The following is a 144,179-nucleotide window of genomic DNA, read 5'->3' as shown; positions in this document are numbered from 1 at the left end:
CTTTTAAGCTAAGTTTTGACATCTAATGCAAAACCTTGCCAAAGTTCCAAAACCTTTGTAATTCAAATATGAATTCATTAAAGTATTCCGACAATTTATTCAAAAGCAAAAGTTTAAGGTGTGTTGCACACAGTTTGGAGTGCAGCCAAGTCTCTAACAAGTTGACATAACCGCGAGTGTGCACATAGCATTAACTGTGATGTAAACAGCCCACTTGTGTATTCATTATGTGCAGAAACTACTATATAAGGCATGATTTTTTACTGTCTCTGTGGCGCAGTGGTTTAGGTTGCCACGCCGCTACCATTGCGTCATTGCATTGGTTTGATTCTCAACAATTATTTGTCGATCCATAGATAATTGTTTCGGGTCTGGTTGTACTTTGTGTCCGTTGTGCGTATAATTGTAAAAGTCCCCCGACAGAATAATTCTTAGTGCGGGAGTTGTCTTTTTTAAAAGAAAAGTCAAAATCATTTTCTTCCTAAACTGTCAGTATGTTCGTTGATCGAGCGCACTAGTAATCACAATGTTATATGGTACGATGTTGTCAATGTTAAGCAGTGTAATATTCAATAGACGTATGTAAACGACCGGCAACAGCGTAAAAGAGAAGGAAGCCTTGATATAAATGTTTGTTATCAAGCCTTCACTAAAGTCATATTACTTTGAGTAAATGTTATGACTCTTGTCTGAAGCTTTTAAAACCCATTTCGCAGTACTGAGGCGAAGTCAAACGTTTAGACTCTCAAAGCAGGGTCTTAGTTGATTAGTTCCATTTGGTTACTAAGTAAAGTAAGTAGGTAATTACAAATTCGTTTAGAAACAGACAGATGTCAAACTTGAATTTTTATTTGTTACGAAAATCATGGTCAAATTTTGCGTCTCATTACTGGGTTTTGCCTTCATACTACTTTCTTGTATGATACTCGGGAATTTTGGAGTGTGTCTGGGAGCATGTAGAATCCCCAACCCGCACTTGGATAGCGTTATGGACTCGAGGCCTATCCCCCTTCCTCGTTCGGGAGGAAACCCTTGCCCAGTAGTGGTACGGTAATGGATAAGTAAAAATTTTACCAGTATGCTCATCATCTATGCTACATCTGTACCATGCTTCTACCATCATTTCAGTCCCAACACCTCTAAATAATGTTTCTTTACTCAACTCGATAGTGGAACATTAAACTACCCTACTTTCAACTTGTGAATACATACTTAGCGCAATGTTTTGATTAACAAGTTAATATTAATGCGCAATCTTCACAATGCAGTACAGTGCAGTTTTACACTAACACTGTAAAAGATCGCGACTTTGTATATGTAATAGTATTACTTTACATACAAAAAATCGCGTCTTTTCCCTATAGGGGTAGTCAGAGAACGAACAACCCCATTACGATCTCTACAAACTTCTTTTGCTTCATTTAGTTCCATACATTTTGTCATACAGTACAGTATAAATAGCGTAAAAGTAAAAGTGTGTGGTAAATCCATATTATCATCATACATAGAGCCCATTTCTACTCATTCTCTTGGTGAACGCCTAATTTAATAAAAGCTTTTTCGTCTAAACTAATACAGACGAACTGAAAGTTGAAGAGAGAGGAGATACTTGAATACCGGGATTAAAAATGACTGCCTCCGTGGCGCAGTAGTTTAGGTCATCACGCCGCTACCATTGCGTCGGGAGGTCGTGGGTGCGATTCCCACACGGAACAATTATTTGTGCGATTTGTAAAAGTCCCCGCGACACAAGAGCAATTCTTATTGCGGAAATTGTCTTTAAAAAAAATAGACTTTTTTATTCATCAAAAAACGAGCCTGTTACACACTGACATAAGGTATTCACGAAAGAAGAGCCGCACAGATCAGCTAGTCTTAAAATGTACTTTCATTTAAACAACTTTTCTGACCATTTCTGTAAGTAATACTGCAGCAAGACTATTGTTGCGCCAGTCATATCTTACTGAACGTTATTAGGCTTTCCTTGATAAACAGACACTGAAATAAAAATAACGGTTAACCTAGAAAAGCCGGGTAGGAAACGGTAAAAGCTTGCAAAAGGCAATTTTGAACACAATGTGCAATTTTGTTTTGAAATATTTTATCTAACAAAATTCTTTTGAAAATACGAAAGCGATGTTATAGTATAATCGCAAAATATTTAGAAAATTAAATTCATATAAGAATGAATGGCCAAAAAAGAGCGTACCTACAGGGGACACCCGGGTTTGAACCGGGGACCTCTCGATCTGCAGTCCAATGCTCTACCACTGAGCTATATCCCCGCTGTGACCTCACTATCATAATATTCTCTATTATAACATTATTCTCGATGAAATAAAGAAGTCACCGCTAGCTACCACTACGCGCGGAGTCTGGGTTCGATTCCCATACACAAATATTTGTTTGTATGTTTGTAGAAGTGGTTGCGAAACAAGATAAACTCTTAGTAGGGGAGACATCTTTATAGTATAACAGATCTGATTTAAATGGTTTTCGCGGTTCTTTTATCTCCTATACATATTAAAATACTATTTTCAAGTAACAAACATACATCTATACATCCATTCCTACATTCTTGCACACTAGATTTAGCGAATACTTTGAATTTAAACTACTACTGTGATGATAAATGTGCATATGTATGTCAATATACACTATTGGTTAACGGATTAACAAGTGTAGGGATCATAAATCACTAACGACACTGTCTTCGAGTACATTGACGATGTTTGTATGAAAAATCGAACACCAAATATGCCGCATAGTAGATACTAGTCGAGATCCGTTTCGATTCATCAGCCTAGCCTTTCTTCCAAGTATGTTGAAGTCGGCTTCCAGTCTCAACAGATACAGCTGAATAACAGTATTTTACTAAGAGCGACTGCCTATCTGACTTCCACAACCCAGTTACCCTTCGGTAAGACTGGTTGTCAGACTTTCAAGCTTCTAACTACTGTCAAAGATCTTGTTTGTAAAATAAATTTTTACATGATTAATTTTATATTTAAATATAACCACATTAGAAGATGAAAACCGAACGGTTATGAAAAAGCAAAGTGTATAGGCAAAGTTGACGACAATATATCTGAACAGAGCCTATAGGAAATGAGGCCTAATTTATAACTGCAATTGAAATAAAATTAATTATAAAGTGAATTACATATTTAATACATTATTTAAATATCAGCAATTTTGACCAAAATACCGGCTGTTTTACAAAATTACTGATGTGGTCAGCTCTTTCATTTACACGTCACACCGAGCTTATCATCGCGGCCGTGTTATTGTATTATTTAACACAATATTCTCTTTATTGTGAACAAATTGTGATCCTGTATTAATCTGTACGTGTGAACTGTCACTCATTTAAATACATCCTTTGTGAAAACAGCCTCCACTACTTACGCTGTCTACTTATCTTAAACTCTCACCTCCGTAATTATTTATAGCTTAAAATAAAATAGCTTTTGTCCACAGCTCTGCCTGCGTTATTAAGAAGAGACTTATACCTATCCTTAATATTGAAAACAATTACGACGTACGTACATACACTCACGTTGATTATATTTATTAGTAGGGATTATTGCTACATTCTTCGGTGTTATTTCATGAATGTAATATGTTATTTAAATATTCTCTTTCAAAAGTTAGAGGATATTTTTGATGGAATTTGTAAGAAGCATCCATATTTTATACTTGAAATGATACAAAACAAAATGAAGGGATCTGGGTAACGCTACGAAGGAGACTTTAGCTAAAATATCAACTTATATGCTTCACTGAGCCACGTTTTTGTAAAATCGAAGATTGTGTTAGTTCAAATTTGAATTTGCTGAATTTGTCAAAAACAGATGGCGCATAGATTTCTATCAAGATTGGTAAAAACTAGATATTGGTAAAAAGTAAATGAAACATATTTTATGCGGGTTCTTTAATAAAGGATCTCCAAATCTAAAAGTCATGTCAAGTTTCAGAAAATATAGTTCACAATTTTTTTTATCTTAGGAAAACTTTCCAAGTTTTATATTTACAAAATAGTCTACGAAAACAATTTTCAAGTTTCTACAAAGGTTGAACAAAATGAACATCACTTACTGTTTTTCTAAAAAGATCATTAACACTCATATATCTCATCTAACACTCCCGCCAGCCGAGAACTACGTACCTAACTTATACATATACTGTACTTATGCTTTCTTTTACATGCCGCCATGCTCTGTAGACAACCGCCACGGCAAGCGTTGCTTAACCCACAGACCCAGTGACAATTGCAACTGGTTATGAGCGCCTCGTTTCAATAAAACAATCCATCGCCTTGCAATTCAAAAGCAACCGAGATCTATAAATAATAATAACCGGATCATCTGTAGCAGTGGCGTCAAATCATTCAAATCATTTCATATTCCTGCGACGGAATCCAATAAGCTCAGGTACAATAAATCGGTTCCGTCTCCCCGTCGTCGCCCCGTCGCCCCCGTGTCGCTCGGATGTGGAACTAGACAACGCAGATACGATCTTCGTTTGAAATAATGCTCTCTAAGGAAGTGTTAGTTCGTGTATTATTTGCAAAAGGTTCCTGTTTCATATTTTGTCTGAGATATAAGACATTTCGTGGCCTTCTACAATCGTAAGTTTTTAACTTGCTTCTGCTGGGCAAGTCTCATTTCGAAGTGAGAAAAGTTTTGTATTGACTATCCTTTAAATCTATCTTGTTCGGATTCTAATTAGGTAGACACAAACTCGCTTTCACCACTACTAAGAATCTATTAGATAGCTTGTCAAATGTCATGTCTGCTGTCACACTGACACTTAAATATTGGCAGTGAAACTAACCCTTAAGGTTAGTTTGAAAATACATCTAGGATGACAACAAAACAGCTACATCCTACTTCAAAACCATTGGGTTAAGAAAACAAATTGAAATGGAGTCTTATCATTATCAGCCTAGTCTTTCTTTCAACTATGTTGGAATCGGCTTCCAGTCTCAAATGAAGTTGAATTGTACACAATATATATGTACAGTATTTTACTTGAAGCGACTGCCCATCGGGCCTCAACATACGGATACCCTAAATGGAATCATATAATACACTTAAATCAGTTCATTACTTTAACAGAGCTTTTAAACACAATAGAAACAATACAAGTACTAAAACATAGTAACATATAAAACGTGCCATAACTGTAGTTTGAGATCGGATAAAGCAAGGGTCTCCTCTACAAATTAATCTATGTTGTATTGTCGCGCGCGATATTGTCGATTCAGCGGCGAGCATTGTCTCGCTGCCTCTACGCTCAGACTTCAGATTGATCTAGATATTATTTAACCTAGATCCGCTTCTCGTTACTAGGCTTAGACATGTATTGTTATTTCGTAATAAAACTTCAAATATACATACTAATAAATAATATAAATGCGAAACTTCCCGTCTTACACTTTTACGACTTACCCCTAAACTGCTATTCATAAAATTTGCATAGACATACATGTTTAAATAGGTACACGGTACATAGAATTATTTTCATTTAAGTGTTTAGTAGTTTTCATATTACAGTTATTTTTATACGTTACAATAGATTAGTTACTAGAGATAATTATAGTTTTAAACCCTCGAGCAATTTCCATACGAAATTCGTAGTCAGTTTGACCACGAATCGTTTACTCATTCTTATATAATTAGTACATTGACGCAACTAACCAAATGATGGTATGCGATTTACGTCCTATAGCTACCTTTGGTTTTAAAATAACTATTTAAAAAAAATTGTATAATATTTTTTAAGTATGCTGTAATCTCCTATAATTGAAGGAGCATTTTGTTAAAAATGTTGATTATGTGTATTCAGATGTGTAATGTATCCTTTGTTGGAGATTCATAACAATAAATAAATAAACTATTAATTTCCTTAAAGTACCTAATATCTATGCAATACTACCCTCAAATAATTCACACACAATAATCTTTTGTTACTAAACTGTTTACCACCGCTCACGTCTGTACGGCATAGGGAATGGCTATAACGGCCTATAGCCGTTTTATAGGCTATAACCATCAGTGCAAGCCGCCCGCGTAAAGCGAGACGTGGCTTGAATCGTAACAATCTATAAACACGCGAATCTCGTATGATACTTGCATTGTACGGTTTTGATTTGTGACTTTTTTGTACATTATTTTTGTGACCTTTTATGTATATTATCTAAATAGATCTTTGGATTTGTTGATTCGGAAGCCATATATTATGCCTGCGTTTTGTTTTGTTTGTTACATGATTATTAAGCCCCAAACCTACCCATACGTTGAAGGAAATAAGCCATTGCAGCGGCACCGTCATATCGCATTGATTATAGACAAAAGTTAAATTTATTTATTTTATTTTTTATTTGTTTTAAAAAAGAACACCCGCACCAAGAATTGCTCTTGTATGAGGTAGTCTTGTTTGTGTATAATTAGCCCTTGGCTTAGCAATTGGCTAGTTTTAATCAAACAGGTCGCCGCTTCCGAAACTTTGGCAGAAGAAAAAAATTGATACTGGATATATAACGCGAAATTTTAATTTGATGATTGTGGCATAGAGTGACCGTTCAGTTTCAAATATTAATCCTAAGCCTTTCTAAATAAAAATATTTAATCAATACGACTACCTATCGAACAACACGGCATTCATTTCGTTTTAAATAACGAAAAATATTTTTATGAAAAAACTAGGCATTGAATTTGTTTCCAGTATTTTCTAAATGAAACATTCGGGAGTTATTGAACAGTATGAATAGAACTATGAATGTAAAAAGTAATTGGGTCCGCAGTCAATGTCAATACGCATCCAATTACACGGAGTTGAATATTGGATGAAATTGTTGACAACTATATTGCAATACTCTATTGATATTAAACTTTAGTACAAAGCTAAAATACATGGAAAAAATACCAAACAGAAATATTTTCTTTTTGCTCAAAATTACAATTCTGCTACTGAAACAAATAAATGATTAACGTTACTTTTTCGTCAATTAGTTTTCGGGCAAATAAGGACTTTTTCATGCACAATTACACATATTGCGCATGACATTAAATACATGAAAAAACTTTGTAACATTTTAAGATTACGGGTCTTATCAGTTCGAAGCTTTGGCCACAGTGCGCGTCTATTTGTGTTGATGATAAAAGGCTCACAATACACGTCATTCTTTCGTAGAAATCATTATAATTTTACTAAATTTCTTTACTTTAAAATTCCTTAGCCACTTAGAATCTAAAAGCTATAGAAAAATTTCATCAAAATCTCATCAAGACTTCACGAATCATCTTCAACCGAACTTGAAATAATCTTAATTTTTTTTTCAATAAGAGGTCGCTCTTATACTCAAAACTCGGCTTTAGATAATCCTCTCATCCTCTCCAGCTTCCGACCCTCCGGCCCTCCCATTGAGGACCAAATTAAAGTTTTTTTGAGGGCCACGGAATTTTTTGAAAGGCTACCTTATCCTTTTAGTATAGGAAGTTCATTCTCTCGATGTTTGTTTGAAAAGCCCTATGTGGCTTTGAACTGGCGATTTTATTTTCCTTTAAAGATAATTCTTATGAAAATCTTTTCTCGCTATTAATTGCAATTATTACATTTTAATTATTGCTTTTCCGGCTGCATGGAGACATTAAACTCACGTTATACCCATTTCGTTCGTTTTATTGAAGCTAGCAACCACGATCGATGTCTGGCCGAAACGCCGAAAAAAACAAGATTAGTCAACTACAATTGTATTTATCCCCAAGCATTATAAGCCAATAGTCACGCAACACAAAAGTTATGACAGACAATCAAAGTTATTCCTTCATCCTTGCTGCACATTCTGTTATGCAAAAGCAGTGGTTTTCATCATTTTGTTCCATGAATCCGAAAGCCAATAACTAATATTCCGGGAAGTAGTTTGTGTTGTGAACTAGATCATTTGAGGTCGGGACTCGTCGTGCAAATACAGGGAATAATAACAGGAATTGTGTGCGGTCAATGGGCTATTAGAGCATTTGGTTGTTGATGTGTATTTCCTCTTTCATGCTACGTGAAATCGTGAATGTGAATGAATGATTGACAATTGAAGTTATTTCTCTACTAAATGTTAATTCAAAGAAATAATGGAAAGAGGTATCAAAGCCAAATGAACCAAATGTTTTAGTAGAAATAGTTATTTTTGGTTTCTCGCAAATACCTTCCTTCTCATTCAAAAATAAATTTGGACACAAAAATAAATATTGTTTTAATGTATGTATTATTTCTCTCTTAATCAAATAACTTAAGAGCCTCAAAACAAGTGTATGGGTCATTTAACTATATCCGGCCATTAAACTTCGAATACAATATAGAAAACCAATTAACATTCTAAATATCATACACACAAAGCTGCAGATAGAACCTTGTTAATCACAAAATCATTGTGAATCGTTATTACGTTATCCAATATTCGCTTTTTCCAACATGAAGTATGTCACTCAATATTTTGCAATTGGACACTACAACAGAACATTTGCAAACAAAACAATGATTTATTGCATACAATTGCAATGTTGTTTCACAATTTTGATATTCGATACTGCGATAGTATTTGAAGATCGAAGTGGATTGGAAACGTGGATTTGAGCTCTAGATTTGAATCAGATGTTTCAATAGTGTCTCAGATTACTTGGTTCTGGAACTGGGTTTATAGAATTTAGAATATTGATTTGTGAGATTCGTAGAAATCATGACTTAACTAGTGAACCTGTGTGATTCCGATTAGCTTGAGAGAGAGATTTAAGGCTAAGATCATGTTGGATCTTAGGGCTTAAATTATTATCTCCATGCTAAGTTATATTAAAATCGTTGGAGCGGTTTCCAGGTGTGATGAAAAGTGTTATAGACGGACTGTCGCATAATATTGGAATAGATATTATGCAGAAATTAACGCACATATGCAGTTAAACCTGGTTTGCTTGATATTTCGGTGCAGGTTACAAAAATCATAACCGAAGGTTTTCATAATGAAGCAGCCTCACTTTTCTTACTTAAATACTAAAATTGATATAGTTCCTAAAAGCTTTTGTCTAGGTAAAACACAACCCAATTACTTACAGAATATTTCACAAACGTCTAAAATACAGATGTTTCAAAAATCATTCCCTCACTTCGGGGATTTACTTTGTGAGATTACCGTCTTGACAGATCACTACAAATCAAGGATTTATATTAAAATATGACGATGAGTCTGCTGTCGTTAATATCAAAAATATTACCTCTAAGTACAAATTAAAAGTGAAAATGTTTTATATTTTGACAAGAAAGAAAGCTTCTTAGTAATACACCAATGACCCAGTAACTTAAAATTTGTATTAACATAAATTTTGTAGGTAAAACACATAAAAATACCTTTAAAGTGACTGATTGTAATGGTGAGGTTGATATCATTGACACGGAAAATTATGTTAATAAGATACATACAGTTTTACAGCTTTTGCCTTCATTAACATTGTTCATGAATATAATTAAAGAAGTTCCTCAAGACATCTCGACAAAATGTCAAATCATATTGAAATATTGGGCTTGAACTGGGTAACTATAAATCAGTATTCAAAATGAATGAATGTTCGCCGGCCGATATTCATGTTATGGCGTCCAGTTTCATAGAAATTTGCCAACTGGTCTTTGTTTATAGTGTCCAAGTGTGTGCCCAAACAAATACACTCTCTATTTATCTTAACGAAAAACCGTTTTTGTTTCCTGTTACTATGGACGAAAATACGCAAGCATAACACACAAGTTTATAGTAAAAACTTGATCCACACATAGTAAACAGGCCATTATCACCGCTGTGGGTCACCTAACGCAGTGGCGGCACATAAACACTCCCCTCGAATATGAGCGGAGCTTATAAAACGATAGTATTCCACTGTGAATCGCTCGCAGGTTATGTTGAGATGAAGCGTAGGGTTTGTAGCTGAGTGTTTGCAAAGAATTTTACCTCAAGTCAAAGGTTAACAAGAGTTTGCTTTCAAATGACCATCGTAAAAAAAAACAAAAAAAAAAGAACAGGACACGGTAATTAAATGCATTCTATCTCAGCTGATAGTTACGTCCCAGAGTAATTATTTACGTGAATTTTGGCGTTAGGCTTTGAAACTGTAAAATCAACCAATTTATGAAAAATACTCAATACATAAAATATTCACCAAGCAACTTCTCTGAATTCCTATGCAATGATATGATATTGGAACTAGTCTACTGCAAGAGAGCTGTATCACCTTAAACGCATTTATCTTCAAAGGTATAGAAATAATGAGTGAGCTACAAACAGTTTGTCTAATACAAACACAATCTTAAAAGATGCTGAGAAATCCGATCTTAATAGCGGTAATAAAGCGAACAAAATTGCCTATAAAATATGACGCTCCTTTGCGATGGGCCGCGTATGAGAGGAGGGAGGAAGGGGGTGGATGGACCACTGCAAAGTTATTAAATTACTGTTGTGCTTTGAATTGATTTCAATACCATATGAAAAGAGAAGAGAACTGTAGCTCGATTTTCTACTACGATCAACTACCGACAACCGGCTTGTCAACCAGAAATTTTGTATGAAAATCCGATCAGCGCCCCTAACGGGCGACGTAGAAACTATTTTGACAGTATATTTTGAATGTAAAATTTTCGATACTCGACAGTACCGAATATAAAGGATCGCGCTACTGCTTACCGAGTATTATGCTCCTATGCAGGTGACCGGGAGTTTGAGAAAGGCAGCATACAAAAGCCATTATGTGGCAGTTATGTGTGTATTAGATGTTGATAACTAGTTCAACATATTAATAGTATTTATAGTTCTTACGTTGAAGGAAAACATTGAAATAGTGATCAAAGTTTGCGTGCGTTAATTCTTCTTGTGCGTTAAACGCAAAATCTCCAACGTATACTTGGCCAGTGTGGTGGAATCTGGGCCCTACTTCTCCCTTATCACAGGACAACATATTTGCTCAGCAATGGGAAAAGTGTTTTTTTAATCAATTTATTTTAGTTATCTATATTTTTTTTTAGGAAGTAAAGATTGGATTTGAAAAATACTCCCTACAGAAGCAAATTAATTTGCATAAAAACGAGTAAAGCTATGAAACAAATCTAGTTGTGAAATAATTTGAATTGAAAATTGTAATTAAGTATTAAATTGTAGCAATTTATTTGTGAATACGTAATAAGTAATTATGTGCTTCAAAGGGACTATTTACGTAAAGATCTTTATTTTTATTGCCCACTTTGTTTATTGTTGTATTGTGAAATTCATGGAACTGTTGGTTTATAATTATTTGCTAAATTGAGGTCGGTTTAAATGAGTAGATTTTTTATTATTGGACAATATTGTCCGAATTCTGTAGGAAAAGTTAATTTTAAATTATGAGTCTACACACTAAAGTTGTACTGTCGAGGACTTGATAACGATGCCTACCCATTACCGAAAATAATATTTTGAAATAAATAATTGCCATCAACGTCGACATTTATTTTGTCAGCGTATCGGTGACTTCATTGTTCGAATTAATTAAGTAATTGTAACAAATTGCGATACTGCACCTGCACTGCGATATTACATCATGAGATGGGTAGGTTTTTTGAGCAATAACAGAGCATTACGGGAGAAGACCTTTGCCCAGCAGTGAGACAGTAATGGGTTAAATTTATACAGATAATACAGAGCATTTTAAATCTCTATGCACCTAAATTAATAATAATATAATATGCGTATTAATTTAGGTGCATAAACAGAAATCAACGAACACCACTGACTACAATTACAATCCTCATACAATCAACCTTAATATATATTTTATGAAAACTTTCAAAAAGGGATTTTAGTTTGATCATAAATTCATAATAGATTCACTGATAGAGTTAACGGATCAAAGCGTGCCGACATCCGGACAGTAATCGAGTTATATCCGGCACACGTGACACGTTTCAACCGTACCGGGTATTGTGATACTCGGTACACGTGTGAATAATTCACTTGTTAATCGTTTTGGAATTGTAAAGAATTAGCAGTAGTTATAATTACTGATTGGAGGGCAAGTTAAATTGTGGGTAATTTTCGAAGACCTTTGACAATCGTTAAAAGTAGTCAGAAGCTTGAAAGTCTGACAACTGGTCTTACCGAAGGGTATCGTGTTATAACTCAGGCAACTAGGTTATTTAGGTCCGATAGGCAAACGCTCCATGTAAAATACTGGCACTGGCCAGTCTTACCGAATGCAGCTGGCATTCGGTAAGACTGGCCAGCTCCAACATAGTTGAAAGAAAGGCTAGGCTCATATACCAAGTCATAAAATCTAAAGAAAAGATAGTAGGTATTCATATGCAATGAAGATGATTTTCATTTTCCACGTCTTTCTTTCTTCCTTCTCTATTCCTTATTTTACCACTACCATTAACACGCTATAACTATAGCTTATCCAGTTTTTACTACAGCCACTTAATCCCATCACTAGGGCACCTAGCACGCCTTACAATCAACAGGGCACAATAAAACATGTTATGATATCACATAAAGTGCGAGTACATTTCTCTGTTCGAGTCGAGTTTAATTTTAATGTGTCGTAAAATAACGGTCATCTTTATGAGTGGACCGTGGTAGGGGTTTAGTGATGTAGTTGGGGATAAATATCGATAAAATTATAAAAAATACGTTAAGAAAAGACAGCTCCCGCACTGAGAAATGCTCTTGTGTACTTTTACAAACATACAAACAACGAACACAAAGCACAAGCAGACCCGAAACAATTATTTGTGGATCGCACAAATAATTGCTCCGTGTGGGAATTGGAACCACGACCTCCGGACGCAATGTTATCGGCGTGGCGACCTAAACCACTGCGCCACGAAAGCCGTCGAAATATATTAATGTGTTATAAAAAATTACGTTTCAAATATTTGTACGTTGTTCTAGGTAATCGGGTCTAAAATGTTATTTACATATTAAAAGTTAGAATCATACTGTTTACAGTTACTAACAAAGCGTTTTTCTGTGGTAATTTTTACATGTAAATATTAGATAATTTTATTCTTTATCGTTAAAAACCGTAAGTAAAAAACTAGCATTATATTTTTTAAATTTTCATACTTCATGTGGTTACGACAGTTAATTTTATCTTTAGTAACCATCTTTGTTAAAAAATATTAAGCAAATAGCTTTTAATCTAATTATCTGAGTAGGTAGTAACATTTTTTTTTGTATGCCCGCCCTTCTGGCTGGGGAGCCCCACATAGCCCTGCACTGCACCCAGGGTGTAAGTGTATGCTTAATGCATTAGTCAAGTTGAAAAAAAGGTAGTAAGATTTTTCAATCGTTAACTTACTTTTAACGTGAGTTCTTCTGCTGAATTTGAACTTTTTTATATCAACTTAATCAAACCTATACTAGAAATAACTAATATAAATAATTTGATTTTGATTCTAAACCTTTATTCAATTTTATTTATCACTAGCTGACCCGGCGAACTTCGTACCGCCTAAATTTTGCAAAATTAAATGTCTATTTTTCAGTATTTCTGAAAGATTTTCTTAATATTTTTTTTCCGTAAGAACCTTCTCCTAATAATAACAAATACAACACAAAAAGAATTCGTAAAATCGGTCCAGCCATTCACGCGTGATGCCGTGACCAAGGATAACGGATTTCATTTTTATATATGTAGATAATATTGAAGATTTTGGCTGATTTTAGCTTTCATCAGGGTTCCTTTAACACGATGTACAAAGTCCTTTCTCATTGCTATTCCCACTCTTACTAACATGGCACGGTCATGTTCAGTCACAATTTATAGAACCTCCTCCTTGATACGAGAACGAGACACGATGTTCATTCGTTACTAAGACTATTTGCATATTACATCTTAATACTGGTTACTGCAGAGATATGCTTAGTGGAACTACTGAGAGTTGACCAGGGCTTTCTGATTAGAGCACATAATACCTTACTACAGGACTGGATACTAAAGTGTGTACCACCAGCTCTAAATGTATTTTAGTTAACGGAATGATTAATGATCATTGTTTGTAAATTTTTCCTCTTTAAATTAATGTGATAATGCAAAAAAAAATAACAGCATACAAGTCAAATTTAAGGCAAACCATAAAACCGCTCTAAAAGGGTTTGATTCCAACACGGAACTATTATTTGTGTGATCCACAAACGATTGTTTTGGGTCTGGTTGTGCTTTGTGTCCGTTGTTTGTATGTTTGTAAAAGTCCCCGTGGCACAAGAGCAATTCTTAGTGCGGGAGTTATCTTTGTATAAAAAAATAAAAATATTTTTCTACATTGTGGGAGTCTACGCGCAAAGCAACTGAAATAAAATAGCTAAAATATTGTGGAATGAACAGAATCAAAGTTTTATTATTATAAGATCTAGGCTTAATAAACACTATGGATATAATCTTACATTTTTACCGCTCCAAAACATACCAATAATATACTCTCCACGATTCACATACGTAACCTATCAAAACGCAATACAATACATCAATACAAATCGCAAATAATTTATCGATATGACGCGATAAATCGCGATACCGCGTCGATACTTGGAGCACATCCCTAGTGCATTGTGGCGGCAAATGGAATATGAATTTATGGGGTTCCTGCGCTGCGTTGATTCGCTTTTATGATGTGATGTGGGACTGTTATTGTATGAGGATGTATTAGTGATACATTAATGGTGAAAAATCCTCTCGGTACTTATCTCGGTACAATCATAATACCCATTCTGATATTCTAAGTCTGTCTGACTTTACATAGTCGGGACAAGTATCTTGCATCGTTCTAGGTCGTTGGTAGGGAGGTAAACTTATAATAGAAAATAAATTAATCTGTTTCAGTAGAGCCTCTGCTGTGGCCTAAAGCTTGCAAAGGTTTCGTACTGACAAAAAACGTCTAATAAAAAAATAGCAATTCTTCAAAGGGGATGCTGACTAGTTATGCTAAAGATCATCAAACGGTTAACAGGGTGGCACCGCCACATAACTCGACTTTTACCGAAATAATTTTACCCCTCGAAAAAACAACTAGCAGCAGGAGGTAGTTTACAAAATGATTGAGACAGAAGACTTTTTTATGCTTATTTAAAGCGTCAAGAAAGTATTTTTATACCATTACTCCACTTCGTATAATCTTTATAAATAGCACAACAACTCCTCCCACATAACAACATTAGAAATTTTGTCACCCAAAAAGTTTGAAGCCCTATTTACACAACAGAACCACTTTCAAAAGCCAGAACTCCTAATTCTTCAAATAGCCTAAGTCTTAAGTCAAGAGCTGACCTTGAAACTTAACCCGCATCTTATAAACCAGACAATTATTTAATTAAACTTCTTCCAGCTAGCAAAGTTCAGTGACCTCTAATGAGACATAAAATCTCGGAGACTGGAGATAAAATAACTTATATAATTAACTAAGCCTTCGTAATCAACGCCAGTTTGTTATTACTTAGGAACACAGTTCTTAGAGACTACTTGCGAGTATTTAATCTGTGGTCTGACTTTATTTTAACTATAGAATACTTTTTTTTGTTACCAATTTATTGTCCCACTGCTGGGCAAGGCTCTCCTCCCGATCAAGGAAGGAAATGGGCTTTGAGTCCACCACACTACCTGTGAGGGTTGTTGACTAGTTAACATTTTTTATGTAATTTACTAGATGTATCGACTTGCTTAGTGCGGTTTAAAGGATTTACACAAAATAACTGCTAAATCTCCTTATGTATAAAATTTTAATCTTCACAGTGTTTCCACTACCACTTATGTGGAAGGCATTCTTTCTTTTCTTTTAAAAAGACAAACGACCGACACAAAGTACAACCAGACCCGAAACAATTATTTGAACATCGCATAAATAATTGTTTCATTGAAATTCGAACCCACGACAATGGTATCGGTGTGGGGACCTAATTCACTGCGCCACGGAGGTAGTTAGGCTATCACAGCTTTTTCCTTAACCTAATCATATGGATTAATTGTTAGCAAAGAATAACATAGTCTTATAACAGCAACCTCTCATAATCCCTTTTAAATTAGTCCTATCTACAATAGTCACACTCTTGGCACAGTCGCCAAGTGTCCATGCATCGTGACCTGTAAATCTAGCTCTGTGTACATTGTACAACGGATTATAGTATTAATAATAGATATTGATGTGCATGCTGCAAGTCTCATCTGAATTGCTGATTGGATGGTCAATTTTGGCAAGTCATTGGTGTGTTGAGTTCAAGATTACACTGATTTGTAGTATCTTACCTGTTTATTAAACTGGCCGTGGGGGTAATTACAAACATACATACGTAGTAATACGTACATACACACATACAAACATAATGTCACGCCTTTTTTCCATACAAGTAGGCAGAGACCATAGAACGCCATTTGGTACGATCCTTACTAACATTGCCTTGCTTCATTCACACCCATGCATCTTGTTATTGTCCGTAGGTATGGATTGAGTAAGACACGTTCAACATAAATTATTTGTTATGTGATTTTTCTTTATTAAAGTTGGGTATTTTAATTGATACCTAGACGAGTGCTATTGTCCAGACGATATCCGGAAATCAAATCTGTACTCCGATTTTGTTTATCGTCACGTAAAAGTTATATGTATGTGCCGCATGAAGCAGGGTCACTTCACTTTCAGTAGTTTGACTGACAGAAAAAAGTAAAGATTTTGACACTTTTGAATCCAGTTATCTATCCAGAAATGATCTTGGATATTAATAGATACACGTGTGCAAAATGTGACAACAGAACAACAAATCAAAACAAATAATAATTATTTGTTTTCATGCAGTCAAGCTTATTCTCTACTAATAAGAGTTAACAAAACACCAATGATAGTGTGAATCCCAGCAAAGTGAACAATCGCAGTAGTTGAGTGTGTGCGGAGTAAATATACCGAGCGTCGGGCAACTTGCGCACAGTTAATCATAACTTGCACTCACATTAGAACTAGCGTGACCTGTCAGGGCTTCCACCGGGTAACTTCATGAGACTACGGCATTTGGACAAATATTTATTTAAAAAAAACTCCCGCACTTAGGATTGCTCTTGTGTCGCGAAGACTTTTACAAACATACAAACAACGGACACAAAGCACAGCCCGACCCGAAACCTTTTTTTGTGGATCGCACAAATAATTGTTCCGTGTGGGAATCGAACTCGTGGTGACTTTAACTACTGCGCCACAGAGGCGGTCATATGTATTTATTAAGATTGCTTTTTTTTAATAGAGGAGGGTTTCCGAAGTCGTCGTCCAGGACAGAGCAAAGTGGAGGAGAAAGATCAGAAAGGCTGACTGACTACCATATGGGATTCATAGCATGGAAGACCTTTGTACAGAAATAGGATATATTTTTTAAAATAAAAAAGGTGTGTTTCAGTGAAATTAAATATTTGTGTTTGGTTTATGTAACGTATTTTTAACGATATGATTTGCTAGAATGAAGGAAAAATTAGTTCAGATTAATTAATAATATTCCGGGTATGTATACAAATAAATTCAGTCATTAACTTGGCCTAAGTCCCTTTCTCATTCCAGGAAAAGACCCTTTCCTTACCGTGGGACTGTAAATAAGGTTATTTTTTTATTACTACTTTATTATAGAAATTAAAAACTCAATTCTCGTAGCAGCCCTATCCTGTAATACGAATGTGCAATGTTTTGAACGGTACATTCAAACTTTGACTATAATAATATATGTAGTTTAACGGAATTGTTCTATTTTAATTTCCGTTTCCGTTATCATAAAACATTTTAAAAGATCCTTATTTTAATAAACAACGACTGAAAATTAAGTAAAAATCCACTTTTTAATTTATTTAACTGCGTGTTTGGCGCAGTGGTTAACGTGGTCACCTCTCCGCTATCACCACCACACGTGGCGCTACATGTGTGGTGGGTTTGAATCCCACCCGGGACAAATATTTGTGTGATGAGCACGAGAATCCATTCTGAGCCTGGTTGTCAATTTATTAATGTAAGTATGTATTTAGAAGTATATAAGTATGTTTATACGTTGTTTGTTTGTCATAGTACCAGTTCTGCTTAGTTTGGAATTAAATGACCGTGTGAATTGCCTAATGATTATTTTAAGCTCAAAGACAATTTTTTCTTGAGAACAAACCTTAAAACTAAAACCTGGCACTAATATACAATGTTTCATTTACAAAGAAATGTTGAAAGTACTTTTCCAAAAATGTAGGACTTGCTAATAATGTCAATCAAATAGTCTGCATATTTGAGATCAAAGGTTTCTTCTGTTTATGCTTATATTTTTGAAGTTAATATTTTACTTACCCAGAATTATTCTTTCTCAGTATGATTTTTATGCTAGGTCTATTACATTTATACAAATGAAATGTAGTAATTTTTGCTCGAAAGTGTGAATTTTTTTATTTTTTTCATCGAGTTTTTATAATATTATTTTGATATTATATTATCAATATAACCCTGTTTTTAATTTAAAACGAATGCTACAAAAGTTACGTCTGTCTACACTTTCAAAAGAAAACTAAAGAAATTTGATATTGCAATAATGTACACATTATATTATGTATACCTTTAAGCACATTTTCAGAGGCTATTATCTAATTATCTATATTTCTCAGTCACAGCTCAACGTAAACAAAACACTAACTAGTAAAGGTGAAACAGAACATTGCACACCAATATGTTATGAAAGTGATATGAAAGTTTCAAGACACTAGGCTCAAGTGTCCCCGGGACACCTATAAAACTACTAAATATAAAACTAGCTGGAACTAGTTTTGGTCCCCTCATTATAATTTCAGTTGAGTCTGGACAGTGATGGGTTGATTATGGGTTTGGGTTTGGGTTGTGTCATTAAATTTTATTATGAAACAAAGATTTTTCTTGTAGTTTTCCGAGATTTAATTTTAAACTACGTATATTTGTTACTGTAACAAAAAAACTAACCCTCTTATTCACAAAAATATATGAAGTTATAAAAGGCTTATAAAGAGTTTTGTTTCTTTCACTCCTTAGCGAAATGAAAAGGAGAAAACATATTATATTAGTTTTTTAACTAAAATAGGTTTAAAGTGTGTTATTCTTTGCCCTGCCTATACCTTGAACTAAGGTAGATCCACGTTACACAAAAAGGTGTAAATACTTATAGAATGAACAATGTTATCAAGTTTCAACGTGAGTGAGCGCCGACCGCCCGGAACTACTCGCCTCGTGTCAACTACCACTATGTTACATTATAAGTATCATCGTGTTTTATAAAGGTAAAAGGATTATGCTTCTGTAATTTGTATTTATTAATAGTTGTATATCTACAGAGGGACGTCTCCGTCGGGGCAGACTCAAGAAGCGAACTGTCCGTAAAGATTTGCTGCTTTATATTAATTTCTATAGTAGTTCTGCGTCCACTTGATCAGCATTTAGGACCCACTGAAATTAATACAAAGTGACAGATCTTTACGGGCCGTTCGCTCCGATTCCGACGAGGGAAACTCACAGCTTGAGGGCCTCCTAACCCGCACTTGGTACAGAGGCTGCTAATAAAGAAAGAATTGTGATCAACGGTATAATTATATTTTCTAAGCAAAAGAACATACGAAAACAAAATTTTAATTATGATTCTCACAAATTACTAGTATATAAGCGTGGTAGCCTTAATTTTTGCATCCCACGCACTCAAGCTCCGTTCAAGCGTTAACTGAAGTTATCTTAATAAATCTTAAATGTAGAATAACACACATATTTTCTGGTGAATGAGCACATCAGCCCATTTCCTCAACTAACAATAACTCATCCATCTTGGAGAAATTAATTCCGTACTACTATTTATCTTCATATTGGAGTAACGAACAGGATATTATCGCGCGCACACACACACAAACACACACACACACACACGCACAGACACATATACACACAAACACACGCGCACACTCACACACATACACGAGCATACCCGGATATACGTACGCCTGTGGTTTGAGCTGCACAGTGTCAGCAACAGCTAGTTTCGAGGATCGATTCCCAAGTGATTCCCGGGCAAAGTACTATTTATTTTTTCAAAATTTTCAGTGTTCTCAATAGTAGTCCGGAGTGCCTGGTATACGTCAATGGGCTTGCCGATTTGCTATATAGCCGTGATGTTATAAATAACAAAATACTCGGAAAATGTTTAAAGGTATGAGCTGGATGAATCCGGTTGCGTGAAAATCCTGTTAGTGTTTTGTAAAACTTGAAAGCTTCACTCTCGCGTAAATAACTCGAATAACTGGAATAACAAAGTAGTGACCTTTCCTGGAATGTTATATAATACCCCGATGAATTCCATCTAAATCGGTTTTACAGTTTAGTCATGAAAATGTAGACAGGCAGATTTTTAAGAGAAACCTTTTCTCCAAATTTTGCAGTGTAATTATTATCGAAAATAAGTTGATACAAATGCGATTGTTTCTACTTAGTAATTTGGCTGGAAGATTATCTTTTAATAATCCTGGATTATATGGACATAATCTTTATTTGGCTTCAGCATAAAAAATATTTTTTTCTCAATAGACACCGCGTTGCTATAACTTCGCGTGGGGGCTATAAGTTCAATGTTTCTATAGAAAAAGGGTTGATTACTGAGATCTAAAAATGATTGTTCCTGTAGCCCGATTTTCTAATAGCTAGCCGGCAAGGTATCGAAAAAAATTGTATGAAAACCTGATCAGCGCCTCTAGTGGGTGTCGTAGAAAATATTATGGAAGTACATTTTAAATGTCAAAATGTCGATATTCAATGGTACTTGTAGAGAATCGCGTTACTGGTATATAATTTTGTGCAGCTATCTGTATGTGCACAAAACAACATAGTTACGAGACCTTACGATACAAAAATATTTTTACATTCATGTTTTTTTTTTTTTTTCAATTGAACGTACGTAGAATCCCTATGTTTTGTTCCACGTCATAGCTCGGGCTATAAAAACCTGTGTACGAACAATCCCGTTCCAATCGACTACACTATTCAAAACAAGGGTAGCTTCAACTCAGCGTATTCCCGCGGCACCACTCGCTTTCAACCAGGAAAACTCCTCCATTTTGCCACCCCTGGCGAGAAAAACTGCCAAAATGCAGTTTATCTAAAAGTTAGGTGGTTCCGTATAAGTTTTGTGTTGCAATTAATAAGGGATAATAGAGAGGGTATCTTATAAAAATAGTAAATACAAGAAATTTGTTTGATTTTCGAAATCTGTGATTTAAAAATAAACAAGTTTGTTTTTGACAACATAACAATGTATCTGCGATATCAAGTTTTCAATGCTTAAAGTACCAATTTATTTATTTATTAAGAATCCATACATTTTATTTAGGAATACTTACTTTACAACTAGGTATATTTAATATTTTTCTTTATTTTCTGTACCCCCTAAAAAAATAATGTATTTGCTAACAGATTATACAATACGTACCTACATGTAAAGAAGGAGCGACGTCTCCTGGCACAGGCATTTATATGCCTAAAAGGAGATGTCTTCTCCACATAATCTAAATATTGTATTTAACCAAATAAAAGATTTTTATTATTTTATTATTATTTTATACCAGTTATATTTCCATATTATTATGTTTATGCATACACTTGCTGACCTGTTCATCTTTTGAATGAATTGCTAAGAAAGTGTTAGCCTCTAAGCTTTTTACTTTACTGCTAAAATATTTTACGAACGTCGATAATATTTTCATACAAATCACGGTGAGCATCAATCAAATGAGACATAAACCAATAAACAAACAAAACAGAAGCATTGACATTGAACTTCATTATCCAAGTTTTTTATTAACTCATTCACTTTACTATGACATTGTGACTTTACTGCTGAATACTAAAAAAACCGCCCAAGTGCGAGCTCGGTACAAGGAGGATTCCTTACAATTACCTATAAACATAGATACGTACATAAAACCACGCCTTCTTTCCATAGGGTCAAGCTGAGACCAAAAAAAAATGTTTGCTGCGTAGGTGCTCCACCTAAATTGATTATATTTTTTGTATTTATTGTTAAAGCAGCAAGAAAAAGAAATCATCTGTAAAAAAATCAACTAATAATATATGTTACTGTAAAAGCCCGAACTGTGGTAAATCCTAAGATTTTCCGGTAAAACCTAAGATTTACCAACTCTCAGTGGTAAAAGTCCGAACAATTCTTTTATTTCGAACTTTTACCTCTATTCACTTGATGATGTCGAGATGTCCCGGAGCCTCGCTTCGCGGGGCTTCTCCTACTGGATGGTTTAAAAAAAATAACCACGGCTAAGGTGGGCTCCTCCTGGCACCTCAGCCTTCTAACCTACCCATGTCGCTTTGCCCAAAACTCCTTCTTTATAAATTTTTTACGGTATGTAAATATACCGTAACATAGTTTTTAAACTCCGGCTTGTTCGGACTTGGTAAATGTTAGGTTTTACCGGAAAATCTTAGGATTTACCACAGTTCGGGCTTTTACAATAACATATACATATGTATACCGTTCATGAAACGTAGCTTGGGCATAGACAGACGGATAGCGGATTAGTATTTTGGTTCCGTTTCTAATTTTTGATTACGGATCCCTAAAAAAAGGACAAAATCGTCAGGGCTGTCTCTCGGCTAAAATCGGCCGCACTCATATCGGTCGCTAAGGACCGAAGCCCGTATTACCATCAGAAGAGCCGGATTATCTAGGGATGCCTCTCCCGCGCCGTAATGCGCTTTGCCGTTTCTGATTTTGGGTCAGGGCTGCCACAGGATTGAGTGCATAAAATTATATGGCCCGTGATATTTTATATGCAATGGGACTTGTTATCCTTTTGGTTTAAGTCTCTATCTGACTAACTAGCAGTTGTTGTATACCGAGGATTTACCCTTTTTATATAAGTTTGTCTTAGATGAAAAGGTGAAACTTGGGGTTTCCTAGGTCCTAGAAACTGGACAGCGTTTAAGCGTAGTCTTAAAGTGGTCTACTTTAAAGAAGCCAAGCAAAACTTCGTTAAGTGTGAACTGACTTACGAGAGTCGAACGAGCGCACTTCTATATGAAAATTGTGCTTAGCCCATGCTCCGTTCATTTTCGTGTTCTCTAGGGTAGACCCACCTCAAGACAACACACACTGTCATTACTGGAAAACTCTATAATTCGTATTTTTTTACCATTATTGTAACATATTTAAGCGATAGTCCTAGCTTTTAAATGGCCTTATTGAATCACAAAGCAGCGATCACAGTCAGGTGCATTCCTGATAGTAAATATAGGTAATAGTCTAAGAGTAAAGGAACTAATATCCGTTACAGGTAGATCGTAGATGGGAAGGCTATTTTTATACTGTCTTTGTGCTTCAGAAGCCACTATGATAAGTTCCGGTAGTTGTTTACTTGTTGCCTTGAGCTATTTCTATTTTAAGTTAAACGACGTCTATTATATCTTATATTATTAAAAAATTTCCATGTCACAATGTTAGTTACCGTACCTACTCCTCCGAAACGTTTTGACCGATTCTCATAATAATTTGTGAGCATACTGAGTAGGTCTGAGAATCGGTCATCACCTATTTTTCATACCGCTAAATAACACTATCTTTTTTTAATGTATATGGCAAGGCCACGTATCAGCTAGTTATATTATACTAGCTGACCCGCGCAACTTCGCTTGCGTCCAATAAGAGAGAATGGGTGAAATTTTTCCCCGTTTTTGTAACATTAATTACTGGTACTCTGCTCGTTTTGGTCGTAGCGTGATGATATATAGCCTATGTCCTTTCTCGGGTATCAAAATATCTCCATAACAAATTTCATGCAAATTGGTTCAGTAATTTAGGCGTCATTGAGTAGCAGACAGACAGACAGACAGACAGAGTTACTTTCGCATTTATAATATTAGTGTGGATTATTACAGGTCTTTTATAAAAGCTTTTTATATGATAAACATTTGTGGTCTAATCGGTACAACTATCGATTCTGAAGTTACACGTGCAATTTTCGGGTAGGGCAAAATGTTGTCTTTTCTAAATTACATAATAATATTCCTCAGTAGAAACTATTACCGGAACTGACATTGTAAATTTCAAAACATGGGTGTATTTGATACTCTGCTTACGCCATCGGGTTTTACAAGAATAACGTTAGTATCTATTTACATGAACAAAGCATAGCACATAGCAACATGAGTAATTCCAATAATAGTTAAACTTCCGTGTCATGTTGTAATTACGAACATTATATTATTATTAGACTGAACATCATTTCAAGGAAGTGTTCACTACATCTTATAAATAAATCTACATGTATTGTGTGGAATAACATGTGTAAGGAAGTCTGAATGTTTCGATGCATTTCAATTATATCGTTGGAAATCTATGGAAAATGTTATACATACGTCTGTGGGATGAAAAGGCAGAGTGTCAGATTGATCAGAATAAATTATTAAAGGAGAATTAATGGGAAATGGTACGAAAAAGACGGTAAGAAAAAAGGATGAAAAGATGAATAGGGACATTTAAAGAAACTGAAAATTATTAAGCTTTCTGAACAATTTAAGAGCCTAGATTTTATTTATCAGTCCATACGTATTACCACACTTTATGTTTAAATCCAATCATTTTGTTTAATTTTAATAAAAGCTGACTACAAACAATTTTGTCTATGTTAATAACCACACAGACAAGAAGATATTTGTGATAAATATTTATATTTTTGGTGTGTTCTAATCGTATTTTTGGTTCTCTGCACACCGTAACGCAATGTTAACTTGTAACAGAGTATGATGTCGTCAAATTTTACGGTTTTTACCACATGCATAAATTTTTCTATTTGTTTTTTAAAATGCCTCTTTATCAGTCATTATTTGAATTATAGACAAAAAAAAATATTAAAAAATAATATGTCGATTTTTTTTCCTTTAGACAACCCTGTATTCTAAAGGTGATTCGTATATCTATGCGTAACTGGAATCCGGAATTATCATTACATACTAAGAACCAAAATCACATACACTCGGAACCAAACTTAATATTAACAAAATAAGGGTTATTTTCGCCTGCACTTTACCCATAGGTTTGTAGTCTTCCGTATTAAGACATCAGCAAAGTTAGAAATACCGTCGTAGCGACTTTATTTCAACGATATAAGGCTTCATTTCAGTGATTTCAGTGGTATAAGATGCAATAGCGCAGTAGACGGGTGACTGGTCCACTAGTGTGTAGAACTAGTTCGATTATTGGAACGGAAATATGCCGATCGGGTGGAAATCTTAGGATTTTAATGAAGTTCTTAGTTTTACGATATTTTAATACTGGTGTGGTGTATGAAATAATCAAGCATAGGATTTTAATTAATTACGCAATAAGTTAAAACTTTGACTTTAATATTCAACACATTTTTCTTAGGGTTCTGTACCCTTATGCCCACCCTTCTAGCGGGAGAGTCCCACATAAACCCTGCACTCCACTCAGGTGGTCCACCGAGTCAGGTATATGCTTAATGCACTAACCACGTAAAAAATTAAAGTAACGTCTTATAGAAACAATGTACGGTTTTTTCTCAATAACGCTTAAAAGCCTTTTTTTATCTGTTCTCTTGAACTAAATATAAAGTTTTAAATGGTTGATAGTTTCACTCTCGAATAATAATATATCTTAAATGTATAATTCAAAGCTGTAAGAAAATATGAAAAGTACTAAATGAAGATAACATTTGTTCAATCAAAGTTAATAAAAACATTTGTTAAAACACCGTAAAAGCAAAACGTTATACTTCATATTATGATGTGTTGTTTTCTCTCACGCAAAACTTTAACCAAACTTTGAATTCCTTAAAAAGTTTAAAATAATAACATGTGTTTGTTAAATGATATGTTTTAGTTACTTTTAATATGAATCATGTTTTTGAAAGAAATCCAGGCTATATCAAAGCAAAGCTTAGTATTAAGGCCAATTAGAACGTGCATCTACATATAGATTCCTTATTTTCGCAATCTTCACAGATTGATATGTTTTATCTAATTAACTAATTCTCTGGTTGGAAAACCAACATTCTCTCTATGTATAAAAAATATAATAATTAGTTGCTTTTAAATCTCGTTACACCTTTGATACAAAAAGTATCGTTAGTACCTAATATGTTTGTTTCAAATTCGGGCCTAATACCTATGAACTGTAACCGTTTACAATATAAAGTGATATCAACTGGCCAAGCTAAATAAAACCGGTTAATAAACAAAATACAAACAAGTCAGCAGTTCAAGAAAGATAGATCATATAACACATCTTCACAGTAACAAAAGTAAACCGAAAAAATCTCTCCAATACCATTCTATTGATTTAGATATAAAAAGTCACAAATTCATTGCGTAGATATAGACAAAGGATTTTACAACGCATCTAATATTGGCGGAACCGTACATTTACGATTGAATTAGAGATCATAAACCGAAAAAAACGGTTTTTTACAACACTAGCGTTGAATCGTAAACGAGGAAGGAAATATGCGTTAGTGCGACACTACGGCATTGCGAAAGTATTTTTTGCTACAACTGGTAGAATGGAAGCTAATATTAAAATCAATATTAGTCGTATGGCATTATTTTACTCCGAATATAGTACAGGAATCCTTATTAATAAGCCAGGAAAACAGTCCTCTAGACATGTCGAAGGCCTTCTAGCCGCTTGAACACACACTAGACTACTAACCAAGCGATAAAATAAAATAAAATTCCTAAAACTTAACAAAATTGCAATGAGTAATAATGTTTCTAATTATTGCATCCATATCCACTGTTAAGTCTAGGTTTATCTCTTTAAATTCCATAACTGGTCTATAAACTCCAATTCAATAATGTTTTTAGAGTTATTAATGAAAAACTTGATACGATTTTTGTAAGAAAATAAAAATATATATATTTTACAGTTTTGTCTTCCCTAATTAAACTAACATTTACGTAACCCTAAACAAAAATACCTACTAGCTAGGAGCCTCAAGTAAGAAACTAAGTTAATTGAGTCAGCTGAAGTTTACATAATGAATGAACAGTTTTGTTGACATTTACAATTTAAATCCAACCCCTATCTGTCATTTAGGAAACACTTCCGTCTCCTATACGATACTAGCTAATGACCACGGCTTTGGTCATGTTGTTTGTTGCATTATAGCTATTTATAATTTCCCTTTTTGGGGAATAAATGATTGAAGATAAATACATTTCTTTCAATCTTAGTAGGTACATACATACACAACACCACGCCTTGTTCCTATATAGGAAGGCAGAGACTAAAGAAACGTCACTAAGTACGATCCTTACAAACTTCTCTTGCTTTATTCACATCCATACATCTTGTCTTACAAGACCAGCCGTTGCGACTACTACTATTATTTAAGTAAATATCGAATAATGTGAAAGCGCTAGCTATCTCGATTTGCTAGTAATTTGAAATATTTAAAATTCTTTCGTTTTAATATTATAAGCAGTAAAAATTACTTTTTTAACATAAAACATAGAAAACATTTTTGTAAATAAATGAAAATCGTTGTTGAGCAATTAATTCAAAAATGTTAATAAAACTCCCAATCGCATTACTATAAATCAAAACTACAAAATTCACAAATAATGTGACAAGTTTCGCGATAAAAGCTATTTGTAGCCACAAATCTCTTAGATACCATCTATAACTGCCTCTACGACCATTCATTGTTTTATCTCTACATATAAAACGCTTTGTCGAATGTAAATGCTATTTGTGTTTCGCTATTTTGTATATATGTAGAGTTGTTTTAATGAAATGGACCACGCAGATAGTGTAATCGACCACTGGGCACCTGTACCGCGATTTACTACCTCCTACAACCAGCAATTGTGTACGAAAAACCTAGCGCCCCTAGCGGACGCTATGGGAACTATATTTGGTGTTCATTTTAAATGCCAAACTCTCGACACTCAATAGACTTTAGAGAATCGCTCTTTCCTACCACTATCAAGTAGTTATCCACAATTTTTGTATACGCCATACGCTGATCAACTAAGAAACTAATATACTTAGTATTTTTTATTGTAAGACTCTAAATTCTATAGTATCAAACTAATTCTAAGAGAGGTTTAATCGTTGTTGGAAACAAATGAGAAGAATAATATGATCAAAGTCCAACTAGCGCTTATGTTTTTTAAGTTTTCCATCTAACTAACTATTATATGTTAGTAGTAGTAATGTAACTGTTATTATGTTAATCTCTGCTTGAAAACTAACAGATACGCTATTTGCTTCTATATAAAAAATATAATAACTAAATGTTCTAGTATCATTCTAATGATGCGAATGTTTTTCTATTTTTCGTGCCATTATCCGAATGGGCCACAAAACTGACAAATGTGCAGCTTTGACCTCGCAATTGCCGCTCCGTCTGCCCAAAATGGGCCCATACGTCTTGTTTTAAAAAGCTTTTTATTAGAATTTAATATGGCTCTTAAAATATAAAAAGAAATTATTGTGTTTATTTTTTAAAATCTACAATTTTTGCAGACATTTTTCAGTTGCTATTATTTTTTCCATTTTCAAGAATTCACTCTTCATATTTTTTTTATAAATGTAAACGTGAATGAAAATTCACTTAAGTAAATATAAAAGTTATCATCAGTTCGGAAAAGCGATGTTCGATTAAATTTCCTAGAATTAAGTTTAACTCAGACTTTCTGTTCTGCAAGTAATTTCTGACTATGTAAAAATTCTGGGTAAGTCTGGATATGGATGTTGGTGTATGTCGAAGTTTGGTTATGTGCCTGGCTTAAAGCATATGTGAAATGTTTTTAATACACCCCTTACGTTTGTACACAGGTAAAATCTTAGCACTAAGTGCTCATTCACGTTGACTCGCGGGCGCGGTGGCGGGCGCGGTCGCGAAATATCAAACATATGGCGATGTACCGAAGTGTTCACGTACAAACCGTTCGCGCGGTCTAAGTGCTTGTTCACGTTGGAACTCGCGGGCGCGGTGGCGGTCGCGAGCGCGGGGACGTGGCGATTTGTGTTCACGTTGGCCGCCAGGCGGGCGTTTGGCTCAAACTGGCTCAAACTGGTTGATCTTACTTGACATCGCGCCCGCCACCGCTAGTTCGACGTGAAGACACACGAACATCTTCACTTGTTTGATATTGGCGCGAGCGCGCCACGCGGGCCGCGCGCGACGCCGCTAGCTCGCCCGCGCCAATATCAAACAAGTGAAGATGTTCGTGCGTGTTCACGTCGAACTAGCGGTGGCGGGCGCGATTCACTCGCGATGTCAAGTAAGATCAACCAGTTTGAGCCAGTTTGAGCCAAACGCCCGCCTGGCGGCCAACGTGAACACAAATCGCCACGTCCCCGCGCTCGCGACCGCCACCGCGCCCGCGAGTTCCAACGTGAACAAGCACTTATTCGATCACTCTCATGGCTCGATCTCTCTCTCTTCCATGCTATGAATCCCATATGGTAGTGGGGTCAGCCTTCCTGGTCTTTCTCCTCCACTTCGCTCTGTCATGGCTCGATAATTATACAAAAGAAGGCGATAGGTCGAGCTAATCAACCAGATTTAGAGGTCCACGATTTCAACTTCCTAAATCCGGGCAATCACAGAGATTTTTTTGCCAATAAACTCAAAAAATAACTTTTAGCAAAAGTTTCGTTCGAACCTTAGACTTCAACAGTCGCATGCACTACCAACAGCGCGACAGAGGCAGTCTAGTTTACAACATACTAGACTAACAAACATACAAACAGCAGAAACACCTTCCACACTCAATCATCAATTAAAACTTTCCACAAGCATATCCTGACCATTTTCAGGTATAATAAACTGAGAGCTAATACTAAAACAAGTTTACCCTCAGGATTAGACATTAAATAGAGCCTAACTTCATACATCTAGACTGACTTGCACTCTACATGATAGGGCTGAAAATGGCTCAACACAAGAGTTGAATTTTGCAACTTAACTATGTAAGTATAAGGTTGGAATTGCAATGTATTAGAGTATGGACTTATGACAAAGTTGTATGTGAAAATTATGCAGTAGATTTTGAGTCTTAAGAGCAAAGAAATAAAGGTGGTTTTTAATATTGTGTGTGTTATAGTTTAGTATTAGAAAGTTTATAATTGAAGTGATTAGGATATATATATGGTTGTTAAAATTAATCTCAGTTTTAATATCAAGTGCATGCATTTTGTTTGTTAAGTTTTAACTGCCCAGTTAAAGTTCGTTTCATTTAACTTTTGTAGTTAGTTGTAGTGTTTTTAGTGTTGTTTGTTAAATTCATAATTTTGTACATTTGTATGCTTGTTTGTACGTGGTTATTAAACTGAAGGCTATCATAAACTTGACTAGACAGACCTAATGTGGACAATATCTCCAAGTTTTATTTTAATCGGGTCCCCAGTTTCACCATGAAGCAGACAGACCTTCTATTGGCACTAGAAGTATACATACAGTATTATACTATGTAATTATCAAACAACAGAGAAACATTAAAATATAATACTTTCTTTTCTTCTGGTATAGATTACATCATTAACGATTCTCGCGATTTGTACACATAATATACGCGTCTATACTCGACGTTTCAATCGTTTTACATCGACTGTGATCACTAGTTAACTCACTTCACCATCATTTACAAATTTTAGCCCCCATTGCAGATTAAAACCCTCCACCCCGGTACCACCATCACACACATTCTATACAAAGTAAACTCCACTAACAGTAGCACGATTCTGTACAATCTGAACAATTGAGTTTCGAGAGTTTGACACTTACCCTCTTATTCATAAAAATACATGAAGTTATGAGAGGCTTATAAAGTGTTTTGTTTCTTTCACTCCTTAGCGAAATGAAAAAGAAAAAACATATAATAGTAGCTTTTTAACTAAAATAGGTTTATAGTATGTTTATGAATAAGAGGGTTAAAATGTACTGCCAAAATAGCCAAATTTTACAATTACAATTTTCGATAGCTGGCCGGTTGTGGATACTCGATAGTAGTAGAGAATCGGGCTACAGGACACAAGCCACCAAGCCACCGCACTTTCACCCCCTTCAAACCCAGTTCCAAGCAAGTAAACCCACAGAACTGTAGTAAATCACAGAAACTTCAAGTAATTAACGTTACCTTTTTATACACGTCAGAAAGTCCAACACGCTGCAGGGTTGAACCATTTGTTTTACAACCCCTACTTTTTACTGAACTTGCTGTTTTTGGTGAACTTCGTGGTGAAAAAGAAAAGGGTTGAAGTTGGGGTAACTAGAATCCGGTTTACTATTTAACATTTTCATATAAAAATGACAATTACTTGATGACTACTTACGTGATTTAAATTTTGTGAAAATATGATTTATTTCGAGGTATTTTTACATCGTAGGATCGATTTCCGAATACTAGTTGCATACTGAAATAATTGTAAATGGAATTTGATTTTCTTAAGAACGATTATAGCATTATACCCACTTATTACGTATCTTTTATTTGTATCCATAAGACGTCAAGTTATTTACAGGTAAGTCTTCGATTTCATAAAATCGAAGTAATTAAAATTTCAAAACACGAATCCTCTTTCGTACATTATCAGACTCGGTTTTTTACTGAATAAGAACGTACCCATATATTAATCTTCACAAAAACATAATAAACAGAATCATTATTCACAATAACACATGAACTCTAAGTGGAACGGCTCGCACCGTGCTCTACTTCGTGCCGCCATTAATTTCATTCAACTCATTAAACCCCTACTGCCTTATTGACTTCCTGCTGTTTCTTTAACCGTTAGATAAGATGAGGAGATGCTGTATGGACCATGAGATCTTTATGTCCATGTTTTGCTACAGATAAATAACTAAGTTTAGTATTAATGTGGTTTGTTGTAAGGTCAAGTTTAAGGGAACATTTGAAAGGATTTAGGTAGTATTTTGTGTAGAAAGTTGGAGTTATGTAGGCAAGGTTGGTTAATTTGTGCTGTTTTTTCCTGTACATTTTGTGTAAAACTGTATTTTAGAAAACGTTACGACAGTGTGTTAAGATATTTTAAATGTTCTAGTCACTTTTTTCACTAAGTAAACCTAGCTGTCTGGCTAATAAACAGCTATAGTTGGTGCATATGGAAAGAACTGAATACTGTATTTTTTTTTTTTTTTAAATATTGGTATATTTTTTAATAAATAAAAATATTACAGTATTCAGTCATCTCTGGTTTAGAACTGGTGTCCAACCAGAGATGAATCTTATTACCAATGTAAATATGAAAAATGTATGTTTGAATGAATTAAGTTCAAAAGCAATATTAAATATTCTAATTAAATATAATAATTAAATAGTCTAATCTCTTTTCACTACGAAAAAACCTTTTTGCGTCAAATATCAAATAGCACGTCATTTAGAAATCTGTGAGACGATTAGGGTAACCACTATAGTTATTGCCCATCATATAGTGATTGCCAATGTTAAGGAATAATACGTTTATTTTAATTTCTAAAGTAACCAGTTCAAATTAATTGCGATATATGTCACTTTTAGAATATTGGTAACATTTTTAATTTATAAAACTCATGTCCGACGTTTGTGCGACAGGTGTGTAGTTCGAAAAGAATAAGTTTGTTGCAATATTTGTTAAGGATAACACATTTGAATTAACAGTATTCGCCAGTATTTCTGGTTTTTAAGTGTTTTATACTGAATTAGTATAAAGTTATTGAAACAAGGGACTGATGTTCTTTTAGAAAGAATATTTAAGTTGCGTTTATAATAGAGTTTATGTCAAGGTTTTCTAAATAAAGATACTATTGACCAAAATTGTGTATCAATTCCTTAACCGGGTAATAACTATGCTGGTTACCCTATATTATTTAAATTTTTATAGTTACATTATTTCCTATAATGGCCGAATAAACCATGTCCTGGGTGGGTATCGAACCCACTCCTGACGCGTCGCAGTCGTAACATCAACCCACTACGCCACGGAGCCTGTTGAAAACGGTAGCAAAGCATTATTGTATTGGCGCACAAAGATTGGTGGCAATAATGACAGATAACAAATTCATCACCAAGGAAACGTAGGTTCAAGCCAATTTCGACCTTCGCGTAAATAGACGTTTTTTAGAAAATGAGCACATGGTGGGTCATGATTCAGTTTGTTCGATAGTACAGACACACACAACAGACATCACATCAAACAGACCGCAGCATCCAAGTGATCTCCATACAACGACACAACGGCCTCGATCTAAAAGGTTTCTTACTCTTGCTGCAACGCGAGTGGAGTGAGTGATGGCAGGAAATAGGATTTGTGCTACCTTGCCTCTGAAGCTTTTGTTGAGGTAAACAGATTCGCACTGTGGCGGATAAACGCTACGTTTTAAAATAATATTTTTTCAATTTGTTATTTGTTCGAGTTGCAGTCTTACCATTATAAAAGTCTGTGCGTTTGTCCTTATCAAAAATGTATAATTGAAAAAGATCTGAACCATATTAGTAAGTAAGTAAGTGTCGCTTGTTACAGTACTAACTAAGGTTAACCAACTGATGCTATACGATTCTTTAAAATACCGTTTGTAAATGTTAAGCTTTTTGTGGTTTTAGGATAAGATTATCACCTGGACAAAGCTGCGGACAGGAGTAAATACTACAACTATTTGGAAATATAAAATAAATAGTCTGTTATCTCTGAGACTTCCCTTGTGTCTGCCTTTATTGATAAAAGTTAGGCAAAATAATAGATTAGTACAACAATACTTTATGGTATTTTTCTTTTTTAACAAAAAATATAGCTGTATTTTTTCAAGCTAGTGCGTAGTGTAACCGCGTGTTATATGAAGCAGACGACGTTACTTGCAAAGAACTGTCTCACCCATACTAGTTAATTGAGTTCTTTGACAACTTTGAGACGATCAGTCGGTGAGTCGATCGGGTGCTGAGTGCAGGGTGGCGGAAGACTTGTCCTATATTAATAAGTGACTCCAACTCGCACTTAGCCAGCGTGGTTGACTAAAAGACTAACCCCTCCCTCATTGAAGAGGAGACCTTTGTCCAGCAGAGGAACAGTAAACGGCTTAAAAAATATATTTACATTTTATTACCAAGAAAAACATTTCTACAGCCAACCACTTTTTTATGTATTACTATTTTATACTATTTTATTTAACCAACACTATTTTCTTCAATACAAGCATTATTTTTCCGTATTAAATATTTGTCAAACCTTTTCTATCCTACAAAATTGTCAATACATAAATAAACCTGCATCATTATAAATCTCAAAGCACACAAACTGTCACACTAGTGATAAAGGTAAGTGTACACTGACGTCGGCGTTAACGAGACGTGCTTGTTACGCAGACACTCGCCCGTTCTTGCACACACGCCCTTATAACAATACAATACAAACTTTATTGAAATGTTTACTTCACTGTGATATAGTTTAAACTTGAAATATTTTTAGGTTTTGAAGCTCTCTCAAGAATAATTGAGGTGCGGAATCAGTCTTGGGTAAAAGTAGGCTAAATATTACTTTATTAGTACTATTATTTAGTTAAATATTATAAAACAGGTGGGGAGATCGTAGTACACAATAATATATCTATTTAACACAAATTTTTGCCTGATTTCCTGAGACTAAAAAAATATATTATTCAAGTTATAAACTATCTGTGTACAAAATCCATTCAGTAGTTTGGAAGTCAATTAGTAACAAACATGTTTTCATGTAACCATCCTAACATCCCAACTTCCACATTTATACCTATAATATTAATAAGACAGTAGGATTTCAAATATTTATTTAAAAATACAAGAATAGTAGCACATTATATAATATTCTACGGGATAATGTTTTAGATATTTAAATAAAGATCATAAATTAAGACACGTGCGTCTTTTTAATATAAATTTAATCTTTTTACATTATTAGATGATAAGGAAGATAAAATATTAAAATTAATTCACTTTTTTCTTCGGCCATTTTTTGAGGAAGCGAGTAAAAATCATTTATCCTTGTAGTAAAAATATACCTTTTAACTAGAAAATGATTTTTTGGTATTATTTTTACATCAAAGAAGAATCAAATGCCAAGTATTACACTAAAATCTTTTTATATATAAATAAAAGTATAGGCTTATATACACGTAAGAAATCGTAATATTTCGTCGGTATTGCTGAGGTTTCAAATTTATAACAAATTATACTAATTAGTACTACCTTGTAAAAATAGCTTCATGCAATAAAACCCACGATTTTAATTATAAGATGTCAGAAAGTTCTATCAACTATTTTTAAGTAATGTAGTGGTCCTAACCCATGGCATTAGTCGTGGACCGAGGCTTTAATCCTTTAATTTTCATGGAGGTCTGTGCCCAATAGTGGGACAGTAACAGGTATCGGAGAGTAAATACAAAGATACAAGTTATTATTTCGTAAATTGATATCACGTTGATATTTTGAGGAAATGTTATCACTACATAGTATAAAACAAAGTCGCCCATTTTGTCTGTAGTCCCTTCGTATGCATAAAACTTTAAAACTACGCAACGGATTTTGATGCGGTTTTCACTAATAGAAAGAGTATTTTCTCCGACAGGTTTTTATATATAATTGAAATACATTGAAACTATATTAGCTGAGTTATAGCGATTTATGTCCAAGAAGTCAGAAAAAAAATCTAATTGAAGATTGCATTTGTGCGTGCGCCGCTTATACCGTTGGATACAAGTAAGAACAATGTATAGCAAAAACATTGGTCTTTATTAGTTCTACAAAAAAGTCCGCGATGACATATATCCAGCTTTTTTATTTAAGTCACAAAAACTACTTTTCTGTATTAAAAAAACATTTAATTCGTTGGGTGATGTTTAACTGGTGATATAACCAATAATACATATATCCTTATCAAAATAAGTAAGTTCATCATCACGAGCATTTAATTTAGATTATTTTTGCAGTTTACAGTGTGTTATTTAGACATATAGTTTAGGAGATATCACGATATTAGTATTGCGGCACGGTACGGGCCGGCCGCGGCGGCGGGGGCAGCGTCCCTATAAATAGCGAGACAAAAAAAAATCTGTACATTACTTAAATATTTTTTCCAAAAACTGATAGGGGGGGCGATCAAAGAAGAGTCACAGAAACCAAAAAACATTTTAATATTTTAAACGCGGTTAAGGGAAAGAGAAGTTATTGTGAATTGAAAATTAGTATCCAATATGTGTTGGTGCGTTGACTGTATTTGTCGAAGTAGCGGGATACACGCAAACGAAGTTGCGCGGGTCAGCTAGTTGAATTATAAAATAAGGAAAACGCGAATGAAAATCAATTATAGAGAAAAACAAATATGAAAGTAATTTACATACATACATAAATTATATCACACCTTATTCTTATGGGGGAGAGATTTGATACGATTCTTGAGTATTTTGTTAAGGTTTTTAAAAATGCAGGAATATTATTATTTGATTAGTGCTTGGGATCCGAGATTTGATGATTAGTAGGTACATTTAAAAAGAGCTTTGAGACATAACCGCAATTTTTACCGCAAATAACTCTTACCGAGATATATTAATTTGCGGAAACGATAAAAGATATATCTTAATGTCTTGTGAAAATGAATATCAAATTCTAATAAAGCTTCATAATATATGTACATTATAATTAGCTTTAAATTAATTCCACTGCAATAGGTTCAAAGTATCAGATAAAGTTGTCATTTATTTTGTATCTGTCTTTCACAGCTTCTTCAAACCAAACAGATAAACATCACAACTTCAAAACATCTTAATTAATTAGTTATCCAAATACCCACACTGTGTCTTAAGGGGACATCCATTAGTCACGTGAAGCGCTGAACACAAAAAAAATAAAGAATTTTGAGTAAAGATATTTCTTGTTTTTTTGGGGTACATAACAGTGCACGTGATTTTGGACTGAAGGGATATTAATCTTAAGTAGATGAGCCGTCGGAATAAACGTACTTTAAGGTGTTCTTAAGGTGACACACAGGTGAAAAAGGTACTACTCATGCGTCTATCACCCACGTTAAATCTATACTAATATTACAAAGCTGAAGAGTTTGTTTGTTTGTTTGAACGCGCTAATCTTAGGAACTACTAGACCGATTTGAAAAATTCTTTCAGTGTTAGATAGTCCATTTATCGAGGAAGGCTAGGCTATATAAATACGCTGCGAATAGTAGGAGCAGAGTAACAGTAAATTAATGTTACAAAAACGGGGGAAAACATGACCCATTCTCTCTTATATGACGCAAGCGAAGTTGCGCGAGTCAGCTAGTCTCAAATAAAAGGCCTCAAAAATCACGTGATAAATGCACAGCCCCCAAAAGGTCACTAAAACTGAATTAGTCCAGTACTTACACCAACTCAGCTTCAAATCTCATTAATCATCAGAAACTAACTTTTTACAAGCAACTTGTGATTAATTACGTTTTCGCTTTAAACACACCGTGACTGCGACGTGTGAGAAAATGTCCAACTTTTATTTTTATAGATTTTTAGCACACACGTAAATTTTAAAAGTCAAAGGTTACCGCCCTGGGGAGACTGAGCTGAGTACTTGCTGACTTGATGAAACTGATTTCTGAACATTTGATCTTAAAACCTAGTACTTATATAATCTTTAAATGTATAGCAAGCTTAATGTAGTTCTGTTTTCCGTAGCTCGATTCTCTACTACTATCGACTACCGACAACCGGCTTGTCATCGAGAAATTTTGTATGAAAATCTGATCAGCGCCTCTGACGGGCGTCGTAGGAACTATTTTGGCAGTCATTCTAAATGTCAAACTTTCGATACTCGACAGTACCGAATGTACAGAATCGTGCTACCGCAGAGCTTATTTATTTAGCTTATTACCCTCACAACAACTGAGTAACTTAATTGTACTTAAGACTTATACTTAAGAATACTTATCATAATATCCATTTCTTTCACAGAAAGTATTAACTTCGACAAGGAAAGCTCTTAATTACAAAGGATCATAATATATGAAATAACATGTAATAAGGCAAAATTATTGCTATTTATAAATACAAAGAAAATTATTATCTTCCAACATGGTTGAGTTATTTGTCTTATTTATTATTATGTACCATCGTAAATAAGGGATTAAGTCTTCCGGTTGGCAACAACCCTTAACTCTACTGAAATTCTGAAGAAATATATCATATCGCGAGTAGCAACACGTTATTCTAACCTATTGTTCATTGAAATGTTACATTTTTTAGGCCTTAGCTTGAGTTTGACAGTACTAAGTAATAACTTAAGTTCAAGTTTATGGGGTTACATGTCAATTTCAATCTTCAAAGAACTTAAGCTTGTACTGTATGAGGAAGCATATTTATACTATTCGCCTACGAAATAATAGAGGTATTATAAATGCAAAAGTTTGTATAAAGGGATGGATTTATGGATGTTTATATAGTACCTTTTCACGCCAAAAACCACAAATTAATACTTGACACACAGATGGCATATAACCTGAATAAACTCATAGTTCGCTTTTACCACTGAGAAATAATTCCACGTGAACAAAGGTTCACAAACAAATTCTCAATAATGCATAGAAGGTTCTAGATTATACACAAGACAGTATAATTTCCTGTGCTCTTTGAGCTGTGGGGACTAATTACCGGTCTAACAAAGTGCTATCAAGGACTTATCCTTGCACCAGTCTTGTGTATAACAACTTGCTAGTTTCTGTATGATTTAATTATAAGTTTGTGAATGTGCTGTGGCAGTTTTAACCTTGCTTTAGGTAACCTTTGAATGGATTTCGCGATGCCCGGTTGTCTATTTATTATTATTCGAGAAGCCTTTTGAGAAGTCGACACGTGCTTTACTATTTAAAGATTTATATATTTTTGGGAATTGATGCGATAATGCAAACGATGCATTATGCACACCAATAAACGTATTGGTAAAGATTTCGTATTCATACTCTATTAGGTACTTAACGTTTTAGATTTTTCGTAAAGAAGTTTTACTTATTAGCGTTGAACCAGACTTCACTTAATCTTGTAATAACGCAGATTCACGCACTATCTATTATCTACTTCGATGGCGCTTTATCTAGCTCATGTATAAGAAAAGTATATCTGCTACTGACTGCTTGAGAGACTATTTGAATACTAGACGTCAGTATAAACAGTAGTACCAAAATATAACCAAAAAACCCAATTTGAAATCCATATCACATCACAGACATGTTCCTCTCGTAGACACCCCAGCCTATTTAGCGATTCCTCCCTCGTATGAGTGACAAATTCTCGAAGTCCATAGTGGTGGCCACGTGCTGCGACCCTCAGTGACCCTCACGGACCTCCGGCGCAGGATTTGCATACAAACTTGTTATTGTTGTATCAACTATGTATTATAAAAGCCGTTTTACAGGAAATAGGAAACGTTTTCGTTACATAGTTTAAAGTAGATTTTGCAATGGCCTTAATGAAAGAGAAATATCTAACCCTTCGTTTTCCAGGAATAGTTACTGGTATGTGAATGCTGGCCAATGACAACTGTGAAATAAAAAGTGGAGACTAGGAGTCGTCATATGCGTTCTATGCACACACAAACCATTATTTACATACACGAATATAAAAATAAAATTATGCTTTTATCATTCATACATAAGAGGGCAAAAGTTATTCCAAATGTAAAAAAAAAGCTTAATTTGCTTTTTTTTTGCATTTCAATTAGATACTATTAATTTCAATCACTACAATCACGTATAGTAAGTAATTTATAATTTTTTTCTGTTTATAATGATACTATATTAGAGGTATAGTCTAACTTTAACTGTAGATTAATAAGTATCTTCGATATTAAGTGTACTCTGAATACCAACATAAGGAGAACTTCAATAACAGATGCTACTTCCTGATTGGTTCATCTTCGGGAGGTGCTCACTATAATGACAGACATCCTTTATAGCTACTTCCAAGTGATCAGTCTCTAGTTAGTCGATAAATGACTGTTCTTATAACAACGGATGCTGCTGACTGCGATCTATGGAAATGATTGTAATTTAACGGTAATGTATCAACTTGGTCCTAAGTTATGTGTATTTTATGCTTATTAAAAAGTTTTGGATGAAGATTTTTATTTTTATCGTCACGTCGCGTCGCACGAATATCTTGGTAGCCAAGTATCGGACTCATTAATATTTTTGTATAAAATCACTCAAAATTCTTTAAGTAAAGTACTTCGTCGTTACTTCTTGTGCTTCAGAACAGTTAGTTGTCAGCACTTTACAAAATGCTAGCATGAGTAATATTGAGAAAAATCTATCTCAGAAAAAGCAGTCAATCCCGGTAAAAAATAACGTAAAACCAATACAATTTGAAATAAGACCACGAAATACACACACAAAAGTAGTATCATGAAACCAAACCCCGTAAAAACGTCATTTAACAATACGGAACGTCATCCAAAGGACCCATAGATATGATATCTTTGCCATTAAACAAAACACATCAAGTACAGTGACCTACAAATCTTTCTCCTTCATTGAGCCACACCATAAACATTCAAATACGTACAAAGTTAAATTGCCTCGCCACCGCAAATTTAATCGGAAGGAAAAAATAACGGGGGAACATTTTTTACGCATTTTTCCCCGAAATGAGGGAGAAATGGGGGAGAAATTAGTCCATGACATGGTTACCGCGGATATCGATTTATAAGCATATTCGGTTTCTATGGGAAATGAAAATTACGGAATAATGTTTTTCTATGTTGAATCTATACTAATATTATAAAGCTGAAGAGTTTGTTTGTTTGATTGTTTGTGTGTTTGTTTGAACGCGCTAATCTCAGGAGAATTTTTCAAATCGGATCAGTAGGATCCGATTTGAAAAATTATTTCAGTTTTAGAGCCTATTTATTGAGGAAGGCTATAGGCTATATATCATTACGCTACGTTCAATAGGAGTGGAGTAGCAACGAGAAATGTTACAAAAACGGGGAAAATTATGACGCAACCGAAGTTGCGCGGGTCAGCTAGTGTATTATACTCGTACTGTCAGGATTAATTTAAAGGCGGTTTATAATCAAGGCTTATATTCTAATAGTACCTATAATGGATATACCTACAAATATATTGCAGTGTATTATTGTATTGATTTTGGAGTACCAATAGATAATCTGAATTGCAACTAAATTGACTAATTAACTATATTCCGACTTAGAGTAATGTGAGAATATAATACCTGTATATCTCTTAAGCAATTTAGTTGAGTTGAAATCTAAGACATTATTCAGTGACACTGTAAAATATTTCAATTTTGAAGTTAAAGTAAGAATTTAATAGTAAGATTACCAACCTGTTTATGATTTTTACATTCACAGATAACTCTATCAACGACTGGCTGTTGATAAAGAAACGCATTTTTGCGGAGAATAAATCACGTCGGATATAGGCACTTCAAAAAATCTCTTATGGCAACACACTATTTAAGAAATAAGTTTTTTGTCACATAAAAATTACAACTAAGTGTACATTTATAACATTTTTGTTGCTTGAGTAACGTACTCATAACCTAAGAAGCTCTCAGCTAGCATGAGATACTCCTAACTAAACCACTATCTTATAACCAGTATATTGACAATAAGTCATAAGCCACAATAACATGTACATACAAACATCAATCGATACATCATTTATAATAATACAGCACAGTAATAGTACACGTACATAATGTAGAACTGATCTGTTTGTCTATTAGTTATGTATGGACCGATATTGAGACAATTGGGATTACGGACTATTGGATATTAATGGGTCCTTGGAGGTCAGAGGTGAGTTTGCTCAGTTATGGTTTGGTCCCATATTACACGGCAATCGGTAGTAATATCAATATTCCGATATATATGTATCATGACGTCTAAGTTAATATTTAAACTTCAGTTTACAATTCACCTTAAGTATTTGTTGCTTGAAATCTGGATCTAATTACATTGACCGTGGTCTTGGGCTGACTGAGTCAGCTGAAAGTCAGGCTATGACGTTTAGCAATTTATTCTTTTCGTCGAAGATTTATTTCGATTAGAATTTAATACAACCACGGTTCATTTATAAGTATGTAATTGTATTGTTGCCCCTATGTTAGAGAAATAGTCTAACGAAAATTAATCTTGTACCAAAATAATCAAAGATTTTAGTATAACATTTCTAAAACACTAATTTTGATTCCTTACTTGGACCCAATTGAGTAAAACCTGCATTTAAAAATGGCAATTAGCAAAGTAAAAGATCTATTAATAACAAAGCCTATAAAACTCAACGGAAAACTGGCTATATGTATCTATCCCGCAAATTCCAATTTCTATTTAACAAAAATGTTTGGAAAAGTAACAAAAAGTTACGGTTATATCAATTACTGGAACGACAAAGTCCCAAGCCGTGTCAATATTTTTGTACGTTTAAATGAGAAGCCTTCGTCCGCCATGTTGGAGGCTGTATACCGGAAGCGGAAAAGGGCACAGATTTACGTCTGACCCGACACTAAACCACTGCTTATATTGTGTGTTTTTGCTATCTTTGGTAAAGGGAGTGAAGGGATTTTAAATATTCAATGATATGTTTACGATTGCACGAAAGGTTTTTCAGCAGAAACTTCACATAGATGGTTCGCTGTATATTACTTACGCATTAATATACAGCCACAAAGTGTTTCAAGACCACTTCCTCACTCAAAAATGTTGACAATGCTACAGGATCTTCTTTTTTTTCAAGATAATTATTGCAAAGTTCAACATCTGAAACGCATTTCTTAACACAAATATTAGAATAGGTAGTACAGAATGCTTATGATGTGAAATTATTGAGGTGACTTTTTTCCAGAACTTAAATATTTCATAATATTGGAAAAGCCATGATACTTAACTTAACATTTGGTAAAACACTAAACTAAAATAAAATCAATCTGACATATAGTAGTTAATCACGCGGTTCCAAGTAATGTATGAGAATGGAGTATTTCTAGTAAATAATAAGAATTAGTGCTAACCGTGCATGGCACTAGTTCTAGGTACTAAGTCAAGTCTAGACTATAGTGTGCCCTAGATATGGTGAAATTCTATTGAAAAATGCGTCAATTAAACAGACTTTTTGTACAGTGTAAAAAGTGGTTTATTGGCCATTTCTTTATTGTATTTTCTTGTGTAATTTCGTTCAAGTCTTATTGACTTGAATTGCCGATTAATTATGTTTTTTTTTTTAGTAAATGCAGGTTTGTCTGACAATTTCTTCTACATATATGTATATACCATAAGTCTTAGATACTTAAATATGCAAAGTGACTTATGCACAAATACATAAAATAAGATAGCTATTTTTTCAGTATCATGTCACAATATCACTTATACAGTTATTTAATCTATTTGAAACTTAAATAAAAGGGAATAGAGTAAATAGAAAATCTTAAATACTTATGACTAAATAAATACGTGTAGGTAGATTTGTCGCAGAAAATGTGTTTAGTTAGGTGTCAGAACACTAAAGCTAGTTATTATGATACTGTTGGTAATGTAAATAATTGTATTTGACGTAATTGTTGTGGTAATTGAACAGCTGTGAAAGTAACACTTATTTATACTTATCTAATTTTATTGTACTGTCTGCAGTTCTATTTTGTTATCGGTGATGTATAACTGTTTAGATCATCTCCTACTATATAGATTTATTGAAAATATTGCTGACAATTACAAAAACCTAATATCATTTGTAGTCAAGCCGAAAATCGTACCTAAGAACCTGTAATCAGCATTCGCGAAATCTTATTGACACTTGCTGAAAATCTCGAACCCGGGACCTCGTCATCTACAGTCGCATACACTACCGCTCACAAAACAGAGAAAAAAGGGTTTTATATGCTGGAAAAAATACTGAAAATCCCAAGCAAAGTTTCTCAACGGATGTCGAAGTAAATAAATATTTTAAAATGTATATTTTATAATAAATAGCTCTCGTCTCAATAGTAAATGTTTCAAAGACATTCTCGGAACAGATGTGAACGACAGCGCGTCAAAAACAGAAAAACATGGAGAAACGTACCCTGTCAAGTACTTACCTACTTTACATTCAAGGAAATGGATTGAAGAAAAATAATGTCTTTTGAAATATTGCCAATGCATTCTCTATTGTACTGTAGAGAATAATTCATAAAGTAATATTATTCTTATTTATTACATACTTATAATTAATTGTTTTTATTATTGGTTATATGACATGATCTATTAGTCACTATAAAAAATAAATTAATTATCTATTTTACCTGGCAACACTGGCAAATGGAATTTCTTATTTCCTTTACTCTCTACATAAACATCTTTATTAGTAATTACGAAATCTAAACCAATTTCAACGATACATTAAGATTTTCTTGAAATGCCTGTTGCATTTTCTTTAAAACTTAAATAGGCTTTCATTACTACCCCAATACATCGAAAAGCACATCCTTCACAATGCACAACCTCCAGGCATACAAGCCTCTCACTCAAGCACTCTTTCTGCGAGTGTGATGCTTTAAGAAGGAAAAGAATGGATCTTCTAGGATGCGGTTACCCTACACCAGAAGACTACAGGCTGCTTCCGGTGGGGTGCATAGCAAAACTGATAAGTTTGCCCCCCAACGTCTAGAGTAGCAAAGGAGGGGGTGACACAAAGGATCAGGAATGGTCGAAGTGTCAGCCCGGCATTAACTGGCACCCCCACACCTAAGATAAGATAAGAAGATAAGCCTCTCAACAAAACGCTTCACAAAAATAAAGAATACTCTAGCATAGAAGTCTATCTCACAAGTACCTTAGTCCTAATACCAACAAAGATCGGTAAACTGAGTTGTACCGCATCCCTAAGGGACTAAACTAAGCAAAAACTACGTTTAATCTTTCAAATTGTTCTTGTTTGATATACGAAATTGTCTGTACACAAACTGAGAAGTGACGTTAGCTTTCAGCCCTGCGTGTTTATTTTATATCATTATTTTGTCAGAATAATACAATGTTTTATTTAATTCAATGTTTGTAAATAATGTTAGTAAATTATGAGGTTTGGTTTTGAGCTTTATAATACTTAAATTATTAAATTATGTAGGAAAGTATTAATATTATTAATGCGAAGGTTTGTCGCTTATTCTTCTGCTGTACGCATAGAAAACATAAGGTTGTAATTAAGCTTTTTTGGCTTAACTACCTATTGATTTAGGTAGTTGTTTAACATGAAGATGATTGAACCCTGGATCAGGCATAAGCTAGGTGTTTAGGTTCTAATTATTTACAAAAAATAAACTCACTCCTCTGAAAAAGCAATAACTGCTGAGACGAAACAGAAAGAATTGGGTTCGATTCCGTGTAGAGCAATCGATATTGGGTGTTCTGTGGAATAATTGTAACGAGAAGAACCCTGAGATTGGCTTCACCTTAATAAATATACAGAACTAAACGTATTATTTATGGCATTTAAGCTTCATTATTCATACATAAGTTCCCAAGCATAAAGGCTAAAACCAATTAAAACTAACGTTATAGCTCTATGGAATGCACTGAAACTTCTACGTATAATCCGATTCATGGCGGAATTATTCTATTGAAGTTTACACATGTAACATAGTTACTAAGTAATTAACAGGAGAAACATCTAGAACTAAACCCTGGTGTAATGGCCGCCGGGATGAAAGGCCGGTAATAGCGCCATCTGTTAGCAGTCGTAAACACTAAGATGGCGCGGAGATAAACTAGTGACTAGTCATGTAAAATACTTCTAATTTTATCGTTATTTGTGTGATATTGTTTGATAAATAACTACTTTATTTATAAAATTCAAATAAATGATAGCTTTTCATAACATCGAAAGTAAAAGTAAAAGTCGATATTTTTTACAACTCAAGTTAAGTTTTGATTCATTTTAGATACCAAAGTAGGTAGGTACGGTACATAAATCAAATTTGTTTGTTTTTTATTAGGTATTGCTCATTGTCGATTGGTCCATTATATCTGTAAGATAACTATCTATGTAAAGAAACAGGAAAGAAAGAAACCTAGAAAACGTAGACTCATAGTAAAAAATCATTATTCTACACGACTAACTTTACACATAAAAAAACTCACCGAAATTTTGTCCGCCAACATTGAGTTTTATGTCCAATGTCCTCGCGTATCTTCGGTCTTTGGCCTAGGTTAACGATGTTCCACACACTGGGCAGTAGTTGCCTGCTCGGTTTACGATGGGCACTATACTTACCCGCGCTTAGCACTTTCCCGCCTGCTCCGAATAGTTACGTGCCTAGGAAATAGGTTCTGTTTTACGGAATGATAATGAGGAATGTTATTTCTTGGTCTGGTTACAATTAAATTATAAATATATCTTGGTACTGAGAGTGTTTTTTTTAGCCCTTACAATACCAATGCAGGGCAAGAGTCTCCTCAAAAACGAGGTGGGGGGTTATGCCTTGATTCTACCACGCTGGCCAATTGCGAGTTAGGGACTTTTCAATTGAACTAAGTGTTATGAAAAATAAAACATCCAACTTACCTGTTGGAAATTGTATATGGTAGGTACACCACGCACAATCTGCGCCAGTCGTGAATATCTGAACATTGTAAGATTATTGATTATAAAAGATATTCGTAACTTTTAGTTTTGTTTTATCGCAAACTTTGCTATCGAGACTGTTTAAATTTAGAATACCTAATATATGTAGTGTAATTATTATTGTTTTTTTTTGTATCAAGCATAGGGCCTGAATTTACATGCTATTGAAATAAGCCTATTATCAAAATAGAAAACAAAACAAAATATTAACCAAGTAAATCTTTAATAGAGTGACATCTGTTACGACATATTAGTAACCGTATCCGTTATATCTAACATATTTCATACTAACATAGCCATTTTTTTTCTTAAATAACCGCTAGATGGCATTTTAAAATTACATTGTTCTTTTACCGTTCGCAAGATGGCCTAATATTTGGTTACGGCGGCCGCCTATTATAATTATACGGTTTACTCGATGTGCTGATCGATATTACAAGGTATATAATACATTTGTTTGTAAGTTTGAATAATTTCTTCACTTGGTAAAAGTATTAAAAGAATAAAATCATTACAAGAAATGAATTGCGAAATCAGTTTATAAGTAGAGAACCTAGATGGCGCTGCTGTTCATCGCTTACTAGCTTTAGTTAAATTATAGTCACTTAAATTATTTATTCAATAACACTTCATATATAAAATAATATTTCTTTATTTTAATATTTTTTTATATACTTAAAGATAAACTCTTCACATTTTTTGTACAATGCGAAATATTTCGGTTCAGCTTTATTTGTCTATTGTCTGTGGGTGACAGAAAAAAAAAGTAAAAGTGTCACTATGGATTTATATTTGTGTCGGATAGAAATACGTCGAGAGCTACGCCGGCAGACAATTTATTTCAATTATCATGAATAAGCTCAGTGGAGACGCTGTGTGTTATCGCTCGCTGTAGAGAAATATATCAACTTTATTATCCGCGGAGCAAAAGGTTCATTGCGCGTGCCGTGTAACGAATAATGGTTTGGGAAGAAACGATAGTGACGTCTCGCGATTCAGCCTTGGATATTATGGTTACGAGAAAAAGTGTATTTTGAAAATATACCAAGTGTTTTCTTGTAAAAAACGTCTGTGAGGTATTCATCGATTGTGTGGTGGTTTGTTTCGACGTTTTGGTGTTGTATATCGGTGTTATGTCGGGTGGCAGGAGCATCGACAAGGAGCGAAAGTCTCCTCGAGAAAGCGGGGAGGACTCGGAGGATGAGAGCGAGATCCTGGAGGAGAGCCCGTGCGGGCGCTGGCTAAAGCGCCGGGAGGAGGTAAGCGCCACTCTGTCACACTCATTATCTCGTTTACGTGGATATATTTAGGACACTTGAGGCAAAGACTGTCGTCAGCTGATTCACGCAAGGTTAGCTGTTCTTAAACAAATAAGACGTAGTTTAAATTTGTATTTGTGATATGGGATAGTTTGTTATGATGTTTGTGTGTTGGACAACACCACAGATACATAATCATCTATGTATAGGTATATAAACTTTCTATTATGAATACAATCAAAATGGTTATCATTTATCAGTCAAGTGATGTCAATTAAGTGTTCTCATTACACTGAGTGATGATTCTTGAAGGTAATCTCATTTATTTTGGTCAAGGCTATCAATAAATGTTATTAAATACAAGTATCATCAATGTTTTACTACTGTCATCATGTTGAAGGTTTAAATATTAAGTTTTTTACATAAACAAAGATATAAAATAATAAGTTTATGATACAAACAGGTAGGTAAGTAACTTTTTACTTTTCCTTTCATTATAATTTAATTTCAATATTCTTCAAAGTAGGAATTACGTACCATCTTGCTCAAATGATAAATAAAACAATCAGTGTATTTGTGACAAGAAATCAATTACTGGAACTCTATACTCAATAATAGAATATCTATTTAAATGGGTATTAGACAGATAAGAATTAAGATAAAATCCATAATCTATTTAACAATTTTGAACTCAGGTGACTAATATTATTATGATTATACTGAATTCTTAACAAACTGTATTATTTGCATAAACTAATGAAATATTTCCATATCATTTCTTGCACTTATGTATGCTTGTAAAATAAGTTTTGAAATATGAGATAGCGATAAATATATTTAGTTTTATAGTAGTGGTATTTAGGTACCAAGGTTGAAACATAAGTAGATATTTAACTTCTTAACAGTCTTTATCAATAATAATCAAGTAGTAGGTAGGTGCTTACCTACTTGCTATTCTCTTGCCAATATTATTTTGTTATAAATACATAAGTACTTAGTTAAATTATCTTTTATTCAATGCTTATTTTAATCTCCTTAGGATTTGCTAAGACATTATAATAAGGTTTATGCTATAAATCTTGAAATCCGGCACAGTTTCTTGAAATACAAGTTAGATATTAATAATTGTATCAATATGAGCAATAAGAAAGTTATATGAAATCACTTATCAAGTACTTGCCTCTCACTGGTACCTAGTATTAGTGAAAGTCTAGGCTGTCCATATAAGACCACTATATTATATTGGTAGTACTATTATAACTAGAAAACTAGGTTTATAAATGAATCTACCTAAATGATTTTTAGATTAGTGTAGTGAAACTAGGAAACATGTTTTAGACACTTAGAGTTATTTCTTTAGCTTTTGTAAATAAGCGCACTAAGAAAATAATCTTGCATCATGAAGATCTTACAATCAAAAGACATTAAAGATGTGCAGAACGGCTACAACTAGAGATATCATTCAAATATAAATCAAAAGATGAATAATCATATTACCTACCTACTTAATTAAGGTTTTCTTTCCATACTTTCTTCACAAGTCAATATAGGAATAAAATATTTGTGAAACTGTGTAGAAGTAGGTAGGATAGTACTTTTTAGAGGAAAAATAAATTAAAATGAATTGTTTAAGTATGATTGCCTTCTTTAAATAAAACAAAACATGCAATAAACCTACTAGGTACTATTAAAGGTAGCTACTCATTTACCTATTACGGCAGTAGGTGACACAGTTTGCATACACTTAGAGGAAAAGTACTAGGTATTTAGGTACTTTTCCTCTAAGTTTATGTCCTTAAAACATACTTAGTACAAGTACACTGTAATTTATACATTTTATACAAATCAAATGTGCAGCCCAATAATTTTATGAGAGTTGTGATCTTAACCACTGCACTATAGATAGGTACTATTAATAGTAAAATACTAAAGGAAATAGAAATATTATGTATATAATATATTAAGTAAAATTATGAAATAAAACATTATAGTAAAACTGAAAACGAAAAAATAGACAATCTTGAACTTGAACATACAATTTCTTAAAATTTTTCTTTTTATATATGTTCTGAAAAAGAATGACAATTTAGCCTAGTTTGTTAGAAAACATTTGGAAAGCAATATCTTACAGCTATTTTCACCAATTTGAACTTTATAACATTGATGTCAATGCTAACAAATATATTCATTTCTTTAAATTTAAATAAACCGCTGAAATATTCAGTGTTATACTCAGTATTTTTATTTATTTATGTTTTTGAAGTAGGTCAATATCATGTGTATGGATAAAGGGGAATTTCCTGGTGTTTTGAACTAAAAATAAATCAGTTTTAGCAAAGTGAATCATGGTAGTGATGACAGAACTAATAGACAGTCATATCTCTAAGAATTTGCATCGTAAATTTTGATTATATTTGCTGGAAATAATATTAAATTAAAATATATGTAGGTAGCTAATGTACTTAGAAATTAGTCTGAGTAATAGATGTTTATGAATAATGACTAGATTATTTGAATTTCTTTAATATTATCAGCAAAAAGACTTTTTTATTTTGTATAGCAAGCAGATAAAGCTCTCTCTTATATCCTGAAGCATTACAGGATATAGGAGTGGGACAGTAGTTAATATGAATAGAAGATAGGTAAAACAGTACCTGTAGTTACTTAATGGGTTTAATTCCAAGACATCGTGTTATTATATAGAGATTACTTTAAAGTTACCTACCAACATACTTTCCCTAAGTACCTAGTTTGTATTAATGTGTTATGTTATTGGTTATTATCATAATTATTTTGCTTCTGACGCAATACTACTAGAATATGTTTTAAAAAAATACAAATAATTCAAATAAAAAAATCAATTCAAATCAAATGTTTAGTAGTCCTTATGTAACATTTAAACAAGAACCATTTAGTAGTATAATATCAACAGCAATTACTTTGAAAAGAAGCACAAAAACATGATATTTCACATGTTTATCACCTTTAACCCACATCAAGAGTATTTAAATGATATCTTTATGTTAAACTTAGCACACACTCGTCACATAGCTAAATAAACAAGTCTGTTTGTTGTTGCCAAATATTTTGATGGATATCGTTTACATCATATTAGTTAATTGCTAGAAAAATACTTTAAAAAATTGTGTGTTATTGTAATTTTTTTTGTTGAGTCTTGTTTTTGAGTCTATTTACTTAGCTAGTTGGATTTCAAGGTTTCAGAAATATTTGTTATTGCCTAGTGTCAGAGTTTTTGAAGCCACTCTGTTGCCTCAATTCCATACATACATGTATGAACATGAATAAACATAATACTTTGTCACTAGGGTGAGAGAAAATTTGCTCAAATCCTTGCAAACTTTGATTTTATACCTTTTACTAGTTAGAAGTGTATTAAGTATGATTTCTTTGTGAAACTCCAAATGTGTAATTTCTATTGTCTTTATAGAGCCATATTAATATGTTTTACATTCCTTTATCTTTTATGTACTTAGTGAATCTTTTAACAAAGTATTTATAATAGGTACCTTACCTAATTTTAGGCAGACTAAAAAATAACTATAGTAGTAAATACCTACCAGTATTATAAGAAAATATTCATTTATATATCTAAGTTGTATTTCAGTTGAATAATACAAGATAATAAACAGGTCATCATAGAATTAATAGCCAACCTAACAATTGAGTGCAATGCACTTAATTCTCATAAATGCTATTTCCATACTCTAATGAAGCATCAAGTAATTTATTACACTGTCCAAGTTTATGTATTCCTCGGTGCTACCACACTGGTGTTTCTTAGTATGTACCGACTTATGGTAATGCAATCATTTATGCAATCTTCATAGAAAACGGTGTTAATAATCTTGTATTGTATTTTTATTAAGAACTAGTGGTGGTACGTGACTTTACTTGGCGTTTCTATGCAATGTGTTTAGTAATTGTTTTCTAGAATGGTTTGTTTAGGTAATGTTCTTAGATCTCGGGATTAGTTGTAATGGTTGTGTATGTGATTGCCATTCTCGAGGTGTTGAGTTGAATTACCGGGTTAAAAAAAGCTATTAACTAACTACCTACCCATATATAGGTACCTTTTCGATTGTAAAGTTAAAAATCGAAATATTCTGTGCTAGAAAATCATCAACTTATTATAAGTAGGTAATTTGTATTTGCCTGAGACGTTATTTTAATTGGGAAAATGTTTAAGCGAAAGAACGTGATTGATTACCGCTAAATATGTACCTATTTCTAAACCAGATGCGTTAATTAACGATGTACAGGAAAATGTGCAAGTCAATTAGAAAATTAGCATTTTGACTTGAAATTGAACATATACCAACTTGAATGAATCTACCACTATGGTGTTGCAGGTTCAATTCCCACATAGAACAAATATTTTCACGAGAGAAAACTTTGTGTCAGTTATTTGTTTGTCAAGTCCCCCACCCCCCAGTGTATTGTAAACAGATGCACGTCATTCTCGTTATAAATCAATGATTAGATAAACTGATAAGATTAGGAACCTACAAACATATTAGATAACATAAAATGTCAAATTGATAAGCATTATAAACAAATAACTTTATTTTGTTTGTAATTTTAAAGGAAACTTTTTACCTACATTGTTTTAGCTGGTGTTTTTTTTAGATCTGAATATATTAGGTACCTACCTAGTCCTAGTAGTAAATTTAACAATACTAGAAATGCACTTTAAATAGTTGTTAATGTATTCTGTTTGTTAAAATGGAACATGGACAGATTTAACTATCCATTACTTTACCTAATACAGTCTTAACTAGACAGTCAGATATTCCAGAAGCATGTTAAACTAGTTATCATAGGTAGGTATATGACCCACATATGTATAATGCTGTACATTACATATTAAATGTTATCAAAAACAAGTCATACCAACATTTAGGTAGCTTCCTACGTTTTCATTATATAAAATCAAATATCGAATAAAATCTAGGTTGATACCTAGGTACCAATATTTAACATAGAGCTACCTAGGTATATAGCAAGTACTGTTACTACCGGCAGTATTAGGAAATTGAAATTGCCTGTCACACTCTGCAACATTGACGCCGCCATGTCTGCCATAGGCCCTTGGGTCATTGACCTTTAAAAAGTTAAGTTTTGTGACCTACTAAAGGTTTTTTATTACAAGTTACTTGTCTATTCGAGGCTACCTAAATATTTGATGTCTTAATGGCCTGGACGATCGGCTCCCGATCACGAAGTTTCACGTACGATTCCGGGTCGGGCAAAGAGTATAGCGTTTTTCCAGTTTCCATGGGAATATTCTTTCAATCAGTCGCATCCAAATGGCATTAGTGTCATCCTCTTTTAAAAATAAGGCCAAGAAAAGGACCCATACCCAAGGGTATAACAGGCTTATTTTATTAAAAAATGTTCTATGTCCAACATAACTTGCAACTGTTGTTAATTTAGTTCTAATTTCTCTCGCTCTGTGAAAAGACCCATGCCCACCACTGGGACAATAATGACTTAAAATTTAAATAATACTATCTTACACGTGTAGTTGGAACAGATGTAATTAAAGAGCAATACTTAGGTACGGTACTTTCCCCGCGCCGCCGGTCAATGACCGCGCGCTTGCGATTCGGTGCTTGTGCAACTAATCACTGTCGCTTTCTAGGCTTAGGGTGATGGGATACTAGCTGGTACCGCTGTGATGAAATTTAGACCATGTACGTCATTGTACGTGAATGCGTTTAGAAATTTTTGTATAGTGATTTGGTGATAATGGTTTTTGTAGTGTTAGGCTGTAATTTGGTTGAGTCAGTGTAAGATGATGTTGTAAATTGAAAGCTGAGTTTTCTATTGTCTTTATTCTAACCTTTTCCATAATATTGAGTATCTAATTAGAACGTGATATTTGCTCCACGAAGTAAATTTGAATTGAAAATTGTTCTTAGTCAACGTACGAATTATCTATTAACGTAGTTATCAATGAGATGTATAGTTATGTAAGACATTTTTAGCCCTTATTTTAAGTTACTATTTCTAAGTAATAGTACCTACATACATGTGAAAAAAGTGACCAGTTAACTATCATAAGTCAGAAACTATCTAAGTGTCGGCATAGTGGCATTTTTCCTATATTTCCTACAGTCTTCAATACAAAAACAATAATATTCTAAATGAACCCTGAATTCTCATAAAAGTAGTTGTGTAAAATTTGCGTCACTTGTTAGTTATTGCAAACTAAACATACCTATTGTGCCGGTATGTGCGTCACTATGTGGGTAGTACGTAATACCTAGATTACCTAGTTACTAGTCTGAAATGTATTAATGAAGTTCAGCTTGGAAATTAGTTTTTAACTGGTGGTATTAACGCTAGTTAAATATTACTCACCTAGTTTTCTTTTCGCTATTTTGGATATATTTCATTTAACGAAGTAACTTATGGTTAACTGGTTATTTGACTCCATAGGGTGCGTAAGTTCTTAGGTAGCAGGTTCGATTTCCACCTTTTTGCGATCCTTAATTAATGATTTCTATTGCACTGTGGTTATCACTCCACTGATAATGAAAATAGATGTTTTGGATTCGATTCCTGCACTAATAAATATCTTGTGTGATTCACAAATATTTTTTTTGGACATGCTCTTATTTTGTGTTTGTTGATCGAAATTTTATCACAGTCAATGCAACACTAAATTATTAGTACAAGAGTTGTCTAGATAAGATACTTCTTAATTATGCCAGTTCTAATTATAGTTAATGCCTGTACAATACGCCTATCATTGTATATAATTGACCACAGTCTAAAAAAATAGACAAGTTTTAAACATCGGAGAGTGGTGTCCGTTCTTATGAACTTTAGGTCTTACAATGTAGCCAAGTACTACCTAGGTAATTACACAGTACTGACCGACAATCTTGAGCAGTTAAAAAATCACGAATTCATGTAATTGTTGCTCTTTTTATCCGACCTTTATGAAGTAACTACTGAGGAAATTTCCATTATTGTACAGTACTTTTGTTTTATTAGAAGTCTATAGACTTGATCGTATTGATGTTTTTTTCAAGAACATTTAAATTAATCCCGGTTCTTCAAATTTGCAATTTACCGAACTGGGCAAAGGCCTTCCCTTCCTCATCCTTCTATCGGTGGCAAGATCCGACCAGTCCTCTTCAAATGCGTCCAGGTCATTACGCCATCTCCGTTTGGGTCTCCCGCACCTGCGATGACCAAACTCTGGCACCCAAACAAGCTAAGAAAAGAAATGGTTACAGTCGAGAAACCGTTAACAAACAAAGAGACAGACATATTTCTATTAGGTACCTAGTATGGAATAAGATACGCTAGAGTTTATTCTGGAAATTAATCAAATCACATTAAATCAACCAACGCAAGTGAAGTCACATGCAAAAGTTAGTCTTATCATAAACATTTAACGATCCTAAGCCATACAGAATCTGTGATACGTGAAACTTAATACGTGTTTAAATTCTAAAGCTTCGGTTATTACCACTTAAGGCATATCCTTAACGCGAAATCTACCATTATTGGTTAAAGAAGGATACGTTTTTATGAGATTCTTGTTTGAGAGTCGGAGGCTGAATGTTCGAATCGTGTGTTCAATTTAAACTGTTTCACGGTATGAAATAAAAAGTTATTTTGTATGGTCCTTCGAGATACCTATTTTTTATCAGCCTGCCGTATTTTTTTCTTGGATAGACCTGGATTTTAGGCCAAAAACTGTGGCTATACTAAGGATACTATAGTATGAGATCTTATGGTCCGACGGTTGCGAGTAAAGCTATGAGGCACCACGAAGTTGGCGATGTGGATGCTGTGACTGACTTTTAATTAAATTTGAAAATTTTTCATGTGTCCTGGTAATTTTGCCTTGGCGGTCGCTCTTCTGCATCATCTGCATGACTTATCTTCAAAATGTTCGTTTTCTTTAATAAAAGATTTAAAGTTTTCACTTCTCTAAGCTTCTACTGTATTTACAGAATCCTCTATTATCCCCAATTACTAAAACCAATAATATCTTCCAAATAATTTACATAAGAACATCTTAGTTTCTATCGTGGTGGTAGTCGAAACGTACCGTAATACTGTTGCAGCCGGCCTCTAGAACGAATCGATTCATTTATTCACGTGCCATAAAACTTAGTAATGCCTTGTCTAGACTTTATTACAGCATATAACGTAAACGGCGTGTTTCGTCATTATGATGATGTGAGATTACGTTGCCGGGTTAAACGCAGGGGTCGCAGGTTCGCTTCCTAGTCGAAACAGATATTAATTTTATGTGTGGCGAAGTTTTTTTTACTGGTTAATGGTGGTAAATGTTTCCGCGATTTTATATTCAATCCTTATCTTAATGAGGGTGCTGCAGACAAACCGCTTCGTTGTCTCAAGTGAATAGGCTTTCGATGTCTGGTTTTAAGTTCTCGGATTCGATTTCCATTTGATGGTCGTTTTTTTTTTACTTTTTACAAAATTTCATTCATCCCAAAATGTGAGAAAAATCTAATCAACCTATCCTTCCTGGTTATTTACCAACTTCAGATTGACGAATCCATTTTTAGAAATAACAAACTGTTTCTAACAGGAAAAACCACGTGCAAAATGTTGTTATATATATATTCGCTTAGCCTTTGTTCCAAACTATGTTGGAGTCGGCTTCCAGTCTCACCGGATGCAGCTGGATACCAGTGTTTTACATGGAGCGACTGCCTATTTGACCTCCACAACCCAGTTACTTGGGTATTAACACGATACCCTTCGGTAAGACTGGTTGTCAGACTTTCAAGCTTCTGACTACTGTTAACGACTGTCAAAGATCTTCGAAAATGACAGCCGGGACCCACAATTTAACGTGCCTTCCGAAACACGGAGAAACTCGTTATGTATAAGATGGTCACCCATCCACGGAACAACCTCGGCAAGCGTAGCTTAACCTCAGAGATCGATCCGTGCGGCTGTTGTGTTGTTGTTATGATACTAAAAATAAAATATGTTACACTCAACTTCCAGGTAAGGGTCTCAGAGGTAGGGTATAAACCGCGTTGAATAATCGATATGACCTGTTTTCTACCTATACTTAATAGTTTAGCGACGTCATAATGTTTCGAATATGCTTTAGGTCCGGTACAAATGATAGAGTCTCTCGTAGATAGGAAAAAAAATATAACCCATTAATGTCCCGGAGCTGGGCATGCGTTTACTGCTAGAATGAGGGAAGGGTTGGTTAGATAGGAAAAATATTTGTACATATTCAACGCAATCACACCTCGCGTACTTTAACTTGCTTGATGTATCGGCCAGACTTCACTGTACATGAGCTGATCTAATATTTTCTGGACAGTTGTTGAGGTCTATCCGAAACGCCAGGCAAACCAAAGGCTCCACTCCCTGTAAGCCTGATCTTCAAGTACTACAATAAATCAATTCAGCGCTTTGACCGTTAAAGTATAAATAACAGACAGACATACTTTCGCATTTGTAATATTAGTATGGTTTAGTAGATGTGTACCAAGTCTATCTGCGCCGTTTTCCTGCATCACAATTTACTTATAACAAGAAGGTGTAAGCCTTATAAGCCGACGATACGATCATGTTCCGAGAAACACATGTTATTTCGCACCAAATCATTGAATGCGCGCGTTTGCTCTGTAGGTTTAACAAGAAAATGGCTGCGGCAAATATTGAACAATAGGACATGTTTTGGCTTAGGAATTTTGGTTTACCAGTTAGTAAACGATCAAATGGGAATTTTCGTCATGACAATTCTTAGATTAGTGAAACACGATTCTATCTTTTAAACTTTTCTTGCCTTTGATCGGTAGCCCTTTAATAATCCTATTTGTTATCAATTAAAGCTACATTTAATACGTTATCAAACATTGTGATGAGCTAAGTAAGCTACACAAATGCGAGTGGAGCAGAAAATCGCGGCTAGTATTTTCCCATCGCTTGTTCAACTTTGACAATACGTCGATCCTCAATTCCTAATCGAACATTTAACCACAGGAAATAATATGAAGACCACAAACCACACAAACGGATGGTGTAATTTAGCAAATATTGGGTTCAAAGTGGCGAGGTAAATGTTACACTAGTTACCTAACTTTATGAACTATCAAGTGTTGGTTGAATTCGTGGAACAAACATTTGCGTAAACCACAAAAATGAAGTTGTCTGTGCATTTTGTATTCGCGATTTGTGACTTTATAAACCCCTCTGCGACAAAGATAATCCCTAGCCGAGCTGTCCTTTTTAATAAAACTAAAAGTCTACTTCAAGCGACTTGTTTTATGAAAATATTTTTCGTTCCGTTTGTACAAATGGACTGTTTTAACATGACAATAAGAGATAAAGCAAATGATTCAGCATTTGCCAGATAACTTGTCACAATACCTAGACAAAATGATGTATTGGATTATTTTCTCGGAAGAACTACGCCCAATATATGATGTACATAGGAGAGTAAATAAATTGTCCGTATAAATAATAGAGGAGGTCGAAGTGGGTGGTATTGTGGGGCAAATACGCGTTAAAAATACAACGGCCATTCTTTGTTCCACGAGAGTACGGCGGGAATTTTAATTTGTGGATACCGCAGACCCTATTGTAGTCTATCAAGTGATGGTGAACATGCGAAATGGAATATCAAACTACAAAATGACGGTACTGGTCCTTTGGAAAATGTATTAGGTACATGTATATGTATTGCATTTTGTATACTACTGCTAGGGTACGTTATGTAAGTTGGATAATAAAGGTGGAATTGCTGATTGTGACTGACTGATACCTGCAAAATTTCGTGCTGCATCGGTATATTTGAATGCAGCAGCAAACTGTAATGGATCAATATTATGAGTCTTCGAATCCATATTTACTCCTTTGGTGTAAGTTTGTAGGTTCACAGACTACTTAATAACAAAAGGTTGACTTTACTGTTCTTTGACCACGTATCACTCTTACCCTATTTTGGTATGGGTAGACCGCAAGTGAACATTTCCTAGAAGGATCGGACTACTGATAACATGATTGCGATGAGCAGACCTTCATTATCACAGAAATATTCCGTCCTTTTGTTAGAAAATTCCATAAATATACCCTACTTCCTGTACAAAATATCTGTTCGCTCATACGAAATAACATTTTAGCAGTCTCTCCCAAAAACGGTCGTTGTTTGTTTCATTTCCGCAGAAAACCGTATTTCGTATGCAAATAAGTTTATAAAAATGCTTAGTACTTAAGCTGTTGATCGTGAACGAATCTCAGTACTTAAAAGGTTGCCTCGTTACTTTCAGGCATAAACCTGAAATTCACGTACACAACATTACCCCAGTACTGTGTACGCATTGCAGTTGGTGATGTAACAACTTGTACCGCTGTATCTTTTCGCAGGTCTCTTTCCAAAGGCCCCGGGAAACGTGGGCTCTCAATAAATCTTCATTTAGATGTAAGTAGTCTGCAGACTTGAGTCTATTTCCGCGCGACCTCGCCGCGCAAAGGTCGACCGATGTCCAGCTTTCGTCAATTGTCAAAATTGTGACCTACACCCGCTCAATGTCGTATTCGTTGTGCGAATATCCACCTAATGAATATTCACTATATTATTTTCTTAATGTTCCTCTCTTATTGCGAGAAATGTATTATCATTGGCAATGAATTCTCATTCGGATGTTGGTTCCGAAATGAGATTTTTTCCCGTCTCTTTATGGCCCAATACAACTGTCTTGATACTATAGAAAGTGACAATTATGCGGAATGCCGTAACAGAACTGCGTTGCTCGTAATTTTCGGACGTAATTATTACGTTGGCACTGATTATACCCTGTCCGATTCATTAAATATTCGTTAATGTGCCGTTTATTAATAACATGTCATAATTAAACACAGCAATTTAGACATTCGCCGGTTATTATAACCATGAGTGTGACTGAAGTGAACAGATTTATTTATCTTTGGCGTCGCAGTGAAACGTTGAGAGAGCCCGTCGCGCCGACTACCTAATTTACATCACGTCTGTCTTGAACGTTTCCTCTCACACTCCGTAAGGACACTCAAATCTACCGCAGTCCGCAAATTTTAACGCAATTAACAACAAAATAACAAAGGTTTAATTTTGTATTTTCCTTGAGACGTTCATTTCCTATCTCCTTTCTAGCTGGCTCACCTTTGAGACCGTCACTGCGGAACATCTGACTCATTCATCATTCTAAATAATCGTATAATTTTTTACAACTATTTTTTTACGCACCGGATCGTCGATTTGCGATCGTCGCCAGATGTATTGCGACGCAGTAAGAATCATATTTTATTGGTGGAGCGCACGTTCGGTTTGTTACAGCCAACATACTTTCATCGCAGGGTCATCGACACAGTTATTAAACTCCATGGTGCCTTTTTTTCATTACTTTTTTTGTTCGAAAGTGAAAATTATTACAAGTATAGGAAGAGAGTTGGCAGATTTGCATACCGCGTTTTTGTCGACTTAGTGAAAGTGGTTATATTAGGAAAATTTCGCATTTCCGCATACCGCGGCGCCGGGAGCCGGTACAGAGATTGCATACGAAGAGAATTCGAATGAGGTCGTTTTGTCGAATTTCCGCGCAAGGGAATTGTCGTTGGCACAATGAGTCCAAGGAGCTCGAAGGCCGCGAAGTGTCGAGGGATCCGTAAAACTTGAACGGTGTTTTGTAAAACACGGCCCGCGAATATCTGCTATAAACGGAATGTTCACGCCTTAAGTGCTTCGATATTGGTTCACTTTATGTAATTCCAGTAAGTGCTACCAAATCTGTTAATATTGAATTTGCAGTGTGAGGATGATCGTGACGGCTGTTCATATGATTGTTATTTCACGGCTACCTACGTGTTTTTGTGACGTTATGAATGGGATAGTGCGCTCCCGTGTGTGAGGGGGTACGTCACCAGCCACTGACATTTGTCATAATATAAGTTTGTTCAGATTCCAATGGGTGTTCCGCTGTTTTTTTATTACGGACAGTTTTGAATGTTTTTTTTATTATACTACGATTCCCAACTTTTTTATTTGTCACTTGTTTTTTTATACGATCGTTCTGCCAAGCGAGCTTTTAAATAAGCATTATGTGTTTTTCTTTTAAGAATTATGGTATGCTTCATTGCGTTTTTAATGATTATTTTCGTTTGATTTGTAGGTAGTGTCATTTCCGAAACGTATGTCCAGTCTATGGTCTATATTATACGGACAATCTTTCTTATTTTTACAAAATTCTGCTTATCAGTAGAACACAGCAATCAAAATGATGTCCCATAGAGTTTTAGGAAACCCTAAATACTTTGTACCCGTCTCAAATGATAATACGAAATGTAAGCATGTTACAGCAAAATTGATCGTGATTACTAAAGACGTAAAACACCTTCTGTCAAAACACCAAACGAGTAATCTTTCTAATGAAGTTCCACTACTAAACAGTATTATCGATACCTGCCTTGTCACTTGTCAGTCGGTAACAAGGTAATTGGGAGCGTGGAGCCATTAGCGAGACACCGACCCGACAATGCCCGAGTCCACCCGACGCCGCCCGACCTCGACCGCATGGGATTTGTGTGCCGAAACTGTCACGACAACCATTTGTAAAATGATGTTAACACTATTGTTTTATGAGGATATTCGTACCTTGTTTTGGATGGTTGTTAGCCTGGTTAGTGTCAAAGATAGCTAGATATAATATTGTTGTATGAGTAGACGTAGCACGACTTTCGAACAGTTAGAGACGAGACAATGATCTGATGTAAATGCTAGGGGATTTAAAGACAATCAGTAGCGCGATTTTATAGAATCAGATCTATGGAGTAGACTTTAAAAATGTACCTACTGCAGAAACTGATTTTCAAACTAAATTTCTCGATAGCTAGCCGGTTGTTGATAGTTATTGTGGCAGAGAATCGGGTTACAGCTCGCTTTGAAATCTTTGCTTGCTGGCCGTTTTCTATACAACAATGATCCCCTACATATGTTTTAATAGGAAAGTTTTAGTATGTAGGTAGAGGTACATAGTTATACCGTGGAACTTTGAGCCAATATGAAATTCACCTGAATAAATCTCGTGATGAAGTTTTGGCGTACGAATAGTGGCGCACCGAAATAATGAGTTTGCAACGCCCGAAACGGTGTAAAATATGTATGAAGTAAAGTTGACAGAACTAACGTGAATTGGGAACAACTTACGCAAATATCGTAAAAGGTAAACTTTTTCTTTTTGTTTTTGTTAGGTAACCTATAAAACTGCTGGACCGAATCTATACATTATTGTTTTACTAATAGAAATCCATATTACCCCTGTTTGTCGTAAGTAACTTTTTATCAGGTAAAATGGTCAAATGTATGGACCATATTCTAACTCATTCTAAACACTTGTGTAAAAGAAAAATGATATTGTTTCTTATTATTCTTTCTTCTTATTGATATTGCGCTAATTAATGTTTTTATATGAATTAATATATGTATTATATCGTTCAGTAATATCTTTGCCTAACGGTACGTGTAAAATTATGCTGAAACACGCTTACATTTTGTATTTGTATCCCAGGTGGGTCAACGTGTCATTATTGTAACATTATCTGTTTTTGATTCCCACTTCTTTGGGCTTGTAGCACACATATTCACTCGGGAATACGCCACCGTATCGCGTTTCTCAACGTAACTTAAGTGGATGTGAAGTTCTGGCACGTTGACTAGACTAGACTTGCTGTCGTCGTTCTTACCGTCGACTGCTAGTTAAAACCTGACTAAGTATTCGCAAGCGGCCAGCGATATAATAATGTTACGATGCTGATTACATGCGACAAATGTTCTTTCTATAAGATTACAGACTTGAAGTTCCTCACTGTTGATATGTGTGCTACGAGTCTTAAAAACTTTATCTTTGTAAAGAAAATTGCGGAAAGCTTTTTAAATTGAGCAATTTACTTGTCTGCTGACTTTTTGTCACGTATACGTCTAATAGGTTTGATTATCTTCAATTGTAGGCATTTTCCTTGTGATAACAGTGCATTTTACAGCGTTTATATGTCAGGTCAATGACTTACTGAAGTTTGTTGAAAGAAAAGCTAGAACAAAGAAGACTTGCAAAAAGGACTTACATTTCCATTATCATTTTCTGATGGTCTTTTCAGATGACAGGTATAGGTCAGGTTTTGTTGATAGAGGATATGGATCTGACATAAGTAAAAATGCCTTGGTATGTTCTACAGTGGCATTATTTGACCTATGTTGTAAGTCGTTAGTACGTAAAATTGCGTGTACAGTTCATAAATTAAATACATACCTAGGTGATACAACAATTGGACATTTTTACAATGTGTCTCTTATATCTATAGGTAATTAAAATTCGTATTTGACTTCATTTTTCGCTGAACTGTTTGTCGCATCTTAATTACAATGTTAATGGGCTCCTTTGCGTTAATTAATAAGTCATAAGTACCGGATGATTCCAGTTGTGTTCATTAGCTACTAGTTTGGACCACTCATTAATATCATAAAGCAGTTTTTTTTTCATTGAGTACATACTAGAGTAGAGTTGACATGAGAATGTTGTCCAAGGCACATGTAGAACTTTTAATTAGGTGATATGTTTAATTTGTTTTTGCAGCCTATTATTTTCAAACACTTGTCATAGGAACTGACTGTAAAGTAACTATTACTTTGACAGCTAAAGCGCGGTTCCGCGAACATGTTATTGAGATTTAGAATTGTTTAAAGCGAGTAATAAGTAAAGAAATTAAGCTGGTTATCGCAAATACTTACTTCTTAACGTTCTTAAATGCCATCAGCCATGAGAGATTTAAGCAAGGGAAAATATCCACCCCTGTGCCCTTTTTTCACTCACACGTTTCTGGTGGAAAAACATTGTATTATCACCAGATATGCTTATATCCTTTGACTCCACCGACAGGTGAATACTACAGGTTCTCTTTATGACATATTGGAATTCCCAACTCCAGATATCCCAAGATCAGCCTGAACGATTACATCTGACATCCTGCTGTGAATAACGGCATATAAGTATGCTTGCCGATTTGAAACCCGTTGTGTGGTACGATGCGAGGTGTTATCTGATCCGGGATCTAATTACTAACATAAATGATAAACAAACTGGTTTGCTTTGGAAAGTGGACGCCAATGTTCTTGCTTTGAAGTTCGATTGAAAATATCAATATGTTGAAAAAGGTTATTTTTTCTAAATACACTGAGGACTTACTACCTTTTTCGATTAGTGCTAAACAAAGTGCAGATTGTCCCCGATTAAATGTTAAATTAATACCTTATACCTTGAGCGTTTTTAGCCACGAATTAAGCGGGACAAACTCATGCCTGTCAATTTTTTTATCTTATTGAAGACTCACATTGTAATGAGATCTGTAGCGCTATGTTCCACATTAGTTACTAACGTGTAACGAAGGAAATAGTTCCTTTTCTCGTCTCGAAGATCGTTCAATATTTAATCATGTGATGTAATAGTCTAATCATGGTTATGGTAATAAGTTCCCTTTGAGAAAGCGTACCAACAGCCAATTACAAGCCATTCTGATTGATTGAATCTGTTCATCACTCACAGCTTTCGCTTAATGTCTCCATAAATATCATGAAATGTGATTATTCTAGTTTCTAATTAAAATGCTTCTTTTCTTAACGTGTGTTGCTGTCGATCACAAGGTACCTATAACTCCCTGAACGCATTTTGGTTAACAAATTGATTTTCCAAGAAACTATGTTTCCATGGTGCTTCTGTAAATTTTCCAATTAAATTCTCTATTCATGCAGTATTATGGGACTTGTTGTTGATAAAACATTTAACTCCAGACTGTTTCGCCTGACATTTCCCGAAACAAAATACACATGGCATTTTCGAAATATTATAACTAACCGTTTAAAAAGTGCCTACTCCTTAATGGTATTGGTAAAATGTTACTACGCATAGGTCATATTCCTTTTAATTCTAGTGTCTAAGGCATTTCTGTCACACTCCTAGTGACGGTCCTGAGGGTCTTCTCTCATTGTAAGAAGGATAAGTACTGAGTCCACCACGCAGACTAAGTCTTATTTGGGGACTAGGATACTGTACACCAGCTGCTATATGCATTGTAAAACTATAACTAATGATTTAACGCATAATAAAACAATTAAGTCATGTGTTTCTCGTATCTCAAACAACAATACGATTACCCGTTATCTTATCTGTTCACCTTAAAACCTTGTTTTTTAGATAATTATTACGTCACTTCAATTGACCGATTTTCCTTGTCAATGACGTCATTGGGTCGATAGTATGTATTTTGCTAAGCGAATTTTTTGAGCATTTTTGATGAAGCCGATCTGATGGTCTGAGATTACCCAGATTACCATAGTGCTAAAAGAGGAATACTTCAAATCAATGGGCACTACATTTTAAAGGTCATGGATTCGAATCTAGAATTTCATTGTACCACTGCTGTGATTCTATTCATAGCACAGGCTATTAGTGCTGACTAGTCGATGGGATTACTAATTCTGTTCATCTCAAAGAGAATACTCCGCTCAAAGTTTGTCTACAATAAATCTGGTCATTGATCGTAGGACTCTACGTAACTAGCTTTTGCCCGCGACTTTGTTCGCGTGTTTTGTAACTTAGAACAGAATTTTTATATAAACTTTCAACCCCTATTTTATCCCATTGGGGGTAGAATTTATCAAAATTCTTAAGGAATACCTACGTCAAAACATCTGCGTGCATACCAAATTTCAGCCCGATCTGTCCAGTGGTTTGGGCTGTGCGATGAAAGATTACTATCCCTCGATTTCTGAGGGACATTTAACGATAGTTTATATTATATTCAATAGCGTAAAAACTCATATAGAAAAACGCTATTGAATAGATAAACTACCGTTAAATGTACTCAGAAACCGGGTATATGTCAGTCAGTCAGTCTGTCTGTTGTTGAATGTCCCTATACATTAATCCATAGCAACAACACATCAAACACTATCTAATAAACGAGTTAATCCTAAACAAAACCCCATGACGGCTCACCATGTGACTTCAATCCGTCAATGTGTCCGCTATCTGTTCGATTACAGACACATTGATATTTAATATGCGTACTATGATAGAGGTACTATTGTATTAGCGTATTAGCTTGTCTATTACGCATCGATATTATGTACTACACGTGGAGTAGTTGTATGTGTAAGCCTCTTAGTATATAACACAACATAAATCTACGATACGCGATGATTTTTGTTTCTATATCGACTTCGGCAATACAAGATAATAGAGATTCGTACTAAAAATCTTGGCAACATGACTCTGTTTAAAATCCCATAATGAATTTGTACTACTGATGTTGCTTGGCGACAAAAATTGTCGTGTATCGGCAGTTTATGTTGCGTTGTATACGGACGATCATATTGTATCTTCCTGGCGTGTATCGTTGTTTTGATAGATATTTCATACGTTATATTTTCTTCTTAGATCCTTTCAAAATTGAATTCGTATCTTTCTTCTAATTTTCTTCTTTCTTCGCTTCAAATTTTTTGGTTGAAGATAAGTACGAAACCAATATTTACATCATACCTACAATATTATCAACAACGTTAATTTATTAATAAGTGAGTGATTTTGTTTTTCATACTATAGATTATATAGTCGCACACTCTCTCATTTATCTTGTATGAACGCAGGGAACACTGTAAATGAATGCTCTCTCCCACAGTAACTAACAAAGTTTTAAAATATCTCAATATCATTATAGGAAGTAATTAATATAAATCAGTTTGTTTGTTCAACGTAATCTCAGGATCTACGAAATAGCTGAAAAAATTGTGCGCCGCTGATTTTAATCCGTTACGTAATTAAAATGGATTATGGTGTTTTTCAATTATTTCAGGGTCGCTGTCGACATTTTCATTATATTTCTTTTTTACCTAAAAGCTTTTAACTATAACATAATTATTAAACACGTTTCTTGAAAGCATGCAAATAAGCAGTCCCAGCAGTGGAACAGTAATGCATTAAGAAAATAATGTTTTATCCAATCAATAATAATTCAATAATTGTATTAAAACGCATTTTTCAAGGCAATTCAGTCACTTAAAATTGCTTTTAGAAACACACAAACAACAGTTAGGTTTTCTTGCAGAAATTAGTAAATATTTATATAATTTAAGTCCAAAACGTTCTCTAATGTAAACTACCTACATTATTAAATAGCTGTCGAAATAAAACAAGTAACTCACTAACTAAACAGTTTAATACACCAATGATGTTATCACCAACTCATTAGAAAGTTAGCGAGCTTTTTGTTTCTAGGAATCAAAGCGTGGCTAATTTAGCGATCATTACGAGTACATTGTAGAAAGCTGTGTTAAAACCGAGCTGAAACGAGCTGAACCAACTTGAAGCTCTCAAAGGGAATGCTCTTTACACGCTCAAAGTAGCGCTCTGGGAATGAACATGTAGTTTATTTTAATTAGTAGGGATGGTAAGGATTATGAGCTATTGAAAAGTGAGGATTCTCAGTTAAAACTGTGTTTTTGATGGGCATATGTGATCTTTAAGATTATTCTTTGTGGTTAATTTATATATTTTATGTTTGTTTCTTTTGTAAATATTAGAGATTTTCAAATTAAAGAACAAGCCGCGAGTTTCTTGCCCATTTTTCTCAAAGGCAACAGCTTTTCCGAAACGGTGGTTTAAACGAAAGATTAAAAATACTTTGACCATTTCAAATATCAAAGGACAAACCCATAGCCAAACCATCCACATCCAGCATCTTTATAGCCAGTGTTAGTAAATAGCAGTATCTAATTAACACTTATCGGTTAAGTTTTTTTTTATGATAATTAATTAACTTAATTATACTTTGTGTACCTACCTATTAGATTTCAAATTAAATTAAATGTTTCTAAAACGACAAATTTAGTTATCTATGACAATAACAATTAAGCTTGTCGACCAATATGTAAGACATTATCCAAATTAGATTGAAACTTCTTGCAGGCTTTAATATAAGATGGGGCAACTTGAAGATTTTCTTAAGTACGTATTGATCATAATTCCGAAGGTTGCCACCATTATAAATAATAATATACCGTCGTGAAAGCATTAAAGGCTCTATTTAAGCCCAAGGTTAGACATGTAATGTTCGAGATGTTATTTATTCTCTTGTACTTTTTAAGAGAAAATCTTAGTAATAACAAGTCCTATAGAAATGAATTTTTCGTTGATAATTCTTAGAACTTTGGCATAAAGAAGACGTAAATTGACTTAACGGACATATATATCTATTACAGACACAAATTATATAGGTCTAAAAACAGCAACAAGAACTCAGTTTATGTCCGCGGACAAAACGGAGACGCTGTGTTTATTTCATCTCCATCACCTTACCTTGCTTACTCTTGTATTTACTGTTTATTTTCTTGCGACTTGTTGCTATATTCCGACACATGAAATAAAACGGCGTACATTATAAACGCGAATATAAATGCACTGTACATCACTCCTTTTTACTATAGTACTAATATTATATGTACATGCTAAGGTTTGTAGGGATGGATTTATGTTTGTTACTCTTTCACGAAAAAGCTTCTGAACGGATTTTAAATGAAATTTGATACACGGATAGTTTATAATCTAGATTAACATATAGGATACTTATTAACACGGGAAATCTTTTCACGCGGACGAAATCGCGTGCGGAAGCTAGTGTTATCGATAACCGTTCACAATTTTCACTCGGCCTAGCTGATGTAGGTACTCTGTGCGCCAGACGGGCGGTAGACGAGAGAAAGGCGTGACGCGGTGTAGGTTCGAGTCGGTGCAATGATCTCTCGTTACGTGTACTACGTGTTCCGGGGACTGTGAAGGTTTTATTGATTGAATAACTTGTGAGTTATTGATTAAAAAAAAAAGTTTATTTATAAGAAGATAATTTATAATTAACACTCACGTATAGTGGCAATGATTAGTTTGAATCTCATACACCTAATTTGCTAGTAAAGATAAAAATAAATAACACCTGGCTCATATTTGAAACCATTACTATTCGCTGTTCTTAGCGGAGGAGTAAAGATAATATGTTTATAGAAAATTTACATCTCGAAAGTAATAGGTAGTTTTTGAAGGCTTATGTATTATGCACTTTACTAAACTCGATTACTTACTACTCCAAAATATTCTAAAACAGTAATCCCTGCAATAATTCCGACAAGGTCATCTAACCTAGAAATCCTTGTAGTCGGCAGTGCACTACCACTTGAATAAACTACGAGTCATATTTAGATAAAAATGCCCAACCTCCTCTAACTTAGAAGATGGCTCTCTACTAAATTGGTTCGGCTAACTTGTAAAGTAACAAACTTACTTTAACATTTATAATATAAGACGGTACATTACTTAATACTTGAACATCTTTCGGCTGGACCAAAGTAATTACTTGGATTTTCTGTAAATATGATTTTGGGAAACCGAAATAAACGCAGTAGTTACCTAAATATGTAACCAAAAAATGTGTCTCCTAAAGTAAATTTTTGTGACATTTATTTGAGTAAATGGTGTGTTAACTGGAGTTATAATCCCCATGAAAGAAGAAGTTAAGCCTTGAGGTCACCACGCTGGCCAAGTGCGAGTTGGGAGTTGGGTTGAACTTTGCATGTTTTCAAGAAATGTGTTTAAAAAAATTTAGGCATGCAATATTCCAATGTACTTATTCTAAATTAAATCTATCGATTACCAGGTAAAGCGCTTTCGACTAACTTATTCCATCGCCTAAAGTATCTCCTTAATCAATACGCTCCTTGCATTTGAACTTTACATAGCTCTAAAATTAAACGATTGCTATAAATAAGGTGTAATAATAAATCCAGCCGTGACTTAGCGTTCGTTAGCGTGTGAAAGAACCTTCACAGTTCAATGTCAAAGGTTTAGAAGCGTGGCCCATGAAAATAAACTTTATACAGGAAATTGTACGTTCGTGTAAGTACTAGAAAGTTGGAAGTTTAAACCTTTAGCTTATTGAAGAAAGGAACGCAAAATTATAGTTTGAAACTGCGACGCAACGGAATTTTAACTAATAGACTAGGTATTGTTTGTATTAGTAACTTGGTTTTGTAGATTATGCAATTGATATCAAACTACAATGCAACTAATTCATGATATTCTATGCTAAATATAAACAGAGTATTATTGACCTACTGTAAACATTTGCGTTTAATTGTCGCTTAATACGTTGTAAATTAATTTTGAATTTAAGCTACGTGTCGTAAAAATGTATAGTATCTAACAAGTTGGACGTCATAAACAGAAACTTAATCCATTACAAAGTTGCCTTTGTTTAAAATAGAAATAGACCCTATAAATTCTCCGAAGTACAAGCCTATCCTTAGAACAAACTAGAATACTAGATGGTTAGTTTTCGCAAGTAACGGCAGTGCTAAACTACTAACCAGTCTGGTATGCACGGCATTGAGTGTGCCCAATGGTCTGTGACAATATCGCCGATTGTCGTACAACTAGGCATTCTCCCATGTACTCGTATAATAAATTGAACGTTTAGCTCCCATTCTATGCTGATTATACGCCTAGATATTTACAGTCTAATAAAAGCTTACTAAAATAGTTTTACAGCTAAATTATGAATAGTAAACGACGCAATGCAGTGGAAGTAAAACAATATTATACAAACAAGACTGACAATAACTTTGAAGTAATAGTCATTCCTACAGATGGCCAATAAGAAATCTATGACTACCAATTTCGGGGAAACCCCGATTACAAAGTGACCCGAAATTCGGACTACAGATAAAAACGGTTCACAGTTTGATAGCCTTTTGCCAGACGAACAACTTGTTTACTTTTTGTATGTCTCTGTGAACTATTAAAAAGTAAATGGAGCTAACAGTCGCTTCTTTTGAATGAAATGTCAATCTAAATATAGCTCAGCAACAAGACAACTGTGTTGTAGTATTTACTGTTTGATTCTGAATTGGAAGCTCTGCCTTTGTCAGTTAGTAATTTCATTTTATTGAAATGTTACTTATGATACTTAGGTTGTCTCTAAACATAAAAGAATCAGTAATATAGCCTTCGTGACGCAGTGTTTTAGGTCGCCACGCCCGTACCTTCGCGTCTGTAGGTCTTGGGTTCGATTCTCACACGAAACAATATTATTTGTGCGATCCACAAATAATTGATTCTGGCCCGGTTGCACTTTGTGTCCGATGTTTGTATGTTGGTAAAAGTCCCCGCGACACAAGAGCAATTCTCGGTGCAGTTGTTTCTTTGAAAAAGAAAAATTGTTTCTTTGGAAAAGAAAAAAAAAGAATGAATTTATAGAAGAGAGTGAGATAAACTTAAAACACTCCAATCTTTAAATAACACGTCAAACAGATGCGCGTTAAAATTTCCTTTTTAATTTAAAAAATCTTCATCAAGCATCCGTCAAAGTGTTCACGGGAGTTAACGAGAACGTCACTGTGAGTGAAATAAGGCGCCCTCGACCCAACCCTTGATATTCCATTAATTACAGAAGCGTTTGACAAAAGTTGTATGAACAAGATGGAATCCCCCCGATGCCCTGAGGCTGGTTCTCCAAAACGTTTACATATCGAAATAGATCAAATGCGACGTCTTGTCAGCAGTTTTCTGAGGGAATACATCTCAAAATGGCCGCTCAAAGCATTTCTGAAATGGATTTTATTTTGTTTTAGTGATACCTACATCTTGCATTAAAAATGATAAAGAAAGACAACTTCACAAACATATGTACATTTTAGTCACAAAGTTATTACTAAGTTATGTAACTTAGTAGAAATACTATTTGTAACAAAATAGAATCAGTTAAGTAGTTGAATGTGGACTAAAGTAATTTCTGTATTCAATTTGATGATAATCGTCAACTTCCTATACAAAATACGTTGTTAATTATATAGATGTTTACTTTAACTACAAGTAGTTTCTTTCAACTGAATAAAAGAGCATCTTAAAAGTATCGAAGTCAGAATGTAGCCTTGTTTCTCAGTCAGATATGGTATAAATATTCCAAAACAAACAAGTGTGGGGTCGCATTACAGATCAAGTTGAAGGCGAGGATAAATCGCCGCGCGCGCAGCTGCCCGCACAAATTGCATGCTACGATGTATTTCACACGGTACTGAAAAACAACTTATTATTATAATATGTTTTAAAGATTTGAAATGTAAAGCTCGTAGGTAGACGTTCGATTTAAAGTAAATAGATTAGTCATAAGCAGTCAATGATATTTGCTCATTTGTCTGTATAGAACTAGTTTGATGTCTTTCGAGACCAGCTAATTTAGCTAAGGATAACGTCGCTCCAAGATTGATCTTTAACATATTTCACAGCTTTCATGCTTGTTACGTTAGTTATATGTGTGTAGTTTTACAAAATATGCACACAGTTCCGAACACGTCCGAAGCTAATAAGTTTGTGCGTACAATTACAAGTCGCTTACGCCTCACGTTCCTTCGCATCATTGGAACTAAGCAGCTATCTACTACTGCGAAACAGTTGAACAATTTTCAAGTTTACCATACATTGCTGCACGCAATGTAACCTGAGTCAGCGTAAACCATGCAAATCGATCGATGAATACATAAGCATTTCGAAATTACGTAATTTGCAATTACGCGGTATCAATTCCATTGCTTCTGATCTTCGTTAAAACACGATGAATGTATCTTAATTATAATTACAGTATTAAATCACGATGTTTCTCATAATATACATATATGTAAGTCTGACAATCCCTTCGTTAGTCATTACGCTTGAAACTAATACATTGCGCTTTAAACGTGTACAGCAAACATGTGGGATCCTACTTGAGCGTTCAACGCACGTCGTACTGTGTACAACTAATTTAGATCTCAATTAAAAAGTCACGCTTCAAGTATTCCAGTGACATTTAGTACTCATTTCTTTTTTAATTGGTTTACTCGGGCTGAAAATATACTAGATTTTTCTTTGAGGGTAAGTTGTTACTTTTGCCTTATTGGTATCAAAGTAACTGGTTAGTTTTTTATTCCTAGTGTTCCCTACCCTTACTTCGTAAAGGGATCTAGAATAAAATATGTGTGGTGTTCATTTCTTGTCCGGATATTTTTTTTACGTTTTTAAAGAGTCACAAAATTTTTCTATATTGTCTTGCACTATATTATCTAAACACTGGTCTATGGTAGACTGGCAGGAAATTTTTCAGGCTATAAGTTGTTGCCCGACTATAAGCTGTTGTGAAGTCGATAAATTAACTGGAGCAATTCCCTCATACTTCAGAAAATGGCAACCTCATATTTTAAATTGGTACCTTATTCCGCCGGGAAATGCTCGCTTGTTATTGCCTACTCCATATAAGACCTGACCTTCTCAATCTAATAGGAAGTGCAGGTAACGTGAGGTTGAACACTCGAGTACGGCCGGAACCGAGTTAACTCGCTCTCCTTGACATATCTGTCAGGACTGTCTGTATGTGATGAACGTTTATTACACTGATCGATTACTTTTGTAATGATCGGCAATTTTGTAATGCGTCTCATTGTCTCTATTGAATAGGCCTTGAAGGTCAGTCGGAGATAGTAATAATGCATATCTGCATTAGAGGTGATCTTTTTTTTAAGCCATTTCTGTTCCACTGCTAGGCAAGGATCTACTCCGAAACGAGGGAGGGGTTAGGCCTTGAGTCCACCGCGCTGGCCAAGTTCGGACTGGAGACTTTGCATACCCTCAATAAATGCATTAAACAAATAATTGACAATTTTGTATTACGCCGCATTGTCTCCATTGAATAGGCAAAGGTCTTTGTAGTGTGAGATGTGCCCTTTTTATTATTGTTAAAGTTACAAGTACTGGGTTCCTCATTTTGGCACGGTAACTTGCTTACTTCGCCATACGACGTCCAAATGGGTCGAGATTGCATACAAAGTTTTACCCACATTCCATCTGTGCGGAATTTTATCTTAAACAGCTAAATACACCAAGTGAGTAGGTAGTGTTAAAATCAGACATAAATACCTAACTATAAGGAAATTATTTCTCCTACTAAACACTTAACACCACTTAATGCCAATGTCATGTCTCTTATGTAAGTATGACATAGATTGAAGCAAAATACATGCCCATTTGTGGGTGTAACATCTTTACCAATTCATTAAGACAATACACGTTTAAAGGTCAAAGAGTTTTAGCGTGTTAGGAACAAATAAAAGATTTGTTTCGTCAATATTTGCTACAACTCCTTATCGTCTTAGAAATAATGTTGGTCAAAGTTCCCATTGGTATTATCAGAACCATTGGGAGCGGACGCGCCCACGTTTGACTCCGTGCAATGTACTACGTATCTTGTAGACCTCAGTCGGATTTTCTTTATTGTTATTTATCGATGTCGGTACCAAGCCCGATAGATTTACGATTACATTTCGCTATTCCAATGTTGATTAGAGATAAGTTACAAACATAAATTGTATGAGGTATTGTCGGCGTAATGTATTGTGAACATACCACGATATATCATAAAGTTTCGCTTTCTGTTAAGAATATGTTCACCTATTTCTAGGGAATGTCTGACGTGATTTGCTGGAGAAATTTATGTAGTCTATACGCCTACTATTTTGTTAATAATGTTAGTGAAAAAACATTAATGCGATAGTCTAAATCAGACCACTTAAATTGAAATGAAGGAAAGGTTAGTCCCCTAATTACCATCAGCTGTTTTCCCAAAATTCAATTTACAAAACCGGAGTCAGTAATCCGGCTCGCACCTTCTCAGTGCAAGATTTAATACACGAACTGTGTATCCTAGTACAAGATACCTCGGGGTGATTTGTAGTCTGTGTTTATTTAAAGGAGTTATTTATAGACCGGCCTCGCCGATACGACACACAGCCTTTTTAAGAATTGCACGCACACTTGCGGTTTTGTAACATATTGTACGAGTCAATAATGTATGGAGATCATGTTGCGATACATCAAAATATTGATACAGGTTTTACTTACATGCTGGTGTATGATAAACTGCCTTCTGTGCATTTTTTGTAGACAAAGAACTATGTACTAATACAAATAAATATAATTTTATAGAAAGTTATTCACCAATGAACTATTTATTGCAAGTTAGGATTTGTAAAAGCTAAATTAGCCCTTGCCAGATAGTCTTGTCTCTGCCTTCTGAACTAATGAAATATTTAAAATATTTTCATCCTTAGGGTCAATATTGAAATTCACTTTATATGTTTGATAACAATAACTCACCATTGAACGGAATACTATCCCAACGTGGGGCCTAATTAAATCTCCAGTGATTTGTTTCTTGACATAAATAGCTGGCAAAAACTCATTTAATTATGCAATTCCATCCTCTTAATGAAAATTTAAATCTAATGTTATCTTTTTGTTTGTTTCAGGTATGTCACAGACTTTCATTTTGACAAGTGAATGGTGCAGACGGTATGACTTCAATCATTGATCAGTTTTGAGATTTTAGTGTTGTTATCCTCATTTCTAATTACCTATTTACTCATTAATTGCCTAATCACGTATTTTTAAAGCAGTTTTTTACTATTCAACAACATAAAATTACATTTAGTGACTATCATCTCGAAATATGATATTAATATGAATAATTTTTGCTTATGTTCGAAGGTTCAAAGCATAGAGACTCTTATTCATAAAACGTTTTTAAATAGCTTATTTTAAAATACATTTTTCGATTATTAACTGTCAAATTAATACCAACATGGAATAACGATTAGATTTTCGCGTGCAGACGTAATTTTTTCTCCATTTTACTATAGGCTATAATTACCAGAATTAATAAAGGTTTTTCTATTCGTGACTTGATAGACTTTAGGGCGTTACCAAAAAGGGAATATGAGTTGGTTTAAGGCTTTGCCAAACAAAACGCGTTTTAATCGCACGATAGAGCGTTTTCCTTAGACGCTATAGTATCAAATTGTTATGTACTAAAACGTCCTCCCTGGGGCAATAATTAAAATTTTCGCCCGGCCATGCCAGTGATTCATTTGTGGATTATATGCCAACCTGGACGAAATATTTGTGCGATCCATAAAAAAATATTGTATGTTTGTGAAAGTCAACAACTACTCTATGAAACTCTTAGTGAGAATAAAGATACTGTCAAACCACTCCGGTACTAGCAGTAAATACGTTACAATTTTCAGGCGTTATACGATGCTATTAACGCTCTAACTTGCGTTAAAACGCGTGTTATTTGGCAACACCTTAATAATCGCTCTGTGTAAAGACGATTGACCCTCAATAATTAGAGTAAACGGCGCTTGGCCCATCGTTCATCGTTAGGACTAATTGGTCATACAACGGGTAATGACCAAGATGTTTGTTAAGGGCCACTGTTGTCAAAAGGAAAGGGTTTTGGAAATTCCAGTAATAAGCTACCCTTATTACCGGGATTTCTGGACTTAACTTAAGTATATCTGTCTGACTATACACTTTCGGCTACACCGCTTAACCGATTTTGATGAAATGAAGCATAGATATAGTTGAAACTCTAGGATGACATAGGCTTTTTAATGTAAATTCGTAAGATTTTGGCTAAGTTAGGGATAAAAATGTGTACGCGAGCGAAGCCACGGAGTTCAGCTTGTTGATTTCTATAATCCTTTGTTTTTTGTCCATGGTTTATAGAAATCAATTTGGATTAAGATAACACAAATACTTTAAATTGTTTTGTGTATTTATTGCAGTTATTTGGTAATCTGTATCAGTAATTAGCGCATCATCATCGTTTCTATCCATGTACTGTACTTTAAACATTATTTAGACATGTTTTTTAAACCAGAAATAACCGGGTATATTCAGTATCTTGTACTGTCTAGTCATCGCCACGAATTATGCCTCTATTTAGCCCATTATAAAAGTATGATTCCTTCCTATTCCTATTTCCTTCCTCACAACGTTTGAACAAAATTTAAGTCGAATCAAAATCGCTACAAATCATCGAATTCACAATTAAATGTGTTTCAACTAAGATATTTTCAGTGCGTTTTAGATTTCCCTACTAGATTAATATCCGTATATAAATGTACGTAGTCCCTTGAACCTAGTTGTCGGTCGCTAGACTAGCGAGGCGCTTGTAACCTTTCGGTATTGACCTCTGTATTTAGGCCGCGTCGGATCGTATTCCGTACACGTCTGTATATAGCTTTAGTTTTAAATCGCGTTATACCTTTTAGCGTAGAATGCTGTATATCTATTATACCTACATACGGTAAAAGCGAGTTCGACAGTTTTCACACTGTCACGAATAATTACTGTAGCCTTTGGCCTGCTCAATTTTGAAGTATATTGCCGTATTACGGCTTAATTTTGAATTTCTTAATACCCAGATTCCTTAGTAAAAGATACAACCATTTTCTCATGAGTTTTTTTCAATGAGATAGGATAATGAGACGTAAATTTTTGAAATACACTTCAAGTATATACTGTAAGTGTGACTGTAGTTTTTTTAATAATATAAAATAAAATCTACTAATCTCACTTAGATCAAGTCCTGACATTCATAATTGCCAAAATAAGTTTATGAAATTGTTGACTACTTTTTTTAAATGACCAAGCTTTTCTTTCCTTTTTAGGAAGATATAGATACTTTCCTAACTGAAACTTTAAAAATAAAATGACGTAAGCAGTTTCACCACACGTAGACAGTTTGAGCTCCGAACGGATAGTTCCAAACTATTAAGTGCATATAAATTTATTTTTATAGCTTTTTTATTGGCCTCCATTATGTCATCAAATTCGGAATATTTATCGTGATTTATGTGTGGTTTTGTACTAGTAATTGAATACCTACTGATATTATAAATGCCAAAGATACTGTTTGACTAATATAGTTTGAGTTCCGATGAAGGACATAAAATAATCTTTATCCCGGAAATCTCGCAGGATTAGGACCAGGGACTAGGCAAGAAACAAGCCTTATATGTAATTATATAGTCCACGCAGACAGAGTCGCGGGCAAGAGTTAGTTTCCTGCATTTCTTTAAAAAGATTTTATTCAAATGTGAATTTAGCTGCATTTATCTCGGTTTTAATTCGAAGCTGTATAAAAAATGCTAATCCATGTATCTTATGGCGTCATTGATATCAAACTCATCACATCAGCAATACATCACGTGGCTAAAGGGCGACGACACTCCAGGCGAGGGTTACCATGAGTTATGGCTTTTGCAGGACCTTCCTTTTTTTAGCATTCCGTTGATTTCTTTCGATTATTCCATAGTCAGACGTGTAATTTTTCAGTTGGAATGTGTCTAAATTAATAAGAGCACGTATTATAATGAAACGACAATACTTTCAGTAGTTGAAAACTGCATTGAGCTTTGCGAGATTCCTATTTTTAATTAAACCAAAATTGAAGGTTCACCGACTCTGAGTAATATTAGTACTTTTATTTATATATAGCGAGTATTGTCGCTTGCTGCAATAAGTCTCGTATCGCGAACGAGATGACAAAAAACTTCGATTTCTGCAATCAAATCACTTAATAACGAAGCAAACACATAAAAACATAACGATTTCTTATCCAAATACTCTTTTCTATTTCTTCTACAATAGTCGTCCCAATATCATCCACATAAAACATAGTAACACTACAAACCCACCCTGTATCTAACCATACTACATACACAGCGACATCTGTCTCAGATAGTGTTCGTAATATCTTGTAGCTATGTACTCTGTGTATGTCGTATACAGTGCGATGTTTTTGTGTCGCACCATATTGTAACGGAAGATTTGTCACAACTGTTCGTTATATTATTTTGTTCGGTTTCTTGTAGGCGTTTGTGGGTGTTCTTGATATTAGGTTTAGAATTCTGTTGCCTCTAGTGAAGAAGGGTATACGTTCGAATTTGTTGAAGTTGAGTTTAAAAATTAGAGTGCACTTATATCCCACCTTTGCTCTTTTAGTGTAAGTTACAGTTACACATTTTGGCACGTTGCTAACGTTCTCATTTTTAAAGATAAACAATACCTGTTGTCACCAGTCCATACAGCATTTCTGAACGTTTTGGTATACTTAACTCATTTTCGACGAAATCGGACTTATACTATTTTTCACTAGAGGCACAGAATTTAGGTATATTGTTGGGAAAGTAAAGTTTTCTATTAAACTGCATAGTGCATATAATTTGATCCTTGACTCTTCCTATCCAATTTGCTGAAGGAGTAGTGTTCAAGGCAGGCAATTTTCAGCACTTCCCAGTTTGCACTTATGACTCCTGGACCCGAAATTTATTTGAACAACTCGCGGGCTGGCACGACTTCGTCCGTGTATAGTAGAATTTTATCCCGTTGATTTTATTCCCGTGGGATTTTGATCCCATTTATTTTGTCCCGTTAGTCCCGTAAGTTAGAAACAATATAAAAGATCATCCAATTTTGTTTAGTTATTCAAAAGTTATGCGCGAACATACATTTCGGTGATTAATTTTTATTTATATAGATTTTGTTTCTTTCTTACACATTTCAAAGTAATATTTAACGCCTGAGTAAACATTTTATAGGTAAGTTACTTTTGTTTACATCAACCGGAGGCGACGATAAATGATTTATATTAGGCACGGAATTTTCTTACGGATTTACTAATTGTTGTCTAAGTATAGGAGCCATTAAGCAGTCGTCGGCTCGCGTGTCGTGAGCAGAATGCCTAATGCATTGATGTTTAGTCACAAGGTGGGTGGTGATTCATCAACGCCTAGATATTAGGCTCGCTGCGGATGTCTAGCTATGGATAATGAGGGTATTATGAATATTAGTGGCATTGTAGTGAATGAGTCAAGTAGTATTTATTTCGTTAAGTTTTGTATTACAGACGCATTTGAAAGTTATGTTACAGTCGCAGTGCGCACATTTATCATAAACGGTATAATTTTCTTTAGACTCCTTTAGACATCACGTACTGATTTCGGTTTCAATCTAAAAAGCACAACGATTAACTGTAGAAATTGATGCGATTCCTTAACTCAAAAGTCTACCTAATTATCCAAAAACTATTATTTGTCATTAACAAAGCAATTGCTTTGCTTAACCTTGATATTGGCCCTTACCAGAAACAAGCCCTTAACTAAGAGTCTTCTAAACTGAAGTGACTACTTGACAGTGTGTAAAACCCTTAAGAAATTCCACTGTCCATCTGAGCATGCATGCTTGCAGTAATCATGATACATTTCATTATAAGTAATGTGCAAGATTAACTTTATGATCACCATATTTTTATGGGCAAGACGCAAATACTGGTTGCACACGACTAATGGAACACCTAGCTATGTGACGAGAATACTCTAGGTATTGCAACTAAGTAATTGTTTATTAGAAATTCTGTATGTCTGTACCCGTTTAAACTACTGTTACAATTTTGATAATGTTTTTGGATTCAGATATTATATAATATTGGACGCCAATAAGTCTTGAAACTTTACAGGGATGTGTTGTCACTTGCGAAAATGTTTGTGGGATGTAGAACTCTATTATTAAATATTTAATTTTGTAATGAACGACTGACATAATGCAGTTACATTTAATTTAAATGTGCTCCTACAAAACAAATAAAAAGAGACATTCGTTAAATTCATCCACAAACGTATTTAAGTTTATTTATTAACAAACATAATATTTCATTTTTATTTCATATAACATGGTAATCAGAATAATAAATTGAAGCCTCCATAACTTTATAATAAAGTTGTACTGTTAGTTAAAATGGTTGCCATTAAAATAAATGTAATGTGTATTTTCCGATGTGACCGCGAATATTGAGCGGGAAATGTGGACCGTTATGATCTTATCGACCCATGATGAGACTATATTTTATCACTATTGCGCTTTTTAACTTAATATTGTTTTTTTTTAATGTATCGCGGTCTATTTTTGTCAGGAAATGCTTGGTTACCGTAACCAGCCATTTGGTTCATATACGACTAGTCACAAGTAGTGGTTTAACCGTTTGAAAATTAAGCAGTATTTTTAGGAAATTCAGCTTGAATACACCCAAAAGCTAAATCCATGAAATTCCATTTCTTGTCCCTCAGAGCTTCTATGTATGTTTGTTTAGTTTTACAGGTCTTTTAACAGTTCAACAAACGTCTTGCCTAGCCTTTCTTCCAAGTATGTTGGAGTCGGCATTCAGTCTCAACGGATGCGGCTGAATATCAGTATTTTACATGGAGCGACTGCCTATCTGACCTCCACAAACCAACCTCTGTTTATTCGCCTATCTTCTGCACAAAAAATATACTGTAATGTACACAATCTTTGTAAACTGTGTATTCATTGCACCAGTAAGTGCAAATACTTAAGAGTACTTCCTACCCAACCTTAATGAATAATCTACGATCACAATTAAGTTGGAGTCGTCACGTCCTCGATGTGATTCACCAGCCGACCCTGGCGTTGCCCGCCTGCCCGGCCACCATGAATCACGCGATTAACTGTATTGTTTATTACTTGTCGACCTGTCAACTCGCACGTATGACTCGGCCTATGGCGAATTTTTTATCGCTTCTGTCTGGAATTTTCGATACATTTTGTAAAATATTTTTTAATTAAATCTAGGGGAGAGGCCTTTGCCCAGCAGTCGGGCATAGAAAAAGGCTAGACTAAAAAAAAATTTAGTTAGTTTATGGTGAACCTATAGACTTTAGTTGGATATGTTATTATTAGCGGAATTATGCGAACACTTGTTTATTGCCTATGTTATCACGGTTAATACACTATTACGATAAATGTAGCCTTTCATTTTACTTTTTAAAAAAGGTCATAAGATTTTCGTGTTCACTTCAAACATCTAAACAGTCGACATTAATGTCCCATTTTTTTTTCTTAAACCTAATATATTCTTTGCTTTAGCTATAACATTAAATTTTACTACCTAGTTCAAAGTCCTTTTAAAACTCATACCTTGTTCGTATCATACAAGAATTGAGCATTTGACACTAAGCGAACTCATTCAGTTACTTTCACATAATTACTAGTCATTTAATTAAAAACTAATACAGATATTAACATATTAATCGTACAACATAAACATATTTTATCATTTGCTAATGACATTAAACGGGGATGCTCGCACAAATGTTTGGTAACAACTATTACGTTTATAGTGTTCGTGACCTCGCGCATACAACGCACTTTGTTCGGTTCATGGCTACTATTGTGTAGGCAGACATAGGCTGGAAGTATACTGGTTTAAAGGCTAACTTTTTATAGTATGGAAAGATTTGCTGCCGAGTTAATTCGTTTACGCTTGCTATACACCACCGCTCCGACTGCCTCCGTGGCGCAGTGGTTTAGGTCACCACGCCTCTACCACTGCGCCGGGAGGCCGTGAGTTCGATTCCCTCATGGAACAATTATTATTGTGATCCACAAATAATTGTTTCGGGTCTGATAAAAGTGCAATAAGATCTGTGTAATCTGGAACTTCCAAAGTGCGAATATTTTGCACAAAAAAAAAATGTAATTCAGTGTGTGAGTGTGTGTTCACCCTTACAACTCAACACCCTTGATTGAAACTAATTAAAACATTAAAATATAAGCTTTATATCGTGTCACGTACCTGAACAAAGTTACGTTAGTAACACGTGGTCCAAGCACCTTGTTAATTACTTTAATATATTAACTTACGTTATAATAAAGTTCACATTTCGTTAAGTTAAAATGTCGATAGGCTATAAGAGGCACAGCATCTTACGGCGAGTTTCAATAACGTATTGTTAACAATGGATAGTTTAACTACGATTTGAATGTTTTCATAAACGTAAATTATGATTCGAGAGTACAAATCTTGCCTCATTACTACAATATCGTTAGCGATAAGTTATTGGAACGGGCTGTAGACTGACTGAAACATTGACTGAGTCACACGGACGACAGGCGCCCATGCGCACACGCAAAGCCACAGTCATCGTCGACTAGTCGTTAGTGTGTAATGTCTTTATTTCGCAGTCTTATACAAACGTGACGAAACGATTATAGGCTCTTCACTGAGATAGAGAACTAACTGCGTTTATACATGGTTCGTTCTAACGTTTAGAATGTAATTTCGTAAACTTACTATTATGGGTGAACGGGCCTCTGATTTTTTTTCATTACGTAGTTTTTTACGTTACGTTCTTATTCCTAGGCTACGATTAGACTAGACTCCAGATTATAAAATTAAATATATTAGTAAATAGAACGTCAGCCTACGTTAGCGTTAATAAGTATGCCTTATCAAGCATCTTTGAATATGGCTTAGAGTGAAATGACTGCTGGTGTTGTGTCTATGCAAACTGGCCAAAAATTTCGAGCAACTAGCTAGCATTGTCTTTGAGCGTATTGATTTATCATTCCATAATAAATCTGAATATAATTCATTATACTAGGTAAATATTAAGCATGTAACACAGAACTCTAAAGTTACAGTTAAACACAGTCAAATGCAACATTTTCAGACACCAAAATTAGGCTCTAATTACCAAGACGTTACTGATTACCCGTATCGTGTGTCTTTGCCGGAAACGTCAGCTTTACGTGCGGTACATGCCGTAGAAGGGTGTGATTTTTTATAAACAACCACCCCTCTGTCACATTTACACTTCCCCATTTCATTCAATATGTTTTTACAACTGTCTGTTGCTGTATAATGTAGTGGGTTCGATTTCAGGGTATGGTGTTAAGTTTTCTGTATGGTTGTATCCAGCTGTCTATTACGGCTGTGCATGATTTAGTTTATTGTCAAGTTTGAGATCTTGAAGACAAGTAGAGGCCTATGTACTGGCCTTTATACATAGACAATTATTCTAGATTGCTTGCTGAACTTATACATCGTCTGCTACGTTCTTAAACATACTGATAAACTTTCATTGACGAACTACCTATTACATAAATTGTTCGAAAATTTACGTATAAAATAAAAGTAGAAATACGTTATAAAATTCGGTACTGGTTGTTGCCATTTAATTCCGCCACCTCAAATGCCTTCGGGCAGCTTGACCAACTTTGACACTAGGTTAACCACTAACCATAAGAAGAAGACTCTCAAGATAGACCTCTGGCTGTCTGTCTTGAACCGTGTGGACTGCTTTCTCGTACCGTGATATGTAATAGGGAGCTAACATATACGGTATGATATTATCTAATACTTTACATACCAACTTGGAAATAGGAATTCAAAGATCCTCTGGCACACAATCGTTATTACGATATGCAAACGGGAGTATATTTATGAAACAAACAGACGGATTGCAATACAAATTGATATATGAATCAGTTCCATTCGGTGCGTACGGGTATCGAATACTAAATAGAATATTTTGTTTTGTTGCCGGAATATGCCTCTCGTACAGGCATTTTCCTTCCGTGCATAAAAAATCGTATTTTGAAACTTACGTCATTCAATTGTAATTTTTTTTTATTGTTGCAGTTTCTATGACATATCTAGATATACCTATCAAATCACACCATTTATTACAATTAGTACAATACATACTAAGTTATATGTACAAAAAGGGCTTATGTTAAGGATGGTGACAAACTTAGCAGCCTTTTCATGCATTGCAATTTTTATAAGGTAGGTAAAACTAGATATGTACCTACCTATTTAATTATTATAGCTCGGTTTTAGCTTGTGGTTTTTACTAGCTAGATATAACGGCCTTGTAGTTTAACTGCATAATTAAACCGTTGAATCTTAGTTCGGCATCTCAGTTTAACATCTGTCAAACGTCAACGGTGAAAGCGACACTCACTTTACTATTAAACTAGTTATTAAATACACGAAATATTAAATATCACTCGATATCATATTCCATACAAAAAAAACTGTCTATACGTTTCAAACAATGTTATCATTCAATAACATTTGGACGTGCGCAGGCGCAAAAAAACGAGGCGCCTCGGATATCGTTCAGTCATTGACATGAGTCATTAATCCCATTCATTGACGACGGTTCGTTGATCATTCGGCTACCTTCGGCAATGTTCGGCAACGATCGGCTTATTTACTACTTTCATATACTACGATATATCATTATAGAAAATGTTTACTTATGTCAAGTTTGACGTTTACAAATCTTGTCGTCCGGTGTAAGAGTGTTAAATAAATGATGTTGTTTGTATTTATGGTGGCAATCACCTCGGAAATAACAAGTCTCTATTAGAAAATTTTAAAAAAAGTTATTTTTTTATGTAAATATGTTCAATTACGGGTCTTCCCTATGAATTATAAGCTCAGTCATATTCCTAAAAAATAATACTATCAAAGGTGGTTAGTCCCTGTAAGTTACGATTATCAGGTCAACAACCTCTTGCCTACTTAAGTAGTTTTCAAACAATTATTATAATGTATTTATAATGTTACTTACAGTATACAAGTGAGTCATACAAATAAGTTACACGTGCCAACCTACTTGTAAATCTAATTTTAATATTATAATTCATTATCATAAGATTAAGGTCAGTAACGCTAGGCCAATAGGACACAAACCAGTTGTACGAACAAAAAATGAATACTCTATTTACTTTCGCGCAATCGATGTGTCATTGAAGAAATTATGACTCAAGATTTTTTGATGTCATCTAAGTATGTCACAATTCGTGTGCTCATTTAGTCGAATAGAACGGAACTAAGGATATTTCTGAGTGCAGGTATTACAGTCTTTTTCACATAAATTGCATCATAATGTGTCTATTCGTTTAGGAGTTACTATGCCACAAACACAGCTTACGTGGCGTAGTGGTTAAGGTGGTCGCCACCCATTGCGTCAAAGCCTTCAAGAGGTCTCGGTTCTATTCCCACACGGCAAAAATATTTGTACAATCCACGAGTAGTTGTTCCGGGTCTGGTTGTTCTCTATGTCCGTTGTTTGTAAGCTAGTAAAAGTCGCCACGACACAAGAGCAATTCTTAGTGCGAGAGTTGTTGTTAAAAAAAAACAAAAGAAATAAAAAAAAGCCTGAAAGGTAAATAAATAAATATTTATATGATAAAACATTGTTAAAACCACTTGCAATAATCTATGTACATGCCAATGACAACACACTATGATTCAAAGCATGATTTCAGAATTTAGCCTTAAACCTTATCGAACCACTAGGTTGCAAGACATTTACAATCTAACATGAGAGATGCGATAACTTGTGATTTCCAGTGAAGAGCACTACTTGAAGGTTTCCGTGCAAATGTTGTCACTATGACAATATGCAACTTGTTTCTTGAGAAATGACACCTGCATGTTTTACGAAGACTGATATTCAAGCGTTTCGTCATCTTGACTTTTACAAAACTCATGTCCTCTGTCATGTGACTTAGCCGAATATTAAATCTTCTCAATTAAGAGAAAAACTTATAATATGTTCAGTAAAATGCCGCTGATAATAATTGAATGTGGAGGATTAAACAAAGAAGTATGCAGAGTTCCAAGTGGCGTGCTTTATCATAGTCTTTATCTACATCATACGAACAACCAGGTCTTTTTTATCAATGAACTAATATATATCGTCAATTTTTAATGTTTCCCTGCCTAAATCATTCTTTACTCCATTCTACATATCAAGTAAGTTGATGGCAATAAACGGGCAGCCGGCAGGCATCTAAATTCTAATGCCTATAGATTCAATGCTAATTAGGCTGCTATTACACGGTTCTGTTATACACGTGTTGCTCGTGTGAATTTCAAATTTTCATCAACCGTTTGGTGCGTTTGTACATGATTGATTTACGGCCCAATCAAATGTCAACAAATCAATTGATTGAATGATTGTTAAACAAGCTGTGACAGGGTTATTGATTTTTGATTGTGTAACAAACATGCGTGTTTAAACGGTGCTTGTGCTGTTAAACGATTTTCCTGACTTATGAACTTTTGCTTCAAGTTATACTGGTAAATATCTCCAAGCTTAATCATCCAAAAAAACTATAACATACAATTTGTTGGCTGTTTTGAGAGTGACAGTCAATGCTCCTGACAGTCAAATCTACTGAACCTCTACCTAAAGATGCTCGGAGAATTCCATTAAAATTCCATGGAATCTACGAGAAAATACCTAAAATGCGTTTAACGAGCGGCCAGTCCGGCGATTCTTCATGCATATTTCATTCACCAATCAATTGACCTCAAACAGTGCTAAAGTGAACAAATCGTCCCACAATTTGTCCACTTACTAAAATATCTGTTCCAATATCCTCTATTTCCTCAACATCAGCCGGCACTCGCACAATCAAACTCGCACATCCGATCGTTTGTCCCTTCGATCTTCGGCTACCGGCACCAATTCTTCATGTACCGTGCATGTCCCTTGAATTATTCATGGTGGCTGCCACCTCGCGGGGTGTTAACGATCACAACTGACGTCTCTGACAAATTGGGTCGCAGGAACCTTTTCTTTTTATTTCTGTGGAAAGTTCTGGAACGCGTAGGTTTGATTAGGTTAGTTCTCCAGGCTGCATGCCAAAAATGTTCCTCTTGGTAGGCCTTTGAGTGATTTTGTATTGTATATAAGCCAACACTGGAGTTTTTGAGATCTATTATTGCTTGCTCGTTCGAATTCATGCCAGATACTTTATATTTGGCAGGTACTTAAATTTAAAACAAAAATAATTACAGTTTCCAACAAGATTATTAAATTCTACATAATATTCTCCTTATTTCTTAAGCCAAGACAAGCTAGGTTGACCACTAACCATACGACAAACAAACAAACAATTTCTTAAGCTTACTTTGACAAAAAATGTTAAATAAAATATATTGAACAGACTCGCATGTTGAATTTAAGCAAACAGTAGGGTGCAAGTCATCATGCGTTGTTATTTTTTTTAATAAGTACGTGGTACGCTCTAAAAGAAACATCTAATTAAGAACTTTGATACTGCTAAATTAATCTTCTGATTGCCCAAAAAACTAATAACAAGCCTGGGCCACATCAACAAAAATCTTCCCTAACTAAAAGCACAATATTTCTCTTCCATTAAAATTGCCATCCATTCCCCCCAGCACCAAAGCAGTACAAAATACAGCAGCTATTTAAAACAAAACTGCATCATTAATCTAACCTCCCCTATAGATAGATAGTGACAAATGACGTCACTCATCTCGCTGCAGTTAGGGTAGACAGATCCAGGCTGATCATTTCCGGGATATTCCGAAACAGGAATGACAAAAAATACATCGTAGCTTAGTAATAACAAGTATTTTTTTCATTTCGGGACAGCAAAGTAAAATTACGGGACACGGTACAACACAGCGCATAGCCAGATGCGCTCACCGGTAAACAATCTATGGGTTAAGCAAACCTTGGCGCAGTCATTTCATAGATGGGTGACCGTATTGTGGTATTTAAACTGGACGTCTCAGTGTATCATAACAGTCGCTAAGCCATGTCAAAGGCCTCCCGGGCGGCTTGAATAATTTTGACACACAAACAAACAAACAAACGAGACAACACGCAAAATTCCGGGATAATCCCGGAAATCCCGGGCATCTGGTAACCCTAGCTGTAGTCCAGCCTGTCATGGTGTGTATGGTGTACGTGACTGCTTTTTTCATTTAGACCTTCTGCCGTGGACCTTATTTCCATAATGTGTTGTTGGGATTCTTAGTAGATTGTGAATGGAGTGAAGTTGATTGTGTCGATTCTAAATGGTGAATGAAAGATAGTGAGTTTGTGTATTTGATTCGATTTTTTTGTTTGATTTTTTGATTTGAGTTTGATTCTCATGACAAGTATTGCGTTCTTCGTTATGAACTGTGACCCAAAAGCGGGTCAAAGAACCTTACTTTGGCATCCAAATGCATAATTTTGAGGTTCACACTGCTAAAATCCTGTTATCTTCTTGAACTGAATTTTTCCTCTGCCTTTTCTGCAATCTGTGGATAACGTTATGTATTTTTTTTTGTTTCTGTGTATATTTTTAAGCGTCCATTGCTTCATCATTTTTAAGCACTGTTTATTTTCATAATAAAATTAAATAAATAAATAAACAGACTAAGTCGAATGTTTTTTTTAATGAGTTACGTAGCAAGACAATGCAATTAATGATCTACGATGATTCAATTCTTATCCTTTGGGGTAACGGTTAGTGTTAAAAATCTTCTTTACTCAAATCAATATTTTATAAATACATTGCTGTGGCTTTTCATTATGCGTTAGAACAATATCAGTCAAGACCGCAGGGTAGCCTTGTCAGTTAGTGTCTGTAGACGTCGATGTCACTGTTCACTTAATACGAGATGACATGAATAATCTAGACTTTATTATTATCTTGAATTTTATGTACGCATTCAACTGGAATTGATTTTCTTTTACATAATGTATTTTGTAGCCGATTTAATGTAGTTATTTAAGAGGTTCGTGAGAATCGTAAATCCATGGAAAGATTATCTTGCTCTATAGGTAAAAATCCCATCTCTAAGATATAACGTAATCATTACGTCCTACTTTGCTTGAAACTAATTTGTACCTACATTTTAAATGCATACCTTATGCTCATTTTGTTTGAATTTGTAGGTACTGCAATACTAGTCAAAATAAAAACCACAACACCTGCAACTTGTAAACGCCTATCTTTAAACCCAAAGCTCTGTCGAGTAAAACTGTGTTTTGATAAGGAGCGTAAGGATTCTTATATTTATTTTCCTGACTTTGCGATTAGTGACGTTTCGAACATTTGTCCATAGTTTCCATCGCTTTAATTAAGATCCATTCCAGCACTTGTAAGCTCATTAACTGTGGCAGTAGTATTCAAAACGTATTACCAATAAGAGCCCCTTGAAATAATTTTAAACAGTAGTGACGCACTGTCGGAGCATCCACCTAAAGAACTAAGGGCGACTGGCTTAATTACCTCGCGGAATAATTAATGATGTACACAGAACGTTCTGCCTCGAGTTCACACTGCGAATGGCATTTCAAATATACTTTTAAACGATTAATTTGAAGTTCAAGAATTGACATAAGTTCTTATTAGTTGTTAAACTCATTTCTGATGTTATTACAAAAATTTTATTACTATAAGAAATCGTACCCGAGACGTAGAACGTCTCAGTATATCGATATTATCTCGTTAGTTAAATAATAAGCTTTATTACTTGCTATGATCTTAGAAAATTAAGGGAATTTGTACCTTTACCGCGCTTTGAAATTCAATGTTAATTGTTATAAGCTCACCTGCAGCGCTATTTTCCGAATAAGTTACTATACTATCGAGTATCGAGAGTTTGACATCTAAAATGTACTGCATAATTAGTGCCTGCGGCTCCCGCTAGAAGCGCTGATCAGGATTTCATTCATATTTTGTTGATAGCTGGCTATCTATTAGTTGTCGATTAATTATCGATAGTAGTGGTAAACCACAGTAAAGTAAGCTACAGGTGTCGAGTGTGAATTGTAATGTCAAGAATATTGCAATTGTGGAAAATAAACGTAAACTTTTCTTAACAATAGAATAAACTCTTCTAATAGATATTACCGTCACTTGCAGGACATTGTTACTTTAACAAAAGAGTCATCCTACAATACACCAAGCGTGCAGTCAATTGCAACCATTCTTTTCATCTGAAAGAAGACATTTTCTTTCCACAAACTTTTAAATTTCCCCATTTAAAAAACGTAATGTTGCAGAATATGTCTCGCTAACGTAAGAGGATTATTTCTATTACGGATTATGATTGCGTTCGCGTTACCCGACTGCGGATAATAGGGTATGAGAAACCACTGTTGCGAGGTCGTTAGTGTATCAGACTTCTAATCATGAAGTCTCAGATTCGATCCCCTGGTCGGCCAAAGCACTATTGGGCTTTTCTAATTTAGGCGAGAATGTTTCTCAATACTAGTCTAGAGTTTGGAGAATTTCTATGGACTCACATTGTTAATGGCGAAACGTGAGTCTTTTTCATACACCTCTGCCTTCATCTTCGGGTATAACAGGCTTGTATCGCCTTTTACATATTCTTTTACGTCTGTTTATGTTTTTATTGTAGAGAAAGAGTGGCAATGTTGTCTTGGTGAAATTTTTACGTCGTATGGCGGCTTGAGACTCGCAATAAGCTTTATAAACAGGGTGGGGAGCCGTAAATGGAAGGTGACTTATGACTTTATGACCTGTTGTTCTTTTCGTGAAAACAGTGGCTTTGAGAGTACTGTGATGTGCATTGTGCAAACGAAATAGAAAAAACGTTATAGCCTCTTTACTTTTAAATAACATTGAGGTTTAGGGCACAAAAATTCTAGTTACTACTAATTGTTTTCTCCTGGTTCGTCCGATCTTGATATCGAACCTTGTGATCTGCACGAAACAATATTTTTTGAACAACAGATTTTTTTGAGGAAGTGTCTAACAAGTGCAGTAGTAGAATACCTTTACTTATGCTTACTAATACCCCAAATCTAGACGTAATAGTACTTTCAGATCATTTAACAGAACAATTGCATAACGAAACATGCACCAAATTAATTTCGATTTAGAAAGGTCTAATATACCTAATGAGTGACGATTGCAGGTTCTATTCAAATTACGTTGAATCAGACGCGGCGCCTTCATGTCTCGGGTTACAATCGTTAGCTAAATAAATGCACCGTAAGCTTTACGTGTTTGTTTCGACTAGGTTTGACTTGCACGAAAAAGGTTTACGATTACGAATTTATTATTATTTTTCTATAATATTGGGAAGAACGAAAGGTTTTTGCAGTCACAGAATTTAGATTTAAATTTTTGGAAAGTGATTTATTTTGTTTCATGTTATTGAACTATTGAAAAGGAATGTCCTTTGTTTCATATTTTAGACAAAAACTTTTCTGTGATTATCAATCAAACAGTGAACACCGATTTTTCAGAGTATAATTGAGATATCTTCCATTATACACCCTTAGGTATATTGAAACCTACAAACTAGAATCCAGTACATCTTCAAAAAGATGCCGCATAGCCCGAGGCCATTTAGCATTCAGAAACGCTAAACAAGACTTTCAGAAGAGATAAATTGACAGGACACTTAAAAGGGTTTTAAAGTTTCCAAATTGCTTTCCCCAAACATCGTGAGTAAAAGGTCAGACAAAGATCGTTTCGCCACAGATCGCCGGACACTTTGAACTCCCGGCTAAAATTGTACCAGACGTGCCATTTAAACTTACTCTATACTACCTATGCGGAAAAAAGCTTTTAGTGCACGTTGAAAGGCGTTTTTTTTCCCTTGATAGGTATTTTTTAACGATAGTCTAATAGTAGGTATCAGCCGATGATATGGTAGGTGCCCAGGTAAGGTGCTCTTTTAGGCAAAGTGACCTTACATATGATCATTTTGAAATTTTCTTGGTAGGACAACTCGTGTAAGTTCAGACGCAATAAAACCTCTTGGTTTCGCATAACTGATTTTAGGTAAGTTGTAGTTTCAAATCTACAAGAACACGGTCATTATAAGTCATAGCACTTCCATTTGCGAAAGTTGAACGAATTGTATTTCTGTAATTAATGTATAAGTTCCTTGTTTACAAAGATCTTTCTTTTCTCTACACATAAAAGCTACAAAAAAAAATACAACACAATACTTTTTGTTTTAACCTAGAACCTGTGTATTCAGTCACCCGTGGTTATTACATCAGCTCAGTGGAGCGACAGCATGGCGTCTGGCGAGCTGACAGCACACAGACAAACAAACACACACACGTACAAACACAGAGATAGGTCACGGCCAAGTAGTACAATGAAGCCTTCCGTTCCTCCCTTTGTGAAATACTGTGGTGTTATAAATGCGAAAGTTTTGATGGATGGACATTTAGGCTGCTTTGTTACACAAATACGTTGTAGTAGAATTGAGTCTTGAAGTTTGTATCTAAAGGTATAGATATCAGCTGAACGTGTTTTATTTGGACTGGATTATGGGTTGCCGAAACTTAGATGAAGAAATGGTACATTAAAGCAAGATAAAAGCAATCCTTTAAGTTGAGGATAATATTGTAAGTGGTCAACGTCACCACATCTATACTAATATTATAAAGCTGAAGAGTTTGTTTGTTTGTTTGATTGTTTGTTTGTTTGTTTGTTTGTTTGTTTGAACGCGCTAATCTCAGGAACTACTGGTCCGATTTGAAAAATTCTTTAAGTGTTAGATAGTCCATTTACCGAGGAAGGTTATAGGCTATATATCATCACGCTACTACTCATAGGAGCAGAGTACCAGTGAAAAATGTTACAAAAACGGGGAAAATTTTGACCCATTCTCCTTATGTGACGCAAGCGAAGTTGCGCGGGTCAGCTAGTTAGAAATATAATTTTGAAACTATTTCAACGGTTTGTTTGATCACTCTAAGAAACAATCCACTCAGCTACCGAAATTCATTTTCAGTCACTATTCACGAAACTATAAATGAAAAAGAGAAATTAGTACGCTGATGCGGAACAAGTTTCAACCGGAAAAATGAAATTGAAATCCCTCTGGAAAATTTCCAGCCGAATTTAGTACACGCAGCGTCCATCAAATATCTACCTACCTACTGGTAGACTATGTGTTCTTTTTAATACTTGCCAACTTCTGCCTGCAACTTCGTCTGCTTGAATAGATTTTCCGAGACATTACATAATAAACACTGGTTATAAGGATAGTACCAAGTGGCGTTCTTTGGTCTGTAACTATCACTGTGGGATAAAGGCGTGATATTATGTATTTATGTATAACATTAAAAAATATCTCTTAAATACCTACAATTCATAAACTATCTTCATACCAAACTTGAACAAAATCCATTCAGTGGTTGGTTGGAGTAGCAAACAGAAATTATCATAAACTTTTGCCGTTATAATATTAGTAAGATAGTACCTATAGATTAGTGCAGATTTGTAGCATTGCATCATCTTTTATAGTGCATTAAATTTTGCGCTATTTCAGTGATCTCAGATCATAATAGTGTTTGTCTTCATTTTGTTTACGAGATCTTGTGTACCTATTGTCAGGATTAGCTGGAAATTGACGGATTTTGCAACGCCTTGAAGCTGAAGTTCCTACTTTTATGTCGAGAGTTATGCAAACAGATTTAATGCCAGTTGATTCTGGAAGCGATTTTGAGATTTTTGATGTTGAAAATGTATCGAAACATAGGGTTTTGTTATTGTATATCGTTAAATGGAAGGAGAGGATGTTAAACATACTGAATTCTTACTAAGTTATACTGTCGTGGTTCGTGTAAGGAAATTTCTATAAATTACGAACTAATTACTTGAAACAAAAGCAGACGACATTACGTGTTAATTATGAAAGCATGATGTAAGGCTTAGAAAGTAAAATTTATTATTTTTTCCCATGTATTGTTTAAATCTACTACTACTTGAAACAAAAGTTTGTGAAGATGGAAAGATGATCCACGCAAAATCTACTTCGGGGATGAATATCCCTGGAAATCATTTTAGACGGACAAAGTTGTGAGCAGAACCTAGTAATCTAATAAACTAGTCAATAATCAAAAGCATTCATTCATGTCTAGAAAGTAGTGTATAAAAATTACAGCAACTATTTCTATAGTACAAAAGAGAGAACAACATCGGTTATCTCACTTACTAACAATAAGCGAACTTATTACAATATGTCTGCGTATTATAGACAATAGGCTCACTCTCGCTATTTATCGTCTATTGTATTCTTTTTGTATTTCACTTACCACGGAAAGTATTATTTTTGTTTTTGACAGCGCTGTGGAAAAGTGGTTGGTATGTTGAGTGTCAGAGATCGTGGGTTCGATTCTAAATAATTTTATTTTCCGATTTTCCCCTATTTACTGGGACTTGTGGTCTGGTTAGTGTTCGGAATGTTTAAAGTAACAATTAACATCTTTTTTCTTCCATAGGGTTGCCCAACAGTGGGACAGTTATGGGATAAAAAGATTAAAGGGTTTAGCTTTAGTGATTTTTTTTTAAATTATAGTCTAAAGATTTAATTTTAATGTATATTATTTCTTTGTTCCAGGTATGTACAAACTTTCAAATGACTAAGCAGAGCGGATGGTATGGTACCTTCAATTTGACTGATTCAGAGTGGCATTGAAAACTAATTGACGCATCCTCCTTTAAGCGGTAAAATTTCGCTTACTTATAATCGTTTCTCTTTTAATGTTAAATTAAATTTGATCCCAAAATATTGGAAAAGTAGCTGTAATTTCCAATATAAACGAAGAAATGGGGGTCTAGACTCTTCATTTTTTAAAAAGTTACAAATTGTGTATTGTCAATTTAATTTGGCGACCAGTTTTTAAACTACATAACAGTTTCTAAAATATGATACTTAACCTACGTCTATGCTAACTACGGTCCATTTACCAGAAAATACATAGGTATGTAGCCGATCACATTTCTAGGAATTCATTCTTACGTTTATGTTAATATTCAGTAATTTTCACGATCCATTACTTAGGTAACAAGTACGTAATATACTGACTTTACCGAATAATTCAATTATCCACACATGCAGTTGCATCTTATGTAGTGGTGACGTCACGACACCATGCGCACGCGCCGACACCGCAGCGAAATTGCCGACGTGACGGAACGTAAATACGTCAGTGAAAACATATGTGGGTTAGGTAACATGGTATTGTTTTAATATTCTTTCTGCCTTTAGACTAATGTTAAATGAAAGTTGAAACAGAAAAAACTAAATGACGTCCTTTTTTTCTCTTCGGAATACGCTAGATTTTGAGAGCAGTCGCTCCATGTAAAATACTGGTATCAGCTGCTTCTGGCAAGACTGGCCGACTCCAACATAGTTGGGAGAAAGACTAGGCAGATTAGATTGAGCTAGATTTTACTTAATGTTAATTGTCGGGAACTCACAAAATCAAGGCACCACCAAATTTATGGAAAACAATAATAAAATGTACTCTTTGCATAGGAATCCGAACCCTTGCATCAGCATGGCGACTAACCTTAACTATTGCGCTACATGAGGTACCGCAACATTTTAAGTATTAATTAATAAAAATGTTATTAAAATATGTTCTAGTAATAAAAAATAAAAAAGTACGTAGAAAATAGGGCGTACCATAATATGTACCAATTTCATTGGGTTTGTTTGTTAAAAAACAAAGTAAAAATAATTAATCCTACTTTAGGCACCAAACGAAGTACTCAATTCCTATCTACGAGTGCTTAATATACATGTTTCTATACTACCATTCAAAACCTACCAAATCATCTTAAATCTCTTACAACCATTTCACACCTGTAGTTATGTGTACCTGACAACAAGAACTATTTACGTGATACAGTGATCATTTATCTAGTGTCTGTGTTTGTACGTTTCGGGTGTCGTTTGCACCCACTGGACGATATTTATCACTGCTTCAGACGTTTTCTTGAAGATATGAAGGTGAGAATTTGTTGTGTAGTTGCTTGTTTTTGGAAGGGATTTGTACAAATTGTTAGGTTTTGAATGAGTGTTGACCACTCTCACTCAACATTTAGTAATGAAAATATAGTCAAAAGTTTTTGAAGTTTCATTATTACAATAGTAATATCGCCTAGCTTTTCAATTTTTGTGATACGTAAATCGTTTTCTAATGATGACAAAAAATACTATACCACATTAGTATGTTCTGAAGACCCTGTTACGTGGAGATATCACGAAATGAATACTAAATCGCAGCACAGAATTTACTCCTAGTATACCCGACTTCCGCGAAGCAAAAATGAGGGTTATGATACTGTATCTGGGCTTATAAAGTAAGTAACTCGTGGTCAACTATCCACCAGAATATACAAGTCTCCGAGAAGACAGTTCAGCTGTGTTTTATTAAGGTTATAAATTAGCAAGTTGTAGTCTACTATCTACCAGAATATCCAAGTTTTAGAAAGACAGTTCACCGTTTAACACACTTAGAACTTAACCTGAAAAGTACAGTTAAATAAATCCACACAATACATTTCTCTATTCGTGTGTACTTTCCGATATACAAGTGTATTGTACATTCACCTCTGACTCTTACATCACGGTTACATAACGCTAAACACTTTTATTGCTGACCGTACATTTATATAATGTACTGTTATCAACAGCGTTCATTCGATATGCATTTACATCTACCTGCGTCATTTTGTTGCATGAGGTTGTAGTTGCATGTTTACTTTGAATTTTTTTTAGTTACTTGTATACTAGGTTTTGTTTGTGACTTCGCTCGAATTTAAGCCTTGTGTAAAAGTATCCCAAAATCGTTCAGCAGTTTTTTGCTAAAAATAATTACGAACACATATCCATTTATTCATATCAAGTCTTTTAGTACTAGAAACTTATAATGTGTAGTTGTTTCTTAAAAATAGTTAGTTAATATTCTAAAACTTAAGCGCCATATGGTATGCAATGCGGCAATGCGGCTCGAAATGTTAATAGTTGCCGCAGTAGTAGCCGCTGCAATGAGTGGAACTGAAAAGCGAATTAATTATTGTCCATTAAGGAAATAAAAACAAACTAAAAATTAACCCTACAAACTTCTCTAGTTTCTACAAGTAATTTGCTTAAAATTTATCATAACTAGACTTCAAATCAAATCATTTCAATGCTATCAGTTCAAAAAGGTTTCAAACTCAAGAGTATCAATACTCAATACTTAATAGCTCCGGCGCTCAGACGTCTCGCTCAATTTACAGAGTATTTAGCGTCACAGTGCAACGGTTTCATTCACTTTCCGAGAAACAACGTGAAAAAGAAACCGATATTTGAGCGAACGCTAAATGTCTACAGACGGGCCACGCTTTGTTGCGCGATTTTTTGTGCCATAGTTTGAGATTAAAGTAGATATTTTTATTCGAAACTAAGTATAGTAAAATCGGAGTTTGAGTTTTTCAATAGCCTTTCCCATTTTTTTTTCTGAAAATCTGTCAATGATGAGTTTTTTCGTTTTTTCGCTCTTAGACGAACGAAGGCTTAGACCTGTGTATTTACATAACATAAAATCTATTGCGGATAAACCAAAACACGCTATCATTTATCCGTACATTATAATTATTAAAAGTTATTGTAAAAATCGTTATGTTAAGTAGTAGTAGCACAAAATAAAACAAAATAAACTATTTCGTTTTTCGAAGTATACTTATCTTCAACAATAAGTTGCGAGTCTGCACCACCTTGTCTTGTACTTATCTGTTGATTCGCGCGTGGGTGCCATTCTGCGAATCTCCCCGGCTCGACACGAGATCGGTTTATTGCGAGTAAACTGTAACCACTGTAATTCAACAATCGATAATGTCCACGTAGACTCTTGGTAGATGTGAGAGTTTATTTATTACACTGTAATTGTATTGATCATGAGATGGAGTAGTAGTACTGGTAATTGTAGGCAGATGAATAATTTTGTTGAATTCGGAATGGAATGGATGCTGGGAAACTGTCTTTATTCCTTTGACACTTTCTACCCTAGTTTTTCGGATATATCTAATCAAAAAAAGCTTCAGATGTCGTTTAGATAATGAGCTAATCACAAAAAATTACTAAGATCCAATCCAATATTACCGCGAGAGGATTCATTATTCTGCGTTCACGCGAACAAAATCGCAGAGGCTTGTAACTACTTACTAATAATTGAGCAAAATGTATTTTTGAAGAAAACAAAATAAGTTTGAAAAGACTATATTTCCTCCGCCCTTGCCTATAGCCATAGAAACAAGGCTATTATTCCAGTCTTTATCAGAAAAATAAGCCTAAAATATATTTCTTTCTCTAATATAAAACACAGATTGACAGCGTCGATCACTCGTACAGAATTCATTAGTCATCGCGTCGCCGGCGACACGGGAAAAAAACAGGGTGCTTATTTATAGACTAACCACAACCTACCCCTTTGTAGATCGGATAACATTTTTATAACCGACGTATAATGTGATTTTTTTATGTATAGAAAAATGTTGTAAAGAAAATTTTCACTTCATAATGGTATTTTTTTATCTATACTAATATTATAAAGCTGAAGAGTTTGTTTGTTTGTTTGTTTGTTTGAACGCGCTAATCTCAGGAACTACTGGTCCGATTTGAAAAATTCTTTCAGTGTTAGATAGCCCATTTATCGAGGAAGGCTATAGGCTATATAACATTACGCTACGATCATTAGGAGCGGAGTAGCAATGAAAAATGTTACAAAAACGGGGAAAATTTTGACTCATTCTCTTAGGTGACGCAAGCGAAGTTGCGCGGGTCAGCTAGTCAGAAAATAAACCTTCTTAGGGGTAAATTATATGGCCTATAGACTAGATCATATATGAGATTTTGTGATGGTAACATTGATGAACTTTGTCGTAGTTGTCTTGTTATATAAAAACGATGTATGGTTGTATAATAAATTTCCATAAATTAAATAAGAAGTAAAAACGTGGGAACATTAATAGCATTGACATATTTGCGACACGATGTATATAAAATCTTGTTACTTATAAATTGATTGGCTGTTGGTGATTCAGATAAGCACAATACTGTCTTACACGTCCGTCTGTCCGTGTTTTATGTTAATCGTACCTTACTATATTGCCAAGCAGTTCATCCCACAAACTTAACGAAAATATTTTTTTGCACACACGGGCGACATCGGGAGTAGACATTAGCATGTACTATACAACTGTTTTTTCTTCAATTACTTAAAACTCACATTTGGCCAGCGTTTCGAACTGAAAGTCTAGCCAAACCCTCATTATAGAAGAATCCTAGCCCAACAATGGGACAGAAATGTGTTAAATTCATTTATTTCAATATAACACTTTTATCCACGACTATACTCTACCGTCATCAAAATAATAAACGAAGTATTCAAGCAAATTTTACTCAAACGTAAGCAATATCTTTTATTTGTGCAGTTGTAGGTAATTAGAGTGTTGACCGAAGTCCATTAGTGTATTGTCTTGTTCGCGGTGCTAATGGATATTAATACAGGGATAGTTCGATGTAGACGTCTATAGAGATAGTTAGTTTATTGAAAGTATATTGCGACTTGAAGTAGTTTAATAACTTAGTAGAGTCAGAACTGGCGGAGAAGCTTCACCATACCAGTGAGGTCTTTAAAACGGTTTAAATAAATAAATTTAACCCAATACTGTCCCAATGCTGTGCAAGAGGTTCCTCTTTTAACGAGGGAGGGGTAAAGCTTTGAGTCCGTAAGTGACCTGAGTTTATAAATAAATAAATTGACTGACAAAAAACATTAATAATCCTAAAAATCTTCTTTGGTTTTACGGACTATGATTATTTGTAAAATCTAATAATGCTCAAAGAATCTTAATACATCTAATTATACAAACCAGCAAGATGTATTGTCCACAACAAATCATCTATAATTCACACTTAACTGAAGAATCTTAATAAAAAGTGGCATTATCTTGAAACATCCACGTCCAAATTAACAAAGAAATACATCGCAAGCAGCCAACTGTGTAGATGATGGATAACATTAACTTTTCCTCTCGAACACGCTCCGTTTTTACTTTATCGCCACATTTTCAACTGTAATCTTGTAAACTTTGATTCGAAGATGAATTGTTTGATGTAGGGCTTCAGAATTCAGGATTTACTGGGATGAATTGGCCTGAAAACTCAAGTACTTAGATGTCGTTTCACTTTGGAGCTCGTTTTAGTATAAAGACTTTATTGAAGAAAATGGAGGCATTTGCTACGCTAGATGTCATTTAATTAGATACTCTGGAAATGATATTTGTGTGCTACCAATGTAGTCAGTTATTTCTTGTCCGTGACTTGCAAGGTTTTTCATAACAGAAATAATCATTCAATTGATAGCTAGCGGTAGTGTTTGTGCCAATTAAGCTAAATATAAGAAACCGCGCACATTTCAAACAACGTCTCATGTACAAAACTACATAGACCTAACTATGTGAGACAAGTCTATTTTTAAGTTCGTTTGGGCTTTTTGATGAAGAAAGGTCAACCATTAAAACAGTTAGCTGAATTCACACTGGTTTATTAACATTAAACAAATGACTATCTACCCGGTAGGTACTTTACTTCTGTACAGTCGGTACTGTCGAGTATCGAAAATTTTACATTTATAATGTACTGCCAAAATAGTTCCTACGACGCCGTCGGAGGCGCTGATCAGATTTTCATACAAAATATCTCGATGACAAGCCGTTTGTCGATAGTAGTAGAGAATTGAGCTACAGGACTAGTTCGCGTTCAGCGTTAAGGTACCTAGTGCGTAAGTAATAACATAAAGTACCTCAAACCCTGACCTCCCACATGGTAAGTAAATAGTGTGCGCGCACGCAGCGCCAGTATGTAGGGCAATAACTCAGGCCCGGTCACGTGGTGGTGCATTGTGTGCAACCCGATATGCGCGCGCGCAAGTGCCTCTATTGTACTGCGGTTGAGCGATCGTATCGAATTTGTACTGGCCATTACACATGAGAACATTTTTGCAAGAAATGCTGCTTTATGAAACAATATGTCAAATGAGCTTTGACATGTGTCTAGTAGAACGTTTGCTCTGTTTTTCATAAAGTACTGAAAATGTTTACTCTGGTTCAATGAATTCAATTGAGGGTATTCCATATCAAAAGGCTACGGCTGGCTTTAAAGATTTTAACGCTACGTTGATGAGAACTATTTATGATGTTCATAGCGAGCTGTTGGAACTCTATACTTTATTCAGCTAAACCTTATCCCGTCTCGCATCCCCAAAGTTTAGGATTTCTGTTCGATGTAGTGTCTAATGTTACGAGTGTCTTCATAATGTTCGGTTCGAACGTATAACATTAAAAGCGACTAAAAGTCCTGCGACTTAGAGGCTCTAATGTATATCCCCCTTAAATCTCAGTGCCCCTACACGTATGCGTAGACCGTGTTCAGATTATATCTAAAGTTATCTGATGACGAAGAAATTGCGGATGAGAGGAGTACAGGGAGTACACAGCACTGATTGTGATCGCTAGACGTTATGATAAATTGTTCGCTGTTATAATGATATTGCTTCTTTGGCTTGGTAGATAGTTACTATCAAGATATTCTGTACTATATTGTTCTATTTGTAATATTTGAGATTTGTCGAGTTTTTCCCAAATGTCAAGTTATTGTGGGATAATGATGACTTTATTGTCTTCTACTTTATTGGGTTTTGAGCAGCTGACGTCATTGATGTTCTAATACAATTTAAAAATTGCTAAATCGGCACGAGGATCGTGTAGATTTTCATTAGCTATTCGTTAACAATTTTATTTAAAACTGTGCTAAAATCGTAAAAAGTCTAAATTCTGAATGATTCTATAGTGCACAACTGCACCATAGAATCATACAGAATTTAGCAACTATTTTAGTAATTCTCAATTAGTTTTCCGTACGAAATTCGTGCTATTTTCTACAAAACAAATACGAGTATGTGAATATTTGACCACTGCAACCTAGATACGTGTTTTCCGTGCCATTGATGTAGTTCCGAGTAATGAGCGATGAGTTCAAATAAATCTCTATTAAAAGCACATTAATTGCCTCAAAAATTTAAATGCAGCACACATTTTTCGAAATTCCCCGAAAAAGGAAAATGCCATTAACAAAATGTGGTATTGTCGTGAACATCACCTATACAATAATTCCTCGAATCAGCTTTTAATACTAGCTCATTGTATTGATTCGATCCTATTGTCAATGTTCCCGATAAAAGGTTGTGTAGGCAACTGGCCGGTTAGTACGAACAATACGCCCGTCAACTTGTCTACGACTGTATTTCACTGGTATTAATATCGGTGTTCTATGGAACATCTTAGTAGCTGATAGTGTATCTGTGAGAATCTTAGACTTGACGTTTTGTACAATAGCTGTCTAGATCGTCTACAGATACCGATTGCCAAGATAGACTGGCTTTCATATTGAAGTCCATCTTTGAAGACATTCTCTCTAAAATGTCTAGTCTCTTCCATTCCATTAAAGTGGAGAGACACACGGCTTTTGACAAAACTAAGTGGTCACCCATCTCTAAAATGGCTCCGCCGAGATTGCTTAACTTTTCAGTGAAACAACTAGAGAAAATTGGTCTTTCTAACTGATATTTTAACTAATAAGCACTGGGACTAACAATTTCTTTTGAAAAAACTAATTTCATGTCTCTTTTCGGTATTTTCGTTTCCTTAAATATGTAACCTTTTACCAGGAATTGCGGTTTACGCGAAATAAGACTTTCCTTCGATGTAACAGGATGTGACATTTTATGACAACCGATATCGACAGTGAATCGTATGTAAATCTGTTTGTTTATTTAGGCTGTGACCTTGTGAACTTTTTATATGTTTAGGTAAGTTTCAGTATTTTGTTAGCCGTCCGTGTCGCGGAAACGATGAGGTGTTAAATATGTATGTTGTTGCAAACAAGCTATGTGTAAGTAATGGGGTTTTACGTGCAATTTTGCATAGACTGGTGGTACTTTTGTTGTTTTTAATTACGTTTTTTCAATACTAGACTATTATAAAATATGATTTAATGTGTTGTTATTAGAATTCCAGACCAATCAGTCTGAAATTTGGTACGCATCTAGATGTTATGACGTAGGCATCCGCTAAGAAAGAATTTGATCAATTCTACCCCCAAATTGATAAAATAGGGGATGAAAGTTTGTATAAAAATTCTGTTCTAAGACACAAACCACGCGGACACTGAAGGAAGGTATATGTACTACAATTCTAAATGATATATAAGTATTTCTTCGGTTCGTTTACGCCTGAACTGCTTAACCAATGATTTTAGGTTTCTTTTTTATAATGATTTTCTTAAGCTCAGAGACTAGTTTCAAAATGTAATCTAAGGAAGTGCTTTATATTTTTTATGTCGTCTTTATTCTTTCATTTGCTAAAGATTTGTTAGTATTAGTTTTATAGTAGTGCTCAATATTTGTGACTAACATCAATCAGTCGGTAGAAAAGCAATTTTGCAAATGTTTTCAGTGATTGAACTCCAATCAATGGTTTCGTAATACCTTACTGGCTTTAGTCTTTGCTCTTGCGTATTGAACCACTGTACCAAATATACCTTTTGGTGGCTCCAGCCTACAGGCTTATACGCTTTCAAATTGCCATGTCTTTGAAAACGTTGGGTACTAGGCACTATTTGCTTTCACTGTATTGCAGTATTCAGCTTTGAGTATGTTATCTATACTTACTAATATTATAAAGCTGAAGAGCTTGTTTGTTTGTTTGCTTGTTTGTTTGAACGCGCTAATCTCAGGAACTACTGGTCCGATTTGGAAAATTATTTCAGTGTTAGATAGCTCATTTACCGAGGAAGGTTATAGGCTATATATCATCACGCTACGACCAATAGAAGCAGAGCAGCAATAAAAAATGTTACAAAAACGGGGAAAATTTTGATTCATTTTCTCTTATGTGACGCAAGTGAAGTTGCGCGGGTCAGCTAGTATTCTATACTGCGAATACACCAGCCTTAAAGTTGGTGGTAAAACTTTTTTCTTTTTATTACAACTTCCGCACTAAGAATTGCTCTTGTGTCGCGGGGACTTTTACAAACATACAAACAACAGACAAATATTTGTGGTTCGCACAAATATTTTTTCCGTGTGGGAATCGAACCCACGACCTCCCGACGCAATAGTACCGGCGTGGCAATGAAAACCATTGTCTCACGATTTACAACTCTTTCTTACATATGAAGTAGCAGTTGATTTTGAGCTTTCTTTAAATAAAAACAGTTCAATAGTTTCATAGATTGTTCTCTACGAACAAATTAACTCTACCTCTTTATAATATTGGTCATGATTATAATAAAATTATCTTGAACTTGTCTGTCTGGCCGTTTATCAGACATCCGTCGTGATGTTTCCGTTGTCCGCGCAACATGTCTGTTACATTACTATGCACTTTCATTTACATACAATTACACGCGACTGTGCTCGCTACTTGCCGTGAATATTGGATTATTGTTGGATTTGTACTGTTTGAATAGTGATTGTATGAGATAATGTTAATAGGAAAGTAGATAATTGTATGTGGGAGATGGAAATCGGGTTGTCTAAAAGGAGAAAGTTTTTATAATCTACTGTAAAGTAGTTTTGCATAACTATGGAACATTAACCTAAAAACAGTTTTCATTTTATTGTTTGCAAAACCCTGCCTATGTGACTTTAGATCACGAAGACTTGGGTTCGACTTTATAGCTTTGTTGAAATTGTCGTATGCGTGGTTTATATGTGCAGTTAGCCAAATCGATATTATGTGTCTTATTATATCTAGAGAGCCAACATTTGCCTTTTATTATCCATCTACAGCTTCGTTATTTCTATTCATATTCAATAATGAAACAAAAGTAACATCATCCAAAATATATGTAGACTATCAACCAATCATACATATTCTCAAGTCCTAATAACTACATGTATACATGTATGTTATTGTGTACACCGCACGCTTGGACATGGAACACTCATTAATTAATCAATTAGCAAACGATGCCCGACTACTGTTATCTATCAGTGTTAAATCATTATTTAACATGCTGGGAAAGTAGATGGTACAACAACTACCGGCATAAGAAACACACAAAACTAGATTTTTGTTTCGATTCTAATTACGGCAATTTTCAATGCACATCCACTGTTTATTTGCAAAGGAGAGACATTACCTCTCTCTTTATCGTTGCTTCGCTGTAAGCCAGTCCTACCGAAATCAGTTATACTTACATAGATCATTTTGCCGTAATAATCTATCTGTAATTTTTGACAGAACATTGAAACCTTAATTTCGTGGTAAATCTAGAAACAGTTGCGTTTGACTTAATATCTTATGTTTTAACTGGTAAAAACCAAGATCCAATTGTTACGTATTCCGAAATGAGAAGATTCTTAGTTCAATTACCACTAAACCACTCATGTGTCAAAGCGTGTGTGCCAGCGCCAAAGGTTGCATCCAATGAATCCTATGCGTTTTTATTAATTTGTTATACCAATCGGCAATCACATAATTAATTATTAAATTCACCGTCAGTAAATTACTTTAAAATTTTACCAATTTGTATATTAAACAGTTCAGTGCACATTAGCAGTGTTTAAAATTATTTATTTTATCATAAATATTTGATATGCAAATCGCATAATATTGGCTGGCGTTAATTAAAACCGCAATCGGAAAATGTCACACCACCAATCAGATGATATTGTTTTTTGCATTGATACCAATATTTTTCTACGAAATTGTACCGTGACTGAAAAGGTAGGGATTTTATTTTACAAATTCGTGAGTTAAACCATGAAATTGACGGAAGAATACGTCCATTCTCGAATAACTAAATAAAAACTTTGCTACTAGCATCTACCAAAACTCAAAATTTTGAAAGTTATGGTAATAAGGACCACGTATCGCACGAAATACCAAGAATTTTCTTTAAGATTTTCAATTTGACTAAGTAATTATAGGCACTATTTGTAAAATCGATGTGGCTTATGCACTGCAGTCGGCAGAAACAGCTGTAGAATGGTGATGATGATTTGTAAAAATAATTTATTGTAATTATTTTATGCTATTTTCACTTTTAATCAACCATTAGGAACTCCACTATTAACATTTTGTGTACAAAATGTCTTCATTACCTCAAATTACGCTTACATCAATAAACGAAGGAAGACAATTACCTTTATCGGTATAAAGCGGTTCGTTCCGGCGCTAGTTTTTTATACTCGATAAAAACAGTTTTTAATCTAATTAGGTGTGTTATTAAGTTATTAGTACCATCCTGGATGTAGGTATCCGAACAAAAACTCCGCGTTCGCGTTCCGATTGTAGAAGTTTCCAAATGTCATGTACCTTGAATACGGTAGAAAATCGTGAGAATTGTAGGACACATGTTTATTGACCTGTCTAAGTGCAAGTTTGTTCCTTTAAAAAATAAAAAGCAATGTGAAATAGTTCGATTAGTTTAATTTTGAAATAAAATGTGTTATAAATAAAACCGGATTTATAAATCCGTTTATGAAGTTACCTTACCAAAGAAACCTAGGATAGATTGAAGTGTGAGTATCGATGATTTTTGCTTAATTTCAAAATAATGATTATTTATCAATCAGGTGCGATCGCCACACCCCCGTTCAAAGAGGCCTCTTAAAGTGAATGAATAATATAAAACAGATCAATAGCAGACTTCGCAGTTAATTACCATTTACATTATATTAACATTCATGCATATTCAGTGATACAACGTTAATACTGAGTACCAGACTGACGTCAAAATACACGTAACCGTTAAAGAATTTATAAATAATAAAGCTACTCTTGCATGAAAGTAGTTGGCCTAACAAGAAATGGTTATATGGAGCAACTAGTGACAAATCGCAATGCAACTGGTTGTCAACAGTGATGCAACTAATTTTAAACTTCAATGCTACTAATCTCATGTATGTGGCGTTGCTAACCGCGATACGATATCAAATGGTGTGGTTCTAGTTTAAGTCTCGTACTGACTATAATATTTTTTAATTTTCCATACTAATACTGAACCTTAATGTGCGTTTCATTTCCTAGTTAGGAAAAGTATGTCTTGCCATTCTTTGTTTGAAGATTTGACCAGTATAAATGGGCTACAGTCCCTAGAAACAGATCTTTTCAAATACGTCATTCCTACAGTTCAATATCTCCTAAATCTAAGCAAGGAAACGTATACAAGTTTAATTTTAAAATTTCGCAGTCATTAACCGCCCTTGAATTATGTTACGTTTTATGTTTTCCTAGAGGCGTTGTTGTAACAAACTGTTACATCAACACCAACTATAAACACACACACACGTCTTTGCCTATATCGACGTCTTCAACGCCTTGTCGGTCCTTCTACAGTTCAACTTACTGTCGTATTTTGGTGATGACAATGTCGCGATAGGCTACACTGTTTTCTGTTAGAATAATTTCTTCTTTGTCGATGTGTTTCGTCGTCGTCAATGCTACTATGTTGTCGCCATCGATGAAGACAATCTACAACTTTTAAGCTTTGCTTTCAATGGCCTCATGACTATAAAACACTCAATAATTGTATAATCTACGACTATCTGCGCTCAATCGCTTGAATCCATACACTTTCCTACAACTATCCCTAAAACACGAATTAAAATCGCAATCTTATGCAAGTTAACATCTCGCTTAAAACCTTATATACTTACAGTAGATATATTAACCAAATTAAATAATATTGATTGTGTAGACGCTGTGTGCTATAGTATGTGTGGTTAGTAAACGCCTATAGTAATGAAAAACATTTGTTTATTTACTATAGTTCGTATAAAACGTTCCAGCGATACTACGTACATACGTGAGATAGTTTCGGGGAAACACCCACCTCTGTTTACACAGACAACGGTTTCAGTCAAATGAGTTGTGACGTCACACACATAAACTTGTTGTTCGCAGATTTTATTGGGGAGGATGATGTGTGATGTATCTTTATGTCATCTGATCGCTATCTGTTCTTAGATATTTTTGATCGCGAAAAGAGGGGGTGCGGTATACAACTATCTTCTTAAGAAATAAGCTTATTTTTTCCATTTTACTATATTAGACGAAAGTTTGCATTTACTCACACCAAAACTACTGAACGATTTTTGACTAAATTAAGTACAGAAATGGTTTATAATCTGAATCATTTAGAATACTTTTTATCTCCGGGACTAAGTCATAGGCAGAAACTAGTAGTCCATAAATCTACAGTGAAGTTCATAAACCGATAGAACCGTTTAATCAAATTAGCAGTACCTATTACATGTTTTGCTTCATATAATTATGAGGAAAGAGGAAAAGTCACCAGTAAATAAGTGCAAAAATGAAATACTACCAATTATCTCATCGTAACGATTTCTCACAACATCCGATTCGTATAAACATCTGCAACGGAAGCAACTAAATGAAAACGTTATAAATAAATTAAGGAAAAGTATACGCAAACATTAGACCACGAATCAAAACATTGTAAACGCCTACAGTCCACATATTACCAATTTTATTAAATACTAAATGACCCGCGTGACTGCGCTTGTTTACAAAGTTTCATCTTCTAATTAGACAAAAATATGCCTGTTTTGATCTAAGATATAATATTACGAGTATGATATGAAAAGCGGTCTTTTACCGTGAGTTTCTACTACTATCGACTATCGAAAACCTATCGGCTGCTACGGCTAGCTATCGAGAAATCTTGTATGACAATCGGTTCAGCACCTCTAGCGGGAGTCGTAGAAACTATTTTTGCAGTACATTTTTAATGTCAAACTCTCGATACTCGAAAGTACCGATTGTGCAGAATCGCGCTACTGGTCTTCATAGCATTCTTCGTCTTTCCTGTTAAATAATAGTATCTGTGTCTATTAACAGGGGCTTTTTCATGAACTTTCTTTATAACAAAATCGATACCTAATGTTTTACAAAATTTACTATATACCCACGGTTTCTGAGGTACATTTAACGGTAGTTTATCTATTCAATGGCGTTTAAACTCATATAAAAAAACGCTAATGAATAGATAAACTACCGCTAAATGTACCTCAGAAACCGGGGGTATATAGTCAATTGTGTAAAACAATAGGTATCAATTTTGTTATAAAGATGGATGGTCAAGTTGAAAAAATACTGGTTTAAACCGCCCTATACGTACTCTTTTGGACGCTACTCAGATTCTTGCGTAGATTCCTCCACCAAATAAAAAACGTAGGTGGTACTATAAATAGCATCTAAATAACACTTGATCATACTCGTACGGTACGTAGTAAGTAATTACGTCATTTATTTACATGCACCCCTACAAACAACAACAAAATATGTATTTATAAGTATCGCATGCAAACAGCTACTTTTGGCGCGAAACTTACGATCATCTGACGCGGAAGACCTGACTCATTTGTAGACTTTATTCTCAAAAGTTTCCTAAACGATCCAGATATCGTATTAATTGAAATTCCTCCAGTTCGAAATCTGTCATGATATCGTGATGGGTTTTTTGAATATCTGTCCCAGTCTGCCCATTGATGATGCTCACCTGGATACTTACGATTTGACAATAAGAAGGGCTGCAAGACTTCACAACGCTGACTATAAGCGTGTCTATCAAAATATCAAACTTCCCTAATCTTTGTGTATATAGATTAAACAATGGTTTGTGTTTCCTCGACATTCTTCTTAAAAAATATGCAAAATAGTTGTCTACATGAATAATTGGGCACAAAATCGAAATTATACATCAGACAGACGTAAGCTCTCATGATTTAATTCAGTCACAAGACATTCTACACAATACTAAGTCCATCAATCATCACAATAATGCGCCGGTTAGTTTGAACAGTCAAAATTGTCACGGATAATTTACAACATTTCTATTGCGTCTTATTTTCTGGCAGACTACCGTGTTTTTGGCGACAATAAAAGAAATATCGCTGTTTTTACTAAGTAGATTAATGTGGTTTGTAATAGGTGTAATGATTTTATTTATAGTATTTAAGAAGGGCTCGAAATTGACTGTTGATCTATAAAAGTGTACAAGCATCATTAAATAAGCAGTTTAGTACTATTTTTTATTTAAATTTATTTCGCTCGTATCAGTCTTGTGCCAAAGTTGTTATGGCATTAGGCAACTAGCGAATGAAAAATGTTATGATTTTATTTTACTAAAAGGCGCATACCATGCAACAAACTGAGATCGTCTCCAAAAGCATCTGAATGCGTCATTCTCATACGAGAGCCCTAAACATTTTCTGATATAAACTGGCAATAAAAGCCAAAATTCTGAATTTGCTAATGGATACAAACCGCTCTTCTCAAAACCATCAAGACTCATTGTCAAGTCTGGTCTACCCAACCAGTTCCATGTACGAATTACGCGTAATGTTAACATTTATTTAATGAATAGACAGAGTAAATACAATTAGTATTACACTCCTCATACTGTTTACATAACGCAAATGACGAGGACTTGCGTATAAGGAAGGACGTCGAGAAGTTTGTGTAGCTGTTGCACAATCTATGAGTAAGGGCTTTAATTACTTTTCGACTTAATAGTAGTGCAGATGATTCATGATAATAACTATACTATTGTATTCAAGAACTGTAGGTTATTACCAATAAACCCATCGATCAGGGATTTACAACCATTATTGAGAAGTGGCAACCATATAACCATCAAGAAGTAAATAAATATAACCTATTACTGCCCTTCTGTTAGACAAGGGTCTCCTTCCGTAACTTCTTGAGTCGACCACGCTGGCCAAGTGCGGGGGACTTTGCATACCTTTAAAAACTGTGTTAAAGAACTCTCAGGCAAGTAAAGTGGCACTATGATGTTTCCTTTCACCGTTTTGGAGCAAGTGATAATTTATTTCATGTCATCAGCATCAAGAAGTGTTGTATGAAAAACTAATAAACGATTAGCGTATCTCGAAAGAACTATTTATTTCAGGTATTTTTGAATTTGAATTAATCGATACTCGATAGTAGCTTTCGCATAGTTCTATTTTCCGTGAATTCTGTTATTTTTCAATCTCCATGAAATCATCGTCATTTTCAGCACTGGAAGTCAGAACGATTACTAATATAGGCTAACTCATTCTCACACCATGAGTCACCCCCTACAGTCACCGCTACATCTTAGGGGTATATTTCTGTGTCCCACGTCACAGGGATGATGGCACACACAAATTGTTTCATAAGTGACTCAATATCATGTTACTGTGTCATTTCATATTGTATTCTTTTGTACTGATCGTTTGTTAGAAGTATCGGTTTCATAGGGGTTAGGAAAGAAATGTCGAATGTGGAAATAATATTTAATGTATTGAAATTATCGCTTAATGGTAAGTATTACTTTCCGAATTTGGTTATTATTTGTTTTGTAAAAGTATATCTGCTGAGCTGATTAAAAGTTTAATAATAATTCGTATTTGGTTTTTATTTATTGAATTATTTACAAGTAGACCCGCGTAGCTCCGCTCACGAATTGTCATTGGATTTCTTTATAAATATAGCTATAAAATCTTTTCTGTGTCTTAACAAAAACAATAAGTCGAATTGCTTAAGCCATTCTTAAGTTTTGCGTTTAGCAACTTATTTGGCGATTGATTTTATAAATATGAAGATACGTTAATATCAGTAGAATTTGTATATGAACACAAAATAAAAATACCTTTTCAGCCACCTATTCTATCTCAACATTTCAGCCGTAAAAGAATGTCGGTCGTATCGATTCGACATTCGCTGCCAGTCTTCGCTGTTCCATGCAAATCTTCCACATATAGCCCGAGTTCATAGTCCATTTAAAACATAGTTAACAGCTTTTGATCTGACAATACCATTCCTTATTCCTACTGATCTTGTCTCCAATTCGTATAAGACAACTGAAACGTGGATTCCTTCTAGTAGCACGTTGTGATTTTGTTGCCATGTCTCCTTAAATAGACTAGCGAAAAGCTCAACGTATCGACTATTTTTGTATGTGACATGTGCAACTTATCACAGTTCTAGGGGACTTATTTCTTTACTAGCATCTGCCTACGATTTCGCCCGCGCTTGAAGATTTTCAGGTGTAAAATATTAGTCCAGGTTGTAAACTATTTGTATACCGGATTTTATCAAAATCATGTGTGTAGTTTTGACGTTAACAAACATCTATGCATCTATCAATCTAAACTTTTTGATATAAGTAAATATCATGTAACATTTCTTCGTCAAAGAATAAATAAGTGATGATAAATATTATATTTGGAGTAATAGAGCAAGCATTACGGCCATGATATGGTTATGTCATCTGCACCGAGCGTCTTCGTTCTTCCCAATTCCAGCATTGTTGCTTTAATGGACTGTGTATGCATTCATGCAACTGAAACAAAAGCCCAAATTCTTAAAAGGCCTTATTCAGAGACAAAAATGGCACAGTCTCTCTTACATTTTCCTATTGTTCCCCAACTACCGAGCATTTACATCGTTTTATGTGTGTTTCTGCGAAATATCATCATTGCATTATTCTTTGATTAAAAAGCCGTTACGAGGTGCAAACGGAAATTCAAAACAAGCACGTCATTAGTAGCGGGAAATACATGAATTATCCCAGAAATAATTACAAACAACATCTGGGTATGCGTCAAACAGTCTTTCATTAATGCTATAGTGATCAATGGCTCTAAATAATACTAATAGATACGTCAAGTTTATTCGTTTATTTATTCTCGGAAAATTTTAATTACTTCCAAAACATTTTGTATTGATAAACAAAATGTAAATTAAAGAATACAAAAAGAAACCTTGAAATATGTAACTTTGGGCTTTTGATATCAAATAAACCAATATATTGAACACAATGGTATTTAGCACCAGTTATTAAGTATCACTGTACCACGAAACCAACGAGTGATGGTGAACTGCGCATCATTTCCCGCCATAAGTATTACTCATTACTGCGATTATATCTACCCAGTACTACCCACCATGCACATAATCTGTGACCATTGATTGTCATAAATATGTGAATATTTCTCACCTATGAAACAACACGGTCACATTGTTTATGATTATTTTTCCATCGACAAAGATAATAAGACGTCATCTCACGCTAACACCTCGGCCGCGTGACTCGCGACTTCCATTCCCGTCTGCTTCAATCACAGCGCCACTCTACTGCTAATATACGACTTCGTGCGACGCGTGAAAGCTTCTTTGATCCACCTATTTTATTCTCGAGGCGTAATATAACCGCAAGCCCATGATATACGAGGCGTCTCCAACTATTTCTATTCGCACGTTTTAATATGAAATTGCGCTTTCTGCAATATTACACCACGAGACCGAATGACTTCCTCGACGCTCGTAACATCAAAGGACAAAACGCTGCGGGCGTTTTCGCTAATTCACCGATGTACCAATTTAAGTTTGCCGTTCCAAAAATTATAAATGACTTGTAGCCGTTTTGTAAAGTTGAAGTTTGGACGGCACGTGTATTTGTGAAGCGTTTCAGAGGTGCAAACGTGCGCTGGCGTGTTGCATGTGCAGCCGATGTATCGACGCCATCCGGCGCTTGGAGTTGTGCCAGCGTATTGTCGCGAATAGTGCGCCAGGGCCGGCGGGTCGACGACACCGGACACGTCCCCTCACAACGATCCCTTCGATGGCTGGACATCACCGGTCGCCAGAAACGAGCCAGATGTCACCCCTGACCTGATAAATAGCGCCAATAATGACACCGAATGAGAGTAATCACTTCACCTCCTCTCTTGTGATTAAAATAGAGCGCTCTAAACGTTCGAAAGAACAAAAAATAGCTGTAAGGGCTACGAGAGCGAGTCGATAAAACGTTCACGATGTACGAGCATGAGCGTGTTCCAACGTAAAAGTATATTGGATGACGTCGTCGAGCACTCGCGATAAAATTCACGAATGGAAAACTTGTCAAAGGAAAATTGCGATTTAGCGATACATGGTTAGCGAACAAACGTCACGGTGCTAATAAAAGACGCGGCTCATCTCGCCCCTCGGACACCATTAATCATGGGAGGTGACGCGCGGCCGACGTCACACGCGCCACCGCGCCATCGTCACTGTATTAATAAATTGGTTAATTCTAATAACTGGCGTCGTGGTCGTCGTGCAGACTTTTAGGGTTGCCGGCGACGAGTGACGGAGCCGTGACGCAAGCGGTATACACGCACCGATACGAATAGAACGCACTTGACATTGACTCGGTCCGTGCCTCTTTCTGGGGTTGATCAATCGCCGTCTTCATTTGGAGGTCAATGTCGTGACCTTCGACATTTTTGTCTTAAACGCGATCGGAATTTCGCTCGGTATGTTGCGTGTCGATAAATTCTGTCTCATCCATATATTCTCGTAAAATATTTCATGCGTTTTATTATTAGATGTACCTCGTATGTTGTTCAACTGCTCTCGAATGCGACAATTAATAGCGGTATCGTTATGCGCTTGTCGCTTCTGCCAAGCGTCTACCATTCTATATTAATCTGGATTTATATGTGTCTTGTTTTTTTAAGAACAGTGACATGTTAACGTATAGTCTGTCTGTTTGAATTACTCATGTATTGTTTTTCCATATACGTTTGTATTGAGCTAAGTGTGAAGCGATCGTGTCATCTGTATCAATATTAATTTGTGCGATACTGACTGTTGAGTCTTTGAGGCGTGAAATCGTCGAAATCTTTGCCTATTTGAATACTTGAGCACTTACAAATATGTGTAATGTTAGAGGTGACATTTATGAATGTTTCGACAGACAATAGCAAAGATCGATGGACAAACAGCATGTGCTAATATTCATTGTTCACAAGTTGAAATTGAAAGGACGTTTGGTGGAAAATATTTACGTTACTATTCAAATGTCGTGTTTAACTGCGGTGCCGACCTGTCTCGTAATTCAAGCGTACGATATACAAATAATATAATATTTGAATCGTATTATTTATATAAGCGACTAACCTCTCTGTCTGAGTTTTTGGTAGGTTTAGTTTTTTTTTTAAATTTTGATTATAAATTTTCGGCATAAAATCAATTGATTCCTATCATTGACGTGTTTTTTTTAAGATCTGTAGCTGCAAATTTCAGCGCAGGAGACATTAGTTCAATCGCTCAGAAATTAATCTAAATTACATAATATGTACAATACTTATTATAGTATATTATTATATTAATTATCCTTCCTTGTTACTATGAAAGTACATTTCGTATTCCTCTTCTATTATATTAATTTGTTTGTATATCATTACATGCCTTTAATGTTCACAGTGCACGTAAGTTTTAAATCTAATTCCGTACGAGTCGAGTTAATTACGATCTGCCTTGAGTGAGCGTGTGTCAGGATACGCAATCAACGTTGCAGTATTTCTACTAAATACGTATACATAATGGGCTTTCTTAAGAGAACTACTACTTACTTACACTTCATTTCAGAACAACAATATTACTGGTTTGTTTTAAAAACAGTTTATTTTTGTCTCGAATGTATTTACAAACGACCCTATGGCTATAATGGTAAAGCGAACTTTATAGGTTACAATTATGAAGCAATTCTGCTGTATTCAAAACTAACAAAAATTAAAACATACAAAAAAATTGTCACTTATGACCTTGTTACACTGAATCCAAAGTAACCAAAAAAATAAGATCAGCAATCGCTTTCCGCACAGGTGCCATTACAACTAAATACGTTCTATTTATAACACTAAACATACTTCTCAAGCCATATTAACTCCTCCATAAATACTTCTCATTGCATCCTGGCAGTAATTGTTCAGAATACCACGTGTCTAGTAAGATTAGCTCGAGTTACCCTCCGTCAGATAGCAAGTCACTACTCTATCCGTCACTAGGAGGAAGGGAGACTGATTAGATTTCCTCGCGATCGCCCGCCACCGTCTGCGATCCGCAATTATAGGGAAATGCTGCTAGCTGTATCAGTTTATAGTGTGAAGACTGCAATACTATGAAATCTATGACAAATATATTTCATCGTAAATTTTCTTGAAGATAGAAATAAATAACATGAAAAATAGTAAATGGCATAGAAAATTATCGAATAAAATCTACACGAATATTAAAAATGCAAGTCTGACAATTACATTTTCAGGGCTAAATAGCACGAGGATATTGGGGATAGTATGTGACTAGATGCAAACATAGGCGCATTGTACTCGAGCAAAGCCGGGTTAGCTAGTTTTTTATTGTTAATTTTGGGCCTAAATGAGCTCAACAGCCTCACAACAAAGTTTCATATTGCCTAGCACATCAATGTGAGACTACAAAACCGTGTGCTTAAAGATGTTTATCACAAGTTAAAACAATTACACCGCTTTCCTTCTGTTTTCACCACACATCTCTTATCAAGATTGTCTCGTGATTTAAAACAATATACAGTGACGTCACAGGTTTTCCGAAATAGTGATTTGATGAGCTCATATTTTGATAAAGTATTGTTTTATGGATACTCGTCATACTGTGTCATACTGTCTTATCGTAAAAATTATGTATTTCGTATTAAACATTTTTGACATTCTTCTGATGTTACGATTCGATAATAAGTTTGTTGATCCCGATTCAGGACAGAGATAGTTCCTTCTTCATCGATTTCTAGTAATGGTGTAATATTGTAATTAGCACACGATACAACTTGATTATTAATGATTATGCGCTTCTAGAATACCAAATTACCAATTGTAGTCTGTTTCAGTTACTCTTATGAAACTCGGCTTACTTTCTATGCGTATAAAGTTTTAAAGCTAGCACTACACACATTTTCAACACTTTGGTTGTCACTTTATCCATCGTATTGGTTATCTGACTCTTATCAATAACCCGCCAAGCTGTTTTGTCTTCGCAAATATGTCATTCACACAAATCCACAAAACCCTTTACTCAAATCACCGTAAGTTATCTCTCGAAATGTACCCGATAATATCAAAATTATGGAAAACCCTTTTTCGCATTAAGCTCTTGGAGTCTTCATCATATCGCGAACGCGTCGGCTATCCATCGTTTAGGCTCCGTCGGATAATCCAATTAGGGATGCTATAGATATGCAGTTTCGGATACGGATATAATTATAACGTTGTATCGGTTTCGGGTTTATGTATTTGAAATGAATTACTATTCGGTAGTTTCAGAATTTAGAGAAAATGCGTTGGTAAAAAACGACACTTCCCGTGTCCGTTGACACTTCGTTTTATATCCCAAACTTTTCTTTCTTTTAAAAGAACTGAAACTCCCGCACTAAGAATTTCTCTTATGTAGTACCCGAAACAATTATTTGTAGATCGCACAAATAATTGTTCCGTGTGGAAATCGAACCCACGACCTCCCAAGGCAATGGTAGCGGCATGGCGACCGAAACCGCTGCGCCAGGGTGGCAGTAAAAACAAAAGTCTTCAATAAATATCGCATACGTTTGCAGATCGAAGTTTATGTCGGTTATCCGAAAGTTACGGTTACGGGCATAACATCCCTGATCCAATTATAATATTTTTCGTGGCGTGAACAAATTCAATTAGGTCTCTAAGCCCGTCTGTCTGTGTTTTATGGGCTTATGGCACACCCTGATTGTAGCCGCTGTATGTCTCGACTTCGCCTTAGTCTGCCTGCATAAATTACGATAAGGAATGACTTTAATTTGATTACTTTTTTAACTAAATGGAAAGATTTTGCCAGGGATTGATGAAGAAGTGTTTTCTATGCGTATGAAATTTCGTAAATCGTTCATATTTCTGTTTACTACTACTACTACTATTTTACCAGTTCAGTGTTACTTTTAAGCTCCTTAATTTACTTCTAAAGTTAGTTAATATTTCGTTATACCTCTCATCAGTAGATTTTTTTTATAAAAAGAGATACTTCAAGTCATCTTTGACCTTTCCAAAAATTTCACCGACCAATTTTCAAAAGTCTTGTTACATACTTTCGTTGAGTAAAAAGCGAAATTTCAATGCAAATGAAGCTGCGACCCAAAAACGATAGTTAAAAGTAAACGATTACCTTGACGAGTGCATCTTTTGTACTCACTGTTCAGTGCTCACTACTCAGCCGTGACATCGTTACTTGGTTACCGGTTCTGTGGTCTTGTGGAAACAATACTAACATTCACTTGGTATAAACCATTTAAACCATTTATTTTTGTTACACATAAAGAAACAACATAAATACAGAACTTAATAACTAGTCAGTACATTTATGTGCAACAACTACAGCTCAGTATACGCTGTGCTAAGCACTGATTTTCAGCTGCCACTAACAAAACCTTTAATATTGCACGCGATAAGGATATTAGTAGCAGATCTAGGGAGAGCTAGGCTCAAGTTAACCGTGCTGATTGAGTTGATGAACTAAGTTAGGATGGTGCGACTGGACGGTAACTAAAAGATTGACTTACGATACCGCGATAGTTTGATTGAAGATACTGGGTGTGACTTGATAGATAGATTGATTTATTTATTTTCCTGTAGTTCAACATCTTTAACTCACTATATTTAACTCGCTTTCTGTGTTACTAAGACATTGATATCTTTTATTATTATTATGAGTCTTGTAAGGTCATTGTTGTCCTGAAGGTAATATATTTAAGTTGGTAGAGAATTAAGGAAGTTGTATGACTTCTGTGTGCAAGTGTTAAATAACTTTTCTTTGAGACGGCCCGTGACCACGGTCTACTTTAATTGATCGAAACGAAAAGTAGCTATTGTAAATCCAGAATATTCGATTCGGCATTAATCGGCCTAGCCAGGCGGCAAACCCGAATATGTGTAGATGAACCCGATCGGCACAAGCCGAGCAAGTAAAACCGATTTTTTGTTATACAAATATTGCCGAAGCGAATATGGGTATAGCAAGCCTAAGACCCGTTAGCAATTTTGTATTAAAGAATATATTCTCTAAAAACATTTGTTTAAACATAAGTTAACATAACACGTATAATAGCAACGTTACTCACAAACCATGACACGGTTGCACGTGTAGTAGAAGCTCGTAGGATTGGTCTCGCTCACGGCGCACGCGCATCTATTTACTAATATCGCTTTTTGCGCCGTTTCAGATAATACTTCCACGGGTTTTACTTTAGGGCTGAACCTTTTAAAATGAGGCATTTTTTTAACATGATTTGCTTGAATTTATTTTTAACATGATTTGCTTGCCTTTGACCGAATGCAATTCACAGCAGACAGCATAGAAAATATTGACGCATTTCGTTGGCAGATTTTTTTTATTCTAACCCATACTGTCCCACTGCTGGGCAAGGATCTTCTCCCAAACGAGGGAGGGGTTAAGCCTTGAGTCCACCACGCTTGCCAATTGCGGGTTGGAGACCAAAATAACCATTATTTTTGCTTCTTTCGGACTGGCATCCATATCAAAGAATTTTTTAAACGTTAATTTTATTATCACTAAGTTTAAGCAGACAACGAATAATACTTTTTAACGCATCAATCAAAAACAATTCAGACAGTGTCCAGACACATGCGCACGCGCACTGCCACTGATAGCCTTCCACAATGCGTCGTTAATGCACAGCGCGACTCGAACAAAGACACGTTCCGTTATCGTTTCACGTAATGACTAGTAATAAACGTTATCAGCTAACAGTTCGTTCACTTGTACATATACACACACATGGAACGTATTAATAGTTTTTTAGTACTATGTTACTGGTTCTTTAGTCTGTTGTGTGTAAGGTGATATATGAGAAGGTTTACAAAGTCAATTCAATTCATGAGCTGGACTAAATGCTTTATAGATTTCCAATTTGTGGGATATCCTCAGTAGCAGCCCATCTTGTTTCAACTTATCAATCAAGATCCAGGTTTCCTGTATGTCTCGTCTACTATTACATACCTACGAACAACGAATGAAAGTTGATGTTATATGTTTGAAAGATAGTTATGTTAGCAGACAATTCGTTCTGTTAAATCCTAGCAGTTGATCATCCAAACGTGTAGAAATAATAATTGAAAATCTTCGATGAAGACGCGCGGCTTTCGTATACAAAGCTCGGGCATGATGAGATTACAAAAGTCAAGCAAGCAATGATTTCCTGAAATTTACCAAATCTTTTGTCACCTTCCTTATCAACAAAGTCAATTACATCATTATCAAACCAATCGTCTGCTATCAAAACCAAAGCACCTGTGCGAACAGATCCGGCGAATGTACGGAAATGACCGGAATGTTCGTACAATCGCACATTCGGTATCAGGCGCCGCGTCCGGGATAAATTTGACCCTTTACTCTGCGGCATGTGGGGCGGGAGTTCCGGCCCGGACATACGTGCGAGGATATTGCTACGCTTAACATCATATTTCGAATATTGGCGAAAATTTCGAAATATGATCGGCATTGCGACGATGTTCGAAGCGTAGCTTATGATCGACACTGTCGTTTCTTTTTCTCTTTCTACTGTTAAATGTTTTAGTCAGATAATTGTTAGGACTATATTTGGTAGTATTTTATTTTAACACGTTAGGTGCCCACTGTTGGGCAAGGCTCTCCACCCAAACGAAGATAGTCTTGCGAGACCTAAATAAGGTATTCTTCATTGAACATGTTAAGCCTTGTTGTATTTATAAGAATAAGTTGTAATAGATCATTTCGTAATAAAACTAGGACAAGATCCACCGCTATTATGTCTAGTGAAATTCTTTATTATCTGGTATGAAAAACTCGGGAGCCGAGTTAAAATAATCTTCAGAAAAATATCAAATAGGTTACATTAAAAATAAACCAACAGATGCAGACTTAAATGCCACTGCAGTGCAGCAATTTAGTACAAAATACCTCTAAAAGCTTACAATTCATTGCTTTTACGAGAACTTATTTTCAGCTCTGAAAGGCTTTATTGAAAAACTTTTTTCCCGTAAATTTTTTCATCGCTCCTGTTTTGTTTTTCTGAAAACTTAAATTCTCCAAATTGCTGTTACTTATTACGTTTGTAAAATATATCAGCTCTTATTTTCTATAGTTCTTTTAGATTAGTCACTTTGAACATAAAAATGTTTTGTCATTAATTAATATTAGTGATATTAAGTATAAAGAAACAAGTTTGTTTCACAATCGATTGGTAGTATCAAGAAATATTGCGAAATATCAATCGACATGACGAGCTCTTACGAATTGATGAGAATTGATCGAATCAACACATTGTTTATCGTCAGAACACCTGTACTTCCGTATTGATTTCAATAGCAAATTAATATGTAATACATAATTTGCTGCTTATTGTAGTCTTGTTATTTATTGTACAAGTTTAGTGTTACAATTTTTGTTGAGACATTTTCGTGCACTATTTAACACTTTTATGATTAAATTCTACTTAAATAATGCATTTTAGGATACTGCCTATCGATAGATACCTTCACCTAAGAATACTACATTTAAAGATGTCAAATACACCGTTTAATTACAAAAGGCGAACATTTCTATCTATGTAATATAGACATAACTACAGACAATAACATGTAATATACACGGCTCCGCGTCCTGAGGTCCCGTTAATGTTAATAGCATGACCCACAGGTTAATCTGCTATAACGCACCGATAACTATTCAATTATTATACGTTTATTATTATATTATTATGTTTTATAATAATAATTAATAATTTATTGTTGTCTCGCGACGACTCAACGATAAGAGAATATGATTTTTATTGCATTTATATTTCTCATTTGCAGTTATTCTTTGTACAGTAAATGAGGTTTTTATTCAATAAAAATGACAGGTTTTATATGGAAAGTTTTTTTGAAATGACTTTGTCTTAGTGCATTTTTTAAAGAATGATTTAGAAATAAATATATTGTAATTTCATACGAAGGACATTGCATTATTTTTGTTAAGAAAATAATTAAGTAACTAAATTTTTTGCTTAACATTTCAAGATTTCGATTTTTAAGTTTCAGTAGTTAAAGTTTATTAACTTAACTATAAAGACCCTTATAACGTAGTCTAATCCCAGATTTCAAACACCGTCTGACAAAAATTGCATCTAAATCACTTTCGCAGTTTAGTCGTAAAAGTTTCACAGACATACATAAAGTTGTAGTTTTAATAGAGTACAGATAATAGTTATTTTAAGACATTGCATAAACGCTTGTTTGTGTCTATACATTGTTAACGTTTAAGTGAATAGATAACCTTTGAGGTTGGTACTTTATTTTACTTATAATACTGCAAGTTTTCTCTTAATAGGTTTAGATAAATCCTTTATCTTTTATGTTTTTCTTTACTTTGTACACAATTCTGTCATGGTTTTTCTTTCAAGTAAAATCTATACATTTTAATGTTGTCTATCCAATTGACAAGGAAATGTTCTGATAGAATTTTTTAACAAATGTTTCGTTTAGTTTTTTCATTTGCTTTTTCTGCCCGCCAATACTCATAAGTGGGGGATATTAGCTATCATGCTGCCAAATGTTATCCTTTCAGGTTAAGCTGTTTAAATGATTCAGAATAATTCTGTGTTACATCTGAGCTCTATTATTAACTTTTATAAACTACTAGCTGACCCGCGCAACTTTGCTTGCGTCACATAAGAGATAATTTTCCCCGTTTTTGAAACATTTTTTACTGCGGCTTTGCTCGTATTGGTCATAGCGTAATGTTATATAGCCTTCCTCGTTAAATGGTCTATCTAACTCTGAAATAATTTTTCAAATCGGACCAGTATTTCCTGAGATTAGCATTCAAACAAACAAACTCTTCAGCTTTATAATATGAGTATAGATTCACATTGCCAATATTAAAAAAAACTCAGTCTAGTAAAATCGACCTTATTATAGAACTAAATCAAACACTATTTTAGTACTTATTTAACTAGTCGTCTGAATCACCTGAATCACGGTTCTTATTGACTGGAAGCGGCCGCAATCTGACCTCCTCAATCCAATTAGTTAAGATATAACGTTTCTATTTACTCGTTAGATTCTTCCAGTGAACGATGTGCCGTGTTTGTTATTGGTGTATTTACTTGATAGAATGGATTTACTAACCCATTGTACTTACAGTAAAAGTAGTAGATTCCCACTGTTGGTCATGGGTCTTCTCCCGGAATGAAGACGACTAAGGCTTTGAGCCCATCGTGACCATCTTTGGAATGGAGACATAGCATCCTCTTATAAAGTCTTTTTTTTTCATCATCATCTCAGCCGGGAATCGTCCACTGCTGGACAAAGGCCTCCCCCATCGAGCGCCAATAGGACCGGTCCTGGGCCGCCCTCATCCATCGGACTCCGGCAACCCTTACCTTTTTTTTTAAAGGCAAAAAATTATTCCGTGTGGAAATCGATCCCACGACCTGTCGACGCAATGGTAGCGGCTTGGCGACCTAAGCCACTGCGCCACGAAGGCAATCATATAAAAAAGTCAGTATTTTAAAGAACTCTCATAAATGGCTCTAAATCTGATGAAATTTAGCATAGACAGTAAAAACCTTGATCAAACACAAGCTGGTCTATCTAATCTTTAAAAAATGTACCCCTAAAGTACCAACTTTGTCAAGTCTAGTCTGTAATTGTACATTGAAAAGTCGATAAGTTTGGTGAATTAACCACAACTATCATCTATCAGTATCGCAAGGTTTCAACCTCAACGGTTTACGGTTGTGTTTACAACACTTGATAAGCGATTGTCTTATCGGTTCACTGGTTTCATCAGTTCAGCCGATTCGTGAACAAGACTGAAACTGAAACTGTAAATTTAGTCACATAGTTGATTTATTTGTGGCTGTTTGTTAAATTCATAGGCTTGTGTAAAGTATTAGATGTAAGCGATTTGTCTTCGAAGTTCTAAGTTCTCTGGTCTCTGCCTCCTGGTCCTCTATGACAAGAAGGCGTGATTTTGTGTATTTATGTATGTTCCCAGTTTGATACTTTGGTAAAGTAAATGGTTCTTTTTCTGATTGTAACATATCTCGAAACCAGGAGAAGTTTTTGGGGAAGACCTCTTTGCCCAACAATGGGACAGCTCAGGTTAATAGAAAAAATAATTCTTAGTGGTTGCAATAAGTTCGGAAAATTGCGGTGTCCTCAATTTTAGAAATAATAACTATTACTATAGAATTGTCTATGTATAAAACGTTGAGGACAGTTGACATAGAAAATCATTATTTTTCAACATTAACAGGAATTGAAGGGAAAATTTCTACTGTTGTTCTTTTCCGTATTCCGCTAGTGTATTATTGTTTCAGTTAATTAAACCCATACATATCTAACATTCAATTGCAATGTTATTGTTAATAAGTTTCTAAGCGGAGTGAAACTTGCAATAAAGCGTCGGACACACGCCCCGGGCTATAAGCATGAGGTTTTACTGCAATACTGTACGTTCATCTAACGGACGTGTGTGTACTGTGTACCCTAAGGCTAAGGAAACATGCTCAAACGTCACTTGAAATTTTCATATTCTTGAAATGATATATGGGAAATTAAGTTTAAGTTGCAATATACTTGCTTGTTGTTGATAACATTTCCATCGATGACGGCTAATTATATTGCGGTTTCGTGTGAGTGAAAAGATTCCTTGGGTCAAGGAAGCTTCTTAATCAAGATTATTAACTATCGGAGTATCTACTTATCCCTTGAAATAATTAAAATTCTCACTTACTTTCGCGTTCCTGAAATAAAAATGTAGATATAGTGGATAACAATGTTTACTTTAATTTCACTTAACTAATTGAGTAATTCTAAGGATAATTTCATTACCACGCACCGGGTCTATACTTAACCCAGAAGTCAATATTGTCACGCTGCCTGCAATACAAAAATGTTTAATTTTATCTTGATTTATACTACACATTCTATTATATTATTTATGCAGAGTTAATATATAAAGCTTTGTGATTGATATGGGAGTAGTGCATTGAAAATCTATTTGAGTGCATCCAATATCGTAGTGAAATATGAAGGTAGCAATAAAGTTGGAAGGCGTCGACCACACCTTGCGAAATTGCGATCACTGCGCGACTGTAAAACGAAGAGTTGTTAGGACGAGCACAAGCTAGCGCATTTATTTGTAGAATTTAAAGTTCTTGAGAAAATTGTTTGCATTGCAGTCTCATTGTTGGGTAAAATCTTTCTTCTTGTTAAAGTCACAATTAGTAGTCAGTCAGTACAGTCAAGTATACATAGAAGACTGTTATTAAATATCGATCGTCTATATATTTTTATTTCATACCTAACATCATTTATCCCCGGTTTCTGAAATAGGTAAATGTTAGCGGTAGTTTATTTATTCAATAGCTTTTAAGCTCATATAAACATGACAGTTTGAATTGATGAACTACCGCTAATTGTGCCTCAGAAACCGGACATTCATTATACGTAGTGAATGCAATCCCGATCTCGCGGGATCCCGATCTCGCGAGATCCCGTGTATTTTTTCGGGATCAATCCCGAAGCATAATATGACGAGATCCCGTTCTGGCTACATTGCAATAGACTTAAGATGCCGATTAGAAGCTCGTACTATTGATACACTTTGTATTTTAAGAGGCTACTTTCAAAATGCCATGTGATTACTTTTTATTTTGATCTCCTGGAGCTACACCTACTTTTTTGATTATGTTCATGTTATTACACCTGTTAATTATGTTACGTTGTTAGTAATATTCAAAAATAAAGGCTTTTATTTTCTTTCAAATAATAATTTATTGCATTCACCACACTATCACACACATATTACATTAAACAAGCCGTTCGAATTGTATTATTTTTACTAACTAGACGGGATCCCGAAAATCTCGGGATCCCGCGGGATTGATATTTCTGATCGCGAGGGATCTCGAGTTGACGATCTCGAGTCGGGATTGCATTCCCTAATTATACGACATTACCTGAATCTAAATTGTTCAAAACTAACCGAAGCACGACAAAACATTGTTACACAACTTTCAAATCACGATGCTTAAATTCACACCTCATATTTGAATAGTCCGAACCAAAATTAACTCACGCAAATATCATAGAACGCTCGACTGGTTCAGTGTGTACTCACATTAAAATGTGCAGTTTAAATCATTGCAGTGGTTCGCCCACTCGCGTCGTAACGAGTGGTTTCGACCGGCTTTCTTCCGACGATTTATGGCCCAGGCCGCACAACTAAATTGTCCGCCAGTGTACACCCCGCCTAACTAACGAGTACTAGATTATCTTTGTTAATAAATGCGAAAGTTTGTGTTTCGCTTAGATGTTGTACGTGATACGCGTATTGAGCGTTTGAGATTGTGGAAAATTTACCAACTACCAATTTAACTGGCGTCTTAAGCATTGCTATTGAATTTTACACTTTCCGTACTAATAAAGTACTGTAGTGTTACCGCTTTTTCCCAAGTTAATTATGTCTATTAAAGGTTCCCTTTTTCCAGTAGCCTCGAGAATTCCTTGTTCTAATCTAAGTGCTCCTAGAAGTAGATTGAATTCAGTATTGCAATGGAATTTTCAATCTTTGAATTCCATCAGACTGCATAATCCTTTTGTAAAGAACAAACTCCACTCTCCCGAGAAGAAAAACGTAGATTATCCGAACTGTCAAACTGGTCGGCCGACTAGTCGTCAAACTGGAATATTTGAATCTAGTTAGCGGATAGCATACAGACATTGTTATCTATCTCGATTAGCTTATCAATACGTAATACGATGCGATAAGTGAAATCAATGCAATATTCAATCACGGTATATGTGATTTTGTGATAAAAATATAGGTATATTTGAGAGAATCTAGATATGGGTTGCTGGCTAACAAGTAAAGGAAAAAATTGGGTTTCTAGAAGATTCGATCTGTAAGGTTTAAAAAAGTTTTGCTAATTTTAGAAAAGCTGATATTATATTATAGTTTCGTTAAGGTTAGGTCTCTTTTTAAGAGTTTTGATGTTAGCCAAAATGTAATAATCCAGACTAGCTTTTTATATGTTAAACACTTATGTAGATAAGTATTTTAATACATTCTTTGGTCTTTGCCTACCCCTATGGGGAAAAGACTTGATTTTTTAAATATTGTTAAACCTTTGATTTTTATTCTCGTAAAAATTTACTGCAGCAAAAATAGTGATGCAGGTCCCTCGGGTTTCCTACCTTTCTCGACACCAATTTTAACATTTTAAAATACTGCAGCGCGGTGTAACAACTCAGCGAAAATTAGCATTCGCTTACATTATACAATATTTATACAGTCGAAAATAAAATGTTAAATATTCGTATATTTTTCATTCATAAATTGTTGGCAACACCTGTCCGTCTTGTATATTTTTTTGTCACGTCTGCTTGGTTTAATTTGATGCAGTTTTTAAGAACCGATGATCTAATATTGTTGATTTCATGAAATTACGAGAATTTACTTTCAAAATATGTATTTCTAATGAAATCATAATATACAACTCACATAATTATATAACAAACTCGTGGGATGATAGAGAGATCATGATTATTCTCATATAGACGATGATAACGATATTACAAATCGCTTGTTGTTTTGCCATTTTTATTATTTTACGATGAAGCATTAATTACTCTGCAGGCCCTTATTAGGCTACTAAAACGCAATCCTTAAAAAATAGATTGATTATTTTCACGCTTCACAAAATTGGCTTTGCATAACTTATAATTAGATACATAATTTAATAACTGGAAGTTTGGATGCATAATGCATGTCATGCACTAAAAATAGAATTTTCAATCACTAATTCAGGAACTTACCAAAAATTCATGATTATATCTGAATTATTACGAATACTCCTTTTATAACCGCAATATATTAATATAATTTGACTCGCAATTAAGCGTATAAGCGACAGCTTGTGAAATAAAAATGCAGTAATTATGTATGTCTGTCGTTGCAAGATCGTAAAGATGACATTTTATTGAACAATTCTGTCTGAAATTTAGCTTATTATTCGTAAAATGTATTAGATAAGGTGTGTATTATATGTTGCCGTTTTGGTACATACATACGTCATGATTGCGCAGAGAGTAGCGTGTGTTGACGAATTTAATCAGGATCTTGATGTGGAAAAAGATAATCATTTATTTATAATATTGCATACGTCATGCCTATAAGTAAGTTTGTGATAAATTATTGAAGTAAGCAATGAGCAAAGTATCGCAAGTAAACTAAAAAAAATACGAACAGTTCATCATTTTCCTTTTTACTGGGGTCGCGGGCACTGATAATTATAATTTGATGTACATAGATAAAATCACGTCCTTTTCCCATAGGGATAGGCAGAGACTAGAGAAATATGATGTTGTTTAGTAAATACCAATATAGACCTATGAATAATATCATAAATATTTTAACATTATAGACAAAAACTTGCTTTACCGATACAAAATGTTAATAGAAAATCTTCGCACCGAGACGTACTGGTCTATTTATTTAATAACAAAAACTGCGTACTACATAAACGGGTTTGATCATAACGGAATCAAACTAATTATAATATACAAACAAAATATTTGGCATACCAGGAACTGTGGACTTGAGGACAAAAAAACCGGCCAGTGTGTCAAATAGGACGCCCACATTTGCATGACTTGCGCAGTTGATCATAACGTGACGTGTTATTGAGGCTCTATGGGTTTTCCCATAGAGAATTCAAAATAGCATTTACTTGACCCACGGAGCTCCGTTTGCATATAAATTATATTTGTGTTTTTTTTTTTCATTTATATGATGATGTGAAAAGCAGAAAAATGTATCCTATTATACACCCCAAAACTAAAACTATCTGCTTGCCCAATTTCATCGATATCGGTGAAGCTATGAAAGTGTTATAAACAAGCTAACATTCGCATTTATAATATAAGTATGGCTTTAAAACAAATACTAAACAATGAAATAAGTATTTTGCAAGAGTAACACAATAATATTTATCCTCGTATCCTTATTTACGTAACTCTAATAAAGAAGGCCTGTAACCGAAGCACAACAATTAATCATTATGTCCGCAAATACACTTTATAATTAAACACAACTGTTTATTTATTGCATTCAGATAGCGGGTATAAACAGTGCGGGTTCAATGACCGATAACGTTGCACATTGCACTCGCAGTGGGATTAATCGCGCACATTTGCAACGCGTCGTCGTGTCGCTGCGATTAATCGCACGCATTAGTATTGCGCAAACGCATATTACTTGCAAACGACGTTGCAGATGTTGCTTGTTTTGTTTTACTGACGGCACTAGAAATAGATGCCTTTTACTGGCTCCCAAGATTCTGTATTGCATGCAGTAACAGAATCGATTCTTGGATCATGCAATGTGGAAAAAAACTTATTTATTCTGTCCAAATGTGTAACCAATTATCAGGTACACTTTATATTCTACCATTTTCGTGGCACAATGAAACCGTTACTGACACGACTGCTAAGAGTTTAGACTCAGGACCGACTTAATACGTGCTTCGGGAGTCTGCCATCTCAACTCCGAGCAGTAACTAAGCATTTCTTGACAGAAAAACTTAAGTATAATTTTTTGCCTGAACCGAGATTTGACCCCGAAACCCCTGCGCTGCGGGCCAGTCGCATTTACTACCATTGCTTCTCTGGGGTAGTTGACAAGTCACATAATACCATAACATATTTGCATACTCCTTCAAGAATAAGTTCAATCATTATTTTGTATTCCAGTACGTTCTCTTAAAAAACTTTCCAGATTGTTATTGTAGTTATGATAACAGTCGTATGTAAACTGCGTTCAATTGAATGATTACCTCGACTCAAGGAAGTCACAGTTTGTTGTTCGGATCACCAATAGTTTGCTCGTGCGATTGTACAAATTGTCAGACTTACTGCGCACTTATGAATCATGGTTTGCATAGTAATCTGCTAATATGAGCATGGTTAAATTCTTGTGTTTTTGTGAGTCGATTTGCTATTATTAAGGTTGATATGGGCAGACGTGTTAAGTATTTTAACGAAATATAAGCTGTATATTTTGGTATGAAAATATGTTTGACTTATGTCATAAAAATCTTACGAATATACAAATGACACAGAAAATTACATTATACTTAGAATAGAAAGGCGAAATTTCATCCCCTATTTCTGCCGCAGTTCCCCTATTTCTGAATCTGCTCATTTTTGAAAAAATGTATGACTTAAGCTCGGGTCTTTAAATATCTCTTTGGTAAATTACTTTACAAACTTTTGCATTGACAATGTGATTATGAATATTTATGAATTATTAATTCTGTCAGAATAATTGATTATCAGTACTTGAGAGACGTATACTTATTCAAATGCTTAACATAATAAAATACTTAAGCGTATAATAAAACATAAATCACAATCATTTATTTTCAATGAGTACTGCACTACACAGTTCATAGTGTCAGCCGATGATTGCCGACCGCACCTCGGCTAAACTCGGATTATATTCGCCAGCGAGGAAGATGCAATTACAGATATGTAAATTCAGATGCACCCACATACATCAAATAAATGGCTTCAACGGAGTACCATTTGTCCCAGAAAATTTAATGTGCCTACCCGAGTCTTTTAAACAAATTGTTTCGACGGCATTTTTTTGGTTTTCTGTCATTTATATTTTTTTTTTTTGTACACGATTCTCTCTATGTGAAATCATTATTTAAATGATTGTAGCTTGTAGCCTTGTAGTCTTGTAGATTGTAGCCCGCACCCTTTCCCGGCATTTAATCTATCACTCACTCATTTTTTATCGGAATCGGTTCAGACGTTTTTATGTGACAAACGGACAAAAACACTTTCACAAATTAGAATTTAAAAAATTTCAGAATTTACAAACAGTAAATTCTATAAGTGTCAACTTTCAACCTTAAACGACTTAATTTGGATCCTTTACCTACTTTTCAAGCAATGTCGATATATTGCGTTTAGTACGTGTGCAGACTACACTGTTCGATCGCGCTATCAAGCCTCGATATAAAGTATCATATTGGCAGTAATCCCTACATTATACCGGACCCCACATATTACAGAACTAAAGGCTACAAACTGGTAATATTCCTACAAAGAACCCTTTAATGGCAGCTATTCCAAACAACTGAGAAAATTTCACAAAATATTGCCTTGTTTTAATATTTTTATCACGTTTTATATAAAGCTCCTATAAGAGTTGTCCTACGTAATGTAGCCTCGGGCTAGTCTAGCCAATAAAAACTTATTTCATTAAAACTGTTCAACAATTTCCATCGTATTATAGAACATAGTTTTATGTGCATAATGTATTAAATATAAACGGTGGTTAAAGCTTAACAAGATAATAATATGCAAAAATATAATGAGTTATAAATTATAGTATATGCACTGAATACGGTTATCTCTTTAATCTAAATGAGGTGAAAAGTAAAGCATTTTCTGAATAAGGAATAAAAGTCATAAGTACTAAAAGAAAAAAGACTTTACTAAAACATTTATTCATTAAGTCACAAAATAGGAAGTAGTTTAGAGAATACCTACGACCAACACTTTTCCAATAGTCTAATCCTACAGTTAATTAGATTTTACATCTATACTAATATTATAAAGCTGAAGAGTTTGTTTGTTTGTTTGTTTGTTTGAACGCGCTAATCTCAGGAACTACTGGTCCGATTTGAAAAATTCTTTCAGTGTTAGATAGCCCATTTATCGAGGAAGGCTATAGGCTATATAACATCACGCTACGGTCATTAGGAGCGGAGTAGCAACGAAAAATGTTACAAAGACGGGGAAAAATTTGACTCATTCTCTTCCTAATAGGGATAGGCAGATACCAACGAACGCTACTTGCTATCCCAGGCTATGCTTGCTACCCATCATGTCATAATACAATACAAAAGTTTACTTTTCAATAAATTCTTATTTTACAATTTCTTTGTGTACAGGTTGAACAGCGCGATGTCCCCGGCATCGACTGCGCGAACCTGGCGATGGACACGGAAGAAGGCGTGGAGGTGGTGTGGAACGAGGTGCAGTTCTCCGAGCGCAAGAACTTCAAGTCGCAGGAGGACAAGATACAGATGGTGTTCGACAACCTCACGCGGCTCGAGCACCCCAACATCGTCAAGTTCCATCGGTACTGGACGGATACACATAACGACAAACCTAGGGTAAGTCACACTTTATTATGAGCTATAAGAAATTAAAGCACGCAGGGTATATTTGAAGGTCAGGAAAAGCTGGTCAACTTTACAAAGGTGTAGATATCTTTTGAGTTGAATATGCATACATGATTGTTCTCAAGGGTCTGTAGTTTACAATAAGTGAGTGGTTTAATTAAACCTAGTTTATTTTTTTACAGCTACATTGATTATGAATTTCTGTATTTTACTCTGGCTAAAACGGGTACGTAATGATACACGTGGCCACGAAGTTTATTTTTAATTCCATAAATACTTCACTTCATAACTTGGAAATTTCATTAATATAATATTTTCAACAAGTGATCATAACATAAACTCTTCCATTTGACAAGGACGAAGATGTTTTGTCATCGCAGTCTTTGAAATAGACATTCGTCCATTATCTTCAAAGTGGCTAACAAATTGAACTAGCGCAAGGCGCTATTCTGGGGCCCATTTTGTCGGCACAGTGATAAAGTAATTGATATGTTATTTGCAGGTTATATTTATAACAGAGTACATGTCGTGCGGCTCGCTGAAACAGTTCCTGAAGAGGACCAAGAGGAACGTGAAGCGATTGCCGCTGCAGGCGTGGAAGAGATGGTGCACACAGATCTTGTCGGCGCTCAGGTGAACATTACACACGATGCATATGCTTTATGACCTACAATTTATTTTATACGTGTAAGGTTTTAAGGTCACACAACACGCAGGTTCAAAATGCGTTACATGCCAACATCTAGTTGGTCATGTAACTCAACTCGACCCATCATCTTAACATTATTTATTGTCATTCACCTTCCAGTTATCTACACGGCTGCGTCCCGCCCATCGTCCACGGCAACCTCACGTGCGACACCATCTTCATCCAGCACAACGGGCTGGTGAAGATCGGTTCCGTGGCACCCGACGCCATCCACCACCACGTCAAGACCTGCCGCGAGAACATGAGGAACATGCATTTTATCGCACCGGAATACGGATGTAAGTACCACTAATAACACAACCTTACCAATGGGAACGGACACCATAGTTTCCTCTGCTTCATAATTAGCGTTTCTTGCTCTTTCTTGCTAAAAACCGTTTTCAATTTGTTCAGAAAGAGCAGGATGCGTGTGAAGCAACCGAAACTATGTTGTCCTCCTCTCACATTGACCACAATTTTATTTCCCCCGTATCAGCATCACAAATGGTGACGCCTGCGATGGATATCTACTCGTTCGGAATGTGCGCTCTGGAGACAGCCGCTCTTGAAATTCAGGGCAATGGAGACTCTGGCAGCCACGTGACGGAGGAACACATCATACGTACGGTCGAATCGTTGGAGGAGCCGAGGCAGAAGGACTTTATATACAGGTACTTTCTCTTACAGGTCGTTGGCGGTAAGTCGCTTTTGTTATGCCATGTATGGGTGATGCCTGTGCTCCCCTGTAGCGTGAGTCCAGGGGGTGACTGTGTGGTATGTTGGCAGGTGTATAAACAAGGACCCGACGAAGAGGCCGACGGCGCGGGAGCTGCTCTTCCACCCGTTACTGTTCGAGGTTCACTCTCTGAAGCTGTTAGCGGCGCACACATTGGTCAACACGACGGGTAAGTTCAAATACTGAATAGAAATAATTTATTGGCAAATCATCAGAGTGTAAAGCTAGTAGGCTGGATATGCTCGATTGACCATATCGATAGTCTAACGACAAATACATCTTAGTACTACTATTGTAAGTGTAACTTCATGGTTGATTACCTATATCGATTGAGCACATCCAGAAGAACCTTAGTACCATTATTCATTATTCTTTATATTTGATAAGATCTTTACATTCGGAAATAGTGAACTCCTAAATGGTGTCTGTGTCCTACTTTCATAAAATGCGGTGAGGTTTTAAAATGGCCGCCCTCATTGTTCATGCACCATTGACTTGAATATGCATAGTAATAAACTTGTTACAACTGCGCGCTTTCTTTCGTCCATTATACAAGACATTATTAACTTTGCGGTAAAAATATTAACGACGATTAATGCGATTTTCCATTTTTTGTTCAAGCTATTTCATAGTATTTTCAATTTAGAGAGTTCTGAAAAAAATAGATTTCTCGTTTTAAATTACTTAAATTCTTATGCATCAATTTGTCTTAAATCTAAAACACACGATGCCCAAAATGAAGTCAGTCACAAATCCAAATAACGCCACTTGCTATCAAACTCTTTCATTCACATTAAAAGCAGTATCTACAGAAAGACATCCGTATAGACTTATTAGGTTTTTAAATCCCATCTAGCATACAATAATCTATTCATATGTAGTGTTAATAATATTGTCAATCATAAGTCTCAAAAGATCACCAAATAGCAGTCAGCTATAGTAGTAACATGACGTTTCCAGCGAACATATCAGAGACGATCACGGACGAGGTGGCCGGGGGTGGCAGTGGCGAGGCGCTCGCGTGGTGCGTCAAGGGCGGCGAGCTCATGGAGATAGCTGCCAAAGACCTGCAGCCGCACGCTGAGAAACTTGAGAAGTTCGTCGAAGATGTCAAGTAAGTACACCAAAAAATCTTGAAGATTTAAAATTGTTTTGTCTTTGTGTCTCTTCTTTCGTTTTTGGTTACGAAAACTGCATGATAGAATGACCAAATTATGTTAATTGATGGTTGGTTTGAGGAGACTTTAACAGAGCTAGACCACAGTAGAGTTATTTAAAACCAGTAGTATTCCCGTGCACTAGGTAATAAATAATGCTACTAAGAAGTAAATTTGTTGTGTGTAATACAATGAAAAAGAAAAAAGATCGTACGGTTTTTTTTTTTTTTTAAATATCTACATTTTTATGAGATAAATAAATTTAACACTATAACAAGTCATAAGTGTTACATGCTCATTGATGATTGATGTCATTGAGAATGCAATAATATGCAAATATACAAAACGGTGACGAGCGATTATGTCAATCCATTCATCAAATATTATAATTAGCGTTCACAAAAACTCGCATCAATGAAGCTTTGTAAGATAATTTGATGAATTGCAAATGAAACTAAATGTTGACATCATTGTTATTTCTTATTGATGCTACTTGTTTTATTTGTATTGATCTTTCTTGTTAGTGTTGAGTCATGGATTTAAAAAGTGTTTGAGTATTACCGTTAAATCCTAATAACTGATTCATGTTTTTCTTAATTTATAAAGTCAGTCTTATCTCGTTAGCGCTTCGTTGAGAAAGTAGGTAATATACTTGTATATCGTTTAGAGTATTGCTACTGGTCGCAATATTTAAGGGAACTTTCAGACTGCGATAACGTTCATGCGTCCGCGTTTACACACGTTAAAGATTCTTGCCAAACAAAGACATGAACCTGCATTGACGCCGTCGAAACTTATTCAAGTCAGTGATGGTATCGTTTTCTCCATTCGCTCGAACTAGCAGGTGTTTTGTTATTTAAGAAGAACTTTAGGTGTAGGTAATTTAGTCGTGGATAGTGGTTATAGTGTGGTATGTTTGTCCCCCGCGCAGGTACGGCATCTACCCGCTGACGGCGTACGGCTGGACGCGCGGCGGCGGGCGGGCGGCGTCGCCGGCGGAGCGGCCCGAGCAGAGCGCGCCGGCGTCGCCCGAGCCGCGCGACCTGGAGACGCGGCGCGTCGTCAACATGATGTGCAGCCTCAAGCCGCACCCGCACCCGCACCCCGATGCGCCGCCCGCCGACCTGCTGGTGAGTCTCTTATACGAAGTGTCCTAATTACTGTCTCCTGTACTACATGTGTGATAACAAAAATGATCGAAAAAGAAGTGAGAAGAGAACGAGTGACGAAACGGAAAATCGCCACCGTTGTCACGTCCCCGTCATCTGCAATCTTACCACGTGAAAATTTGAACTCGGTTCACTCTTAATCGGGACCGAAGATTCTGACGAAGAGTCGGGTTATTTTATTTTAAATTTCCATCGCGTTTGGGATTCATATTGAGTATTACCGTCTTAAATAAAAAATGTTGTGTCGTGTTTCCAGATGACGATCTTACTACGCATGGACGACAAGATGAACCGTCAGCTGACGTGTGCGGTGTCGCGGAGGGACACGGCCTCGGCGCTCGCGCATGAGCTCGTGCAGCTCGGCTTTATACATGAGGCAAGTGTTTGTCGAACAACCGTTTAGTTTTGTGTTGATTTATTGAAGCCTGTGTTTGTGCTTTTTTTGTGTGGTTATCGAAGTTAAGTCAGGAATGTTTTTTAGAAAATCCAGCTAATAGTTTGGTTTATTGGTTGTGTGCAGGCGGACCGCGAGAAGATCTGCCGGTTGATGGAGGAGTCATTACGCAGCAGCTTCGGCGGCGCCCCGTCCCCCGCGCCGCCCGCGCTGCCCGTGCGCGCGCCGCAGCACGTCGCCAGCTAGTGCCCCCGCCCCCCGCCACCCCGCGCCCGCCCCGCTCCCCGCCCGCAGTACCCCAGCGCGGGCCCCGCGCCGCGCCCCTGCGGTCCTCCACCCATCGAGCCCTGCTGCATCAACACCCGCCCACTTAAAGTGGTCTAACTGCGGCCAGCGTCCAGCGACGGTGACGGTCTGTAGCGCGGAGGAGACATCGCCGAGTCTGATCGCCGCCAGGCCCGCTGTCAGCGTGGACCCGGCGCCGAACGCCCGTGGAAGATCACCCCCGGGGCGGGGCGACCCTCGATCCTGTCGTACGTATGATGATATACTTCCGGAGCACTTAGCTTTTATCGATATTTAAACAAGGTTTTTTAGTCAACTAGGTGCGGGCCCGCCCGCGGTAGTCCTAGATTAGAGTTAACGCATATTTATACGTAGAGAAGGTCCCGTGATGAGATTTCGTATCGCCGCGCCGTCACCGCGGCTCTCCCCCTCGCCGGCTCGTTTGGGCGGGGATCGCGTAGTTCCGAAATGTTATTTATTTTAACTTTAATATTAGCTTAAGTAATGTGAGCGGAGACATCACGATTTAGTTTTATATGACGTTTAAATATTATATCGCCGAAGACGCCGGCGGCTGGTCCTCGCTTAAACAAGCTGATTCCAAATATTCGACATCGGTCACAATTTCAAAATGTTATAAATTACCGTCTTACACGTAAATTGAAATTAATGCGGAGGTATTGTAAAGTCGACGATTATTACCGATCCTCTTAGTAAAATTTATTGCATTTTAATTTTTATTGTACCTCTTATTAGTAATCCCATAAAAATGTATTAATGGTTGATCCATTATCTTTCTAAGTAACGTTTAAGAGCGTGTAATAAAAATGATAATGTAATGAAACAAATAACAGAATCGGTGTTAATATTTAAACCGTAATTGGTTCACGATACGACATCCATATACCATGTTGATTTGATCAATTCACACGAACATCTTCGCGAAGTAATATTGAATAATAAAAATATAGTAATCAATTCTATTCATTATTCAATTTCGCTTATCACTATAGTATTTTTGTTATTTAATAATACTTATAATACGATATAAAGGCCAGGTTTTACCGCTTCTAAAATATCTATTAGATAGATTATCAGGTGGATTCTTGACAGTGGTTTGCAAAAATTTACTGTCACTTCATCCGGTAGATAGATACTCTGATATTTATTCATGACCTGTGAAGTCTGGCCTATATCAAGACAATCTTTGTTCAGATATATTCATGATTGAGTGCGACATGTGGTATGGATGTCGTAAGCATTAGAGGTACCTTCAATGATTGCATTTCACCTCCCAAAAATCTTACTAGTCGAGTGTGAATCTATACCAACCGAATCTTAACTAAATTGATGCTTTCTAAATGTAAAAAATTAAACGTTCACTTGTAAAAATTGTAAAGTATCGAGATTCGGAACTGTTTATAATATTTAGTTGGAACATCGAGTATGCTTTAGTGATGTAGAATTTTGTATGAATGTGTATATGTTATAAATGATATTTAAAAGAAAAAAATATTTAAATTAAAAAACGTTTACTTTTAATTATATGTATAGTGAGGCTTCCTCTTAGAGCTTTATGGACGTGGTTATAAATAATAAGTATACGGAAATTTGAACATACTCACTATGATGTTAAGGTTGAAATTTGTACTGTATTCGCGTCGATTACTTACGACACTTACACTATTTGTTGAGACGAACAGTTTATATCAATTAATTTGTTAAGATTTTATATGAGACGCTTATAATAGGGTTTTTTGTTTTTAATATGGACGTGTTTGGTTTTCAACGTAGTGTTGCCATCTGTGTGCTAAATCGTTGAGGTTGTTGCCAGCTACAAAAATGTAGTTATCTCGGTTCAAGATTATGATGACTGTAAATTTTCATCTGTTCCGGGTCAATCATAAAAAATGAGTGCTATTTAGTCAAAATTCTACCAAATGACAACAATGGGCCCTAAATTTTGGAACGAGTAACTATTGTATAAAATTCCCTCTTCGACTAAGACAAAATGCGTATACGTTTGAAAACCAAGCACGTTCGCAAGCATATAGCATGCATGGATCAAGTCAATTGTCAGAACTTGTGATGTTTTATATTGTAACACTGTGTTAGATATTGTATCGGTGTTGTCACACTAATAAGAAATAATTTCATGCAATAGGCCAAGTAAAAAAATATTTCCTTTTAAGACTTACGAAGATAATTGCGTTGAATAAATACAAAATATTACTAAATCGTTATGTTATTTGGCACTTAAACATCGATCTGTCTGGATTAAAATCGATGAAAATCCTAGGATGGGCGTAGGATGAAAATCCTGAGAAAGATTTATAACCCTATCCAATTTGAAGGTATATTTCCGTTCAAATATTTAAATTTGTACCGGTACAAAATCTAATACAGTTAAAATAAAGAAGTTTTGCATTTACACACAGACAGATGTTTGTTAAACAGTAAACACAGTGGTAATTGTTTGGTTTTATACGTAAAGCTATAGTGGTGCTAGTATGTATGTACGTATTAAGTGTCGATGCAGACGGACCTGCGGGACAGTAACTAGTTAGATAGTGTAATTTTATTCTAAGCCGCTTGGAATAAGGTTTACATTTCAGTGAAAAAAGCCGATTTTCATTTCCAATGAGCTAGTAGCTCATTTTAATAGAACTAACATTTGTCAAATACTTGATTCGGAGGCTATACAACAGTGTGGAGTGTTGAAAATTGCGCTATGGTTACTATCCAATAATATAGGGCGATTAACGTAATCATCGAACTAGCTAAGTTGCAACCACGGCCAGTATAACCTATGCCGAAACTCAAGCAAACTAATGTTAAATTAATGAATTGCGTTAATTCACTTATAATATTTGATCATTACGCGATTTCCTACACTAAGTACTATACTGTATCTCCTACGTAGCAAGTATTTATCATATGAATTGAGCAATATCTGGTCATGAAAATTTAAACCTTAATTCTAGAGAAATAAGAATAAAATTACATTCTTAAGTAGTTTATTGTGCTGTCGGTCTGTCTGCGTTGCCCATTACATTTCGCTATTATTGTAAAATATAGTATGTCATTGTAATTGTTTCATCGGCACCGGGTTCCTAATATTTTGTTCCAAGTTTTGGTGCTGCAAGTCATTTATCGAGTTTTGTTTTTATTATATTTTAAAATTCCTTGCGACGTGTTGAGGTGTGATAAAATAGCCATAGAAACGACAAAGATTAAGAAATAATGTCTTTGGTATATTCATTTCTTTCTCGCTTATGGATCTGTCGTAAGAGTGAGCGAGAAGCAATGATTCTGTAAATCAGGGTTTTGTAGCCTTCGAATAACTTCGCTACACGATATATAGTCTGTTATTTAATAAAATAACAGTAAACTATATATTTTATAAATTCGGGTGCACGGCGGTGTCACGGCCAAGTTACGCCTCAACACAATAGCTTTGACATTTGGTTAACGCTAGTGGTGCCAAATATAAAAGGTGCCAACGATTCGTTTTACTTTCAAACGACATTTTGTTTACTAAACCTTAGTTTAAAGACTTCCATTCAGGAGTTTTGATTAACGGCTTGCCATTGACAATATTAATCGATCATTTTAGAAATAGAACGGTGTTACAATGGGGATTTTAAAACGCCATACTTGCAGAAGTACAATACAAAAAGGTCTTCAAAACCACTATATGAATGTCTTAATGTATCGTTCTTTTGTAAACTGGTTCAATTCCAAGCGTTCGCGTCGTTTTGTTTATATTTAAACCCATTTTCAGTATTCTTCTAGGTCTTTGTTTTATCATTGACCATCAAAAGTAACGCGATATAAAGTTGTCCCCCTCTTGCTACTAAAAGAGAATACACAACGAATAAACAGTTATTTTATTCATCAATGATAAAACATGGTCCTGTGTAAAATTCAACTTTATTACCCAAAAAAATCAATTTATAATATGTAAATAAAATTCCATTTCGTTGAAATTCCATCTTGAATATTCCAAGTGTCATTGACCCACTGTTTGTTTATGACGAGCTGTATTACGATGCGAACTTCACCCCCCACCCCCGCACACACCCCTCTCCCCCTACGCCCTTCATATTGCACAGGTGTTCGGTTATGATGTGTACTCACCGCGTGGTTGTGTACAGACCTTTATGTACCACACATTGTACTAATAATTTATAGTCTCTTCTCGCATTTTTGGCAGTTAATTCAGGAATTTTAATTAGAAATGTTATCGTTTAATGGCACTATAAATTTGTTAGTAATAAAATTATTATACAATAGTGAAAAGTTGGACTTTATTTTGTTAAATAGAGCAAGTTAACGAGTGTTATGTGAAAATGTAAGAGAGAAATGTATGTAACATCTATAGTACATAATGTGTGGTGCACATAGCGTCTGCGTATCGGCGTCGAAAGCTAGAAGTATAGTAGCGCTGTAGTCTAGAGTAGTGTAAACGAAAGACTGGCTAATGTAACGAGTTAGGTTGTTGTATGGCGGGACGGCAACCGCGCGGTGTCTCTGCCCACGGGCGACAACCACACGCAACCACCACGGTTGCCAACCAACAACTTAGTCCAAACGGCTGTTACGACATCAAGAAAGTTTTAATACTTGGCTCTCGTTTTAATGCAACATTTCATGTAATTCTACCGCTAAGAAAAAACTTTCTTTAAGATTTAAATTTTAAATAATTGAGGGTATAAATATTCGTATTCGTTACCAAAAACTAATGTACGCTTACTTATATAAATATATATTAGGGTATATAATTAAATTATAAAATATTAGGGAAATGTAATATAAATTTTTTGAATAACTTATAATTTTTGTTATTCGGTGGGTTGTGAGAGACATTGCGCGGGCGCAGTCGGGAGGCAGGTATATAGCTAGTAAAGTGGTGTTCTTGTAAATATTCGCTTTTAGTCTAAACTATACTTATTAATTATTGTTGTAATTGTAACTGATTTATGTACCTACTTATCACGAGATAGTATACACTACATACTAATTTGCTTGTTTTTATGTACGTCGCATTTTTTTAATACTTTTTGTTTTTTGCTATTGTTTAGAATGTCTCGGCAGTTTCGGTGATGTAAGCTCTTGTGTCTGGCATATAACTGAAAATATATAGTTTTTAATAAAATGTAATTTATGAGTTTCAGTTGACGGGAATGTTTTTTTATTTTTCCTTAAGAGGGTAATTTTTATCTTGTATTTTTATTGTATTTCATTTTAATTGTGTTAGATACGAAGGGTCATCAACTCCAAACTGCCACAGACTTGCAATATTTATTCGTTTATTCGTCAGTTTCAGGATTTTTATGTGCACAAAAGTCCTACACAACGTTACCTACATTGCTTTTGCTATATTTTAGAGGTTTCACTCATTTATTCTATGTTCCTATGTGTATATGTTTTGCTTGAGAACAGGTAATAAAATACCAAATGCAGGAAAGCCACACACAATACATTTTAAACCGAGTTAGGAAATAGTGACGTCACGAACTCTATGAATAACAGATGAGACTGTCATTGGTCAGATAATATTGTATACCTCTTGTATACAATATTATCTGACCAATGACAGTCTTAGACAGACAGTCTATAAGGCTTTCTACGTACATATTCGGTTCCCCAGTATTTATCGAACAACAAAACCGAATCGAAGCAATTCCTGCACTGGCTCGGCTTGTGCCGCTGGTTTCCCATTCAGATCCAATCGTCACGATTAAATTTAAGCATTCAGTAGCGGTGATACGCTTTTCCCGAACATTCATCGACATATTCGGTCTAGGCCTATTAATAGCCGCGTACTGACTGGCCTCGCAGCCTCGCGAAGCAATGTCTAGGTCTCTTTTCTTTCAGATCGAAATGAGCGGGACCGAGATATTGCCTTGCGAGGCTGCTCGGTCAGTAAGTACGCGGCTAATGCCGAACCAAATGTGTGGCAAGCCTGACGTCACTATTTCATAAACTTTGTTCTACAATCAGGCCTATGGACTTTGCCTTAATCGTAAATGAACAGAAATCTAGGCTGTTAAATGTTTTACGTTCGGTCGAATCGCTTCTCTTTAGGATGCTGATCTAAAGATACAGTGGATTATAACCCAACTTTATTTCTATATTGTAAACACACCTTAGAGTATATGTAGACAAATTGAACTGCAGGCTGACTGCAGAATTCAAGTTTATATGCAGTTGCAGCTGCAATAACTGCATGCTGTATTATCACGATCGTAAGCCTTTACGTTTCTATTTATGAATGAACCATTAACTGTGCAGTCAGCACGAAAGCAGTCAGTCAGCTTCCTATAAACTACAGTTTTGCAGTCAATATTCAGTCTAGTTTGTCTCCATATATCTCTAACAGTTAATTATATGCTTTAATGCATTGGTATTTTATTACTAGGCTTCAAGTAAAACGGTACAACTTATTATTTTAATATAACGTTGTTTACTTTTGTTCAACACATACATACGTTAATTTTTACAAAAAATAATAAAAATAAAATGGACACATTTATAATAAAATATTAATTATATTGTAAATAATTACCCAATCAGTGTTCTGGTGTATTTTTTCTTTTGTTTATCCAAAGAAAATGTGTTCATCTATTAAAAATATTATTAATTTGCGTTTTTATGAGATTGTAACATAATTATTTATTGGATCCAGAATTGCATTTCCCACTCGATTTATATCATTTCCTATACAGTTAACTATGTGCAGATAACCGAGTATGAGTTAGTATATAGTACATAAATATAATATTACCTATTATGATTATGCTCAAAGTGACTAGTGAACAATCCATAACAAATGATCGAACGGTCGAGTGATGTTTGCATACTATTCTAAAATAAAGAACGTCAATAAAGTGTATTTTAAAAAAGTATTTTGTCGTTTTTATCAATTCCTTGCTCACCTTACCATCTTACCCTATATACTAAAACAGTTACCACTACATACTTATATTATATGTATTATTACTATTATTCACCGAATTATTCACAATTTATTTAAAAATAATTCCACGACTTCTATCTAATGAAGTATCTGTAAATGTCTATCTAGTAAAGTTCGTTCACCGTGCTCGCGAGTCATAATATGATATTCGAATAAAAGAAACAAAGAATGAATAAAATAAAAAAAAAACAAACGAAAACATTACAAATAATGCTACTACAGTAAAGCCTCTCTTTCCTGGCAACTCTGCCATTGGAC

General features: G+C 35.1%; 1 protein-coding gene and 1 non-coding gene across 2 annotated transcripts; one reads left to right on the top strand and one right to left on the bottom strand.

Moving 5' to 3' along the window:
- Nucleotides 1-2,213: 2,213 nt before the first annotated feature.
- TRNAC-GCA (transfer RNA cysteine (anticodon GCA)) lies at nt 2,214-2,285 on the bottom strand. Its single transcript has one exon. It is a non-coding gene; the product is annotated as a tRNA-Cys (tRNA).
- A 45,161-nt stretch (nt 2,286-47,446) lies between these two features.
- Nucleotides 47,447-143,581, top strand: Madm (MLF1-adaptor molecule). Its single transcript, XM_076113896.1, has 10 exons — nt 47,447-47,925; nt 132,277-132,501; nt 133,013-133,143; nt 133,319-133,497; nt 133,695-133,869; nt 133,985-134,103; nt 134,895-135,048; nt 136,023-136,221; nt 136,517-136,636; nt 136,781-143,581. Exons 1-10 carry the CDS (start codon nt 47,800-47,802, stop codon nt 136,898-136,900), a joined length of 1,548 nt encoding a protein of 515 aa, XP_075970011.1. The 5' UTR covers nt 47,447-47,799; the 3' UTR covers nt 136,901-143,581.
- Nucleotides 143,582-144,179: the final 598 nt, after the last annotated feature.

This window comes from Anticarsia gemmatalis, chromosome 4, assembly GCF_050436995.1.
Source record: "Anticarsia gemmatalis isolate Benzon Research Colony breed Stoneville strain chromosome 4, ilAntGemm2 primary, whole genome shotgun sequence".
NCBI lineage: Eukaryota > Metazoa > Arthropoda > Insecta > Lepidoptera > Erebidae > Anticarsia > Anticarsia gemmatalis.
Note: the sequence above shows the minus strand (reverse complement) of the source record. Positions and strands in the feature narration are given on the sequence as shown.

Bases quoted from the DNA above. Each gene is read 5' to 3' on its own strand.
- Madm (XM_076113896.1), top strand. From the start codon at position 47,800: ATGTCGGGTGGCAGGAGCATCGACAAGGAGCGAAAGTCTCCTCGAGAA. The intron at 133,498-133,694 runs GTAAGTACCACT...CCCCCGTATCAG, and splicing joins TATCGCACCGGAATACGGAT to CATCACAAATGGTGACGCCT. The intron at 134,104-134,894 runs GTAAGTTCAAAT...TGACGTTTCCAG, and splicing joins CACATTGGTCAACACGACGG to CGAACATATCAGAGACGATC.